General features: G+C 40.2%; 2 protein-coding genes and 1 pseudogene across 4 annotated transcripts; 1 reads left to right on the plus strand and 2 right to left on the minus strand.

Annotated features, from left to right (window-relative positions):
• Window positions 1–14,615: 14,615 nt before the first annotated feature.
• On the minus strand, window positions 14,616–79,879 carry TMEM260 (transmembrane protein 260). Of its 3 annotated transcripts, XM_028112073.2 has the most exons (16): window positions 79,632–79,878; window positions 74,715–74,746; window positions 73,837–73,988; window positions 56,761–56,938; window positions 55,474–55,587; window positions 43,924–44,103; window positions 42,389–42,429; window positions 39,230–39,313; window positions 37,531–37,645; window positions 36,098–36,267; window positions 33,749–33,920; window positions 30,599–30,747; window positions 23,334–23,510; window positions 20,904–20,957; window positions 19,096–19,186; window positions 14,616–15,168 (listed from the first exon to the last, which is right to left on the minus strand). In XM_028112073.2, the coding sequence occupies exons 1-16, from the start codon at window positions 79,789–79,791 to the stop codon at window positions 14,914–14,916; spliced, it is 2,124 nt and encodes a 707-aa protein (XP_027967874.1). In that variant the 5' UTR covers window positions 79,792–79,878; the 3' UTR covers window positions 14,616–14,913. The 3 variants fall into 3 exon arrangements, with proteins under 3 accessions (XP_027967874.1, XP_027967942.1, XP_027968009.1); XM_028112141.2 differs by lacking the exon at window positions 43,924–44,103 and having other exon boundaries at window positions 79,632–79,879; XM_028112208.2 differs by lacking the exons at window positions 42,389–42,429; window positions 43,924–44,103 and having other exon boundaries at window positions 39,230–39,327; window positions 79,632–79,879.
• A 49,073-nt stretch (window positions 79,880–128,952) lies between these two features.
• LOC114207598 (mitochondrial adenyl nucleotide antiporter SLC25A24-like) lies at window positions 128,953–130,965 on the plus strand. Its single transcript, XM_088025163.1, has 4 exons — window positions 128,953–129,081; window positions 129,692–129,945; window positions 130,073–130,249; window positions 130,323–130,965. Exons 1-4 carry the CDS (start codon window positions 128,953–128,955, stop codon window positions 130,963–130,965), a joined length of 1,203 nt encoding a protein of 400 aa, XP_087881289.1.
• A 9,909-nt stretch (window positions 130,966–140,874) lies between these two features.
• On the minus strand, window positions 140,875–141,292 carry LOC114208286 (large ribosomal subunit protein uL14 pseudogene; annotated as a pseudogene).
• Between the last annotated feature and the right edge of the window lie 2,887 nt (window positions 141,293–144,179).

Raw genomic sequence — 144,179 nt, forward strand, 5'->3', positions numbered from 1 at the left:
TTTTTTTTTAAGATTTATTTATTTGAGTAGGGGGAGAGCATGAGCAGGGGAGGGGCAGAGGGAGAAGCACGCTCCCCATTGAGCAGGGAGCCCAATGCGGGGGCTCTTAATGGACGGAGTCACTCAAGGCACCCCTAACTCCGAGCTTTAGAGCAGCTGATCTTGCTTCCCCTCCAGGCACAATGCCATTGCACTTTATACTGATGACATCAGGGAACCCCACTCTGTGTGGCCGTCAGGGCACTGCTGCCTGTTCATGCTCTGGTTCTCAGTCAGATCTGTGACTGTCCATCTTAAATTGCATGAAGCTTTGTGAGGTTTTCCCCCAGGATAATCTCCGCTGTGTCTTGCTGCTCCTGTCCACCTCCTGTCTCTTCTGCAATCCTTGGTCTCTTTTCTTCGGTTGTACGTGATGCTTTTCTTTGTAAGTGGCCTTCCAGCTTCTGAAAGCCTTGGGATGGTGTATGTATTGTAGTCTCTTGGTCATTTGAGTTCCCAGAAATTCTTTTTCTAAGCCGTTCTTTTGCTGCAGCACTGTCCAAGTTCTGACACGTGAGGGGCACTTCCTACTCTGCCTTCCAGCAACATCCCAAGGATGGACTTCCGCTCGCGCCATGTTGTCCTAATATTGCTTCTCAAATGACAATGGAAAGTGGAAGGTGCTCTGGGTTCTGTTTTGTGTTTCTTTCCTATGGGCAGGCCCTCTGATCTTTCTGGAAGCATGTTGATTCCATTGCTCATGCGTGCACACCCAATTCCTACAGATGGCCATGACCACTTTATATCTTTCGCCTATTCCATTGATGATGCAGTCATTCCCTTTCTCACTTCTAGTCTTCACAGCAGGAAAGTTCCCATTAGCCTCCATGTCATTAGTGGGTAAAATCAGCTACCTCTTGCCCTTCTGCTCCGTGTTCTAATCATGTCCTGATTACCATCACAGAAAGAGACACAACACATTGATCTTGCCCAATTCCTCTATTCTATTGCTAAGACAGAGGAAATTAAATAATTCCCACCCTCCTCTGCCCTTTTTGTGTTGACCTCAGTACCTATAAATTCCTGTTGGAATAATCCTGCATTACTAATTTGCCCATTTCTGAATGTGCTTTTTTTTTTGGTTAAAAAAACCTATTTATTCTTGTGTATAGTTTATAAATAAACTTCTTCCAAAGAAAAGCAAAAAAATTGTTTGGAGTGTAGCAAATACAGTGTGTTAATGTTCCACATTTACTCCAACTACCTTCTAGAATGCTTTCTGTACTGTAGAGGCTGGGACATGAAAACTGCATTTCCCAGATGCCCCTGCAGCTGGAGTTTCAGATGTGAGCATGGCTCAGCCACTCAGGTGCACTCCATGGGATTTGAAAGGCAGGGGTGAGACCTAGCCCTCACTCTGTTCATTTTGCTGGCAAACTCAGTCAGGTACATTAAGTTTCCCTGTGTCTGATCACTAGCTTTGCGAGTGTTGAAAGCGGTGGTGGGCCAGCCATTTGCTGGCATGGATTCCAGTGAGCACTTGGGTGGCTCTGGTTGGAGCAGGTGCAGGGACCTCTTGAACACGGTGGCTTCCTGAGGATGACAGTGATGTCGAGGTTCTGGAGTTGAAGGCAGGGGTAGTAGCTTCCAATTATGACAGAGAGCTTCCTGGTTGTAGAAGGCTATAGCTCTGATGGTGGTTAGGTTCTGCAGAGCAGTGCTGAGGTCATTCTGGAAGGTTAATGAGCCTGTCTCTTCAGACCTCCCTGCAATCCTGAGAGCCATTTAGTGCCTTGGAATTGTTCCTTTCTTGCTTCCCTAGCTAGCATGGATTCTGTCCTTTGCCATAGGAGCCTGACTCATATACTGCGGGAGTACTTATTTGCAATATTAAATGAGTTTCTGATTAGAAAGATCTCAAGGCAGGAGAAGCAGCTATCTGAGAAGATTTTGGCATTTTATTGGGCAGCTGCAGCTCTAAAGGAGCCAAATCAGGGCTCTTGCCATTTGGGGTGTGCATACGACTTGCTACGACACCACCACCAATAGGATTTTGAGGCATGGATGGGAGGCAAAGCTCTGGAGACGCTAAGCTTCACATTAACTTGAACTTGTCCTCAAACTCAACCCTAAATTGATAAGCCTGCAGGTCAAAATCTTCTGCCACAACCTTTCTATTGACGAATGGCCTCTCCCACTTCTCTCCCTGCTGTCTCTCTATCCTTCCCTCCCCTCCTGCAGAAATCCTTCAGTGCCACCATCTACTGGCACAAGATACACACACACACACACACACACACACACACACACACACACACACAGGAGGAGTCCATTTGTAAAGAAACGTTGTGATAAAAACGACACACCGAAGTTTCAAGGGAGACATGATAACAAGATCTGCGGTAGAGCACATGCCTGGGAGAAGGGGCCAGTATTCCTATATGAAAAGCACAAGAAGGAGAAAGTACTTCCCATGGCAGGGGGGCGAGGCTGACAACAAGCACAGGTCTAGGAATGGGCAAGACTCTCTTTACCTGTAGGTGTGGGTTGCATTTCGCTACAATTCTAAGATCAGGCAATACTTGCTCAAGGTACAAAGTTTACAGTTTAAAAGGACACACAGCAAGTCCGCCACCCTTGAGCCCGTGTTCCTGGTTCCCCCTCCAGAGGCCCGCTCTCTGGTGAGTTTCTTCCCCAGCCCATTTTCCCCGCAGAGCGCCTCTGCTCTGGGTTGGGTATGGAAACCTCCAAAATGGTGGGGAAGAGCTCCAGAGACAGAAAGAGAGTCTTTGGCAGGGATTGGGGTGCTGACAACCAGGATTCCAGAACCACCAGCCGGTGCCTGGCCACGGATCGGGTCAGAGCACGCATGTGGGCAGGACCCCGGCGCTTGTCCGCTCCTGGCCACCCCTCAGGAGATAGGGGATTTGCTGGCAGGAGGTGGGCCCACGCCCTTCCCCTTAGCACCATGTTCGGTTAGCTTCCGTGATGCAGCGCTTCATTCCCCCTGCCTTCCCTTCAGCTGCAGGGCCCCGGGCTTGTGGGACTGTTTGTTTGTATATGTCATGTCATTGTCCTTTTGGGTCATAATGCGTGCATCTGAGGCAGAAGGCTGTCTGGCTTTTAAACTAAGAGGGACTGCCAAACACCCTCTGCCTCCATCGTGGAACGCTGCCCTATAGGAGTTTACACAAGAAAAATCTGTGCCAGTTATAACAGGTATTGAGAACGAGGGAGAAGAAGAGAAGAGGAAACCTGAATAATCCTTTGGCAATTCGGAGTGTGACACAAGATTCTCTTCCTTCTTAGCGATTCTGTGCCTCGTTCCTGATAATTTTAGGGTCTGCTATGTCTCTTGCTATGAGAATTAGCATCAGCAGCTTTCAAAATGACTTACCAGTTAACCCCTCCAGAAATCTTAAGACATTATTCTTTTCTTCTCCAAATTTCCCATCCCTAAGCCTTCTAATTCTCCTTCAAATTTCCATCTGTAAAGTTAATACAATCCAATAAGAAAATAATGTGCTCTTGAGACGCTGACATGCTCAGAGCCATTTTATCCTGCCCTAAAGCCTGGAAAGTTTGAATTTTCCTTAGGATAAAAAAGTAAGAAATAATAGAATGATTCACTGTACTGTAACAATTAAATCCAGCAATTTAACATTGCGCATTGGTAAATATAATGCTCGCAACAACCAAAAGTCTCCCATGTATTGACAGACAAAAACAAAGTTATAAATCTAAACCTCCTATTCCAAACCACATTCCTAAATGTAAATAAGCATCCAAGCATGTTGCTACATATCTTTACAGAAGCAATTACAAACAAGCCTTATCAGTCGCTAAGTCACCAATGCACACAACGCTTATCTGCTATGCCCTCTACTGGATAGAGTACACAAGGCAAGTCGCATTATTTCCAATTAATTTTTGGCATCATCACACTGCATCTGCTTTAGGAATGCAAGGCGTGAAATTTATAGTAGCAGGTTTAATATTCCATCCAGCCAAAATTATTTCGCTACAAGGACTTACCTTTGGTGGAGTATTGGTGGAATTTCTTTTTTTAATACATAGATTGCTTCTCCCCTTCTTGCAACCCACTGTCCAAACTCTCAAGCTGTCACCAAACTCAGTACGTGGCAGGAATAATTTCATGCTGAATAAAATGTGTTTCATTTCACATCCTGTAAGAATAATTACTTAGCATAATGCCACTTAAAATGTATTTCTATCTGCAAATGCTAATGAAGCTACAAAAACCTGAATCATCTTTGGAAAGAATTAGGGTATTAAGGGGGCTTCTCCTTCACTCCCTCTTCTCCTGTAGAGATTGCCTGAAGAGAGAAACGGGGACCACAGGAATAATCCTGACACTAGATCCTGCTGTCTTTAAACTGGGTGTGAGTCCAGTGGCTTGCGGGGAATTTAATCCCACAGACCTCTGCCAAGCCTCCCTAAGATGCTGGAAACAGAGCCAAAGGCTCCCTGGAGATGCCCCATCCTCACCCACGTCCCAGTGGGTGGCCGCTAGGAGGGAGCTCAGGTCCAGGGCCAACGAGGGCCACCTACACCAAGGGCAGGGCTGGTGGCAGGCCTGTAACCTCTGGCCTTTAAGAAACTTGCCTCTTGATCAGTGGTGTGCCCAGGTAGTAAAGACTACGGTTCTAACTACTGTTCCTCTTGAGGCTTAAAACAGGCAACACAGAATGATGAGGAGCAAGAGGGAAAAGGAGTGTTTTGCCTTTAAAGAAGTTAAAAAAAAAAAAAACCAAACCCACAACCTTTTTATTTTTAAATAATTTTAGAATTACAGAAAAGTTGCAAAAATCGGGGAGCTCTTGAATATCCTTCGCCCAACTTCCCCTAATTTAAGATCTTACATGACCACAGTACGATGAGCCAAACCAAGAAACTGTTAAGTACAATGCTGTTAACTACACTACAGACTTCAATTCAAATTTCACCAATGTTCCCCCTGATATCATTCTTCTGTTCTAGGACCTGAGCCAGGATCCCATATTGCATGTAAGTGTCATGTCTTCTTGGTCTCCTTTAATCCAGGGCATTCTCCATTTTTCCTTGCCCTTCATGACTTTGACACTTTTGAAGAGTACTGGTGAAATGTCCCTCCGTTTGGGTTTGTGTGATATTTTCTCACAAGGAAAGCGAGGGTGTACATTTTGGGCAAGAATACTACAGAAATGCCAATTTCTTCTCACTGCTCTGGAGAAGTGGGACCTGGTCCTTTCCTGCAGTGAAAGTTCAGCGAGGGCACGTGTGGAAGGCCTGAATGCATGTCTAGAACCCGAGTGGTGGGTCTCAGGAGAGGTAGGCACTGTGCCTAAGATCATGTGACAGGCTTCTCACACCTGTCTCCTCCTTTCTCTGTTGCTGTGGGTGGTGATGGGAGAAGTGAGAACATTTCTTTGCTGTTGGTAGACAGCACTGTGCTTTGTTTTGTTTTGTTTTGAAGTAATCTTTACACCCCACATGGGGCTCAAACTCACAACCCCGAGATCAAGAGTCGCACACTGTACCGATGGAGCCAGCCAGGCGCCCCCGCACTAGTGTTTTTTTAATCCGGTGCCATTGAGATCTGTAGGACAAGGGGTAGGCAGGGAAGGCAGAGTATCATGGATGGTGGTGGGGAAAAAGGGGGGGGGGTGGTGGTGGGAAGACGCGGGTCCAGTGCAGCCCTTTGTGGACTCCGCAGGGCTCTAGATAACTGAAAGTGAGATGCAGACCTCTCCATGGGTGGGAACTTGTTCATTTGGATGGAGAGAGTGGTGGCAAACAGTTTCCAATCAGCATTTGTAACAGTGAAGAAACAGGTGGGATGCCCTCAGTGGGGTTAAAGAGTAGTAGTGGTGGTGAAAAGGACCCTTGCGCAGATTTGTAAGATTTGCATTTTGGCTTTCTCCCCCTCTGAAAATGGAAACTCCACAGGGGACAGGCCCTTGTCTGTCTGGTTCCCTTCTTCCTCCGAAAACCCAAGACCCAGGCCTGGCACATTGTAGCAACTCAAAAAATGTGTTTTGATGAAATGAATTTAAAAAAAAAAACAAACCGGTGAGTGGATGCAGTACTCATCTGCAGAACATACTGATGGGCACTCCACTCATCCCCACTGGGAAATCCATGACTCTGTCCCAAGGGTGGTTTTAAAAGCCGTGGTCCTGAGTGGTGGTCCCGAGTTCAGGACTCCAAGCTTTCTGCCCCATGTCAGTCCTCTAAGTGCTCTGAGAAGCTGTGTTGAAGAGACTATTCTTCAAGAGGTCTCTGGGACCCACAGAATCCACGTTGTCTGGGGGAAGGTAGAATCAGATCCATATCAAATGTGTAGATGGCAAAATCTAAGTTTGGGGAGAGAAGGCAAATGGTAGTAATGTTGAAGTTTCCTTCCAGGTGGACCATGCTTTGGGGAAGCCAATAGGAAGAGGGAAGTACTGTCATGGTACTGGGGTCCCATGGGATGGATCGTACTTGCGTGTGTGTGCGCGGGCGGCACGTACACGAGCGCTCGCAAGCGCTCGCAGACCGAGACGCTTTCCTTATTAATGGGACTGCTTTCAGTTCTTTATCTGCTCAGTGCTTTTTGGTTACTCTCTTCTAATTGCCAGTTTTCCGTATAAGTTAAATAACACATTATTTATAATTATCTTTGTAATTTAAATTGAACTATTTATTGAAGTTTTCCAGATGCGTATTTACCGAGGCCTTTTTTAAATATACAAGAGAGAGGCAAAGCAGCCGGCAGCAGGAGGCTCTTTAGACTTATTTTACTCAGATGTATAAAATGGATGGGAGCTGGTTTTACTGGCATATTAATGAAAACAGCTTGCCCTGTGAGCAGTTGGTATGTTCAAAGCACTTTATACATAGCAACCCACTTCATCCTTCCAGACATATCAGGCGAATCTCTTCTCTCCCCATTCTACAGAAAAGGAAATTAAGGCACAGAGACACTTGCTCCAAGTCATGCAGCTAGTAAATGGCAGAGCTGGGAGTCTAGCTCTGATCACGATACTATAGAGTGCTTCTAGTGCAATCCACAAAAGGCCTGTGCTTTCTGGAACAGCCTGGCACCTGGGAGAGTGAATGGAAGAGCTGGGAAGGACTAAGTTCCTGCTCTTTGCTCTTTTAGGGACAAAATGAGCCTGGCAGGCACACATCGTTGCGTGTTCTTCTCCATCCAGGCAATCGGCAATGGAACTGCCCTTTGCGGGAAGCCGTGGTGAGTTCCTGTGGGAGGCCGTGCACTGTGATGGGCACTTTCAGGGACGAGACGAAGGTTTTTGTTAGGGTATTTCTTTAATTCTGTAACAATCCTGCACTATAATAAAAAAGGAACATAGACTTTCCATCTTACCAAAATTTCATGAAATTGCTTTAAAACAAAGTTCTAGTTTTGTTTGATTCTTGCATAGGTTCACACGTTTTGCTTTGTTCACATATTACCTTGTTACTGGCTCATAATATTCAACAGCTTCAGGTTCTGTGGATCAACTGACTGTTCACAAGGGACATGGAGAAGGAGAAAAGTACTGTCACATAAATGCTAACCCTGCGAAACGGGTCACCTTTACATTTAGCCCAGAGTGTGTGCGGCATGGTTCGTGTGGTCTTTGTCTCAAGGGTTATACCAGACGTATTTGCCTCCCAAAGATGAAGGGCCAAACTACTTCCAACTCTGACAGTAAATGCAGGACAGTTAGGGGATTTCAGATCATTGAAGCCATTCAATGGCTACTAAATGGAATTAGTTGTTTTATCAACAACCATAATAGTTATTGATATTACCACTGTTATATATCTTTACAAATCATACATATGACTCAAGAGCCAAATTTGGAAGCAATCACTATTACCTAAACACTGAATTGGTAATGTTCACAATTAGGAAACCGGACATTTAGGTCTCCAGAGAGGAATCTGCCTTTCTGGACACTTAAAAAATTTAATAGAGTGGCCGAACCGAACGGAACAATCATGAACACTAGCTCTAGATGGTCTTGGTTTCTGGGAAGAAAAGTCTAATTCCAGTGGAGCCGGGACATATTTCCTTCTGTAAAACACAGAAATACTATTATGTTTTGAACCCTGCTTAGAAGGGGTAAGGAATATATAAATTAGTGCAACATTTTTCAAATGGAGTTTTCAGTAGCTGATTCAGCTGCAATATAATCTATGCCAACAATTTCCAAGATTTCAAAGTGACTTTTTCTTACCACACTTAAAGCGTTTTAATTTGGGTATATGTTCCTAAATCCAGAATGGGTAGGAAAATTCTCTGCCAAAGGCCAGGGATACAGGCTCTGTCTAAAAGGGAAGGGAAAAAAAGAAATTATATCCCCGAGGTTTGGAGAAGGGGAAGAAAGCAGCTCAGTGTATGGCTTTTAAACAATATCCTACAACATAGTTCTCGATTTTAGATACCATTTACCTCTAGAAAAGTCTATCATAGTTTTAATATGGCCATATTATTTGGGGACTTTAATGTGACACACAGTGGACAATGGAATGTAGCTGGTTTTATTTAGCTGTGATGTAAATCACAGTTATTGAGCCAAATAGCTCACGCTCTGGTCCCAGTTCTGCTATTACCTAGCTATGTGACATAAATCAAGTCGCTTACTGAGTGTAGGCCTGTTTCCTCATTCACTAAACTGGATTCGTTGTGCTGACTATACTAGATGATCCCTTACTAACTTTTTGGCATTCATGTTCAATAAAGTTGGATAAATTCTCCTCAGCCACTGGCTTTCCAATGCATTCTTTTCTGTGACCCACAATAAGAAATACATTTTATGTTATGACCTAGTTCACATACATGTATATATTTATATGCAAGTGTTTATACATACACACACACACACAAATACATAGCATGATATATGTGTTATACATGCAACCACACACACACGTAAGGAATGATACTGAAAGTCTCATGAAAGAACACTTACCCCTGTTACCTCAAATGCATGTTGATATTTTTATTCTATTTCATTAAGAAAAAGATGGTCCCAATTTCCACTAAATTGACTCCATGGCCCAGGTTCACAAACACCATAACCAGGCACAATCCTGTACTCTGAGAAACGGCCTCAAGGGGAATGCAGGCGACTGTGTAGGTTAGTGGTTGGAATTCTGATCACTGAGGGGCGCCTGGGTGGCTCAGTCAGTTAAGCATGTCTGCCTTTGGCTCAGGTGGTGATTCTGGAGTCCTGGGAACAAGCCCCGTGTCGGGCACCCTGCTCAGTGGGGAGTCTGATTCTCCCTCTCCCTCTGTGCTCTCTCTCTCTCTTGCTCTCTCTCAAGTAAATAAATTAAAAAACCTTAAAAAAAAAAGAATTCTGATCACTGAGAGAAAAATATAAAAACTATGTAGCTATATAGTTGAAGGAATATTGAAGGAATGTATTCTAATTGTAGCAAACAAATTATGACACACTGAATAAAAACAACCGCTAAGTACAAGTGCTCTCCATCAGGGGACTTTCCCGCTTTAAGTGCTGCATAGTTGAACTTTTGGTTTTCATTCTTTCATAAACAAAACTTTTTTGAAACTTCCTCTCACCTGTTAGACTGGCTTTTAACTCTTCAGTCACAGGAACCCTAGTGTTTTGATAAATGAATCATCTTCCATTCATAAACAACCCCTTTTAAAGTTTCTGTAGCTTTTGCCAGAGTATTTTTTTTTAAAGATCTTATTTATTTATTTATTTATTTATTTATTTATTTGAGAGAGGGGGAGAGAGCACGAGTGGGGGCAGGGCTGGGGGGACAAGCAGCCTCCCCGCTGAGAGCCCGACGCGGGGCTCCATCCCTCCACCCTGAGATCAGGACCGGAGCTGAAGTCAGATGCTTAACCAACTGAGCCACCCAGGCGCCCTTGCTCCAGTATTTTAAAAGAGCCCTTGTTTTTTGCATATTAACTTTTAAAAGCACTGCTAATAAATAATACAATTATACAATGTTTTCCTTCCACTTCTGGACCCTACTTTGAGGGCAGATACTTCCAGAAGATCCTAGTGCTTGCACCGTCTACCCTGTCCTCAGATCCTAGACGGCCCTCTGTTGCGGTTTTTGAGTTCACATCTTGGCATGCCAGGGTAGCACTGGGATCTCTTGTGTCTTGAACGACACGCAAGGATCTAGGGTACCAGGTGCCCCACGTGGGTCCCATCCCACCATAAGCCCACAATGAGCAAACTGGGTCTCACTTCCCAAGCAGTGTTCCCTTTGGGGTTCAATGGCTCACACTTTCCCAGAGAAGCACCAACCACAGGTAGAAGGGTATTTCCAGTGGTTCAAGCATCCAGGGAATATTTCATTGAGATGAGACAAATCTCAAAATATCTTCTTTAAAACGTTCCATTACAAAATCACCTCCTTTTAGGTAACACTTCTACATAGAAGATGATTGTGGTGTGCATATTTTCAAGAACAGGACATAATGTCTATTTATCAGTTTATAATCTAGAGTACATAGAGATTATACTCCATCTATTGTACCTTCCCCGATACTACTTATACAGATTCCAGCAAATTATAAACAACTGAAATTATGAAAGGGTTAAATCTTAGATTTGGATTTCTATTTATCTTTCATTAGAAGGTTATTTAACATCCTCCTCACCTAATGGTGACTATGGACAAGGCAAGACTACTGGGCTGCTGGAGGAGCTCCATCCCTGGGATGGAAACCCAGGCCAGTTATTCGCCTTTGTGTTCGATCCATATCTTGCAAGTTTCTCCACCTTACCAACTTGACTTCTCTAAAATCATCACAATACCTACGTCACTGAAAATTAACCCCAACCAGTCACACTTGGGATCCTAGGAAAAGATCCAGATGACTCCATTTATAGGTCAATAATTGCGGGCTTCCTATTTATAGTTTGGGAACTTCTACCCATCTCTCCCCCCACTTTTTTCTTTTTGCAATATGACATACGCTAACGCTTCTTGTACATATCCTTTACACCAGATGTACATTACAGTGTTGAAGAGCAATCAAAGTTTTTTTCAGAAAAATCCCTTTCTCAAGATATATTCCTATTAGTTTGCTTTCCTATATCCAGGTAAGCACATTGTGTTATTCCTGAGGCTTTTTTCACACCGTCCTATGCTGATCCAAATCAAACAGACCTTTCGAGGGTACTGACAATGACGTCTTTATTGAATATGATCGCTGCTAAAGCTGTAGCTCCCTGTTTGCTTTCTAATGTTGTGCCAAGATCTTGGCCTTTAGATGTTCCCAGAATCCCTGGAAACATTACGTATTTGTTTGTGAGTATAAGCTCTAAAATGCTTTTGCATCCACAACAAAATATGAGGATGAATAAAGCATGTGAATCTTTTCCTGGGCTGGAATTTCTTTTCTTCACCTAACCATAGGATTCGGAGCCACTGAGAAGACCAGTAATACTCTACATTGGTGCATTTACAAAATATACCAGCATCAAAACAGAGTAAAAGGATTTGTTGTAACAGGATCTTTTTTTTTAACCTTTGGTATTAAAACTTTTTTTCTGAATATTAAAAGTATTAACATTTCTAAATTCTAAGGGATATTGGTGGGAACTGTGGTTAAGGACTCACATTGTTTAACTTTTAAAATATAAATTAAAAAAACTAGTCTTCATATATCCTAGCCTGATGACTTAAAGAAATCGGCTGGGTATCAAAAAAATCACCCTAACACTCAATCAAAATGGGTTTTGTTTAGATATCATAAAGGCTAAGTGAACGTAACGGTTCTATCATCAGAAAATACTAGGAAGATGGACAGAGATAACATTTCACAGTGTCTATCAGAAGATCTCAAGAAAATATACTAGTAATTGATGCCCTTCCATTTGAGCTTTATTTTGAGTCACATGACAAAAGCATTTGTTAAAATGGGACCTTTGAAAACCACAAGGAGAAGAGGAGAGTCAACAGTAAGAATGGCGCATAGCTCCCATTAGTGCGTGTGGGGCTTGGGGGGGGGGGGTTGTTGTCAGAGGGCATGGAGCCGCGGTCCCTGCACTCGTGTGCGCCAGCCTTAGGGCCGGGCAGGAGGGCACTGCAGTTCAGGGAGAACGGCTGGCTTTGCTGGCTCCCACTTGCTCCTCAGGCCAAAGTCCAGGCAGAAGTTGGCCTCGTGGGGTTCCTGTCGTCCTGGCACTCCAGAGACACTGCTAGGAGAATCCTGGCCAAATCCTGCATGAGAAGTCACCTCCTTCACATGTTCTCCCACGTCAGGGGGTTAGACTAGAGGAGACCCCTTCTGTCAGGGTTTGTGGTGTTCGTGCACCAGCCAAGGAAAAGGAAGAGAAAGAAAGAGAAAGCAACCTGTTTAACTGCGCACAAGAGAAAGGAAAGAATGCTTCAGAATAGTTGATCTGGGAATGAAGCCCAACATGCCCAAGTCTCAGCTCAGCTTGCTGTTTTTTGCATGTACTGAGGGTTTTTAGCAATTTAAATAATTATGATCCTATTGACTTCGGGCCATCATATATATATATATATATATATATATATATATATATATCAGTGCTTTCTCAGAGAGCGGTCCAAAGCCACTGTTCACAAAGTACTATACAGAAGAATCTATGCAACCTTTGACCACAGTCAATACACGAAGTATATTCAGACATATATACAGAGCGCCTCCATATAGACACAAATGTAACAGGCAGGTATCCTCAAAAAGAGGCCTTCACTTGCCATCCTCAAGGCCATCAGTAGGAAATCTTCCTTTCCATAAGGTCCTTCCGACACCACGTGTATACAGATGCCCAAATGCATATTCACGCCCACGTACCTACTGATGCTCCATCACCTCACCCATGCACGCCATCTCTCCTGAACCAAGAAAAACAACACATGTTCTGGGAATGTTCACTTGAATTTTATTGTACTTTTCCTCTTTAAGAAAGTAGAAATCCAAATCCAAAGAAATCTCACACGATTTCTTTCAAATGGATAAACTTAGACAATTTATCAACGCTTCCTTAAATTTTTACACCACCCCGAACTCAACAGGTTTTTGTTTTAAGGTAAACCAGGTTTTTGGTTCTTCCCTGTGGAGAAGTTACTTTCAAGTCAGTGAAAGTTCTTGGCCCATGATGAAAAGTCTTTGCCAATTAGTACTCAACAACTCCAATTCATTTTTTTCTGGTTCAAGATGAGTAGGAGCCTAATAAGGCTGTGATAAAAGGGCAAAAGGCAAAGAGAGCCAAAAGCGGATTAATGAGCTCCTCCATTTATTTGTCTTCCTAACAGCTGAACTGTTACAACTATTGACACTCTTCAAAAGGTTCCGCTCTGAACCCTGTCCAGGCGCTGCAGGCTCCAATGGACATCTTCAAATCCAGAGAATGGAAGGGCAAGGGCTTCCCCTGTGTGATGCCAAAACCAACAAAGCCCCATGGATCAGGTAATGAAACTTCAGCTTTTCCCCCTTTGAGATTTATTTACTGGCAGCTGACAAGGGGCAAATTCAGCTCGAATTGTGCAGTCAAGGCCCTGTCAAGCTTTGAGAGGCACCCTTGTCTTGAAGCACCTTCATGACTGGCATTTCACTCAAAAGCCCTCGGCACTGGTCCTTAACAGCTTATGACATCACAAAGGACACTCCAGACAGATGCCTACATGGCATCCTGCAGCATTTTAAAAGAGAATTAGTGGTTTTAATTATGGTCGTGGTATGAAAGGGAACCATGCAAGCTCCACAGGAGACCTTTGATCAGACCCTTTTGCTAGTACAATGCCACGGAACTGTGACTATTCCTGGTAAGGGGCCTTTTCTTGCTGAATGACTCACCAGTGATCTTTGAATGCAGACAAGCTTCTAGCCCTCCCTCTTCATTAGTGAGCATTTCTATACAGGGGCCTATATAGCGCTTGGAGTCTAGGAGCTATACAATTGGGGGGAAAAGAATCCCTACAGATTCTGGCCTCTACTTAGGAAGTGCTGAAGGACTCGGAGTGACTTTATTCATTAAAACAGGTTGCTATTAATTAACTGTCATAATAAAATAAAGAACTATTATTTGCATTTCTTACTATGTTCTCTTTAGTAATATGTATAAAAGATGCTTGTAACAGAAATGAATTTATTGAACCACTTCCCCATCCACCCCACCCCCCAGTCCCCACCTTTTTTTTTTTTTTTTTTTTGCATTTTGGCAGCAGGAGCCTACTAATTATTGGGCCTGGATTTATGAGCCCAAACAGAAGTAAAACATAAATATAAAATTAACTAAGGAAATACAAAATCCTTTTTATTTGCCACTTTATGCAACTGAAAGAAAGCAAATTAGCAGCTTTATTTTTTAACGATTTCAGAGAATTATCAAAGACAATAAAACTCCCAACTTTTTTCAAAATATTCACTGGGTTGGTGTTTAGCTTAAAGTGTGAGATTATGTAACAACCAAAGTTACTAAAAAAAAAAAAAAGTATTTTAATTTGAAGCAGAGCAAGGTTCACTCTTAAAAAAAAAATTACTTTTGAGAAACAGAAAATGTGTCTTTGGTCTGGTATTAACATTTTATGAATTTAATCTTCAAAACTAATCCCAATAAGCAATAAGCAATCTTCAAAACTGATCCCAATAAATGATTCACAATCGATATTTAAAGTACGTGAAAATAGCCCATTCTCTTCTAGCATCTAATCAAGCAAAGTCATTAGGTGAAAGATGGAAGAAGTAGGAGGGTTTTCTGGAAGGTTCTCACTGAAATGCTAAGTGACAAGAGATACACAGAATTTGCATATGTAGCACATCGCAATCACGCAAACACCCCACTGAACAGTACTGCTGTACCCTATCTGGGAAATGACTGAATCTTCAATTTTTTTTTTCTTGGAGGAAAAACTTTTGCACTTTGGAATTCTGGAAGCTGAACAATGAGCAGGTTTTTTTCACATCCTGCTGCCTCAGACATTTTTCCTATTTCTCAGACTTTGCAATTCTTTTCTTAGGTGCTTTAGAGCAACGAAAATATCAGGCAGCTGTGGATCATTCCGTGCTTTCTGAGTGTAGAGGCGGAAGTGTCTGATGGTTTCAGATAACAAGACTTCAGGGTCTGCACCTCTTTCCCGAAGGCGTAACATGCGCTCACAAGCGATGGCATAGTTCTTGTGCCAATTCACTGGGTGTTCCTTTTGTAAAGAGACAATCTCCTTATAAAGCTGAAAAACAGCAAAGATGTTGGTATTCCATTGTTATCCTTTGACTTTTTTTCAAAACACAGAAAACACAGAGGAATTAATCACACAAGAAGGAAAATCCACACAGCCTATAGTAAAAATCGAATCATTGCTAGGCCATGCAGAAAATGCAAGAATGTGACTGTAATTATTACAGTGGCAGGAGGCAAATGTGCTTCATCTAAAACTGCTTCTGGGGTTTTTCGGATGTTGCAGGGGGAACCTAAGACACACTGTGTCAGGACAAAATGCTCTTCCTCCAGAAAGATGTTCTGGGAAAGGGATTTAGTTCTAATTCATGGAAAGCTATTTACTCAACAGGCAGAAAGGCTGAAACTCTAAATTTAGCCGTTGGAGAAAAAAAAATAGCTTCCTTTAGAAAACTGCATGGAAAAAGAACTGGAAGGAATTTAAATTTTGACCCTCCTTTTCATATAAACTTCTCTCTACATTAAAAACAACAGCAGTAACAATGGCAACAATAAACCAGCTCAAACAAGTCCATCATCAAATACGCTGGGCGTAAAAGAATTTAAGAGACATCCTTAGAGCGAGATATTAAAAATCTTCAGGGCACCCTATAATTACAATTTCGATAGTTAACATTTTGCCCACGGAAATCAGGAATTTTGTTACACAACATCAGAGATCGTATGAATTTGGACAGAGTTTGAGACTTTGATATTGAGTTTTCCAGGGAGAAACATTAAAATTTAACAAAAAAAGTAGAGCCAAATCTGCACAATGGAATACTAGACTTGCTTAGGTGGGAATTCCACAGCCTTCTTGGGGATTGGCAAATTGGAGTCGGATCTGCAGGAACGTGAGCTCATCCACAGACTCAGTGAGCGCACAGAACAAGGAACGATGCTTTCTCGAGGGACAAGGGCTTCTGTGGTTAGAACTGTATCCATCACATCATTCAGTTGAAAGGGACACAAGATACTAGCTAATGCCCCAACTTCTACTCCAGGGCAGATAAATGCATCCCTACCTAACCTACTTTTAAATAGCATCCACGGGAAAAATCCCAGAATTCATGTTCCATGTGTCATTTTGGTATTTAATAAGCATCAGTCTTCAAGCTGGCTTTTAAAGCAGTTTCCCCCTTCACTTCTTTCCCTCCAGAACCAAGGAAACAGTCACCTTGTGCTTGCATGTACATCAAAGCTCTAAAGCTAGCCTCCCACTCTTCCGTTCTCTTGGTCAAATATCCAGTGTTTCTCTACCTTTCCTTGTGGTCTGTTTACTCTACTGTTGCTTCCCTTCCCGAGCGCCCCTCCGATGAGGGACGTGTGAAGTGCACGGCACACTGCCCGGCACAGAGCAGGCACTCAGGACTGTTTAGGTTCTTTACTTTCCCAAGTGTTTGAAGTCCTACCAAGGTTCTGGAGTTCAAAACAGAGGCCAGCCCTTGAGAGAGCATTTCCCCAATGGCTCAAGAGAATGAGAGGCTCAGTCGCGTCCTCCCCATTATATAGTCTCCAGCTATCGGAACAAGCATACTACCTGTTTCTGGAACACTTTGTTACTGACACATCATCAACTTATTCGGGGTAGCCCATTAAGCCACGTGTGCTGCATCTTAAGAAGCTGGTCATTTCTCATCACATGGAACTATATTTCCTCCTCTATGGGTTACTGTGACATGTGTCTTAGCAGACTCTATTCTATTTACTGGGGACACCCATTTATCAAATGTATTCCTAAAGATAACAGGGGTATTCCCTGCTCCCCCACTACACCTGAACTTAAGGTCCCCCTAACTTAAAGTTCTGTATGAGCTACTGAGTGGAATACTATAAATAACAACAAAAATGTCTTACACCTAACAAGAATGTTCTTGAAAAACCAGTACCAGGGGGTGGATCTGTGTGGACCCATCACGTATTTGACCTTATATGTCTTGCAAACAAGGTCACACCTCTGGAGACATATGCAAAGAAGAGACCTATGGACTTGTGTCCACTGAAAAGAGTAAAGTTTACAGGCCCAACGGGACAATAAATCCGTGAATCAGCTTCAGTAGTGGCCCAGCAAATGACCACGGAATGGGTCACTGACGAGAATATGAAATAACAGTAAGTCTCAGATTTCTCCCCACTAAATACTGCTTGCTGTTCACACAATCACAGGGCATTAGAGATGAACGGGCTATGACATGACAAGGACACGAGAGATAATCGATAAAGCTTAAAGCCTACTTTTATTTTTAGAAGAAATCGAGGCCTGAAAAGGTGAACTGACTTACAGTTGGCAATTAATGGTGCAGCAGGCCTTGCACCTGGATCTGCCAACTGCCAGACAGAACTCCAGCTTGCGGTCCCCCATAATCCATCCCTTGCTGTCCCCGAGTGGGCACCTCGGAGGGTTCTGCCCTTGTCCCTGTGGACTGTCCTCCCTGGCCCACCCTCTCACTACTCTGCCCCACCAGCTCCTTCCGATCTTTAAAGATGACACTCCAGGGACGCCTCCTGCGAAGGCCCCCCTCCCGTCCTCACCGGCCCCTCTCCAGGAGGTGGACACAGGGTACAGCTTGCTGTCCCTCATGGTTCCTCTGCAAACCCTTCATGTCCCTTACAAGACTAATGTAACTGATGACTCTATCTTCTGTCTCCCTCTGTAGCTGCTACCTCTTGGGTAGCAGGGACAATGCTTGGTCGTCTCCACCGAAGTATTGGGTACAGACTGGGTGCTCAAGAAATGCTCTGTGAGTAAATGAATACATGAATAAACAATGAGCCCATGACCACAACATTCAGTAGTAAGAGGAGTCGTACTGATGGGACACCGTGCGATGCGGACTTAGCACTAAACCAGTGCTGGGTGAGTAGCCCCACAGCAGCCTGCAGGTGGCAGGGACACCTTGGTTGCTAACAGAGATAGCTCCAGGGCTCGGGGCTCACTGGTCCTTGCCAGGACATCTGTTTCTTAGACAGCAGGCTCCCAGACGGTCTCCGAAGGTGTCTGAAGAGACCAGGGATATGAATCTCAGAAAAGCAGGGGCTCGTTACAACAGGGCAACAGCAAGTCTCTGCTCCGTCCTTCTGTTCCCCACCAGCGAGGACCACCTGTGCCAGAGCCATTCTCCAAGACCCTTTATCTTTCTCACGAAATCCCAACCAGCCACAAACCCATCGCTTCAAGTGCAGCGAGGAGCAGGACGTCTGCACGGAGGGCAACCTGTCAGAACTGGTTTGGTGGGGGCTGTGTCCTATGGTTTCCTATGTGTTTCCTGTTGCTGTTGTAACAAATCACCACCAACATAGTGGCTTAAAACAACATACACATATTATCTTACACTTCTGGAGGTCAAAATCCATAAAATCAAGGTTTTTGTAAAACCAGCAGGGCTGTGTTCTTTCTTGAGGCTCCAGAATCTGTTTCTTTGCCCTTTGCAGCTTCCAGAGGCTGCCTGGACTCCCCCACCTGTGGCCCCTTCCTCCACCTTCCAAGCCAGCCACCCAGTGCCTTGGAATCTTTCTCTCTGCCCTATGCTTGCATTATCACCTCTCCATTTCTGCCTCGGACCCTCCTGCCCTCCTTCTTAGAAGGGCCATGTGATTACACTGGGTCCACCTGGATGATCCAGGATAATCTTCCCACCACAAGATCCTTAACTTAATCACACGTGCAAAGTCTCCTTTGTCATGTAAGGCTATCCATCCATTCACAGGCTGTGGAGATGAAGATGTGGACATCTTTAGGGAGGGGGTATCATCGGCCAACCACACCATTTACTTTAGACATTATTTGTGGTACACAAGTAGTTTTCCATTTATACCGCTTTATAAAGCCAAATAAGACTAGAAACGACAAAGTAAAAACTCTACTGTGATACACACTCCCCATTCCAATCACTACCACCTTCCCACCAAACATATTTATAGATATAAAAGTGTAACGTACGTTATACGCATGAGTGTAGAGTTGAGCCTTCACATTCGAAGGTATGTTTGCAGTTTCTGCCAGGTTAAAGATGAAGAATGGTGTTTTCATCCTGGGAATTGGGGCGGGGGGAGGGGGGAACCTTCATTAAAATCATGTTGTCAAATTTCACATTTAAAGCTATATCTGCCAGATTTCCCACCAATAAAGAACATACAAAACACTTTATTATATACTTTTTCCTCTCTCATATTCATAGAAGTGTCCCCACTGCCAACATGCTGCATTCACACCGCTTGCCAAAGCTTTTAGGAAAAAACTTAAGTTCATCGTCACGATTATACATCAGATCTCCACCAGATGTACGTCACTGTCATGCGAGAGCAGCTGGGAAGGGGGGTACTTGCTGAGTTTGTCAGCACAGCCCTGGAGGTACCCATTGCAATGGCTCATGCCATGTGTGACTGGTTCCTCAAAGGTAGCTAGACTCTTTGACCACATGAACACATCCAAATTGTCTTCAGCAAACCCATTAAATCAATACCTGCCTGAATAATGACCTGCTTTCTTCTTTTATGTGATTTTTTCCCCAGCTTTCCTACATTCAGTCGCAGTGAAGAACTGTGCAAACATACAGGGGGCATCTTTGATCAGTTCTTCAAAGCAAGTGATTGTCCCTATAACTAGGCTGATCACTTGCAATATGCTGTTTTCTGACTTTTTCAAGAACACTGTTGCATAAACTGCAGTACGCCTATTTTTGTAATTGCTATTTTGAAGCTCTATTTCTTGACAACTTTTTAAAAACCTCTTTAAACTTATGTAAATCCCTTATATCATAACTCAATCCTCAGTGCAAAGCAGTCTGGCTCAGAGTGGGCCCCCTTCCTTCCCTGAAGGAAATGCTTCCCAGGTACTTGGTTGCCCCGTCTATATGCCACTGAGGACTTTTATATTATAGTTAGGCCAAAGTCTGTGAGTGTTAGATATTTTGAATATTTTATTTATTTTTTTTTGAAGATTTACTTATTTATTTGGGAGAGAGATTGAGAGAGAATAGTGGGTAGAGGCAGAGGGAGAGGGAGGGAATCAGACTCCCTGCTGAGGGCGGAGCCCCACGTGGGGCTCGAACCCATGACCCTGAGATCACCACCCCAGCTGAAACCAAGAGTCGGATGCCTAACCGACTGCACCACCCGGGTGCCCCAGTATTTCGAATATTTCAAAATAATGACAGGAACCAGAGCCTCCAGAGCGTCCCTGTGAAGTGTTCCATACAGGAACAACAGGAAAGTATAACATCTAGCACATCTGTATTCAAACCTCTTTTAACAAGTCCGTCTGCTCCATTAGACTGTAAGCTCCTTGAGGGTAGGAACTGTGTCGTATTCATAGGTGTAGCTTCCAAACACGGCATGGTGTCTGGCCTCTAGGAAATACTGAGTAAGTGCTTACATAATTAACTAGCACATTACCCGTGGATTCGGGGCCTTATCAACTTCTCCTCAGTCACTTTCGTTTAGTTGAGGCAGGAGAGCATCGGAGCAGAGCAGTGTTCCTGAGTCGGGCGGACGCGAGTTCCAGAGTCTCTCATGTGTCGCTATTTGGCTTTGGACAAGTAACCTCTCTACCTCCAGTTTGTCCTTTTGTAAAACAGGGATAACAGCGACTTCTTTATAGGTTTATAGGTTGTTTTGAGGGCAAAATGAGATTATGAATGTACAGCCATCAGCACAATGCCTCAAACAAAATGACTGCTCGTAAATGCTATTTTATTATCACCACTGACCCCAAAACAGACTGCAAACACAAAAGTGTGGGCTAGTCACCTTGCTTGCCACATCTCTTCGTCGGCCACAGATTCCCAAGAAGATGGATCAAACCTGCAGTTACAAGAAAACAGTGACATTTTTCTGCCAGCTACGTTTATTGCTACGGACATGTAATCCCTGTTTATAATCTTACAAGGCAAATAAAGTAGGTTGGATCTTGAAGGACTGATAGGGACCAAAATAATAAACTTATTCTCCTAGAGAAGTCTGATCACTAGGAATTTGAGCGTTTGGTAAATGTGTTCTTAATCTGCATAATGAGCCCCAGCGCCCCAGGGGAGTGGACGAAGGATTAGTGGGAAGAGGCTGGAGGCATCTGAAGAGCCTGCTGTTCTTTAAGAAGTGCTAGATGCGTAATGGGGCAGAAGCGAGGCCTGGGTCGCTCTACGGATGCGGCCAAGAGCCAAAGAGCTGGGAAGCAAGGCGGTAAGCCTGAGAGAAGGGGCTCCTGGCTTTGCTGACATCATTGCTGGAGCAAGGATGCCATCAAAGGGCACTGGCTGAACCATCTGCTGAATTTTTCTCTCTCTTAATTAGACTTTCTTATTGTGTCTCTTTTGATGGAATGGACATAGCAAGTGGTGCTGGGTGCTTGTACTTTGGTCAGCTGTTTGCAGAAAAGGTTATATTCTTTCTTTTCTTTTATTTTTTTAAGTGAGTTCTATGCCCAACATGGGGCTCCAACTCACAACCCCAGGATCAAGAGTTGCATGCTCCAATGACTGAGCCAGCTGGGTGCCCCAGAATAAATTATTTTCTAACTTTTCCTCACCGAGTGCTTTGATACAGACCTACTTATCCATCTCTGGTTGGTGCAATGTGGTCTGTTTGCTCATGAATGGATCCAAAACCCCTTTGTAGCATTTTTCATATCATCTTGCCTGTTCTTGAATTATAAGCAATAATTATCGAATCTTTAAATAATTCGTAACTTAAAAATAGGCAAGGGAGGCACATTTCTATAGATGGTGACTCAATTTCCATATGGGAGAGAATCAGCTCTGTAGAGATGCTTATTGGAAGACTGATCATGCCCCAAACAACATGAGCAGGCTAATGACGAACTGTGAAGAACAAGTTACTCATCACAGGCCAGTGTCCCCCAGAGAGAAGTTATCTGCCATTCCTGAAGAACAACAAATAGGCTAAGTTCATGCACTGTGCAACCTATCACGGGACATAGAGTACCTCATAAAGCTCTACTGCAGTTAATAGATGTCTTCCACTAAGGGGAACCCTCCTACACTGTTGGTGGGAATGCAAGCTGGTGCAACCACTCTGGAAAACAGTGTGGAGGTTCCTCAAACAGGTGAAAATAGAGCTACCATACAATCCAGCAATTGCACTACTGGGTATTTACCCCAAAGATACAAATGTAGGGATCCAAAGGGGTACGTGCACCCCAGTGTTTATAGCAGCAATGTCCACAATAGCCAAACTGTGGAAAGAGCCAAGATGCCCATCGACAGATGAATGGATAAAGAAGAGGTGGTATATATACACAATGGAATATTATGCAGCCATCAAAAGGAATGAGATCTTGCCATTTGCAATGACATGGATAGAACTGGAGGGTGTTATGCTGAGTGAAATAAGTCAATCAGAGAAAGACATGTATCATATGACCTCACTGATATGAGGAATTCTTAATCTCAGGAAACAAACTGAGGGTTGCTGGAGTGGTGGGGGGTAGGAGGAAGGGGGTGGCTAGGTGATAGACATTGGGGAGGGTATGTGCTATGGTGAGCGCTGTGAATTGCGCAAGACTGTTGAATCACAGATCTGTACCTCTGAAACAAATAATGCAATATATGTTAAGGAAAAAAAAAGAAGAAGAAGAAGATAGCAGGAGGGGAAGGATGAAGGGGGTGAAATCGGAGGGGGAGACGAACCATGAGAGATGATGGACTCTGAAAAACAAAATGAGGGTTCTAGAGGGGAGAGGGGGTGGGGGGATGGGTTAGCCTGGTGATGGGTATTAAAGAGGGCATGTTCTGCGTGGAGCACTGGGTATTATGCACAAACAATGAATCATGGAACACTATATTAAAAACTAATGATGTAATGTATGGTGATTAACATAACAATAAAAAATTTAAAAAAATAGATGTCTTCCACTTTCAGGGTGCGAGACAGAGGATGATGGACAATATGGCATCATGAGAGTTGGAAGTGGAAGGTGCCATGCCCCAAATTGTTGGGAAGCCCACTCAACCACAGCCCCCCTTGCCCTCCCATCTCCCTACTGTTCTTCAAACACGAGGACAAGAAATACATGTTCTCTATTATGATTTGCATGGGCAGCAAGTAACTAGTATTATAGTATTAATACCTAATAAAAAATAAAAAATATGCATGGGCATCTCAAAATTTAGTAAGCACACAAAACCACTATGCTCTGATGAAAAATACAGCTGCTGTTCATACCTTCCATATTCTTCGGTCCAGTTATAGATATTTCTTGTAAGTTTAATCCACTCCTCAGGGTTGAATACAATCTCTGAAGGAACTAATTTGTCACAAGAGCCCCAAGGCCACAGTGAATAATTCTTTTTCCAGGTTGGGTCACCTTCATGAATTCCTATGCAAACAAATGTTTTTTTTCTATTGAAAACAGAAAAATACATGTATTTTTAACTCCAAGTTCTAAATGTTAATAAATACAATTCACGAAGGGTCATTTTTGGCTCCTTAAACTGTTGTTACCAATAAATTATTTGCAAAAACCTTCTGGTTTATTTAAATCTTTCCTAAACAGGATGTTTAGAATTTATATTAGTGTAAAAAAACTGTCTGGGGGGATTTGGGGGTGGAAGTTAACAGACATAAACGATAAAAACCCATCTGTTCGTTAACATTGTAAGAAATCACTTGACAAGCATCGTTGGAGTGACAGTTTCTGTGGTCCTGTCTCACATGTAAACAGACACTTTGACACCTTTTTTTTTTTCATTTTACAGGTGGAAATATAAGGCTGCATTCGATTCCCTACTTAGAAGTAATGTCTCCTTCCTCAATTCCCATTGCACTTTATTTTTTGTCTTTTTTATCATTATTGTATTGTGCTTATTGTTTCCATTCACAAATCTCCCCGAATAGCCCAGAAGCATCCTGAGGATAGGCTCTCTATCTCTGAATTCACTCTGAATTGCAAATAGCACAATGCTTAGCTAATACACAATATATGCTGAATAAAATTAGTTAGGTTGAATAAACTATTAGGAGCTTTGAATCCTGCAAAAATTAGGAAAAGAAATGGTTTAAATAAGCTTGGTTCAAACTCACTATAATTGAATAGTTCTATTCCAATTTGTGGTGTATGCCTGAGTAGCTATTACTAAGTGCGGAGGGTGGGGAAGCATATTAGAAGAAATTACTTGAAAGTAAAAAACTGCATGAACTTTGAAACAAGATACTTTTGGCTTAGATTTTAGATTTTCCCCTATCGCTTATGACCTGTATGATTTGGAGGAAATTACTTCACTACCTGTGTCTAGTCTCCTCATCTGTGAAATGGGTATAACCCAATTAAGATTAAATGAGGCATCTGATACAAAGTATAGTATTCGAACATTAGAAGAGTTCTGGTTCTGGGGAAGACGGAGTAAGCACACTCTCCCGTCTCTCCCACTGCATACCAGATTTCCTCGACAGAATGCATGGAATCTGAGGACTCTGAAAAGTAAATGGTGTAAAGAAGGATGGGGAGAGATACCAGAATTCTAAGTTCTACCAAACCTGTGGTGAGTTTTCCATTTTTCCCCTTCCAGTATTGCCTTGCCTGGACTCAAGGGAAGCGTAAAACCCGGAACTACATACCAAGTGAGGACAAAAAGAGCTCCAAGAAAAGCCTGGGGAGGAGGAAAGGGAACTCAGTGGAGAGCAGAGGAAATGTCCTGGCTTGCCCCCATTCTCTTCTTCCCCAGGCCCCAGGCAGTACTGTGCCGGCAATGAGGCAGCAGTACGACGACGGGCTGGTTCCCACAGTTCGGAGGGAAAGAAACATTGCTCTCTAATCAGAGGAGCTGTGGTTGCAAGAGCTGGGAGCTAATCCTCACGGCTCTTTACCTCTCTGTGTCCTCTGGCAGCCTGGTCCCACATATAGACAGTCACAGGAGTGGCAGAAGACGGAGATTAAAGAGCCAGTTTTCTGGCCAGAGAACTGGAGAGAAGGCTCCAAGGAGGGGGAAGGGCCAGGGTGAAGACAGAAAGGAGGGAGGTCAAGAGAGCCATCCCATAAAGTTGTGTATGAACTTCTGGCTTATCTCTGAGCTCAGCATGCATGGATCTGACCCTTAATAGACTTTGAGAAATGAGCCACTGGACAGATGGCCACCCAGGTCCCAGAATGCATAATGGGCAGCACACACAGGGATTGATTCAGATAGCACTGCAAATGCTTTGAAAACAGAACCAACACTGGAACTGTAGGCCTCAGATGGCAGGTCAGAACTTGCAGCCTGAGATTTACCTGACTGACGGTCTGTTAAACAAACACAACAAACAAAATCACCATTCTCCTTAGGATTTAAATAAGGCCCAAATATTCAAAATGTCCAGGATACAATCTAAAATTATTTGGCATATGAGGAACCAGGAAAATCTCAACTCACAATGGAAAATGCAATCAATAGATGTCAATTCCAAGATGACACAGATGTGAGAATTGTCAGACAAAGACTTTAAAATACCGATTCTAAGCATGCACCAACAAGTAAAGGCAAGTACTCTTGAAATGAATGGAAAAATAGAAAGTCTCAACAAAGAAATAGAAGATACAAAAAGGAACCGAATGGAAATCATAGACCTGAAAAATACAATAATGGAAATTAAAAATTCACCAGATGGGCTTAATGTTAAGTCTGGAGAGAGAGACAAAGAGAGACAGCTGGCAGGCAGTGAACTTGAAGACAGATCAAGAGAAATGATATAATTTAAACCAAGAGCAAAAAGACTGAAAAAAAATGTACAGTGTCAGGCACCTGTGGTCTAATGTTCACATCATCAGAATCCCAGATGGAGAAGAGAAAAAATGTGAAGCAGAAAAAGTGAAGAAATAATGTCTAAAAAGCTCCCAAATTTTGTGAACGACACCATCTAACAGATTTAAGAAGCTCAGTGAACCCCAAACAGATTAGATTCAAATCCATGCCCAGATACACCATAATCAAACTGCTAAAAACTGAAGACAAATACTCTTGAAAGCAGCCAGAGAAAAACAACATGTTGCACACAGAGAGCAATGATTTGAATGACTGTGGGTCTCTCCAATAGAAACCATGTAGGTTAGAAGGATGCAAAATAACATTTTTTAAGTGCTGGGGGGGGGGGGTGCGGGAAACAAAACAAAACAAAACGAACAACCCAGAACTTAATATCCGGAAATATTCTTCAAAAACAAGGAAGAAATAAAGACATTTTCAGATAAAGGAAAACTGAGAGAATTCACTGCTAACAGTCTTGCCCTAAAAGAAACGTTACAGGAATATCTTCAGATGGAAGAGAAATGATACGAAAGGACAACTGGACTATCAAGACCAAAAGAAAGGCGATGGATCTGGTAAATATCTGGACAAATATCTTAGACTATTTTTTCTCTTAAATTTATTTTTCTCTTAAATTTAAAAATGTATGTGTGATAGTTGAAAACAAAAATTATCACATGTCTAAAATATATGACAACACAACCAAAAGTGGGGAGGTTAAAGGGACTTATATGGCAGCAAATTTTGTATATTCCACTTGAAGTAGCAAAATATCAATCCTGAGTAGACTGTGAAGAGTTCAGTATGTATACCGTGATTCCCAAGATCAACTGTAAAAAAAAAAAATTTACCAAAAGACATAGTAAAAATCTCAATAAATAATTTAAAATGGAGTACTAAAAAAACCAAATTTTCCAAAATAAGGCAGGAAAGGGGGAGCAAAAACCAGAGGGAACAAATTGAGAGCAAATCATAAAATAATAGACAGACATCTAAATATGTCAGTATTTACATTAAATGCAAATGGTCTAAATGTACCAGTGAAATGGTAGTGTCAGAATGGATAATAAATATGCTATCTACAAGAAACCCACTTTAAACATGATATAGGTGGTTAAAAACAAAAGGATAAAAAAAGATATACTATGAAAACACTAATCAAATTAAAACTAATAAAAAACCCAGAAGAATTCTTTTTTTGTAAATACAGAGAAAGATGCAAATGTCACTCAATGGCATTTTCAGAAAATATGAGGACAACTTGACATTTATATGCCAAAAAGAAACAACAATAAAAAAAAACCCAAGAACCTTGTCTTAATCCCCTGCCCCTTATGAAAAGTAACTCAAAGTAGATCATTGATCTGAAATGTAAAACATAACATTACTAAACTCCTAGAAGAAAACATGAGAAAATCTTTGTGACCTGGCATTAGGCAAAGAGTTCTTGGATGTGACACCAAAAAGCATGATCCAAAAAAGAAAAAAGTATGATCCGTAAAAGAAAAAACTGATCACTGGATTTCATCAAAATTAGAAAACTTTTATCTGCAAAAGACACCTCAAAGAGAATAAGAAGTCAAGCTACAAACTTTATGAATCACATATTTGACAAAGGATTTCTACCTAGAATACATAAAGAACTCTTAAAACCCAATAGTTAAGAAAACAAACAATCCAATAATCCCATCCATATTCACACACAAACTTGTACATGAATGTTTAGAGCAGCTCTATCCCCAAACTGAAAATAACCCAAATGTCAAATGCCTCTCAACAGGTGAATGGATAAAGAAGCGGTGGTACTACACCTCTACAATGGAACACTACTCAGCAATGACAAGGAATGGACTATGGGTACACACGACTTGGATGGATGTCAAAGGCGTTATGCTAAGTGCAATATGCTGGCGTCAAAAGGTTACATACTTTATAAATCCATTACATCACATTTTGGAAAAGGTAAAACTATAGCAATGAAGAATAGACCATACAGAAGGGAGTTTCTGGGGTCATGGCTCTGTTCTGTATCCTGACTGTTGTGGGGGTTACACAAGTGTATACATGTGTTAAAATTCATAGAACTATACATCAAAAAAAGATAAATTTTACTTCATGTTAAAATAAAATAAAATAGTAAGTGTTAATATTAGCTTCCTTCCTTTTAAAAAGTACCCATTTAGAGAGCTTTCATATGATGCTGATGGTTCAATGCTTGGGGAAAAAAAACTCTATCAAGTGCCTTTCAATTGTTCATGTCCTCTGACTTAGTAATTTCATGTCTGAGAATCTATCCTAAGAATTCAAACTTCTACCTCCCGCAAAGAAAAACTATACACACAAAGTCATTTAATGTAGTCTATAATTTTATGATAGTTAAAAATTAAGATATGTTAAATATCTACTAATAGTTCCATTCCTCTATTATTAAAATATAGTACATGTACCTACTAAAAATATTTACAAAAAGTGTGTAAAAACATTAAAAAATGGTTATATGATATTTAGTGAAAAAACAGGATTCTTCTGCTTTATGCTTTCAATTTTGTAAAAAATACGCATTTTTGATTTATTTGTATTTCTGAGTGATAGAACCATATTTTTTCTAGTTTAAAAAAATAATTTCTTATTCTATAATGAACAATGTTACTTTTTAAACTAAAAATTTTATTTAAAAAACTGATATCAATAAGCAACATTAATCTTGAGGCCTTGGTTAATCAGATTAACAAAAATTGATGGCCCAGAAAGTTCATCACCATGCTATATTATAATAGCCAAAGACTAGAAACAACAAAAATGTCCAAAAATAGAGTATTTGTTAAGTCATTGTGCATCTATATAAGAATATTAAACAGTCAAGAAGTGATGGTAATAAAGGCACTTTTCGGAGTACATGGGGAAATGTTTATGACATGATATTAGGTGAAAAGAAACTGAACAGGAAACTAAATATGATCCCAGCTAGTGCAGTATAAGTGTGTGAGAATGTATGTGTTTGTGTAAGTAAATAAGTGATGGTAAAACTGGAATTCCAAAAAGCTTACCAAAATGTTAAGACTATGACAGCTGTCTTAAAGACAGATACTGTTCTTCTTTACACCTACTTGTCTGTATTTTTTAGAGTTTCCAAGGATCATACAGCATTTCCATAATGAGGCCAGGCCTGGACCCCATCTATGGGATAACGCCCTTGACAATCTGGGCCCCGCCCTCCCTGAGCATCATCCCTTCACCTAGCCCTCTAAGCCCTGTGCTCCACACTTACTGGGCCACCCCCAGTTTCCCTAGAGCTCAGCCGGCCCTTTCCAGGACTTCACACAAGCACTTCCCTGAATCAGCCTTCTCCTGCCCACTTGGCAAATTCCTACCTCGTCCTTAAGTCTCTAACATTTTGTCCATACCAACACTGCCATGCTTCCCGGATGACAATGTAATTTATCTGCTTCATATGTCAGGCACCACCCGAAACCCCCCCTGAAAGTCTGCAACAGCAAGAGGCCATGCCCAAGCAGCCGTAGCTCGTATAGTTGTTGGGGCATCTTGGCCACTCAGTATTTATTAAGTAAATGTGGAATGAATGCCCCCAGGCAGAATTAACTGCTTCTTCATCCATGCTCCCAGTTAAGTCATCCATTCAGTAAACACATATTGAACTGGGTATCACACTTGACAAAGCTTGGCTAATATAGAGCTTACCCCATTATATTATAGCCAGTTCAATGCATATCTCTGTATAGATGCAACTAGATTGTGGTCTCTTTGAATTTGGAACTGAGTCTCCCTTTACTGCCAAGGCCTAACATGAGCTGGAACATAGTAAATTCAATAAATGTTTGTGGGGTTGAATTAAATAAAATTCACCCAAAAAAATGCCTCTTTACGGATATTAATGGCTCTTGATATTTTATTCCAAAATAGAACAATTAAATGTTACTCTCATAACACATTGATACTGATTACTTATTACTTCATGAGCCATAGTAAACTTCAGCCTCTGAACACCAGAAGTACCACATTATCATATTCTTAGTAAGGGATAATTTAACTTTGGAATTTAGAGAGAATTTCTCAAGTTCCCTTTATAAGAGAATAGAAATTACGAAACAAGTTTTCTTCACACTCTGGACAATCCAAAGCACTTCATGGTTAGGAAAAATGTTCAACACTATACCACTGAAGGAGTTATTCATTCTTGACCTTAACTATGAATAATTTTATATTCTTAAGTACAGAATTCACAATTCTCATATGTTATCTTGGCCAGCGTTAACTGTAGGTGTTTTTCTTATTTACAAAAATGCCTTATCCTTTATTAAAAAAATCCTTAAGCTATTTTTATATAGTTATTATTCCTGGAAAACATTTGCTTTACACTTAAAAGGGGGTCCTGGTGTTGATCGGGGTAAGCTGTAATTGCTTGCGATCCACCCACAATGATTTCAAGTAGACAGGCATATCTCCAATTTCTCTGAGTTGTACTAAGATCTTATTTGCTATTCTTGCTAATCTGTCTTTATTTTTCCTTTACCCAGAACAATAACATTTATTTCTGCCAGGCCTCAGTTATGCACAGATATTCAATTTAATTACAAAGATAATCTCACTGGTGACAGGGAAATAGGTGTAGAAAATTGGTCTTTTGGATGAGGCACAGCTGCTACATAAACAATTTTAGAAAAGCTATTATATGAAAAGAATGCTTACTGTTTGTTTATTTCAAGAAAATGATAAAGATTAAATGTGACCATTCCACTAGGTAATATTCCTTCCACAGGATTCCACCGGTCTCCAGGAAAGCTGACACCTGGTAAATGCTTTGCCATCTTGGGTAAATACCACTCATAAGTCATCATCTATCAGAAAAATAACAAATGATGTCATATTTTTTATATACTTCTTAAAAAAGAATCAAGTTTATCAAGTACAATGAAGAAGTTCTACGATGTGGATATACTTGTTAAACATTAACATCACAACTCACATATGTGACACTGACTTCTCCTCTAATGACTGAAAGCTTGGATTTCATTTCTTAAGCTGTGACTATTATTAGTAACATAAGCACCTGGTTTGATCTCACCTCTGTGCATTTGGCGGACTACCCAGAATGACCTTTCCCCATTCTCCTACTAGAGAATGTGTACCCAACTTTCAGACCAAGCTGAAGTATTACTTCTCTGTGATGCCTTCCCACTCCTGCCGCCCAGTTCCACAGCAGAATGATACGCTCCTACAGCACTTTGCACCTTACCTCTGTCACAGCTCTGACCCTACTCCTTGCTAGCCTGTGAGCTTCTAGAGGGAAGGGACTGTATGTTTTCAGCTCTGTGCCTCTGTACCTAGCATGGTGCCTGGCATTGAATGGTTCTCAAATTCTGTTTGCTGAAGTGAAATGTCTAAGGTGGCCAGACTAGAAGACCTGCACGAGATACAGAGATGTGTCATTATTCTTTCGTTCACTATTTACTCAAGAAACAACTATTGCTCACCTGCAGTGAAGAAGATAAAGTCTCTGCCCTTGAGAAGCTCAACGTTTGTGATCGTCTAGACCTCAAAGAGAAAACCCTTTTTGGCTAAATTATCTGAATTTAAGAGTATGTCCAAATTAACTACATATCCTTACGTGTTCTTTTGGTTAAAATAAATCATTAATATCAGGAAAAATCACTTTTTCTTAAATCTATACCTACCTATACTTTTATATGTACAGATTTACTTTTTTTTTAAAGACTTTATTTATTTATTTGACAGAGAGAGAGACAGCAAGAGCAGGAACACAAGCAGGGGGAGTGGGAGAGGGAGAAGCAGGCTCCCCGCAGAGAAGGGAGCCCGATGCGGGGCTCGATCCCAGGACCCTGGGATCACGACCTGAGCCGAAGGCAGATGCTTAACGACTGAGCCACCCAGGTGCCCCAGATTTACTTTTCTTTTTAAGACTCCTATTTACACTTGCAAAGCTTTGTTACAGTTTAGATATCATCTTTTGAAAATTATGCTTATGTTTTACTTGCTTTATGTAATTTAACTAGAAATGACAAATTATTTTTAATCTAGGTGTACATTATAAATACTCAAAAGATACTTACTGAATTAGATTTTATTAACCAACAGTTTCAATTCTTGGGTATATTAACATTAATTCTATACCTTCTATATGCTATGACCTCAATATTTCTCATATGATTCTCAGAGTAACCTTATTGTGTGAGAGTAATTACATTAGACACTGCTGATTGTCCACTGAACAGCTAATACCCTCCTCTTCCTCACTCACACAATCCTGACTTCGATCATGTCCCCCAGGGCAGCGATATGCTTGGGTCTGGTCTTTCTCCTTTGCTAGAAAGTAGTTTAGGAGTGGGCATATGACCAAATACTGGTTAGGGGGACCCGAGGGGAGGTCTGCTAGGGGACTCTGGGACACATGTTACTCTCAACAGAGAGAGAGAGAGGATGGTGCGGGGGGAGAGAGAGAGAGAGAGAGAAGAGAATGGGAGGGGAGGGGAAGGGAGCGGAAGGGAGAGAAGGAGAGAGGCACTTTGCTTCATTTTAGGATGTGATGTTTGGAGCTGGGCCTTCATCAGTTCAAGATGGATGTAGAAAAGTCACCCCAGAACACTGACATCATTGAACTGCTCATATTATCCAGCCTAAAACCTCCTATCTCCAGACTACTTCTTATGTGAGATTAAAAACCCCATAGTTTAAGCTACTCTCAGGTATTTTGTTTCTTGCCTTCAAAAGCATCCTAACTTACATGATGATCATTTCCGTTTTATAGATCAGGAAACAGAAGCTCTGAGAGGAAAAGTCATTAGCCCCGCGCCGCGAATCCTGGCAGTGACAGAATGAGGACTGGATGCAGGTCTAATTAACTTTGAAATCCATGCTTCTGAATGATAGTTGCCGCCGTCCTAAAGCAGTACTTAAAGTCATGGTGGGGTACCACATTACCGACTAACAGCCAGCTTTTGTCAGAAACTAGACTGAAGATCAAATTGATCAATTTGTATAGATGATACAAATGCAAACTGCTTATAAAAATGTGTAATGTGCAGATTTCCCTATATTTGCAAATCTGTTTATATGGTTTTCTTCCAAAAATTCAAATTATTCATTCATTCAACAAAATTTATTAAATATTGTGCTTAATAATTTGCTCAATCAAACTAATTATAGTATTAAGATTAGTATCAAGAGGAGGAATTTCTCTTTCCCTGATGACTGCTCTAAAAACACCAGAGATAGATTTGTTCCTTTTTAGGTATTTATGGTTTAAATTATAAATCTTACAGCTTAAGTACATTTCTTCTTTTCCGGAAGACCGTTTTAATAGACCTGGAAATTTTCACAAGTCCTCTCCAAACATATTTTTGTCATAAGACCAAAAAGTTTACACACAAATTCTATAGCAGAATCGTGGTTAATAATTTCTATTTTGAGTGAAATGTTTACTCACCTGCAGTACAACTTATTTTATATTCAACCTAATGTATTTTAATCCTGGGACCAGTGGGCAGTATTAATTTGAATGGCTGGGTTGAAAGAATGTCAAAGAACTATTTAAAAATAAATTTACAATACAGTACTTTCACGGTTTGTCATGTGAACTAGAGACTTAAGATTATTATTTGATTCTAACACAAAAAACATCAATTCTTAAAACAGTTTAGATGAGAAGGAAGCAATTCATATGGCTTATACTATTAGTTAAAGTAAACAAAAGAACATGATATATATTCTAAGAGTAACTGTGAAACCTGTACCAATCTGCCATTAAAAATTCGTTTAAAAAATAATTCTTTTAAAGCGATTACTGTTACTATATTCTAAGTATATTTCTTATATACTTACTTCCTGATCCACTAGTGAAATATCTGGTCTCAGTCCCTCGCAATAATGCATGTAACGGAGAGAATTGCCTGGCAAATCTCCTCTGAGTAAGATAATTGCATCACGAGGCATAGAGGCTAGAAGGTTCTTTGCAAATTTATCAATCACATAGTTGGTCCTTTGGTCACAAATACTAAATAAAAGGATAAGGAAACATTAAAATAGCAACATACTGCTACAGTTTTAACAAGAATGGGTTTATTTTCTGCTGCAGTCTTTTCCCATCACACACTCTACATGTAGTGCTTCAAAGTATTCTAATTTGTATCTTCTAAGAAGATGCATATATTTGAAAAAAGGATGCCATCATCTGAAAGAAAAAGAGAAGGGACTACTTGTGCAACTAAATGAAAATCAGTGTACTGCTTTACTTCTGGAGTTTATCATCATTTCTATAAAAAGGGAACTGGTTAGTGCTCAAGAATAAGTCCTTTTTTTCTCACCTAAAAGGACATCTAATTTCACTAAAAAGAAGTAAGGCTTCTGATTTCACTTGAAATTCAAGGTAATTGCATGTCAATTCCATTTAGACCAAAGAGATTTTCAGAAATGAAAAAGGAAATCTGCCAGTTTCTAGCATAACTTTGTATAGCATGCATCTGACTCTCTTGCATGCAAACTTGAGCCTTTCCACCACTTCCCCAAACCACAGGCTCCCTGTGGTCCTCTCTCCCTTCTAGATGGAGAAGTCATTAGAGAATGAGACCAATAAGAAGGAAGGGAAGGAAGAGTTGGCGGAGTTGTTTACTTCTCTCCAGGCATTTTTTGCGAATGCGAACAACAGCAGTACAACTCCTTTCAATGACAGAGTGGACATTCTGACTTCAAAGAAAACTGGCATGAACTCTGAGAGCTTCCCATGAAAAAAAGAAAAAGACTACAAGAGAGTAAAACCATCAAAAAACGGAACAGGCATTGTCCTTCCTGTCATTATCAGGTCTGTTACATGTAATGGTTCTAAGAAACACAGTCTAAAGTTGAATCACTGGGCTAGCATCACAAAGCAAATGAACACTGCTAGGAACAAAATATTCACCCCTGTCTTTGTGATTGATGCAACTGCTTCCTACTGTGATTCCCTACTTTGCAGGGTGATGCCTCACATTCTGCCACCTAGGAAAGTTGCTATCTATTCCCCTGGGACAAACACAAGAATCAAAACAATATAAAACAGCCCAGCTTGTACAAGCATCCCTGGTGTTGAACCTGGCTTGCCCTGAAGACCCAAGTCAGAAGCCTGGGATAAAACAAACTTGGGAAACACGGTGGGCTTTGCAGGCCCTTGTTGAGCCAGCTATGGAGTTGTATCTGGGACATGCATCCCCTTTCCAACAGACCTCTTGGTGATACGAGCGTCCTAACACTGGCTCTACCCTGGTATTATAAAGCACATCAGTTTTTAAAGTTAAGTTGAAAGGGGAAATTCAAGCGCCTGGGTGGCTCAGTAGGTTAAGTATCCGAATCTTGGTGTCTGCTCAGGTCATGAACTCAGGGTCCTGAGATTGAGTCCCTGCATCGGGTTCCCTGCTGAGTGCAGAGTCTGCTTGGAATTCTCTCTCTCCCTCTGCCCCTCCCCCCGCTTGTGCTCTCTCTCTCCCTCAAATAAATAAAAAAATCTTAAAAAAAGGGGGAGTACTGAACCTTTTAAAATACCAATCAAATCTCACTACAATGAAATTCCAGTGGACTCTTCCACTGCTGTAATGTTTACTCAATACTGCTGGAAATAAATGAACTATCATCTAAAACTTGGACATGTTTTAAGCCAGACTGATTTTCATTGGCAAGGTTATTCAACAGATTTTGAAAAATATATGTAATATTCATAATGCATAAGGGTTAAGGAACTTTTAGAACTTTAATTATTTCAAAATAATTAATACTCACTGCTATGGAGGAAACTAGATAAGGGCCAGGTGTCACTCAAAAGATGAAATCTTCAAAGTATAGAGGAGAATTATTTTAGGACATACAAAAAGGCCCAAATGTCTTTACTCTCCATCTAAGTGGTATTTTAGATCACGGACTTTTATTACATCCTCCAGATCCTACCAAGTATCTCTAGGATTCCTTAGAGGAAAATATACAAATAGTTTATATGTCCCACCCAAGCCCTTGTTTGCAATGCCCTGAAACCACACATCGCTCACGCTGAGATTCTGTTCAAAAGTTTAAGCAGCGCTGCATTCAGACTCAGCTGTCTCACTCTGAAAACCAGGGGAGGTTAAAGGTGAAATAAAGCCCAAGACTCTAAGTATCTAAGTGTTTCTTGCTTGAGTGCTACTTTTCATAAAAATAAGCACGTGTTACCTGAAATTAGAATATATTTGGTAAATTATAAAAAGAGCTGCTGAAAGCCATTCCAGACACTGAAGCCCACTAGTGTTCAGCACTCGGTTACTCTCAGAAGCCAGCGTTGCCAAACCGAGGCCAGCGAGGACGGCCACCACCGCATTGCTCTGCATCCAGAATCTCTCCACCTGTGACAGAGGCGTGCAGACAGGACATCCAGCTGACTGGTTTAGGCCATCAATCGGGTACTTGTCTATTTAACAAATACATCGTGTACCCCTAGCCGCTCAGGCCCGCGGTCACTCAGGTCTCGTTTGCGGACTTCCCCAATCCAACTCCGTGTCACTTTATTTTTCCATTTTCAAATACTTCTCATTTCCAGTTTGACACACGAATCTCCCTTTTTTGGGTCCACACGTTCTTTTCAATGCTATGGCGTGCACCTTGAACTCCTGCCACTCGAGAGGAGGAGGAGATGGAGAAATGCTTTTGCTTTACTCCTTAGCCCTCGCTTCTTCCGGTAAGACTGCAGGCACTGAGCGGAACGGGAGTCTGCGACCCGGTTGTGGGCCTGCATGGCCAGGCCCTTTCCCTCTCTTCCTCTCTGGGAAGTGATCCACCCACAGGACGCACGCATCCAGGGTCAGAGCCCGTCCTTGTGGCGGGTGTGGGGTGGGGAGGGGCCTGCCCTGTGCAGCCCTGCCTGTGACCGGGGGGGTGGGGGGGTGGGGGGGGTAAGTCCGTCCATTCCAGGACGCAGTATGAGGAAGCCCCCTTGCCCACAGATAGAAACTACCTTCTCCATTCTCAGCGTTCTCAGTATAAAGGGGATTCACCTGTTGTAGTTGTCCTGGTTTATCTCGTTTCTCAACTGACTCAGAACTCAGATGATCAAAAAGGGTATTATTATTTACTAGGCCTCTTGAACATACACATAGAAAAGAGTTGGCTTTAGCCATTGAAAAGGAGCTGTCTACATTTATGGTTTCTACTACAAAGAGAAGAAATACCCTAATCTCAGCAGTGGCAGCCAGGGGAAAACAGAAGCGTGGTCACTCTTTTGCACAGGCCTGAGACTGCTGAGGTAAAAACTAGCGGAGCGTGTGGGTAAGAGGCCCAGCTATGACCTTTATTTCTTTATTGTTTTTTAAAAAAATTCCAGGGGATCTGCAGGAGTACTTGTATCTGTAAGCACACACATAAAATAACTAACTTAAAACTACCTTACGGGTATTTTTCTACCTAACTATTGTGTTAACTAAATGTTGCATTTTTTCCCCCTAAAAAAAGGCCTCGGTCTTACTGGTTCAAGAATTTAACTTTCGATCTGTAAAAATGTATACACAATGTTAGCTCTTTCTGTGATCAGTTGCTCTTCTACAAGATTCATGAGGACAAATTTGTACACTCTTCAACTTTCTGGTCAACGGATAAATCTAAGTAAAACTTACCACACCCATGAAAAGTGGTTTTGAAATATCTAAATTCGCCCTCCAAGCAAAGAACAATGAATAAGTGCAAAACATTCCAGTAAAAAGCCATACCAATGATGGATTCTGTCTGTTCCTATAAAAAAAATGTCCAAAATTATTTATGTGCATGAATATCAATAATAATATTGCATAAGAAAAAAATTAGATCTATAAAACTTTCTCTTTTTTTTAAGATTTTATTTATTTATTTGACAGAGAGAGACACAGCGAGAGAGGGAACACAAGCAGGGGGAGTGGGAGAGGGAGAAGCAGGCTTCCCGCTGAGCAGGGAGCCCGATGCGGGGCTCGATCCTGGGACCCTGAGATCACGACCTGAGCCCAAGGCAGACACTTAACGACTGAGCCACCCAGGCGCCCCAGAACTTTCCATTTTTAACTAGGGACAAAGAAAGATCTCCATTTAAAAAAATCTGAGCTGGAATAAACAACTGAAATATAGGAATCAACTACACACTGTACTATATTACAGACTTCACTTGGAACTATGCAGCAAGATATAGAAAGTAAAAATTCAGAGAAGAAATACAAATGATCAATCTTGTTAAATTTAAGGTGTAATTAAACATAAGCAAAACAAAAAAATACTTTCATGCCTCAAAATAATAAAGATTTTAAAACAGCAATTTCAATATTGGTGAGGATGCAACAGAATGAGCACAGATGTGAGTATAATCCTCAAGAAAAATTAATTTGATAATATATATCAAAAGCCTTAAAAATAATCACACTCAGGGTGCCTGCGTGGCTCAGTCAGTTAAGCAACTGCCTTTGGTTCAGGTCATGATCCCAGGGTCCTGGGATCGAGCCCCGTATGGGGCTCCCTGCTCAGTGGGAGTCTGCTTCTCCCTCTCCCTCTACTCGTCCCCTCTCCCCCTGCTTGTGCTCTCTCTTTCTCTCTCAAATAAATAAAATCTTTAAAAAAATAATCACACTCATTGACCCAGTAATTTGACATGTAGGCATAAATCTTTAAGCAAAACGAGAAATGTGGATAAAGATTAATCCATAAAAATGCTTTAATATTATTTATAATAGAAGTGGAAGCAATCTGAAGATTCCCAAACAGAAAAACACTTCACTTAATTCTCCTAGGTCAGAGAATGGAATTTTATACAGACATTTAAATGACCTTCAGTCTTTTTATGATAAGGGTGCATGCTCATAATATAATGTTAAGTGTCAAGGAAACAGAACTATAAATGTGTGTACATATATAAATTTACATAAAACACTCAGATTAGAGGGTAAATGGACAAAAAATAATTAATGGAGGTTAAGAGTGCTATATTTTTTAGGTTTTCTTTTATCATCAGAGGTAACTTCTTCCAAGGAATTCAAATAGTTGTTTACTTCTTTTGCAATGCAATAATGAGTAGCTATGGGCACAGTTAGGGATCAAAACAGAAGTTTAAGACATCAAATGACTTGCTTACTTAGATTGTAATATACTGCTCAATCTTCCAAAATCATTAATTTATTATAAGGAAAAAAAAAACCTAGGAAGAAAGCAATACACATTTGCTGTAACAGAAGTGATTAGAGTCATTAATTTGGAATATAAAATAATACTGGCAATGTTCTCCAATGGCATATTAAAAATATGAATTGAATTAATGAATATGGGAAAAAGAATAGGAAAAGAAATTATATTACTCACTTTCTTGCTAAACATATATTTGCCCAAACTGCGAGGGCTTGAATGTTGAGTGAGAGTTGGGTCCTCATACTTGTTACTTGAGAACTGTAAAAGACAATCTAACTCATCATGGGTAGAAAACAAACTTGGTTAGATCCAAATACAACATTCTTTGTAAAATACATCTGATTATGCACTGAGTAGTTTTAATGGCTGGAGGCAGATGTTAAAATTATTTTGTCTTCTTTTATTTTTATTTATTTATTTATTTGACAGAGAAAGACACAGCGAGAGGGAACACAAGCAGGGGGAGTGGGAGAGGGAGAAGCAGGCTTCCTGCAGAGCAGGGAGCCTGACGCGGGGCTCGATCCCAGGACCCTGGGATCATGACCTGAGCCGAAGGCAGATGCTTAACGACTGAGCCACCTAGGCACCCCTATTCTGTCTTCTTTTAAATTTGGGAGAAAAAGTACCATAAGAAAGAGTTAAACAGTTCTAAGATGTTTTCCAATTGTAATATTTGGTTACCAATTTATATTATTTGGGATAGGATCAGAGCAAGTAATTCTTCTGTATTTGTAATGCTGGTATGCTGTATTGATAATATTTTGGATCCCCCAATTGGTTTGGTAAGAAGTCATGTGAAATGAGTTTTTGAACTTCTGTCAGTAGTGTAGACATGGCCTCCTGTGATTTAGCAATTGAAAACAAAATCAATGTGGGGCGCCTGGGTGGCTTAGCTGGTTGAGAATTCATCTCTTGATTTCGGCTTAGGTCATGATCTCGGGGTTGTGGGATCGAGCCTTCTGGGGACTCTCTCTCTCCCTCTCCCTCTACCCGTCTTCCCCAGTGTGCGAGTGGGTATGTGCTCTCTCTCTCTCTCTCTCTCTCAAAAAAAGGGGTTCCTTGTTTTCTATATTATTTGGTTCAAAAATGTTTAAGCCATCTCTGAGAAATGTATTTTTTTCCTATAATTAAACTAAATTCTTCCATTAACTAATAAGCATTTCCCAAGTGTTATCTGAGTTCTGAAATAGCTCTAGCAGTCACCAATTTTTAAAAAAAGAAATGACTCTATACAACCTCTCGAAGAACTTTCTTCTCCCTGCTGGCAATTTTACTGGAGAAAATGTGATGCCATAATTATGGAAACCACACAATGTGTATTTTACTAATGGAGACTCATCTACTATGAGAAGATATTCTTACTCATTTTCAAATACACTTGAAAAATTGATTCCAGCATGATGCCCATTTCAAACCATTCTTCAAAAGGAATGAAGTCAGTTTCCAAATTAATTCTTGGAGATCTGTTGCTTAAATGTAAGCTCTAAAACATGGTCAGTGCCTAGGGTTAGATTCAATAATTTCCTTGTACAGGATTGCAATTTAGAGATATGCATGGGGAAAGAATTTAATTTGCTTGACTGGAAAAGGAGAGATGATTAGGTCCCATCATTTTGAAGGATTTTCTAGTAAGTTAATTTTAAGTTGCTTTTCTCAACACTCCTGTCCTCCTGAAACAATTAAAGACTAGAAATTCTCTCACTCAGTCAGAGGGTGCTAGGATTATGCCTCCATTCTACATTATGATTTGGTTCGAACAAATAGTGTGGGTGTGAGTGGTCATCACTTTTGTTAAGTCTTTTTTCTAGGCATATCACCTAACTGCTATTACTTCAATATAAAGGAGGCTTTTATGTTCCCCAATAGATGAGTTTTATGTGCAACTTATAACTGAGAACTCTTGAGAGTTCTTTGGAGTTCATGTGGGATTTGTTAAGGCAAAATATACTGCCAATGTCAAATGTGATCACAACCCTATAAGGTAGGTTGAAAAGAACAGGCAGTGAGTCTTCTGGCCTGGAGCAAAGCGGAATAAAATAAAAGCCCACAGACATTGGTAAAGCTGTCGTTGTAACTGAGCTTCTTGATACTTTTTCCCAACCAAAAAGAAAAAGGAGCCACAAAAGTTTCAGTCAGACATTAAAAAAAAAAAAAAAATCAGTTGTGAGAACCAACAAAAGGTTACATAAGAATAATTGGTGGCAGGAAAATGTTTTCAAGATACAGTAAAAAATGAAAACCAGTGGGCTAATAAAAAAGTCTGCATATTATGATCCCATTTTTCAAAACAAAAATATAAAAAACATTGAAAGATACAGACAGAAATGTTAATGGATTAACAATAGTGGTTATCTCTACACATTAGAATTATAGTAATTTTAATTTTCTTGTTTTTGCTTACCTGGATTTTCTAAATTTTCTATAATGATTATGAATCACATTTAGGGAGCAGGGGAAAGGGACATTGAAAAGAAAAGAAGGAAGGATGGAAGGAAGCAAACAAGCTAGCAAATTAACAAGACAGAAACTGTGAGAACCTATGAACTGCCTCATGTACAGAGTTGAAATATTCTCCCCATATTTTAAAAACGGTTTTCAAATAGTCCTGGGAATCCTAAATGAATAATTAGTTAGGAGATCACTTTAGTATTATAGAAGACTATTCTTCCATAATTTTATACTGAAAATATTATAAAAATAGTAGAGGGTTGGTATGGATATTTTTCAAGTTGTCTTAATCTGTGTGGGTTTTAAAGCAAATATTAACCCATTTTTCAAAGAACCCTAGTAGGTAATATAGATGAAATATATTTGCTTAACCGGCTCTAAAAAGGTTGGATATTAGAAATATTTAAGTCAAAAATAGAGCTTAAGAACAGCCTAAAGAAAAAGTCTTAAGACACATTAAATAAATGAAGCTCTAAAGAATTTAAGAACAGAGAGCTCAATCCTAAAAAGAAAAGAATCGAATCGCTAAATGCAATGTTCTAAAATGTCTCTGAAAAAAAGAGTCGAAACCAGAACAAAGGATAAATGATGTATAAAGCAACACTGCATTGGGTCATTTTGTATCCAAATGGAAGTGGAAACGTTCTAGTTTGACAGTCTACTAACTCACTGTTGTATTTATCCCTCACTCTCAGCTTTCTCTTCCTGAAGGAAATGCTAGAATGTTTTGATAGTCCACACAAACACCTAGTGACCATACCCGTGAGAGCCACTTCTCAGACACACTGCTTCACAAAGAAAAAATCCCAGAAGCCCCCCAAATCACTTAGTCTAGGAACTGATAGAGAATTCACTTAAAACCAGTTTCAAATATTTCATACTCACAGCAAAATTTTAGACATACTGGATCCTGTTTCAGATTTGGCCTAAACATAAAAGAGAGAAGTTTATTTGTGTAAGCCTTCAACTGCAGCTGTGTTAGGCTATTGCATTTTAACTATCCTGATTTAGAATATACATGTTTTAAGTAGACAATGCAACATCTCTCTTCATTCAGTCTTTGCTTCAGAGCCTTACTGAATTTTTGAAGAGAAGTCAGTGGAAATTAAACACAGACATCCCAGAGGAAGAAGTGCAGAAATAATGATGGGCTAAAAATCAGTTAAACTAGTTCCAGCAGGAACGATTAACACATTGATGAATTAACAGACTTTACACTTTTGTTGTAGACTGTTTTTAAGGCACTTTGATTAGAGCTCATTACCACATGTTAGTCTATAATTTCACAATTATGTGTGAATTACACAAATTTCAAATCTGGAGTGGCCCTCAAGCATTATTGTAACGGAATAACCAATGTAAGTAAGCCAGAGTATAAGCTGAAAGTATCAAACTCTCTAATTCAAAAAGTAATTAATAATTATCCTTTCATTAAGCTAGTTTATTATGAAATATCTCCTACAAACAACACATATAATGTATATTTAAGGGATAAAGAGTTTTTAAAAATCTATAGAGCTGCCATTCACTTAAGAACAGAACTGCATGAATACCATAAAGTATCTCACAAAGCATTCACAGACCTCCCTTTTCTCACCCCCAGTGATAACTATTACCTTGAATTCTGTGTTAATTACTCCCCTACTTTCTAAAAATATATAGTTCTTCTTTTATATGTACCTTGAGCAATAGATTGTTTACTTTTTGCATGGTTTAGAATTTTGTATCAATGGTGTCATATAATACATAGTCTTCAGAGATTTGCCTTCTTGCATAAGACACAAAAAGCACAAACCATGAGAGAAAAATCCAATACAACTGTTCTTTATTAAGGTAAAAAAAAAAATTTTGTCCTTTTATTTTTCAGATAACCTTTACTCTAACCACATTCAGTGTTTTTTCCCTAATTTATGTTTCAGGGAAAACAAGGCCTTTTGAACTTAAAAAAAACACTTCTAGTGAAATTTTATCTTATAAAGTACTTACACATACGTATTACACTAAAGACTATCATGAACACTATTTGTCAAATATGAAAAAAGAAAGTGTTTTGGTCAAGGTAAATTAAAAATTTTGAGTTTTTTTTTCTTTTGATTCTTCAATCTTTTCCAAATATTTAAAATCACAGACCAAGGGACGAAAGTGATACCCAATACTAAGAAGAATGAAGTGTTTTAAATGCTGGCAAAAGAGTCTTTTTAATGTTTGTTATCCTGAAAAACATACTTGGGATATACAACATTATGATGTCAGGTTAAGTGATTCCACGTTTATAAGGAGCAAGTTTGTTACACAGATAATGGAAATGAAAATTCTATGTACTGTCATTGATAGACATTATTTTTTTTCAGTCAAGGCCCAGGCAAAACACTGAAGTTTCACCACTTCCTTCCTTAAAAGGGCTTTAAATATAAATTTACCAGACTGAATGTTCCATATTCTTCCCTGAGCAAATGCGTCAAAAATCCTAGAAACGTTGTCTGGTCTCCCCAGGTCCAACGGGCTTGATTGAGGTAGGATGAGATAGGAAGGTAGACGTAAGGCAATAAACCAGCAGAGAAGTACAGACTCAACTTCAACAGAGAGCCCAGGGAGAGTTCCTGCACCAAAGCATATTGTATTGTGTAACAATGTTTATTTTTAGTCCATTCATCCTGGAACTTCAAGAACACATCAAGAAAAACATCAAAATGTTTACTCAGAGCTGATCTCTCAGTTTCTACTAAGTCACCACAGAATACTATGTTAAACCTTCTGAGTACTGTGGATTACTAGAAAACTGCATCAGCCTGAACTCCTTTGCATGGCAGGTGAAATCTGAGTGAAGCAAATAATATTAGGGGCAACTCTGGAGTATCATTGTTTATATTTAAAACCATGTCATGACATGCAGCATTACATGGCTGGGATAACACACGTGGGAGTGACTGTTTGGCTGATTTTGAATATACCCCAAATACTGTTCCAGTACAATTCCCTTCATCACCATCACCAGGAGCAGACTTCAACTATATTCTCTATTATGATTACACACTGACAATATGATACTTTGCCCAAGGGTTTTGGATATTTCATGCAAATATGTGTCACAAATGAAGCTAGCTTTTAAATAACCTCCCAGTTCATCCAAATGCTCTTTTTCCTCAATGTACATATAGGAAGGAGTACTGATAGAAATTTGTTCTGTATAACAATGTTGCCTCATAAGAGTGTATTTCTCATCTGCGCATAACTTTTTTTTTTAAGATTTGTTTATTTATTTGAGAGAGAGAGAGCAAGGAGGAGGCAAAGAGGGAGAGGGACAAGCAGAATCCCTGCTGAGTGCAGAGCCTGACACAGGGATCAATCACACGACCCTGAGATCATGACCTGAGCTGAAATCAAGAGCTGGATGCTTAATCGAGCCACCCAGACACCCCCTCATCTGCACATTTCTAAAATAAAGGACAATGTTGACAAAGTCTTATAAAGATTACACCCAAAAGAATTCTGGTATACTAAAAGATTCAAATAGTGGTTGCTTTAGTAGTTGGGAAAGGGGGTCTCTTCCAAATATCATAATTGGTAATTGCCAACTTTTCCTTTACAAAAAAGGAAAATTCATATGCGACAATGACTACAAGAACCAAGGTTCACATTCACCAGAAGGAGAACAAGCAGTTGACTTATATTAGCATTTTCAAATAAACACTCTTAATTGAAAATAGAGTGTTTTTACTAGAGTACTGATTTCATTTGATATTTCTAAAGTGGTAATGAGATGCATAAAAATAATGGCATGAAAAGAGTATAAGAAATAACTAATTGAGCAACATGCCTTTGCTATTCTTAAAAGTAGTTTTAAATAAAGCAAATGTTTATATTTTGACAGTTTCTGCCTGTTATAAAGTTCAAGTTAGAGTGGCACGATGCAACTGCCGGAGAATTTTCCTTTTGTGTGAGAAATCAACAAGGAGACAATTATGTGAGAGTTTTTTCAGAGAGTGCAAGAAAGTGGCTCTGAGTCCTAGCTGTACGTACATTAGAATCACCTGCAGAGCTTTTTGAAAATATCAATGTCTGGGCCTCACCCTAGACCAATTAAATCAGAATTATTTTGGAGTGGGGTCAGCATAAATATACATACCTATATACAAATATATGTATATATATACACATGCATTCACAAATGCACACACATACACATACTTTTTAAAAGCTTCCCAGATCATCTGAGTAGCCAGGGTTGCAACCAACTGACTCAGGACTTCTTACTCTGCCTCAACTCATCTGACCAGTGAGATCCAACTACTCTGTCACTTCATTGGTAGGCCTTATTTTCTAGCCTCTGCTATTTAACTAGAGAAAATGAAATGTCCTTTGAGGAGTCATACTTCCCCAAATTGCATCATTCATCAGTAGCTGACCTAAGTACAGAATAAACAGGCTCTCAGACCAGGCTCCTACCTTGTCCACTCTGAGTCCTGCATGTTTTATAAAAAGCATATGGCTCTTCTTTCAATTAACTAACACAAAATATTTACTTTTTAAGTTCTTGTCAGTCAATGCACCTCTCTATTATCTGAATGAAACTTCTCTGATGTCAGAAGCCTGTCCAGGAGTAAGGTCATCAAGATGGCAACATAGATCATTCCTGACTTCAGTCTTCCTTACCAGAAGACCAGCTAGCAACTATCTACAGACGAGATATCACTGTGAAGAATCCCAGAATTCAGGGGTGAGGATAAAGCCCACCTTGGACCATACAGACTGAGAAGACCCACATTAGAAATAAGAAGGAGCACTCTGACTGCATCACTCCTCCCCCGTGCCAGCCCAGCTCTGCACTAACAGAGCTCCCCTGGGGTGACAGTTTTTCCAGTGGGAAAAGAGACTCCAGGGTGGACAACCAGCTCCCCCAGCATGGCAGGACACTTCCCAGGAGGCTCATTCGGTTCTCATCTCTTGAGAGGTGGGAGGAAGGGGTCGGCTCAACCACTGGGGATCACGCAGGAGAAGGGAAGCAGGGCTTTCGGCAACCAGTGCTCAGATCTGGAGGACTGTGTTCTTGCTCGCAGCTGTGCCCAAGCGGAGATCCCAGCCAGCTATCCTGCCCATCTGTTGAGCTGAGCCGGTAGCTGATCCCACCCTAAACTAATTCTGATTTACTTGATCTGGGGCATACTTTAACATAATAAAGTCCACATAAGACGAGTCCATAGCTAACATCATACTCAATAGCGAAAGACTGAAAGCTTTTCCTCCAAGATCAGGAATCAGACAAGAGTGCCTACTTGGTATTACCAACTCCTGTTCAACACAGTCCTGGAAATCCTAGTCAGAGTATTCAGGCAAGAAAAATAAATAAAAGGCATCCAAATATGAAAAGAAGAAGTAAAACTGTCTCTATTTGCAGATGACACGATCTTATATAGAGAAAATCCTAGACTCTACCAAAAAACTGTTAGACTAATAAATGAATTCAGTAAAGTCGCAGGGTGTAGAAACACAACTAATTAATGCACAAAATTAGTTGTGTTTCTACACACTAACAATAAACTATAAACTGTCTGGAAAAAAAAACAGAAAATGATCTCATTTATATTAGCATCAAAAACAATAAAACACCTAGCAATAAATTTAACCAAGGAGGTGAAAAATCTGTACACTGGAAACTACAAAGCATTGATGAAAGAAATTGAAGAAGAAACAAATAAATGGAAAGATACCCCTTGTTCACAAATTGGAAGAATTAATATTTTTTAAGTGTCTGTATCACACAAAGCCATCTATAGATTCAATGAAACCCCTATCAAGATTCCAATGGCATTTTTTTTAAGGATTTATTTCTTATTCATTTTGAGAGAGTGAGAATGAGAGAGAGAGCGAGTACATGAGAGGGGGGAGGGTCAGAGGGAGAAGCAGACTCCCCGCTGAGCAGGGAGCCCAATGCGGGACTCGATCCCGGGACTCCAGGATCATGACCTGAGCCGAAGGCAGTCACCTAACCAACTGAGCCACCCAGGTGCCCTCCAATGGCATTTTTAACAGAAATAGAAAAACAAATCCTAAAATTGATATGGAACCACAAAAGACCCCCAAACAGCCAAAATAATCTTGCAGAAGAGGAATGAAGCTGGAGGCATCACACTTCCTAATTTCAAACTACATTATGAAGCTGTCATAATTAGGAGTTCAAGGTGGTGAGGTAGGAAGATTCTGAACTCACCTCCTCCACAGACACAACAAATCTACAAAGACCTAAAAACTATCTGAACAAGTGCCTCCATAACAAAGAATAAAAGGGCCACATGAAAATGTGTGGGAGAAACAGAGACATGGTCTCACCGAAAACCCCAACCTAGTGCTGCAACCCACAGTTAGGAGGGATCTCATAAATATAGGACTTCTTCCTGAGGAGCAAGGGGTTTGTGCCCCCATGTAAGGCACCCCAAGCTTTGGGTCCTGCACCAGAGAGATGATCCCCCACCAAATGTATGGTTTTGAAAGCCAATAGGTCAAATGTTCAGGAAAATTATAGGGCTGTAGGGGACAGAGACTCTGCTCTTAAGGACTTACAGACAGACTCACTCGCCCCAGAACCTGGTACAGAAGCAGCAGCCTGGAAAGTGCTAGACCATAAGTGAAGAAGATTCATTTGCTAATCTTAAAATGTCTGCTGTAAGGGGAGAAGCCTGGTAGAACTCTCTCTGGGGACAGAGATGCTGGAGGGTGCCACTTCTGGCATTCTTCCTCTATCTTGCTAGTGCCAGTGAGTGTGCCCACTCCTGTGTACCACTCCATTGCAGCTCTGTCAAAGCCAGCCAGGCAAATGCCCAACCTCACATACCACTCCACCACAGCTCCACCAAAGTCAGCCAGGGTGCACAGCCCACAAAGAGGATGCCCCTTAAGTGCCTGGATCTGGTGGTCAAGGAGAATTGCATTTTGGGGTCCTATGGGTCTAAAACAACTGGAAAGACAGTTCTTGGCAGGTTACCATCCCCAAGGGACTGCACTGACAATAGACTGAAACAACACCCCCTGGTCTTCCCGTGAAAAAACTTCAGCTTGAAGGGTAGGTTTCAGGTTTACCACACATCTAAAGGCTAGAGAAGTGCTCTCCGGGAACACAGGCTGACGGATACCATCTTGGAACTCTCACCTGGCCTCACCACAGCTTGTTGGCACCTCCCAGAAACAAACTTGTACACTCATCTGGAACCCTGAATTTGCAACAATCCCTAAAGGGAGACCCCCCCCCCACCCAGATCACTTGGTCTGGAGGCTAGTACGGTCTATGATTGCAGTCTCCCAGGACTGTATCTATTTGCATACCTTAAAGATGCTGACTGAGGGGCTAGTTTCCAATCAGTGTAAAATTAGGTGCTGATGAGATCCCTCCCTCTGGAACACTCACAAGTCTTGACACAATAACTAGAACCTACCAAGAGAAACTCAGGCTGCTTAGACAATCATAAAGGTTTGAGAGACAGCCAAGAGCTACAGCAAAGTAGCTGTAGCTACTTTGATGTGAGGTTCATCTCCTACACAGGGCCACTCCTCCAAGACTGGGAGAGACAGCTATTTTGCCTAATACACAGAAACAACCACAGAGAGTCAAGCAAAATGAGGAGACAGAGGAGTATATTTCAAATGAAAGAACAAGATAAAACCCTGGAAAAAAATCTTAATGAAACAGAGATAAGTAATTTGCCTGACAAAGAGTTAAAAGTAATGGTCATAAAGATGCTCACCATACTTGGGAGAAGAATGGATGAACACAGTGAGAAGTTCAACAAAGACACAGAAAATGTAAGACAGTACCAAACACACAGAACTGAAGAATACAATAATTGAACTGAAAAATACACTATAGGAGTTCAACAGCAGACTAGATGAAGCAGATAGAATCAATGAGCTAAATAAAACACAGGGCAATGGCACTCACCCAAACCAAGCAGCAAAAAGAAAAAAATTTAAAAACTGAAGATAGCTTAAGCGATTTATGGCACAATATCAAGCAGAATAACATGTATATTATAGGAGTCCCAGAAAGGGAAGAGGGAATGGGGCAGAACGCTTATTTCAAGAAATAATTGCCAAAAGCTTCCCTTACCTGGGAAAAGAAACAGACAACCAGATCCAAGAAGCCCAGAATTCCAAAGAAGATGAGGCCAAAGAGACCCACACCAAGACACATAATTAAAATGTCAAAAGTTAAGGATAAAGAGAGAAATTAAAAGCAAGAGAAAAAACAACTTGTTACACACAAGGAAATCCCCATAAGGCTATCAGTAGATTTCTCAGCAGAAACTTTGCAGGTCAGAAGAGAATGGCATGATACATTCAAAGTGCTGAAAGAAAAAACTCCCAAACAAGAATACTACCTGTCAAAGTTATCACTCAGAGAGATAAAGAGCTTTCCAGATAAACAAAAGCTAAAGGAGTTCACAGACACTAAACTAGCCTTATAAGAAATGTTAAAATAATTTCTTTAAGCTAAAAGGAAAGGGCATTAATTAGTAATAAGAAAGAAATATTTTAAAAATATCTCTGGTAAAGGTAAATATGTAGTAGTGGTTTAATCACTTAAAAGCTAGTATGAAGGTTAAAAGATAAAAGTGGTAAAAATAACTACAAATACAGTAATTAGTTAAGGGATACACAAAATAAAAAGATGTAAAATATGACATCAATAAACCACAGGGCAAGAGGAATAAAAATACAGTTTTAGAATGCATTCAAACATAACTTGTTACCAACTTAAAATAGCTTGTTATATATATACAGGCTGTTATATACGAGCCTTATGGTAACCATAAAGCAAAACCCATAGTAGACAAAAGATAATGAGAAAGGAATCTAAGTGTAACACCACAGAGAGTCATCAAACCACAAGGTAAGAAACCAAGAGAAGAAAGGAACAGAGAGGAATTACAAAACAGTATGAAAATGAAAAATGAAAATGAAAAACAATTAATAAAATGGCAATAAGTACATACCTATCAATTTCTTTAAATGTAAATGGGCCAAATTCTCCAATCAAAAGGCAGAAAGTGGCTGAATGGATAAAGAAACAAGACCGACCCATCTATCTGCTGCCTGTAAGTGAGTGAGTAAGAGACTCACTTCATATATAAGTACACACGTGGACTGAAAATGAAGGATGGAAAAAGATGTTTCAAGCAAATGGAAACCAAAAGAAAGCAGGGGTAACTATACTGACATCAGACAAAACAGATTTAAAACAAAGACTATAGTAAAAGACAAAGATGGGCATTATATAATGATAAAGAGGTCAATCCAGCAGAAGATATAACATTTGTCAATATTTATGTACCCAATGGAGAAACACCTAAATACATAAAGCTAACACCAACAGACCTAAAGAGAGAAAATGACGGGAATAAAATAATACTAGGGGACTTTAATACCTCACTTATATCAATGGAACAATGGACTTTAATACCTCACTTATATCAATGGATATTGATTTTTTGTCCCAGCCAGACAGAAAATAATAAGGAAACATCAAACTTAAACAACATATTAGATGCAAAAATGGATATATATAGAACATTCCATCCCAAAACAGCAGAATACACTTTCTTCTCAAGTACACATGGAACATTCTCCAGGAAAGATCATATGTTAGGCCACAAAACATGTCTCAGTAAATTAAAGACTAAAATCATATCAAGAATCTTTTCTGAACACAATATGAAACTAGGAATCAATTACAAGAGGAAAACTGCAAGAATCACAAATATGTGAAGATAAAACAACATACTACTGAACAACCAATGGGTCAATGAAGACATCAAAGAAGAAATTAAAAAATACCTTGAGACAAATGAAAATGGAAATACAACACACCAAAAAAAGAAAATAAATACAACACACCAAAATCTATTGGATGCAGCAAAAGCAGTTCTAAGAGAAAAATTCATAGAGATAGTTAAGAAGAAAAATCTCAGATTAACAATCTAACGTTACACCTAAAGGAACTAGGAAAATATGAACAGATGGAGCCCCAAATTAGTAGAAAAAAGGAAATAATAAAGATCAGAGTGAAAAGAAATGAAGTAGAAACTGAAAAGACAATAGAAAAGACCAATGAAACTATGAGCTGATTCTTTGAAAAGATTAACAAAATTGACAAACCTTTAGCTAAACTAAGAAAAAAAGAGGGCACAAATAAATAAAATCAGAAATTAAAGAGAAGTTACAATTGATACCAAAGAAATCCAAAGGATCATAACAGACTACTATAAACAATTATACACCAACAAATTGAACAATTTAGAAGAAATGGATAAATTCCTAAAAACATACAATCTTCCAAGAGTGAATCATGAAGAAATAGAATATCTGAATAGATTGATTACTAGTAAGGAGATGGAATCAGTAACTTAAAAATTCCCAACAAAAGTCCTAGACCAGACAGCTTCACTGGTGAATCCTACCAAACATTTAAAGATTTAATATCCATCCTCCTTATACCCTTCCCAAAAACTGAAGAATAGGAAATGCTTCCAGACATGTTTTATGAAGCCAACATTACCCTGATATCAAAACCAGAGAAGGACACCAAACAAATTAAAAAAATTATAGGCCATATCAGATATCCCTGATGAACATACATGCAAAAATCCTCAAAAAATATTAATAAACTGAATTTGACATTACATTATATGGATTATACACCATGATCAAGAGGGGTTTATTCCAGGGATGCAAGGATGGTTCAACATCTGCAAATCAATCAACATGATATACCACATTAACATAATGAAAGATAAAAATCATATGATCATCTCAATAGATACAGAATAAGCATTTACAAAATTCTTTCATGATAAAAACTCTCAACAAAGCAGGTATATGGCCACTGAAAGGCCATATATGACAAGCCCACAGCTAACATCATACTCGACAGTGAGAAGATAAAAGCTTTCCCTCTCAGTAATATGACCAGGATGCCCACTCTCACTGCTCTTAGCCAGAGCAATCAGGCAGGAAAAAATATAACAAGCATACAACTGGAAAGGAAGAAGTGAAACTGTCACTATTTGTAAGTGACATGATTTTATATAATGAAAACCCTAAAGACTCCACCAAAAAACTGTTGGAACTCTTAACTGAGTCCAGTAAAGTTGCAGGGTAGACAATCAATATAAAAAAATCTGCTGCCTTTTTTATACACTAACAATGAACTATCAGAGAGAAATTAAACCAATTCTGTTTACAAGTGCATCAAAAAGAATAAAATACCTACAAATAAATTTAACCAAGGAGGTGAAAGACTTATACACTGAAAACTATAAGATGCTGATTAAAGAAATTGAAGAAGATATAAATAAATGGAAAAATATTCCATGTTCATGGACTGGAAGAATTAATATTGTTAAAACAGCTAAAGCAATCTATAGATTCAATGCAATCTCTAACAAAATTCCACTGTCATTTTAGAGATAGAACAAACAATCCATTTGAATGAAACCACAAAAGATCCCAAATAGCCCAAGCCGTTTTGAAAAAGAACAACAAAGCTGCAGGCATCATGCTCCCTGATTTCAAACTATCCTACAAAGCTATAGCATTCAAAACAGTATGGTATTGGCATAAAAACAGATACATAAATCAATGGAACAAAGTAGAGAGTCCAGGAATAAACCCATGCATATATGGTTAATTAATTTATGGCAAAGAGGCAAAACTATTCAAGGGGAAAAGGCCAATAAATGGTGTTAGGAAAACTGGACAGTCACATGCAAAAGAAAGAAAATGGACCACTATCTTACACCATATATAAAAATTAACTCAAAATGGATTAAAGACTTGATTGTAAGACCTGAAACCATAAAACTCCTAAGAGATAACATAGAAAACAGATATACATACATAAGTACTATGGAGTATTATTCAGCCACAAAAAGAAAAAGATCCTGCCATTTGCAACAACATGGATAAAACTTGAGGGTATTACGCTAAATGAAATGAGTCAGATAAAGACATATACCTATAGTGGGGTCTAAAAAAAAACTGAACTCACAGAAACAGAGAGTTGACTGGTGATCACTAGAGGCAGGGAGTAGGGAGTGAGGGAAATGGGTCAAGGTGGTCTAAGTGTGCAAACTTCCAGTTATAATATGAATAAGTTCTGGGGAAGGTAATGTACAGTATGGGGACTATGTACTGTAGCTTATATTTGAAAGATGCTAAGAAAGTAGATCTTAAAAAGTTTTCAAGACACAGAACTGTAACTACGTGAGGTGATAGATATGTTAACTAACCTCATTGTGGCAATCATTTTATAATATATCCATATATCAAATCATCATGTTGTACACCTTAAACTTACACAATGTTATATGTCAACTGTATCTCAATAAGCTGGAAAAAAAAGAGAAAGAAATGAAGACTGGATTAAAAAAAAAAATGCCTGGCTAAGGTAACTGATAGCAGGATGTTAATGCATCCCCATCTATGCATCCATCAATTCACAAGAAAAATATCTGGGCCTCTTCAGGTTTGTAATCTATAGAAAAGTCTTCACTGAATTTATGTTTTTTATGTTCTATCTCCTTTATTTAAAATAAAAAATATTTTATTATTTTATATAATAAAAGACCAGATAAAGAACCTTCTGTATATTCTATAAAACCACTATTAGACATGACCTGTTACACTGTTTAATATTCCTCATAAAAGGTTGGACATGACTGACTTAGCAGAATTCAGTTCCAAGAAAAAGTTGATCTTCCTTTGATTGTTATTTCCATTTTTTTAACACATAATATAATCTCCACGTTATACTTTTTCCTTTGTTGCCAGAAGCTAAAAACAAAAAATATATTCAAGTACAGTAAATACAATAGTTACCTAAAGTTTTGTTATAATTTCCCTATTTCTGTATAATAATTTTACTGAACATGTATTTTCTAATATAATCCTGACTAGAGCAACAAATAATGAAATGATAAATAAATAAATGTAGCTGAGGTATAATTAACAAACAAACAATAAATTCAGTAAAATGACTCTAGTACTGGCTTTGTATTTAGATTGTTTCAACCTCTAGGAGGAGGGCTGACAAAATAAAGGGCTTCGATCTTTCCAAAACCTCATGTCTAACTCAGCTTCCTGCCTTCTTCAGTCCATCTCACAAGGCCTTACACAGCATTGTAATTTTCTTACATTGCTTTACACCGCCATTTAAATCAATAATCATTTTTCCTTTGAGGGAAAGGGAAAACTAAAATAAATCATTTTTAATTCTAGAGACATCTGTTCTGAGAAAACAGGTTGTTATTTTCCAGAGATGTTACTTGGTTCACAGTGATGCTGTCTGTTCTGTCGGGAGAGCTGAATCTCTAGCACCTAGAGCAGCACCTGCATAGCGCAGGCCCTCAACAAACAGCTGGATGAATGAATAAACTATTATTAATACACTATCCTTTGTTTTAGGGCATATAATAAAACAATCAAGGAAATCTGTTATTTCATTTTAACTCCTTTTTAGCCTATTATTATCAAGGTGCTGCTCAGAATCAGTAAGAAAATTATGAATCAGACCAGATGCCACTGCAATCAATACTGTATAATTTTGGGGGCGCCTGGGTGGCTCAGTCGTTGAGCGTCTGCCTTTGGCCTCAGGTCATGATCCCAAGGGTCCTGGGATCAAGGCCTGCATCAGGCTCCCTGCTTGGTGGGAAGCCTGCTTCTCCCTCTCCCACTCCCCCTGCTTGTGTGCCCTCTCTCGCTGTGTCTCTCTATGTCAAATAAATAAATAAAATCTTAAAGAAAAAATACTGTATAATTTTTGTAAATCCTATTTTTGTTTTCAATGTTGTTAGAGCCTCGGGTCATTTACACTTTATATAAAACTAAAAAAAAAATGAAAGCCCCATGTTTTATGCCATAAATGTTGTATCGGGCCTTACTAAAACATTATGAATTTTCATTAAAAACACCCAAAAACCTACCTTCTCTTTTAAAAGTCGAAAGAGAATCCATGGTATTATGCACAAAACATAGAGTACTATTGTATGCTGATTACATAAACTAAGGCCACAGCAGAAAGCACCAATTTTAGCTATCTGAAAAAAAAGAAAATAACCTAAGTTAAAAATTTACCTAAAAACTCTTAAGTAAGCACAATAGTAAAAAGTTACTCTTTATATGAGAACCAAGCATTTGTACCATAGGTCAGGCTAAAGTCAACCTCTTAGACACAGGCTTGCTTCCACAGACACTAATATTTAGCAACATTACTTTTTTTTTATAATATTGTCCATTCTCATCACATCACTGAAGTCTGACCTGAAATGACTGCCTTCAAACTAAGTTTTAGAAAGTCCTGCATGATAACTAGGTAAGTCCTACTAGTAATAAGATATTGTGTAATTCTTATTAAAGTCTGTAACTAAAACTCAGGCATTCTTTCCATTTTACTTTTTCTCCTATTAAATTAAATACATAAAATAGAACACTTTTTATTTAAAAACGAGGTTAGGGGTGCTGTTTTTGCTCTTTTGAACATGTGCAATTTTCATAATCAGAAAAAAGTTTACTTTAGACAAAAAATGAACTCTAATAGCAGCACAGATCTGTTTATAGGCACCACTGATAAACCATGGTATTCTTCTGTTTGTATATTCTTTAACAACAAAAGGCTACCTTTACTAAAATGGTTTGGTACTTCCCAATGTGTAGACTGTAAGCTCTTAGAAGACAGGGTTCACATTTCAAATGATCTTGATATTAGTGTTTGCCTTATAAATTCACTGGAAACTCTTCCGAACTACTACGTTTATACATTTGATACTCTTAGTTTAAAAAAAAGTACAAATTTGGTCTTTTTTTCAATTAGAGAGTAAGTCAATGTACCACAATGGTATATAATTTAAGGTGGTCAATCTAGAGCTTGGCATCTAACGATCACACTCAAACACACATACACATACACACACACATGCACGATGGTGGAATTAACCAACAAGCCCATCTTTCCCATAGGACTCAGAGGGGATTTCAATCCTCTCATTCTCCAAAAAACTTTTGAACTCTGGGAGAAAAAAAAAAAGCTCCATGGTTTATAAAGCCTATCATGGTTCACAGTAAAAGAACTCAGAATATTTTCTCTCTCAACGCGCCTAAATTACCTCAACAGTAATCAGGACAGATAAACAGCATCCAAAGGTAAAAAGAAATACAGCATCTGTCTAAAAATTAAAACAAAAAGTGATTTCACTTTGATCAAAATAGGTTACCTTTGATCTTTCTTTTGCAGTTGCTGCCTCCTCAAAATGTACAGTAAGAGCCATAAGCAGCCCCACAAACAGATTGTTTAAGCTAAAAACCTCTGCTGCAATGGACCACTGCCATGTTAGACGAGAAAATGAAAACACCCCCGCAGCAAGGATTCCTCCAGCATGTGAGCCAGAAAGCCTGCAAATACAGATAACATGAAATCTTCTTTCCCAACAAAAAGAACCGACTTTCTTTTCCTTTTTATAAACTGTAGCAGCAGAAATTATGAGTCACCCAGCACTATCCCAACACATTATATGGCTAATACATTACTTCGTATAATAATTTCTTCCAACAGATTTTAATCAGGAAGTCCATATGTTAACTTATTAACAAACAAAGGAACAAACCTCCTCAGTCTCTTATGGACTGAATGAGGTTTAGTTCTCAGATGGAACCTCTAGGATTCAAGCCAATTCAGAAAGCCTGAAGAGATAGTAGCTAGAGAGATAACAAACCTGTGTCACTTCTCTTGCTCTATCCACAAATTAGAATGATGGTCTGGTTGAGATGGAAATATGTTGAATTGTAAGAATTAATGAAATGGTAAAATATCTGTTCAGGAACACTCATTCTCACTTCTCATGGAACGTTTGGGCCTAGGCACTTCCCACACGATCACACCAAAGTTTATCTCCCAACATATGGCAAATATGTCTTTGTCACAGTATCTGGTGATTTTAAGATCTTGAAAGCTGAGTTCTTAGTTTCTAGTGATTCCTTCTTTATACAAAGTTGAAGTTGAAAACAATGTATTTCTTTAAAGAGAGGGATGGGAATGTGAGCTTCAATAGCACAAAAAGAATCAAATGCCACACTTGGAAACAAATTTCTCAACCCCAACGCCAGCGAGAGCCAGACATTTCACATCAATCAGGAATCTGGATCTCAATTTCAAGATTTGATCTGAGACTAGTAATGTGGTGGACAGAGCATATGAAAGCAAAACAACTTCCTATTTCCCCATAAATCTAAAATGATGAAAAAACTATTACCAAATATCTCTAACAAGTGTTATGATTCAGCAAGCATTACCGTGTCTAATAGTTAATGATAGTATATGGCCCTAGATCATCACTGTTCAACTAAACTATATTGTTTTGGAGAAAAAGCTGTGGAGTCATTCTATGGCTTTTAATCAAGCATCACAGAAAAAAAAAAGTTAAAATAAAATTTTGATATCACCGAACTTCTTTTGGAGTTCTTCTTTGCAATGTATTTCTTTTCTTTCCCTTATAAAAATCATCAGTTTTCTATTTCTTTCAGAGTTCCCCGTTCTCTCAGTGACCCTGATTCATCACATTGAGGGCATTTCTTCCCTCTAAATTACTTTCCAAATTCCTTTCTACTTGTATTCCTACTACCTTAGACTCAATTAAGCTTCCTAAGTGGTCTTCTGTTTTCCAAACCATTCTGCAATATAACATCACATTAAACTTCTGAAAACATACTCTTTATGAATACCTAGCCCCCTACTTTAAGGACTCTTCCCTGCCTGTGGGAAATATTCTAAGTGAGCCAGGCTGGAATTGAAGCTCCTAATAAACGGTACCAAGGCACTAATCACCAACATTATCATCTCCACCAACCAGTTAGGTTCCCCAAAATTCCCTGATAAGACATGCCCATTCCCAGCACCATACCTTTGCTCATGCTGTACCCATGAACCCAACGTGTTCTTGGATTCCTTCTACTTATTCAAACTCTACTCTTTTCTCAAATTTCTCTTCAATTCCCAGGTTCTAGCTCATCTTAGAACATGTATAGCATGTAGTTGCCTCTAATAATTACTTTGACTTTGTTTTTGAAAGGTGAACTGGAGTTAAGCTTCATTTATATTGGAAGTCTTTCGCCCGAAGCACAGAAAGGAAACTTCGTGAATGAGAGAATGAATTAATCTTAAATAATGGGTAACATTTTTAAAGGAATTTCTATGTTTTGTCTGTCAATATTTACTTTGGAAAGTCAGCATAAGATACAGGATTCCTTCCTCTACTTAAAACATAAATTAGAGGGGCGCCTGGGTGGCTCAGTTGGTTAAGTGACTGCCTTCGGCTCAGGTCTTGATGCCAGGGTCCTGGGATCGAGCCCCGCATCGGGCTCTCTGCTTGGCGGGAAGCCTGCTTCTCCCTCTCCCACTCCCCCTCCTTGTGTTCTCTCTCTCGCTGTCTCTCTCTCTCTCCCTCTGTCAATTAAATAAATAAAATAAACCACATAAATTAGCTTCCTTGGAAAAATGGCCAATTCCAGGTCTTGGGCAGGTCAAGTACAAAATGAATCTGAAATATCTTGTACTAGAAAGTAAAGAAGGATTCAAAAGAGGATATGACAAAAGGACAAAGAGCCAGCTTAAAGGGGTCAAGTCAGAGATAATGTGAACATCAATAATTACAGTAATAGATTATTACCCAATGAATAAATAATCTATGAATCTACAGTGATATAAATAAATAGGGGAAGAGAAAATCCCCAGAAAGTCAACAATAACTGTGGAAGAAATGATGGAGTTTGGCAGCTAATATCATAATAATGGATACCAAAATTAGTGAGTAAAAGTTTTACAGAAATATGTACGTAGTCTAAAGATATCTCCCTATAAACAGATTAATTACAGAGGGAAAAATGGTAACTTTACAGGGGTAAACCCAGCAGACACAATCTTAACCACATGATCAAAGTTAAAGCCCAGTAATGAGACAAACCTCATATGCATTCTGATCTATTCCAATGAAAAGAACAGAGCATCATTTCTACGGTATTCTTGCCAAAATGTATTACCTGAACCCGCAAACTCAAATTGAAGAACATTCTACAAAGTAACTGGCTGATAGAGATCAAAGAAAATGTCAAGGTCTTGAAAGACAAAGACAAAGAGCAAAATGAGTCCATATGAAAGAGGCTAAAGGGATATAATAGAGTAAAATTCATGATCTCGAATTTCCTTCTGCTAAATAGGATATTACTGGAACAATTGGCAAAATCTGAATCACCTCCATAGATAACAATGTTGTATCAGTGATAATTTCCTTACTTTGAGAACTGCACTGTGGATATGTAAGAGAATGTGCTTGTTTTTAAGAAACACACCTTGAAGCATTTAAGGGTAAAAGGATAGCATCCATGCAGCTTACTCTTAAATGGTTAAAAACAATACAATACAATACATATTGTTTGTGGCTAATGATATCAAGCATCTTTTCAAGTGTTTATTGGCTATTTGTAGGTCTTCCTTGGAGAAGTTTATTCAGATCCATTGCCCATTTAAAAATTAGGTTGTCCTCTGTATTATTGTAGAGTTCTTCTCAACTTCCTTTTAATACATTTCTTTCCTGCTAAACACTGCCAGAGTCCATTGCTTGCACCCAAGAGCCCTGACTGAAACACACTGCCTTCCCTTTTTGTTATTCCTATTAAGGTTTCAAGGCAAACTGTGTGAGCAAATTCTGAAAATAAATGCTGAAGAGGTCATAGCTTTGTGAAAAACAGAAGAGAGGGCAGTATGTTTAAGAACAAAAGTTATGTGTGCATCCATACATAGGATATGTAGAATAGAAAACTTTTTGGAGGCCTCATCATTTTACTTTTCAGTTTGGGGTTTATGTAGTGCTGTATATAAGCTAAGCTTGTATGAATTTCATTGATTTCAGCAGCCTTTACTAAACTATGAATGTCCATTGAAACACACATATTTTAACATAGTTTTTAAGTTTGCTTTATGCTAAGATTCAGAATCAATTAACATTTACTGACCATGTAATATGTATCGACTCGTAGACTAAGAGAAAGAAAGAAAATGCAAAACATCTGTTGTGGAAAAACTCCGCAAGTTGAAGGATACATACAAGGATTTGTAGGTAGCAGTACTGCTCTGCTGAGGCTGCAGAGACGGTGGATATGGAGTGGCAGGATCTGTCAGCATGGCTGTGGAGAGGTCTGAAGCAGCCTAAGCTGGCCTGCAAAGACTGGAGAGAGCCGGGGTTGGCAGCTTTGCTACACAGGTAGGACGGGACAAGAGGGAAGGGAGTTTATAATAAGCCATGGGGCCTAGACTGGATAGGGAAGAAAGCAAAGCAGCAGGGGGCTGGATGAAGGCAATAAAGAGGATGAGCAAAGCTTCTAGGTCTCAGTCAAATGGAAGACAAGGGTAGAGGCATCAAGGAAATGAGTGAACTGAAAGCTAAAGTCATGCCAGGCAGTGGAAAGTGGGTTGGGGAAGGGGACTGGAACTGTTAAAGGAAGGAACAGGCCAGTTAAACAAGACTGGACTCTGTTGGTTGAGGGCAGCCTGTGATGGAAAAGGGTTTAATAAAGCTGTTTTCAAAAATCGTAAGATTTTCATTAAAACTAAGTATTTGTCCCAAAAGACAAGCAGTACATCATACACTAATAAGTCTGCAGGCTGAATGCTCTATAGAAAGACAGGTGTGCAGCCCAGGGCCATGACACCATATGCAACCTAACAAGGAGAGGTGAGGGCCCACATCAGCACACTGTTAGCTGAGTCTGTGATCTGCTGACAAGCAAAGGATGATGTCAGCAGTGGTAAGCATGAGGACTTTTTATTTTTCCTTTTTTTAAAGATTTTATTTATTTGAGAGAGAGAGAGAGACAGAGCACGAGCAGAGGGGAGGAGCAAAAGGAGAGGAAGACGCAAACTCCCTGCTGAATGAGGAGCCCGATGTGGGGCTCAATCCCAAGACCCTGGGATCCCAACCTGAGCCAAAGTCAGCTGCTTAACTGACTGAGCCACCGAGGTACCCCAAGCCGTGAGGACTTTCTGAAGACTCTGGAGTTCTTCAGTTCATTCACTGACTCTGTAGGTAGGCAGTCTCATTATATTGTGCAAGGCATATTACATTATCTGAGCTTGCTTCATTTCACCCTACTGAGACAGAGATAAATGACTAACGAGCAGCTGAATTCAAAGATGACTTCACGAAGACAGTTCAGGATCATGGCAAGGCTCAGTATTAGCTTCCTGCTGTCCACATCTGTAGCCTCTATGCTCCATTGTCACCAGAGCGTTCTATTCAAATAGCACCTAATTGCCATCTAACTGCTAAATACAACAGGCTCTCAGGACCTCTCTGCTGGATTGGTCCCAGCCCCAAGCACACTCTACTGAGTTAAGCCGGGCTCCACATCCCTCCGGTGTTCCTTCTGTGGTTCTGGATCTTCCTTCTGTTTTCTCTGAATGGCTCCTCTCCTACCATCACCTCCTTTAAAGTTGGTGTTTCCAAGATTTCATTCTCACGCAATTCTTCTCACTCTTACATACCCTACCTGGGTGGCCTTATCCACTATCCTGATGTCGGCTGCCAACTACAAACTTAAGTAACCGAATCTGTCTCTAGCGCGACCTCCCCCTTAGTCTCAAATGGACAGATCTCCAACTGACTGTTCTGTGCCTCACCACAAAGCCACTCCAACTCTTGGCGCCCCACTGAACCTTAGTATCAACACGTGCAAAACTAATTTCTCCTCTTCCTTAAATGATTCCTGTTCCTGTATTGTCTTAGTGATTGTCATTATCTACCGAGTTTAATTACCCAAGAAACCTAAGAGGCATCATCAGAGCTCCTGGCCCCTCTCCCTGTCGAACATATCACATCCTGCCAATCTTACTTCATAAACATTTTAAAAACTCATCCTCCTCTCCATCCATACTGCCACTGCCCTACCTCAGCTGTTAGGCTCACACCAACTCAACACTTTGTATGTGGTCTGCCTCCAGCCCTAGGCCCACCATTGCCACCAGAGTGAAGATCTTGTACTTTGCTGCCTTCAACCCCATAATGACTCCTCTTTGATTATAAAACATAACACAGGGACGCCTGGTGATCAATCGGTTAAGTTTCTGACTCTTGGTTTCGACTCAGGTCATGATCTCACGGTGGTGAGATCGAGCCCCATGTTGGGCTCTGTGCTCAGGGTGGAGTCTGCTTCAGATTCTCTCACCCTCTCCCTCCCCTGCATACACACACTTTTTCTCTCAAATAAATAAAATCTTAAAAAAAAAAAAAAAGCCTATTACAAGCTCCTCATTACAACAGACAAGACCTTTTATGATCTGGTCTCAGCCTACTTGTGGCTTCATTTTTTGATATAACCCATCTCATAGTTTGTGTTCTAGCAACACTAAATGAGTTGTAAGTTCCTGTACTTACAAGCTGTCTCTCCTCCATTGCAGCATTTTTTTTTGCAGATAAGGAATACTGTTTTGCCTTTATGGGGGTGACTCCCCCTGAGTTGGTGTTTCCAACTCAGCATAGGCATACTTTTCCAACAAGTTTTTTTTTCTAAGATTTTATTTATTTTTAATTTTATTATGTAAGGTTTTATTTATTTATGAGAGAGAAAGAGGGAGAGCGCCCGTCTGCATGAGCTGTGGGAGAAGCAGACTCCTTGCTGAGCAAGGAGCTGACGCAGGACTTGGGGCTCTCCGGGATCATGACCTGAGCTGAAGGCAGCCGCTTAACCAACTGAGCCACTCCGGCACCCCACAAGAAGTTTTTCTTGAAGTATTTTCACCAAGACCAGGATGTTTGCCCCTTCTCTAGACTCTATTAAATGTATTAAATGGGTACTGAATAGACAGGTTTTTCTATATTTCTAAAACTTTGCAAACCCGAGGAATAGAAATTTTTAACTATAACCTAATCTAAACATAGTAAGGAAATCAGATTTAGGGAACTTAAAATCCTCTAAATAATGAATTACAAAGCCAACAGAATTATTTTTTGACTACTGATATAGCCATTTCAGCACATTCATGCATTTTAAAAATAAGTCAATTTCACTTCACATACATATGTGTGTGTCCCTACAAAAGCCTTTTGATTTTTTTGAAAATTAAATGTTTTTCCACCTGTATATTTCAGGCATACTTTATCTTTAGTTTTTAATGCTTTTCAAATAACAAAGGTTTCTAATTATCTTGACCCAAGTCCAAGCATTTCCAAATAATGCTTTATTATAAAGCTACTTATGCCATTATTTAGAATTTATTCTTTATTTTTTTAATTCCAAAAAAACTGAAAGAAAAGATGGTTTGGTATTGGGATAAATTTTGTTGAAGAACCATGTCCTTTATTGTTGCTGTGCTTTACTATTATAAAAGTGGTGTCTTAGTAACCCACGAGATTGAGGGAAAAATTAAAGGATTTGTTTAGATTTTGTTAGATTAATTTTTATTACATTAATTTTTGTTACATTGATTTTTTTTAAAATAAAGTGATATCCATATGGGTATATCTTACAGAAACTAAGGAATAATGATTTTTCTACCCCATTCTTTTTTTTTTTTTTTTTTAAGATTTGAGAGAAAGAGAAAGAGAGGGAGCGCAGGAGAGGGGGCAGAAGGAGAGGGAGAGTCGCAAGCACACCACAGTGATCAGGATCTGAGCCGCCAAGAGTTGGAGGCTTAACCAACTTTTCCACCCAGGTGCCTCTCCACCCCGTACTTTAATTCAAGTGTTTAAATATTCTTTTGGCAAGAGTACAGAAATCATACTTTATTTAAAATAATTTTATATTACTTTATTCCTTGTCTATGAAATACATACTTCAAAGGAAATGAGAAAATACAGGTTTATAGTTACTCATAACTGCCTTTTGCATACTGACTTGTAAACAAAGTCCCTTACATTTTCTCATGGCTTTCTGAAATTTCAAACAAAACACCTCAGATTTTTCCTCTTATGTCTTACTGAGCCAAATATCAATGAACCACCCATATCAATAAGTCACTGCAAGTCTGAGATAGAAGACATTAAATGTGCAGATTTACCTAAGTGATATTGTAAAGATCACACTGATGAATATGTCTGAAGGCAAATCTAATTTTTAAACATGTTAAGCAAACAAGATGACTGAACAAATCCTTTTATTATCTGTTTATGTGTATCTTTAAAAAAAGTGTTTTTGTATGAATCCACAGAATATCTATAGCCTCCAATGAGTCCATCGTCTATTCTGATTGCTGGGGTCTTTGTTATTTTATGAGACTGGCCAAATATCCCTCTCAATGAAGGGTGTTCCAGAGTGAACGATTAGACAAGTTAGTTGTAATCTCTTTTGGGGAATACATTCTAACCAGAACACATGCTCCATAATTTTTTTTTTTCCTGAAAAGGCTATAACAGATATTTATAATTTCGGGGGGTGAGGGGATGCAGAGTTAAATTAGGTAAGTAGAAGGAAATACTATTTATATACCTTAAGGAATGCAGTACTGTTAAGTGAATTGGTAATCCAAATTTCTGGCTAAGTAATCTTTCTTTTAAAAACGTGGAAGGAATGTCCAATCTGACATTATTCCTTAAGCATGAGTTTTAAATGAAATGGTTGTTCTGAGCCCACAAAATGAGCTGTTTGGCATCATCCATAAAGTCAGATATACAGATGGACTATAAATGTAAGCAGCTCCAAAATAAGGCAAAACAATTCTCATCTACGCATAGACTCAGTCTGATGATTTTTTTTCCAAATGAAAATGACATAATCAAAAACACCATTCTGTTTTCACTTGGCAATCCAAGAGTCCTACTTTTCATTTTCATTTTATTCTTTTGAATAAACATGCTTATTATTTTTTACAAAGCAACTAAGGAGTTAGTGAATTTAATTATCTACACTTAACATGCTAAAGTGGCATCTTAAAATGAGCTCACTAAATTAAAAGATACACATTCTTCTACTGACACTGATGAAACTACTTCAACAAAAAAGAGAAGAGAAATCCAAATGAGGTTATGAAGAAAAATAAGAAGTCTTTTCACCAGAACTCAAGAATAAATGGTAAAATAGTCTCAACTATTTTCCATTTTAACTTAAGGACAACTTACGATGAATTAGATACAATATGAGAAAAAATGTTTTCCATTCTTAATTTGATTCTCATAAAGCCTCATAGAAGGAGATCAAAAAAGACATTTCTTTGACTGAAAAACGTATGTTTAGAATCTAACCTAGGGACACCTGGGTGGCTCAGCTGGTTAAGCATCTGTCTGCCTTTGCCTCAGGTCATGATCCTGGGATCCCGGGATCTAGCCCCGCATCAGGCTCTCTGCTCAGCAGGGAACCTGCTTCTCCTCTCCTCCCCACTCATGCCCTCTGTTGCTATCTCTGTCTCTCTCTCAAATAAATAAATAATATCTTAAAAAAAAATAGAATCTAACCTGACTTATAGAAGATAACATCTTATGAGGCTATATGAAGAAATGATCGCATACTTACAGCACCATTACTGCGATCATTTTAATAACACAACCACTATATTGTAAAAGATAGTTATATCTGAGTACTAACAATCAAAATCAAGTTTTTACACTGTGAGAGAGGTATGCTGAATTTAAGGGCTCATACTAATGCATAAAGCAATGATACAGATGATTCATAATATCAAATAATCTAAAAATCATTGAAGTATGTTTTATGTAAATATTTTTATGTGACACGTAAAATATATTTTCCAGTATGTTTGCAGTAAGTAAATCCTCCTAATTGCTTTTTGCTTGGGTTAACACTAACATCATGTAGTTCACATTCTAGTAAAACACAGTGGTTAGTCAATAGAGAAAGACACACCAAAAGTATGACAGACAGTATGGGAAGGGTGGTAAAGTACTTAAAATTTCACCCAGATAACACAAATAACAAAAATTCTCCACTGAGGTAAGGAATATGGGGTAAGGATTAAGATCATCCTAAAGAATGTGAAGCTCAGAATTCTATGGTTAATACATAACTGCCTTCTTTTTGGTCCACAAAATCCATGAAACCTAGATAAGATTCCTAGGAAAGGGACTGATTGTGCAGGAGTTTTCTCACTGATGGAATACTCCTCATCTGTTGACACAATGGATAAATCAGGAGGTTACAATTTGCACCATTGACACAGGTTTGCTATTGATGATAAGGTATATTTTTCTTTCCACTACGTGGTATTTGATTTTCATGTGTAGTCACATGTTTGTCTAACCCTCAATCAAAAGGCAAATAACAGAAACCTGAAATTCTCTCAGAACACACATTTGACGTGCCTCATAAAATTCACGAATGTATCTGTCTTCAGTGTTACTTGCATGCAAAGGACCCAACATGGAGGGTACACCGCCCTCCTTCTATGCTGCAAACTCCTGCTTGAAGGCAGTAGGATCGAGTAAGCAGGCCACAATGCAGCCTCTGAGACTGATTATTAAATAAATTACTATTAGTGTCAACTCATATTGATGACTAAAAAAATGTAATGGATTACAGGGAGGAAGTAAGGTAAAGCAGGACACAACAGCAAAGCTACCACCCCATCCTCCCGGAGTTCTTATCTTTCTGGGTCTTGTTCATGAAAATATATAAATGTTACCTTCTGCCTCAATCACATAATCAACACCCATATATTTATCTCTTCTGTGTACCTGGAGAAAGGTCAAACTGGGAAGCTAGCTACTGCCAAGCCTCTCTTTCCATGGCAGTTCACTCAACCCAGTGGCAGCAAATACGCATTGAGCATCTAATATGTTCCAGATACTCTGTTGGCAAATTATAGCCAGTAGCCATTTAGAAAACAGTAGAACCTAAACTTTCCTGTTAATTTTAAAGCTTGGACCTAATCAACATAAGTCAATCATTTAGGGCATGGTATATTAAAGTTACATCTTGGAAGCTGCCACCACTACACCTAAAAAAATGTAAAACACTTCCACCTTTAATAAACTTGCAAATAATCCCTTTTCCCACATTTTATAAAAATTTACTTTCACTCCAGATAAAATTCTCCCAAGGTGTGTTCTATTTCACGAGATTCAATCAAAAGGAAAACTGGTTCTGGCCTGAAGTTTCAGCTACATAAATACCAACTACCAATACACTAAAAGGAAAAGTACAAAGTATTATTCCTGATTTTAAACCACTAAATAACATTGGGAAAAAAAAACACAACTGACACGGAGGGAGTAAGATCATGAATAGCTTCCGAAAATAAGATAAAATCACACAATTCCCATTAAAATTCAGATTTATGCATTAACCAATAAATAATAAAGTTACTCAAGGTTTAGAACAACTCCTTTTATTATATCTCATCAGCTTCTACCTAATTGTCCAAAAGAAAAAACCCTGGGCTTTCTAAGAATCAACATCATACACCTTACTTTTTTTACTAAGTTCTCATGGTATGCCAAATAACTTGCACAATGGGATGCAATTTCTTCTGAAAGCACAGCCTGGTTTAAAATAACTCCCAAATTACAAATTTTCATATTTTGTTCAAAATGTTTAAAGACACAGAAGACCTCAAATTACCTTGTTAACTCAAGCTTGATAGCGTTATTTTGTATTCAATAGCAAATCTGAATGGTTAAAAAGTACATTCCAGCATATTGTTCTCAAAGGCCCTGGCCTTGGCTTGTCATCACACTAAGTTCCTTTTCACTCAAAACTTAGAAGATGCTGCATACTTTTTGAAACATTAAGACACTAAACGTATGGCAGGTAAACTTAAAAGATCCAAATAACTAAAATCAGCCGAATGAGGGTATGAAACTGTTTTCATTGGCAACACTAACCAACTCAATAAACAATAGAGATTTAATATTAAGTAGTCTTATCATGCAAAGTTATGAAAGCATATCTTAATACTTCAATTTCTGAAGACCGCTTTCTGTTTTTATGGCTTTGAAAAGTAGCACATCTATGGGGAGTTATGATCTAGAATTTTATTTGTAATTTTAAGAAATATATGCATTTATTATTACAGCCGTAATGACTGATGACTAGTTCCAGTGGCTAAATCTCGGCAGGAAACAGATTTAGCAATCTGAATGTTTTATAAGTTTTTGTAATTGAGGAAACTTTTCATAATCTGACATTTGTTAAAACCACTTATTAGAAATTATGCAGCACAGTAGCTGTGGAAATATGAGCTAGCTTCACAATTATAAAGTCAGCCTATGTAGCCCTTTCCTATTGTATATAGTGGCATAAACCCCACAGCGGCCTATCAGCTAACTGGCAGGCAGGGGGCTGCTCTATTCAAAGTGAGAGATACAAGCTGCAGGGCAAAAACCTGGCAGCTCCCATCTGACCCCACAATCCCCTACTGGTGACAGCTCCAAGCTCCATGGCAAATTAGGCCTTCTCATATTACAATTGGAGAAGACAGATTCCATTAGCAGTATCTGAAATTGAGTGGAGAGCTGCACTGTTATCAGACTTGACTCATAAGCACTGCTATTAATCAGAGCTATGATAGCATTTATATATTTCAAGCTATCTGCTGCCTCTGTGATATTCTGCTACAAAGGGTTGATGGGACTTAGGAAAGTGAACAATAGAGCTTTCTGGGAAAAGCAGAGTAAATCAAGAAAGTCTATGACTTCCGCACATTCTGAAGGGATTGTGGTTTACATAAATTTTCTCCCAATTGGAGATTGAGCTCTTCCTCATCTTACACATGGGATTTAGTTGTCACTCAATGGTAACAGCTGTGAAAAGGTGAAGCGGCCCACCGCTCAGAATATTGCCTTCGCTTTTAAAGCAATTAACCCATGAACAGGAGGATACCTGGTGATATCAAAGGGATTAGGCCAGGCAGTGCATTATTAACATTTCCTTGAACTAATTCTAACTCTGACTAGCTGTCAGAAAAGACTCTACAGTCTTAAAAAAGAGTTTTTGCCCTGCTTTTTTCCCCTTCAAAATGAAGTGCCGCTATTTGAGCCTAATATGTCCCTCTACTTAGAAGAAAATGCAAATGAACCAAGCTCTTAATATGCTTAGCCAGTCTGAGTCAATGCAATTTTAATACAAGTATGAGAGAAATATATGATCAATTAACCAGGGATCAAGACAGATATTCTCCTGAATGGAAATTAATACTCCAGTACTTTCCATTCTTCTTCAACTACAAAAACTTGGTGACTATTTGTTACTTCTGCATAGTTACCTCTGAAATTAGGAAGAGCTTGACATTCTTCTCTATGGCAATAATCTAAAATACTCTTTGAGCTGGAAAATCTAAATGTCCCTTAAGCAGGAGATTCTACATTCTCTAAGGTACGGCATTTTAATTCCTATTCTTTATTGAATGGAATCTTAGCTGGAACTATAAGAATTGCAGACATAGTGCTCCAAATCAAGTATTCCTCCTCCAAAGGTTTAATCAAATTAATTTTTAGCAGCAGCATAATGTTTAGAATTATATCACTTACAAAAAAATAAAATGCCCCATAAATAAAATACTGGCACAAAAGGATCTGCCAGAAAATACTTAAATTTATCACTGAAATTGGTTGTCGGTTCTTTGTAGTGAGCAGGTATAGTTTTACCTTCAATTACCATTAATATTCATATATTCTAGGCAACCTGGTTGACATTAAGAGATCTGATTTCTTACTGTACAATGTTAACGGTGTTAGAAAGTTTTTTAATGCAAGTTTCCTAAGACAGTACCTTCTAGAAAAAAATATTTGCAAAACTGTTTATTCAATGGTTAGTGACTTTGTCTTAATTTCTTTAAGTAAACACTGAATTTTGATTATAAAAACTAAAATAGTTTTACTTTCGATTCACAAGAGTCCTCAACAAACATTGTTGAATGAATTCTTCCATACTTACATTTGGCCCACGACAGTTTGGAAAGGATATGCTGACTCTCAAGCCTATTGAGAGTAGATTTCCTGCCCTGGACCCTACTAAAATACATGATACAAGATATGCCCTCATCTGAGATCATAAGCAATTGAAATCTTCCCTGAGGGAAAGAACTTTTATACAATGCTATCAACATACTCCATTCTCTTTTAGTGATACCAGAGCATAAGAAATGTAAGCATGTTGATGTTGCGAGATAGTGATTTCAGGGCTCCTTCCTTATTAAGTATATAGGACCTAGTTTGAGGTTGCTTAGAAAATAAGTTTGAAATTCAAGTACTAAGCAATGCTAAATCCCGTTCATATTAGTGACTTACCTGAGCTGTAACTTTTTAAATTCTGTATTAACAGGATTTGCGAATTTCAAAGGTGACACTTTAGATATCGTACCATCAAACTTAAAAATAATTTACTTCAATGGCCTTGAAAGAGAAAATCCCAGTTCCTACAAATCCCTGTCATGTACTCTTAAAAACACAGATGTACACATTAATAAAATGAATCCTGTTTCATATAAATGAAATGTATTAAACTCCCTTCACATAGTGAATGCTGAAAAATACCCCTGAAGGGGACAATACATAAATACATATAGAAACAACTGCCACAATCTTACTATTTTTAATTCAATAAAGTATAGTGACGCATACAGCTTTCAAAGTGCTCTTTTACTCCCATGCTTTCTACATTAGGGCGAAGCGAATATACATGAGTTCTTGTCAACCATTAGGAAAGAATGACAAAAAAATGCAGTGTTGATGACATCTTACGGCTCTTAAAAGCAAGAGAAAGATGCAAGGAAAGCAAAAATTACATAGTAATTGGAAACAACGAATAAATTGTTCTTTCAACCTAAGTCATGTTTACCGAAAAAAATGGAGCTTTTTACATCAACACATTTAAACAGAAATTTGCTTTTAAAATACAATCTTTGTTTAAAAGGTACAGAAGGTCTTTATGTCCACCCCAAGAGCTAAATATAGTGAATGCCATGAGAACAATTACCTGAAAAAAACCTAAACCTGTTAAAAGAATTAATTTACTGCACACCAGTCAGCGCTAATCCTACATGTACAGTAATGTTCTCTGAAGTGATGGGGGGAGAGAAAGAATAAAACTGTTTCCTGGATCAAAACCCTCCAACACTCCACAACAAAATGGAATGATGATTTGGCCTGTCAATGAATAAAGTAGTCAAATGTCTCCTCAACGAATTCTGATAAAGGAGGCAACCTGTAAAGGAACACATTTACCGGACGCTGGGCTGGAAAAAAGCTGTCACTGTAATGGCTGCAAGGGAACTGTGTCCTGCTGTTGGGTTTATATTCACAGAAGAAAGGTTTTAAAGGTTAAGTTCAGGTCATACAACAAATGAAATTGTAACAAGCCAGCTGACACTGTATAATGTCTTCTTCCACTCAATCAATAGGCTACTGTTAGTCCTATTACCATAGAGATGGCTTGCTCTCTCCTGAAGGGTGTCTATTGTTTGACAAAACAGATTTGCCACTTGAACTAGGTTGTTCCCAGAGGACGTGTACCTTGTCAATTATTTGTATTCAAAATAATGAAGTATTTTCATATTAAAATGTATGTAGGAGATAATATTGTTGGATCCCTTTTCTGGAAGAAAGCAACTTTCCCAAGTACAATATTACTAAAACATTCTGAAAACCACTCAAATATCCAGTTTAGTCATATTAAGGGTTTTTGATTTAAAAAGCCTATGTCAGCAAATATACAAATTTACCATTAAGACTGTATTTAAAAAAAAAAAGATCACAGGTTAAGTGTGCTAATCTAAAACCCATTATAATCAAGCATGATAATAAAAGCTATTTTAAAATACAGACAACTCAAAGGAAAATTATTGTCCAAAGCTATTTGGATTCTGTAAAGATTTTTATGTATGATTTTTACAGTGGTTTTCATGTGGAATGGTATCACCAATTTATATATTGAAAAGCATGGAAAAGTTTTAGAGAACAAATCACTTTATTTGCATAAGAGCTTTTTATAGCCACATAGCATTTAAATGTATGTTGTAGAAATGATATTCTAAAATCCAGATAAAAAATAAAAAATAAAATAAATTACAGATGAACTACTAAAATAAATACAAGTATTAATTTTCTTTAAATGCCTTTGTCTTAAATGTCTTGTGAAGATTATTAATTCATACATTCAATACAAGACAAGTAGTTCTACATTTCAACCTAGATATTTAAAAATGTTAAAGATCAGTTTTTCTCTCAATAGAAATAATGACAAATTCTTAATTATAAAAGACTCAGGAGAAACAATTCTAAAGAAGATTACTCTAATCATTTAGAAAAAGAAGGTATTCATAATACTAATCAATCCAAGCAGAGATGTTATTTTCAACATTTCATACTGAAAAATTGGCTATTACTGAAAACCTGTAACTGAAATAAAAATGAATTAAATAATGTAGATACAAATGTAGTAAATGACCAACAGTTACAACATTTGAATCTGAAAGCTTTCCACAAATAAATTTAAAAGTAAGCTTTAATGTTAACTTTTACCTTTCCATAAACAATTAAAAAGGAAATTTAGAAAGAATTTAGTCAAAGGGCAATTTTATGAATAAGACAAATAAAAACATTAGTCTCCAAAAATGGCATTTGAAATTGTCTATTCAAATTATACTATATTTACATACAAAAATTTGTTTTTATAATAAAAACTGCAGTAGTTTTTGAAAGAGGCGTTTTATTTTGGTTCTCCCTTTGCAGGAAGTGTAACTTGTATTTTTTAACTATAATCTCCTTAGGCATAGGTTAGACTGGTTAAGAATGAAGGAGACAGAAGCAGCAAAGAAAAATTAAGTTTACCAACATCCTAATGACCCATTTTTTAAAAAGCAAGGTAGCCTTCAGAACCAAGAAAACTTTCCATCAATGAAGTATGTGGGGTCTAATTTGCCTACCTTATTAGGAATCGTGAAACCTTACCAAAACCATATCCCAAACTGATTTCCTTAGTTAACAGCCTCATTTCAAAGAGTATACAACATGTGCATATAAGATGACCTTCATATTGTTGAATTAAACTGGCCCATCTGCATCTTCATAAAATGACAAACCTTATTAGTTCTGCCTAACCCGAGAACTGTGATAATCAACTGGTGACACCTTGACTCCATTGTAGGAAGCACAACCAACTGTGTAATCACCTGAGGGGTAAAGTGCGTATGAAATTACTGGAAATTAAGAAAGTGTAATCACAGGAGTGATTAGGAAAACCATTCAAGCAACAAAAGAGTTTTGGTTTTGGGGTTTTATTTAATGTCTGCACTTAGGCCATCAGAACGCTCCATCTCCAATTAGCCAAAATTAATTTTAACTCATCAACTACTTTACCTGAAAACGGTGAAAAAAAGTAATGACGCAGCTACTGCTCCAAACAAGCCACACAGAAGATTGACGCGGTAGGCAACTGAACCAAAAGGAAAGAGTATAATTGCCAGTTTAGCCACCAGCGTGAACAAAGGATAGCCAGGAGGATGGGCAACCTATGGAAAAAATCAGCGAGTTAGAAGGTTTTCACCTCCTACTAAAGAGTCACACTGGCTTTAATTGCAAAGTAGCCCTTTGCTCGGGCAAGTATAAAGATTAAGAGGCAATGACTACATGTTTGAACAGCGGTTTTCTATTGTAATCCTTTTGTGCCAATACAAATAAATATTTTCTTTAGCGGATTTGGCAGCGTCTATCACATGGTGTGTCACCTAGAGAAAGGGTGACATATTTCATTGTCAGTTCTTAAGCAGTTTGTTCTCTGGGTTCACAGTACATTAGGGTCATTTAAAAGGCTATTGAAATAAAGCAGGTTCTGAAATTTCGTATTGGTTAGGAAGTTGAAAGACCACACTGCTATCGGATTACCACCATGCTGACAGTCCTAAGGTCTTGCCTAAAGGGATCATGCACCATAATAAAGTTTATTAAATAATAAACTTATTAAAACTGTTAACCCGATTTATTTTATTCTCCATAGCTTATACAAAATTTGGGGTGATAATAAGCCAGCTACTGTATATATAGTAAAGGCTTTGCTTTGTAATTTAGTTTAATTGGATTTAAAACTTAAAGTAAATTGTCACGTACTGTACTTATAAGTTACTAAAAACTGGGGTTTGAAAATAAATTAATCTACTTTACTCCATGCTTAATTAAACTTTCTTAATTCCTAAAACTGTTAATGAGAGCATTGATTAAACAATAAAACTAATACTTACTCCAAGCTCATGTGCGGCTGTGATCAGTTCCCCTGTGAAAAAATAATGTAAAACCAATAATTACTATTAGAAAATGACACTCCTCCAAAGTTTTCAAAATCCAAATGCTTGCACTGGGGTTTTGCATTAATTTGACTGGATAAAACTATAAAATCTGTAGAGATTTAACAGCATGAAATAGTCTAAGGATATTTTCTCCCTTAGGTCTAACTGAACAAATGATCTTTGATAGTTTTTAATAACTGGTCAGTGGAAACATAGGTGAATTCTGGTTTTTAAGAAGTGCTTATTTTCCTTCCTGAAAGTTGTGCACACTTGCAAATATACAAAAACTCTTATAGAATGTAAGTGTAATATGATGTAATGTCCCTCAAGAATTTAGTATAAAGATATCTACAAAGATGCAACTTTATGATAATGTAAAATGTGCAGACCTCTGAAGCTTAGACATTCCATAACATGTACCATTCTGCTCTAAACTGGCATTTGAATACCTTCTCTACATTAATTATGTCGGGTATCTTTAAATAATTGGCGAGCACTTCTTAGCTCCAGGCTATTTTGGTAAGCTCTGATTACCATAATACATTTCTGCAAACCACTAAATCATTATATTATTTACATAGTCCTTTGTAATTCCTCACCATCAGCGATTATCTCTAAAATTATGATGCAGTAATTCAATGTCTATTTGTTAGTATTTTAAGTATCCAGAGCACAGGGACTATTTCTGATTCATTCCTGTGCACTGTAATACAGGACAATGTAAGAAGTCAATGTTGATGGTTTATGAAAGTTACTAGTATTTATTAGGAAATGTATTACTGTCCATTTTCTATCCTTCGATGGGTATCAATGCTTCTTTACTTTCTACTGTTGCAGCCGCAAAGTAGATCTTTACCCTCTGGCTAGGACAGCAAGAACTTTGACCAGTTTTCTACTTCTTCTTCATAGTGAAATCACCTCTTGCCACCCCACCTCCCCAAAACAGGTTGGATTGTATCACCAATCCAAAATTTCTCAATGGCTGCTCTCTGCTTACTAAATGAAGGTCAGATTCCTCAGCACGACAGGCTAGCCCTCTAAAGGCTTCAAGGTTCCCTTTACAAGGCATGTATCAATGAAACCTATGCTCACCTCAGTCAAATCTGATTACCCACTGTTCCTCTGGAATGGTTCTTTTGCACCTCTTATCACTCATTTTCTCACCCAGTGTTCTCCCCTAAATCCTTCAAGGCCTAGTTCAATTGCCACCTTCTCAGTGACACCTTTCCTTATACATTCCCCTCCCTAGCCTCCCCCACCAGAATTAATCACTTCTTCCTCCTCCATAGAACCTGCTCTAACCTATTTAGCACTTGTTTAGATTGCCTTATATTCTAGTTAGTTGTTTTCATTTCTGTCTTTTCTAAGTTGAAAATACTAACCTATCCGTTTCAGGGGACCGTCAAGACACCACCACCCTTCCCTCCTCTGGTCCCACAAAGAAACTAATTCAAGTCCTGCACACAGAGGTTGACAATAAGACAAATCATATCATCATCCTTGCTACTCAGATACCCCTATCTTAGGCTGAATGACTGCTTGCCTCATGGAAGCCCCATAAGGGCACCCAAAGACAGATAATGCTTTCCTAAGTCAGTTACTTAAGGATACCTTTTAAGTTTTCTGGAGATATTCGAGAGCAATTTGGAAACCAAAGGCACTTTTTGCATCTTAGAGACTTTTTAAAGAAATAGTTTATGGCCTAAAAATATTTAAACTAACTTCCCTTTGTAACTACTGTCAAGGACATTTTATAGTTTTACTCCAGGATGGATTAGGCTTGTCTTCAGTCCCCAAACTGTTTTAATCAGCTTTTTTGGTATTTCTATAGGTATGATGAAACACAGTTAAGTTCAAATTTTCAAAGTCACTATTTATTCTCCTCCATGTAAAGTGTATTTACAATTGCATTTAACATTAAGAAAAATAGCCTACTTTCGCTAACTTCTTTTTACCATTAAAAAATCATAATGTTATTCTTTAAGTTCTGTAGGTATAAAAATTGGGGGAATGTGACAAACTTCCATCACCTACTCTTATATTAAATGTTAAACTAAAATCTAAATAGGAAAGATAGCTATTATTCAAAGTCTATAAATGTATCCTTGAAAAAAGCTAAAGGGAAACATTACTCTTAAACTGGACTTTGATAAAGAGATAAGAGAAATGTGACTAAGGGGGAACAAAAGAGCCTCCTGGATGCTGTTACTCCCAACCCTTTACTCTAAGGCTTCTTCAAATTTAAGTCCTACTAAAACTGCACCAGAATTACCTGGATGCTTTTTAAAAATGAAGATTCCTTGACCAAACCTACCTATATTAAGACCCTCTGGCACTGGGTCTCAAGTTTCCCAGACAATTCTGAGGTACATTCAAGTTTGAGAATTACAGCTTTTCTGTCTTGAGATGCAAATGGGTGGCAAGCTCAGAACTGTTAGTGGATACTTAACCTTTACAAAAACCAGCTCCCTCTGCATTATACTTTTTATATTAATTTCACAATTATATGCTCATCTATCAAGTCTGTTAAAGACAGTATTCTTAAAATATATGAACACATAAATAAGCTACTTTATTTTTCCCAAGAATAACAAATAAATGTGAAGTCGCCCCACACTCTCCTCCAGAGGATCATGAGTATTCCCGCCCATAAATCAACTGTGTATCAAATAGTGCAAGAAATAATTTTGGCAAGGCTACACAATTTGACAGATCTATGGAGTATAATTTAAGACTTATCAAGAAGAAAAATACATACTTTATACTGGTTTTGAGATGTGTTCTGTTTATTGATAAAAATATTTCATAAACACAACATTCAAGGAGGACAGTACTTTCAACATATAAACAATTATTATCAAAGACATGATTATACAAATTTTACTGGCAAGACTTGGAAAAGTTTATTTATCATTCCTAACAATGAACACCAAAATATTAGAAGCAACCACTATTTGGCATCAAACTAAACAAATCAGAACACCTAAAAAGTTTGGTAACTCAATGTAAATGGGTAACTTTATTCTACTGGGAAAAAATAACAGTATTAATAAAGACACCAATCATAGATTTTAAATAGACTCTAAATAACACTATATATGTGATGACGGATTTAACAAAGAACTTAGAGCACAGGTTAAGAGAGTATGTTCTGAAGTCAATCTACTTGAGTTCTTTCCTTGACTGCCCCCTGCTTTCTAGCTGTGTGAATTCTGGACACAGCTGAGCCTTAGTTTTGTCAGCTATGAAAGGAAGATACTGATAGTTCTTACCTCACAGGGATAGTTAACAAAGGACAATCCACGAAAAGCACTTGGAAGAGTGCCTGGCATATAGTAAGTGCTCAGTAAGTGTTAGTTATTTTTATTCATCCTATCTGAAAACTTCAGGCTCAAAGAATCATGGTAAGTAACTGTCAATGTCTTCTTTCTTTAAGGTACAGAACTACTCAATCTTTAAGTAATGCTCTCCATTGTCAAAACTCTCACACTACAGTTATTTCCATTATTCAGCGTAAGCCTTGGAAACATGGTAACTCCATTCCCAACTATACTAATGAAACACTGCTCCTATTTGTTCAATAGGACTTGAAAGAAGGCAGGCAATGATTTGTATGTAAAAGGAACATCAAGGCTCCTCAACGTGAAAGGTAGCCCGGAAGATGGCCCCCACTGATGCCCAACTCCTGCCGTTCTCACTATATAATCCTCTCCCCCGTGAGCGTGGGCTGGATTTACAGACTGTCAAGAATAAAACAGGCCAGTGGTCTATCAATCACTTCCACGACTAGGTTTAGGAAATGACAGCCGTGTCAGACGAGGGTGCCGTCTCTTCCTCTTCACAAGAGTCGGCTTCCCGAGAGACCCACGTGGCGAAGAACCGGACTGAGGTGAGAAGCGAATCCTCTCCCAAGATGAGCCCTGAGAAGACTGCAGCTCCCGCCCACCCCGTGACAACAACCCTGTCCTGAGGAAAGGCACCCAGCCAACCTGCACCGAGATTCCTGATGCGCAGGGAAGGGGAGATAATAAACACCTGTTGTTTCAAGCCACTAACTTTGGGGTCATCTTGTTAAGAAGCAAGACGTGACTAGTACACTCCTTTTTTTTCAATCTATAGATTCACCTCGAGAAGTTACAGCACTACCGGCATTATCGGATGGTCACTTAATCTGGCAGCAAGACAAAAGCAAAAACAAAACCAGGCTCTTGCTCCTCTTCCCAAATACGTAACAAGCCTATAACAAATACGTTAACAATGGCTCCTGTGATTTCCGTGGTCCGTACTTTTAACAGAAGCGGCTTGCTTGAAGCCACAACTGGCTTCCACTCTTGTAAGCGCTCTCCCTGAGAGTCTGCGGGGCAGGTTCCTTTTCAACATTCAGGTTTCAACTGAACACCCTGTTCGGAGGCCTTTCCTGGCCAGCCATTCTGAAGGAGGCCCTAGCTGCCCCACGCCCCCACCTATCCCACATTTCCCTCCCACGGTCTGTCGCTGTGTAGTCGGTCGTGTGTGTCCTGTCTCTACCCGCCCAAGAACACTCCCCACGGTACTTGGTCACCACCGCCGTGACTCCTTTTGTATGGAACACAATAAGGACTCAGGAACATTTGTGGGCTCAGAAGGAATGGAAAGCGAAAACTCGGGTCCCGGAAAATGCCCTGGCCAGGGGCAGAGGTCGGCTAAGTCCCACCAGGCGAAACCGGCAAGCCCCTTCTCCAGGGCCGGAAAACGACAGACACCAGTTACAGGAATGGAAACAGAAGTTGGCCTGGCACGCAGAACCCTGCACGGAGCACGGGCGGGCGGACCGGGGGGCGCGAGCTGACCCACCAGGGAGAGGGGCGGGAAGGCGGCCCTGAGATACTTTACCCGAGTCTCCCCCCGGCACCGAGGGGGGCAGCGTGAGGGTGAACACGGCGGCCACGCCGGCGAACACGGCCACGCCGCCGCGAAGGCCCCCGGAGCGCCGCGGCCCCACCCGGGCTGCCCGCCCCCCGGCCGGGCCCCCGCCGTCGCCATGGAGACCCATGGGCCCCCGTGGGGCCCGGGGAAGGAGGCCGCGGCGGACCCAAGGACTCGGGCGACCCGGAGTTTCCCCGGCGAGAGGCGAGCGCAGCGCGAGCGGCGGCTTCCGGGTCGGGCCTCGGCCCCCTCCCCGGACCGCACCTTCCTCCGCCGGGCGCGGGGAGAGGACGCGGCCCGTCTGGCACCAGCCGGCCGGGGGTTCGGTGGTAGCGCGCCACGCGGTGGGACCCACGGGGGGATAATGTGCTTTACAGTCACCCACCACGAGCAAGAGCCCTCTGCTAAGCAAGCAAGCCTGGGCGCGGGACCGCCGTCTCTACGCCCCCCCACCCCCCCTCACACTGACTTGGTCGGGTCTGACAGAGACAGAGCGGGGTCGCAAACCGGGGTGCGCCAGGACCGCCTCTGCCCCCGCTGGTGTGGGGTGGAACTACACTGGAGGGCCGCGAACGCGCGCCCGAGCCGCACCGTGCAAGAGCCCGGAGAAGTGTGCGCGCGGTGCGCGAAGCAGGCCAATGCATCGCATCAACCGCATGTTCACTACGATTCATTACAAGCCCGTGTGCGAATTGTTAAATCGCTGAGTTACTTTCAGAGAGATTAAAATACGCTAGTTGGTCTGTTTTTTTCCTTGTACCACGAGGAAAACTCAACCGGTGAGTTGAGAAACTTGAGTTTCTGTGTTAATACCAATAATTCGTATCCTGCTAAAGTTGTCGCCTACTTTGATGAACAGGGGGATTGCGGTGGAGCTTTGACACAACATGACAAATGAAACGGAGATGCTGTACGCTGTACATGGTTAGCTGCCAGGCAAGAAAGAACGGGGACTACAGGACAACCACGTAGCACGAGGCTCTTAGTAAGATTTTTAAGCTTACATTTTACATTATTACAGTAATTATTCTGAAGGGGAAGGGGAGGAGGCCATCCTCTGTGGAATGCATCTCAAAATACACCAAAGATTAGTGACAATCTAAAACGTGTCACAAGTACTCTGAGTGGAACACTTGGTCTCAACTGTGGAGTAACATCCACCTACGTAGGTTGGCAGTTGCGCCAGCAATACCGTAGTCTTCCTCAGGTACTTACACAATACTTTCTCGGCCGTATTGGGGGTTCCTGGAGGGCAGGGGCCGCCGGGTAGGCAGCTTCTAAAATAGCTCCCAGTGGTCCCCTGACTGCGGGTATTCTTTCCTTTATGTAATCCTTTCTCTGGTGTGGGGGCCAGAGCTCTCAGTGTGGTAAGGCATGAGTGATGGATGTCACTTTGCTGATTAGGTTTATAAAAAACTGACATCCATCGTGCTGACACAGGCTGCTTTCTGTTTCTTTTCTGAAAGAGCACGCCAATGATTCATGCTGACTGAGCCAAGCATGTCCATTTCATCTTTTGCTTCTGAGCTCTATAAAAAGATACATTTTTATCATGGCAAATTATTTTCAAAAGGGCATAATTATTTGCCCATGTATGGGTAGTAGAGATCAGTGTTGGAAGTAGGAATTTGGGAGTTCTCGTGTAGGGATGAGAAGGATGAGTAAGTTCACCGGGGCATAGTGTATTGAGAACAAGGTGAAGGTCAAGTGTTAGCCCTTATCTTTGTTTTGGGAATGGCAGGAGAGGAGGAGAGAACAGTGGCAGAGGGTCATGTGTCCCAAGAAGCTAAGGAAGAAATGATGTCAGTGAAGGGTATGTGGTCAGGTTGTCACAGAGAGGGAAGGACGGTGAGGAGGGCCAGATTGAGGTTTTGTGGGGCTTGAGTTTATACAATTTGGAGAATCATCTGAGCAAAAGAATACAAAACTGCAGATACAAAATTAGGTACAGGCATTGGAAGGAACCTGTGCTAGTGACAGGCCGTGAAACTTAAGCTTCGTTAGCTCACGGTTAATCTCCTTTGAGGATGAAGTAGGGCCAGTGCTCTGTGCCCGACTCTGCCTCTCAGGACATGTGCTGATGCTTCGCTCCCACCGGGAGCCAGTCTCCTCCAGGCTTCCCTGAGAGGACACTGCTTTGGCTCTCCTTCTATCACTGGCCTCTCTGCCCTGACTTCGCTTCTGTCAGACCTCCAAATACTAGAGTGTGCCAGGGCTCATTTGTAGACTTATTTTTTCTCTTTCTGCCTCCTTTCCCAAAATAATTTTATTGAAATTTTAAGTAGCAACTAGAGTCTAATAAATTCCAAAACTACACACTGCTATTCTTTCCTTTAAGTGACTGCTTTTAAAAGAAAATAACTGCACTGTGATTTCCCTATTTATATGTCTAAACAGCATTTCAAACCTGGCAGTCTTTGCCTGTCTTATTTGCACCATATACCATGCCTAACATGGTGACTGGCACAAAAGAGTACTTAACAAATACTGGCGTAATGGATGGATACATGCACAATGAGAGACCACTGGTATACCTGTTAGGGATTGCATTTAGCTGCTGGTAACAGAGACTCTGCTACAGTGTCTTCAACATGCAAGCATTTATTTTCTTATGTAGAGGTCTCAAAGCAGTCAGTCCAACATTGATTTGGCAACTCTCTCGTGTCCTCAAGGAAAAAACTGAGCTCCTTATATCTCCCTGCCCCATCCTACTCAGCTTAAGTCCTCAAGGTCATCCCTTGACCAATGATGGGTTGCTAATGCTCCATCTGTATTTGAGGAAGAAAGAGAAAGGATAGGAAGCGATGAGAATGTCCCAGCCTTTTAAAGAAGGTTATGGAAATGCCATTCCACAATTATGCTATATTTCATTGGTCACAGTTGATTAACAGGCCACTCCTAGGGGCAAAGGCAGTTGAGAAATGTACCTTTGCAGCTAGATGGCTTTTCAGGATTCTATCACCAAGGAAGAAGGGGAGAATGGATATTGGAATGCAACTAGCAGGTGCTGCTGTAGTTAGATTTGGTGAGTTGGAAGTATTTGAACCTTGAAAGTTCAAGGGGTGAGTTTCAGTAGAGTAGTAGATATGGAAACCAGGCAGTGGTGGGTAGGAAATGAGGAAATGGAAGAAGAGAAAATAGAACACATTGGTAAGAAGTGTGTCAGTGAAGGGAAAGAGAGAAGTAGTATGGGAATTCATAGGGACTGAAGTGTCAGATGAGTTTTTTTGTAACCCAAGAGAGTACCTGGAGAGAGACAGTAATGAAGTAAAGATGTACAGGAGGCTGGAGGGAATGGAACCAAGGAAGAAAGAACAGGAAGGATGAAGATAGGAAATACTAGAGTTTAGGAGGGAAATTAGGGAATGCATGACCATTGAACTTGATCCTTGGGGAGACTAGTGAAATATATAAGGAACATGTACCTATTATACATGCTCTGGTTCATTCCACAGTGGGTTAGAGACAGCTACTGTAATACATACTATAAACTAGAAAAATATAGTGTACTACTGAGGATTCAGCCAGAGGAACAAAGGTAGTAGGAGATATATGGATGCTATGAAATTTATTGCAGGAAATTGTCTCTCGTGTTTGTGGAAGCTGGCTAGGCAAGTACGAAATCCCTGGGGCCGGCCGTCAGGAAGGGCAGGCTGGAAGTCTTGGGCATGGGGTGAAGCGGCTGTCCACAGGTGGAATTTCTTCTTCATCAGGGAATCCTTAGCTCTGCTCTGAAGGCCTTTCAGCTGATTGAATCATGTCTACCCAGATTATTTAGGATAATCGCCCTGTCTTAACACCAACTGATCACAGACTTCAATCACAGCTACAAAATACCTTCACAAAAACACCTAGATTAGTGTTTGATTGAAAAACTGAAGAATGTTGTCAAGCGAAGGTGACTCATCCAAAGATCATCGCAGTATTATACATAATGCAAATTCAAGGTCAGGGAACATGTGAATTGGAAATAGAATATCAGATTGGAGGAAAGTAAATATATGAATGTATGGGCCTATGGTATACCAGATTTGGCTCTGGGAGTCTTGAGAGCAAAACAAAAGGGAAATAAGATCATTTGTGTGGCCTCCTAGATCCCCAGGGAAAGCAAAGTCTTCCTGGCACCTATGGCCAGCACCTAGCTTCTATGGACACCTTAGGGAATGGCTCCTCAGTACAGCTGGGCAGACATGGGCATTCCAGCTCTTCACTAGGCTTCCACTGATACCTCCTAGCTGGGTGGCGGGGTGGGGGGCATGTGGGGTGCCAAGTAGCATCTTATTAGTGTTTCCCTGTGGCTTCTGATGATACCACAGTGAGGAGGAGGAGGCAGGGCAGGGAGTGGCCTCCTTTTTTGGGCTGCTGGTGAAAATCATGACTCTCCTTTAGGCTCCATCTGACACCACCTTATCTGAGAGGGGTGGGCAGCTCATTACTGCTGGGTGAGGGTGGAAGTCTAGCCTCCCCATGTGGACTTTGCTGACACCATGGAGAAGAGAGGCCCCATTTCTACCCAGCCAGGATGAAAGTTCTGGCTCCTTCCTCAGCCTTGAACATCACCCTGGTGGGTATTTGGGGACATCTGGAGAGGATGGAAGTTTAGGTCTGTACTCAGTCTTCGCTAGAATGGGTAGGGCCTGGGGCCACTGTTTTTTTCTTTGGTTTTTGGCTATAGTAGAGATGTTACTTTCTTAATGTATCTGTCTGGATCCTTTCCCTGTCCTTTGACCAGAAAGAACATGCTTTTGTTGGGGCTTTTTTGGTCTGTGCCCATCGGCATCTCTGGGTTGTCAGCTTCTCTAGCATCCAATCTAGGATCTATGAGGCAAAAAGAAAACCCAGGGAACTCACTATCATGTTGTTCTTCAACTTCTCAGGCTCCTATTTGGTCTGCCTTCTTCTCTCCACCTTTAGTTTTCTTATCATTGTCTTACATATAATGTTTACTTGTACTTAGCAGGAGGAATAGGGAAAAGTGTCTATTCCATCTTTCTGGAAGCAGGAGTCACTCCCCTTTGTTTTATTCTTCCCAAACATTTACAGCAGCTTCACAGACATTAATGCACTGAAATCTGCCTTAAAAATTGTCATCTAGAAGCCATTATTACCATTAAATCCCACTTAAAATAAAGTCAGATGTGTCTTAATCTTACCAATACCTGTAAAATTTTAGATTCGGTACTTTAGATTAGAAATTAGCTACCTGGAATACCATCCCATAAACCACCTACAATAGGACAATGCAAGAAGACACAAATGTCCCTGTACAGTACCTTAGAAAAATAATTTCAAACACTCAAATGTACTAGTAACCAAAAGAATTTGAAATAAATACCCAAAAAAAGTCATTTTCAATCTTTCCAATTGTTGAAGGTATTTAATATCTATAGAGTGTTAGTGATGAAGTAATTTGATACAACATTTTAGAGGGCAATTTAGCTACATGTATCAAAAATCTATAAGATATTTAAATAATTTGAGCTAGAATTATCAGTGAAAGTATGAAAATGTGTTCAACTTGATTAGTCATCAGAGAAATGAGAAATAAAACCCCTGTGGGATACTACACACCTACCAGTTTAGCAAAAGTAGAAGTCCAACTATATTTAATGTCAGCAAGCGTGTAGAACAATGGAAATTCTAGCAGGAGTGTAAATTGGTACAACCACTTTGGAAAGCACACGTTTTTCAAGGAAAAACAAAGATCTGCAGAGCCTGGATCCTAGCAATTCCATGCCGCGTTTGTACCTCGAGAAGCCAGAGACAGTTACAAAAAATGTTCATAGCATTACTGTTCATAAGAGCCCCCAAATCGGAACAACCCCAAGCACCCCTCAACAGTGGAACAGAGAAATAAATCCTGGTATATTTATACAATAACCTGCTACACAACAAAGAGAATAAACAAACTACAGTTAACCACCATGGAAAAGGATGGATGCCTCTCATAAAAAATACCAAGCAAAAGAAACAGTTATAAAATAGTACAGAGAGAATGATTCTAGTTATTTAAAGTTAAAAGATAGTGAAACTAAGCTAAATTGTTTGGAGCTCTATCCGTAAAGTTTTAAGCTATAAAGAAAATAAAAAATCGTCACCGATGTTGAGATAATGGTAGCTACCTCGGGGGTTGGTGGGAGCTGTGATGGGGAGGGGTACCTGTGGGCTTTACTGTGCTGTCAGTGCTTCTGTTCTTGACCTGGGCAGTGGCTACTTGGATATTTTCTTTATAATTATTCTTTAAACTATTTATAAACATTTTCAAGCACTCTTTTATCTATATGTGATACGTCTCAATGAAAAAATGGAAAGGAAGGGAGATTGTGGAGCAGTTATCTAGAAGACAGTTTTGTAATGAATGCTAAGCAGAATATTACCCTGAGTTGGCATGTGATAACTCATCATTGTCCCTGCATCTTTTTACTTCGGTGTAATCTAAGGGATTATAGGGAGGTGTTTTATACTCAAGGAAAATAGATTTCAGCATGAAAGTAAATTTCCTTTCAAAATCCCTTCTGGTGATCTACTGTAATTGCATACTAAACTCACTCCTGAAACCAATTTACTTTCTAACATAAATTTTGTGAATTATGCTCCAGACCTTTGGCAAAAACAAGTAGTTGGTTTTAGAGTGTGATGTCTATCAGGAGTCTTCAAAATGTCAATGAACCAATTTCTTTAAACAAAACTCTAAAATAGCGCATAAAAAAGGAATATTACTTAAAGGCACAAAAGCAAAAATTAGACAAGGTACTCTGACAACTCTCAAAATTAGAAGTGGAGGCAAGGATTGTGGTGATGAGCCACATCCTCATTCTGTCTGTCTACCCTCCTCATTCATCAAGAGATAATGTTTTAAATTGATAAATCAACAGGTAGCTTTGGAGGCCTATTATTGAAAGAGGTAGTCATGAGAAGGACCAAAATCAGACAAGGTTGAAAGTGGTTGCCCCTGAAAAAGGAGACTAGTGGGAGGGGAGAAGCAGGTTGGAAGGTACTTCTTCCATTATAAGTTGTCCTGTACTATTATACATTTTGCCATATGCATTCTATTACTTTGATAAAGAATATAAAAATACTTGTAAAGGACCAAATGAGAATGAAAAAAAGCCAAAACCACATCTGTTTTGAATTGCAGATTATATGAAGAGCCTGAAATACAGGAGCCATATAAATGTTTGCCCTAAATCAGTTGTTTCCTATTTGAATTACATTTTAAAAATTCTCTCATTTGGCTGTTCTACTTTGATTTGCAAGTTAATTGTATCCATATTAGAGAAACTAATTTTTCAGAAAGTATTTTGAAAATCTTTGTTCCAGTTATCTGCTTTTGTGTTAAAAACTACCCTAGGAGCACATGGGTGGCTCAGTCAGTTGAGCATCCGACTCTTGGTTTCCACTCAGGTCATGATCTCAGGGTTGTGAGATCGAACCCCCATCCCCTCTGGCTCGGCACTCAGTGGGGAGTTTGCTTGAGATCCTCTCCCTCTCCTTCTGCCCTTCCCCCCACTCGCATGTACGTGCTCTCTCTCTCTCTCAAATAAATAAATAAATCTTAAAAAAACAAAAGCAAAAACAAAACTACTCTAAAACTTAGTGGCATATAACAAAACCATTTATTATATTTCATAATTTCGTGAGTCAGAAATGTGGACAGGGCTCAGCTATAAGTTTCTCCTGTTCTGTATGGCATAACTGAGGTCACTTGGTGATATTCAGCAGGCAGATGGTCTGCAAGGTTCAAGCTGCCTTCATTACGTGTCTGATGGCTAGGTGGAGATGGCCAGAATGCTGGGCTCAGCTGAAACTTTTGCTCTGAGTGGTCACATGTGGCTTCTCCAGCATTGCACTCTCAGGGTACTTGACCTGCTCAAGTTTCTTAGAGAATTATGAGAGACCAGGATGGAAGCTGCAGGGGTTTTTGTTTTGTTCAGTTTTGTTTAATGTCTTGGCCTCAGAAGACTCAGAATGTCACTTTTGCTGTATTCCATTGGTCAGACAAGTTACTAAGACCATCCCAGATTCAAGGGAAGGGGAGTTAGGCTCTACCTATAAAAGGGAATAGGAAAGAAATTACAGCCATCTTTAATAGTTCCTCCAATAAGACCCTTGAGACAAAAATTAAGAAAATATATGGGGCAAATGTGATTTTGTTTTTCTGCCTGACCAAAGAAAATGCATTTGAGGCAGGATGGCTGGAAAAGTCAGACCATTAACACAATACGGATTTAAGAAAAGAAATGTCTGGCCCCCACACAGAAGAGTCTCATAACAAATATTATGGTACTACTGTTTCAAAATCTAGTGGACTTATACCTGAATAATTCAACTAGAGTTTTTTTAAATCTTTGTTCTAATTCAGAGTCAAATAAGGAGTTTTTTTACACTCAGATGTAAAAGATGTAAAGATCATATTAAAATGTACCTATCAGATTGAATATGGATATTGGAATACTAAAACTGTGGATTTATCCCAGTGCCAGTCATAGTACCTACATAATAAGTACTCAAAAAGCCGTTGATGATTGGCAGTAGAAAGGTTGTAGAGAGGATATCTAACTTTGCCAATTGTTTTCAGAAGAGATTATATATAAACCACCCACTCTAAGGAAGATCTTTCCTAAACCAGACTTAAAAAGATATAAATCAAATGACAAAAGAAATTTAAGAGACATATAACTATGCAGGTAATTTAGAAAGTAATTATAGCACATACATAACATTAAGCATTTTCTTACTAATAGTTCAGGGAGCAGCTTGTGTTAAATGCGGGCTCTACTAATTATCCTTGTGAATTTTAACAAGTTTCTTAACTTTTATGGCCTTTAGATTATTCATTTAAAAAATGAGAATAATAAACAAATAAAAATAAAATAAAAAATGAGAATGACAATAGTGCCATCCTCATAAGTTTGGTCTGAATAATAAGTAAAATAATAAAAAGAACAAAACTTCGTTCATTGTGAGCCACAATAAATATTTGCTATCATTACTATTATCTAACATTTGGAAGAAACACTCAAGGATATGATTTTAAAATAGGGCAGGTAAAACTTACACTTTTCTACTTCCATTTCAAAGTTAATTTGAAAGAGATGCAAAAGAATGCAAAAGAAGGCCTTCATTTGCAGCCTGGATGTGATCTGGGAAGCTCCTTGCTCCCTGGAGACTTGGTCTACCCTTGGATAAACACCCAATTCCATGGTCTGTGGAAGTCCAAACCCCTTCCTGATATTTCAGGGTGGGAAATTCTGCCATCATGTTCTCCTCTGCCTCTAGCTCTTCAGTCATGCTGCATCAGCCCAAACTCAGCCCTTTTTCCAGTCTCCATGGAAATCCACTCGTGCCAAAGGAGTTGGTTCTACTAGAATGGAAAGATATATTCCACCAACAACCATCACCTCAGCTTCCTACTCGCGCTCCTCCTCATCCCCCTCTCTCCCAAAGTTGCCTCTGCAAACTCCCAAGTTCTTCCCCCTTTTTCTGTACAGCACGTTAGGTTGCCCAAACTAACATACCCAAAGTCATCAAAGGCATTTAGTTAGTAGAATAAAGAACCTTCCATGTGACAGGGTTTACAAGCTCCTAATCACTGGAATAGTGATCTAGAGTCTGACTCTCAGCCTAATATATTTTCTTTCTCTCCGGATTCCTGCACTGATACTTTCAACATCTAAAGAAAAATTACTGAAGTATAGATAATGTAACATCTTGATGAATTTAACATAGTTGATAAAATGAATTAAATATTTTCATTTATACGCATACAAGTAGTGATTCTACATGCAATTAAAACTACAATGAGATATCACCTCACACCTGTCAGAATGGCTAAAAATTAACAGCACAGGTTTTGGTGAGGGTGTGGAGAAAGGGGCACCCTCTCACATTGTGGGTAGGAATGCAAACTGACATAGCCGCTCTGGAAAACAGTATGAAGATTCCTCAAAAATTTAAAAATAGGGGCGCCTCAGTGGCTTAGTCAATTAAGCATCTGACTCTTGATTTTGGTTCAGGTCATGATCTCAGGGTCATGGGATTGAGCCCCATACCCAGCTCCACGCTGGGTCAGAGTCTGCTTTTCCTCTCCCTCTGCTCCTCCCCCTACTCTTTCCCTCTTTACTCCCCCACCTCTCTCTCTCAAATAAATAAACAAATAAAATCTTTTTTTTTTTTAAGTTAAAAATAGAACTACTCTACGATCCAGCAATTGCACTACTAGGTATTTACCCAAAGGATACAAAAATGCTAATTCGAAGGGATACATGCACCCCACTGTGTATAGCAGCATTGTCTACAATAGTCAAATGATGGAAAGAGCCCAAATGTCCATCAACTGATGAATGGATAAAGATGTGGTACATATAAACAATGAAATATTACTCAGCCATTTGCGATGACGTGGATGGAGCTAGAGGGTATTATGCTAAGCAAAACAAGTCAGTCAGAGAAAGACAAATACCGTATAATTTCACGCATACGTGGAATTTAAGAAACAAAACAAATGATCATAGGGGAAAAAAAGAGAGAGACAGACCATAAAATAGACTCTTAACTATACAGAACAAACTGATGGTAACCAGAGAGGAGGTGGGGGGGGGTGTTAAATAGGGAATGGGGAATGGGGGCTGTGCTTGTTGTGATGAGTGCCCGGTGTTGTATGTAAGTGTTGAATCACTAAATTGTACACCTGAAACTAATATTACACTGTATGTTAACTGGAATTTGAATAAAAACTTAAAAAATTTAAAAAAATAAAGTCTATTTATCATGGACTGTGCAATGGTCTCTCTGAGTGTAGGCAATGGAGTCCCTGGATGGTGCTCTTGGAGGATCAATAACCCAAGACCCTATTGGCCAGTCAGGCTGTGACCCTGCTCTTTACTTCTCCCTGACCTGAAATTCTATGATTAGTCATTCAGCCACACTAAACATCAAAGTTGGGGATGTTGCCTTTAGAAGTGTCAGTTTGCTTGTGACGAACTAATCTTGGAAGTCAGGAAGAAAAAAATGTAAAATAGGTGTCAGACTGTATTTTAATGATTTTCTGAGACCGATACCTTTCTTTCCTGTTAGAAAATAGCAATACAGTAGTAGCTGGGATTTAGAAGAAGGCAAACATTGGCTCAAAATGTTTTGAGAGTCAAAAGACAGCTTAGTGTTTCACAATCCATCGGAAGAGTGTCTCGTTAAATTTATCTACATAAGTAAGATAAGATGGAGGATCTTTCTTCTGTTTGGACCTTAGGAATAAAATAGGACGAGTGAGGGAAAAGCCCCTTACTTCTCAGGTAACAGCACACAGTAGGAAACTGCTTTTCTCTGAAGGATGGGAGCTCCAATAAAGATGAGAGCTTAAGCACAATAGGGAGAGGGGGCAGTTCTGGAATCTGAGCCCCACGGATTCTGGGGCTGGCTTTACATCCTGTTAGATGGAGCCCAAGATCTATCCCTACTGCTTGTCTCTCTAAGATGGGAAAGGTGAGGATGCTGAGTTGAATCAGGAGGATAGTAACTGCAAGTCCAAGGGAAGCCCAAGATAAGCTGGATGAAAAGTACCTGAACACATGAGACTTCTATCAGGCATCAGGAGAAGGGATATGGCAGACTGGGCAGTTAATGCCTTTCCTGATATTTTATTTTTCCGCAAACCCAGTAAAAGGGCTTTGTTTTCTCGTGGGAATAAATACACCATGTTGAGTGCATCATTTGATTGAATCATGAGATTGCGCTCAGGATTTGCAATAAGCTGACTGTAAATGAGTGGAGTCAGGCGAGGTACCGTTCATCACATATTATCATTTGGATTCAAATATGCTATCTGAGGGACAAATGGGAACTTCCTCCCCCATGCACATGAAAGAAGATGGGCTTAGCAGGTTTTCACCTCAGAAGGCAACATCCTAGACACAAAGGTAGGACATAAGCATAAATGCTTGTAGAAATGAAGGAAGGTTGCAAGAGCAGTAGAGGTGGAGGGTGTAGAGTGAGCAGACAGCATGCACAGATTGCCGGAAGCGGTCATGAACAGTGAGATGGGCCTCTCAGCAGAATGGTAGTCTTGCTGGAGTCCAGGAGCATGTGGTACCTGTCCTACCAGGATGCATGCTCCTTTCAGGACTAGAAGGCAATGGTTAACTCCATGGGCTTTGGTGTTAGACTGCCTGAGTTCAAACCCACCACAATCACTTACTAGCTGGGCAAGTTGCTTAATTTCTCTTACCTTATTTTTCCTATTTGTAAAATGAGAATCTTACGAGAATTAAAAAAAAAATCTAGGGTAAGTGCTTAGCAGCCAGCCTGGCACAGAGTAAAGACTCCAACAAATGTTTGTAACAACATTTTTATTATATTAATAGTAATTATATATTACTAACAATATTATTATTAGTCACCTCAAAAATAGCAACTGGGATTCTCTCTACTGTGTGCCAGGCTTTGTGCATTGGTAAACAAAAGTATGGCAGGCATTATTTCTTCCTCCCAGAGTTCACAGGCCTTATTGTGAAAGACAATATAAATAATCTGGTGTGATGAGGGCCATGACTGGGGACATCCAGGATGTTACAGGATCACAGAAGGCTTTGAAGAAGCTGGGACCTGAAGTTTGGAGTTTGGAGTTTGCCAGATAAGGGCTGCCTGAGGGAAGGAGTGAATGGGGTGTGGGAACACCTGGAGTTGAAGAGGACATAGTGTATCCAAGTGAACAGATCTGTGGGCCTAGAGTGCAGAACCACAGGGTAGGCTGTAAAGGGTGAGGCTAGGTAGGTCTGGGGGTGGGGGATGGGGGCTCTATCGTGCAGAGATGGTAACCCAAGAGGAGCAGAGAGGAATTTTAATTTACACCATAAGGGTATATTGACTTTATTTCAATAAATCAAACTTAATCTATTTTGAGTCTCTATCCCACTTGGTTGTCAGGGAATTTTCCCAGTTGTTACTGGGGCTCCTTCCCACTTTATCCAGGTCATCTGAGAGTCTTGAGGCTTACACAGCCACAACATTCTGGGCTTAATCTGTATGGTGGCCATTCTCCCTTGAAGGACATTCTCCCTTGAAGGCAAATGTCATCAACGCTAATGCCAAGTTTGGGTCTGCAGAAATATTCCCCTTGGATATGAAAGAGACGTCTCTGTATGTATGTAGTCCCACCCTTGTTCCCTTGACCTGACTTCAGCATTCTCCACCAGTGCTTAGTCTCAAGTGTTGCTAACAAGTGAACCTGGGTATCTACCTGCTTGAAAACCTTCAAGAATCTGATCTCTTATCTCTGGAAATCTCTCTCACCCCTCTAGTTTGGCTATTTCTGTGTCTTAAATCCTCAGCTCTTCTGCCCTTCCTCTCCCTCTCTTGGACAAGCCAACATTCATGAGCCCAAATGTCACAAATGAAAGCTGAGCCTGGAGTTGTCTTCCTCCTGAGAACCTCTCCTTTTGATTCTCCAACACAGAGCCAGCTAACTTCCTTCCTGGGACGGAGAAGGAAAAACTCTCTAGAGCAGCAAAAACAAAACTCAAGCCGGCGTCATATTTTATCTGCTCACACATGTAATTCTAAAACCTCTTTCCTAAAAACCTTAGGAAACTGTCAAAGGGTTGTATGATTTATGCTATAGAGAGTTCCCTCTGGCTGCAGAATGGAGAAGAAAGACAAGTAAGACTAGAGGCAGGGAAAGGGGTTAGCAGTAACGAAACTAGTAATCTAGGTGAGAGCTGACTTCGGTCCTAAGGAGTAATGGTAGTGGAGACAGGGAAAGATGTAAACAAACACCTTATAGTATTTATATTTAAATAAAGCGCTTTCAGGACGCCTGGGTGGGTCAGGTCATGATCCCAGGGTCCTTGGATCAATTCCCACATCGGCTCCTTGCTCAGCAGGGAGCCTGTTTCTCCCTCTGCCTGCCTCCCCTCCCCTTCCCCCCCCCCCCTTGTGCACTGGCTCTCTCTTTCTCCCTCTGTCTCTCTGACAAGCAAATAAAATCTTAAAAAAAAAAAATAAAGTGCTTTCTCAGGCAATACTTATATTTACCAGCATGTTTCTCATTTTTTCCCCATTATTTCTTCTTTCATTATGCTCTTCCTTCTGGGTTCATCTTTTTTTTTTTTTTAATATATCTTTTAGTAGTTTCTGAATCTCTGTAGATCTATGCTTGTCTTTTGTTTCACCCTGATTCTGAATGATAATTTAGCTGGGTATGGAATTTTAGATTCATCATTTTCCCCTCAGCACTTTTACCATTCGATTTTTTTTTCCTGTCATCTACTGCCAAGAAGTCCATCAATGTAATTGTCATTCTTTTACCTATTTTGCCTTTTTTTCCCCCTTGGCAGCTTTTGGGATTTTGTTTTCCACACCTTTATTGTTTTTAAATTTTCTGTGATGTATCTGGACATAGAAATTTCTACATAGAACTTTCTTATTCTTCTTGGTACTCACTTGTTCTTTTGGTTTTGGAAAATTATTAGCCATTCTATTTTCAAAGATTGCTTCTTTATTATATAATCTTTCCTTTTCTTCTGGAACTTCAATTGGATTTCTCCTTGTTTCTACATCTCTTTTATAGTCTCCATTTCTTATCTCTCTGAGCTACATTTTGAGAGATTTACTTAATTCTTTCTTCCAATTTACTAAATATCTCTTCAGTTATAAATAGGCTACTAGTAAACTCATCTAGTGAATTTTTTTAATAGTATATATAATCAACTGTATTTTTCACTTCATGATTTCTAATCCTTTTTTTTTTTAAAGATTTTATTTATTTATTTGACAGAGAGAGACACAGCGAGAGAGGGAACACAAGCAGGGGGAGTGGGAGAGGGAGAAGCAGGCTTCCTGCAGAGCAGGGAGCCTGATGTGGGGCTCAATCCCAGGACCCTGGGATCATGACCTGAGCCGAAGGCAGACGCCTAACGACTGATTTCTAATTCTTGTTCTTTATCATCCTATTCCTATTTCATAATTATAAGTTTTTTCTCATAATGTCCAGTTTTTGTTTTATGCTTGCTGTTTTCTTCTTAATGTCCTGAGACTTGCTCTATTGTATTTATTTCCTTGGATGTGGATTCTGCCATTTCTTAGATCTGTTGACTCTATTAGACCTTCCTTCATTGATCTTGAGATTATTGTTTGCATGCATATTCTATTGTGAGTTTTTCCTCAGATATATTCTAAGACTATAGTTGCTTCCCTTTTAACATGGAAGGATCCACAGCTTCAAATTAGGTCTTAATAGCTTAGCTTGGAGTTCTGCCATAAGTGACACTGGTGGCAAGTCTTTAGTTCTGATCTTATTTCGTGACTCATCATTTGTCCCTAGCAGTTTGTTCATGTTCTTCTCTTTCTTTCTCTCTCCCTCCCTCCCTTCTTTCTTTCCTTTTTTCCTTTTTTATAATGGAAATTTTCTTTTTTTTTTTAAGATTTACTTACTTATTTGAGAGAGAGAGAGAGAGAGAGCACAAGTGGGAGGGGCAGAGGGAGAGGGAGGGAGAGAATCTCAAGCAAACTCCATGCTGAGCCTGGAAACTGACATGGGGCTCAATCCCACAACCCTAGATCAAGACCCAAGCGAAAACCAAGAGTCTAACACCTAACCCACTGCACTACCCAAGTGCCCCTATAAGATGAACCATGAGAGACTATGGACTCTGAGAAACAAACTGAGGGTTCTAGAGGGCAGGGGAGTGGGGGAATGGGTTAGCCTGGTGATGGGTGTTAAGGAGGGCACATAATGCATGGAGCACTGGGTGTTATACGAAAACAATAAAATGTGGATCACTACATCAAAAACCAATGATGTAATGTATGGTGACTAACATAATATAATAAAATTAAATTTAAAAAAATTTTCAAACATACACAGAACTATGGAGAATAGTATAATGAATCTCTAGTACTCATCACCCAGCTTCAGCACTTACCAATATATGGCTAATCTTGTTTCACCAATAACTCTCCCCTACTTTCTGCCTCACTAGATTATTTTAAAGAAAATTCCAGACATTATATCATTTCATCCATAAATGTTTCAGTATGTGTCTCTCAGAGATATGGTTTCTTTAAAAAAAAATAATAACTATAGGGGCGCCTGGGTGGCTCAGTCGTTAAGCATCTGCCTTTGGCTCAGGTCATGATCCCAGGGTCCTGGGATGGAGCCCCACATCATGCTCCCTGCTCAGTGGGGAGCCTGCTTCTCCCTCTCCCATTCCCCCTGCTTGTATTCCCTCTCTTGCTGTCTCTCTATCAAATAAATAAATAAAATCTTTTAAAAAAATAACCATATTACCATTATAACACCTAAAATTTAGCAATAATTTCTTAATATTATCAACTATCCTATTAGTGTTAAATTTCCCTGGTGGTCTCATAAATTTTTTTTAAGATTTTTTATTTATTCATTTGAGACACAGAGATACAGAGAGAGAGAGAGAGCATGAGCAGGGGGAGAGGCAGAGGGAGAGGGAGAAGCAGGCTCTGCGCTGAGCCAGGAGCCCAATGTGGGGCTTGATCCCAAAACCCTGGGATCATGACCTGAGCCGAAGGCAGACGCTTAACCATCTGAGCCACCCAGGCACCTTCATAAATGTTTTTTAATAGCAAATTTATTTGAATGAGGTTCACATAAGATCCAGATATTGCCCTTGGCTCATATTTTTCTCAAGTCTCTTTTAATCTATAACATTTCTCCCTTCAGAATGTGGGGAATTCTACAGGACAAGAGAAGAAACTGGATTATTTATCCTGTAGGATTCCCCCACATTCTGGCTTTTATTATTGCATCCATGTGATATCACTTAACAATTATGCACCGGTCATCTATTGCTTCAATAATGCTGTGTAAGAAAACACCACAAAACCTCAGTGGCATACAACAATAAGGGTTTATGTTTGCCCATGGGGAAGTCAGCATGGTGACTGCTGATCTTGGCTGAATTTGCTCACAGGTCTGAGGATCTGCTGGCTGCTAACTGGTCTAGGATGGCCTTGGCTGGCAGGACCTGTGTAACAAAAGTCTCCTCTGTGTATCTCCCATCTTCCATCAGGCTAGCACACAGTCATGTCCTTATCGTGGTAATGGCAGAAAAGCAGAGAGACCATGTGGGGTTAAAGACAAAGAGGTCAGGAAGGAAGGCCTTATAAGAGGAAGCTCTTAGGAGGTGACTGAGTCCTGGGGGAACTGGGTAAGTAGACAAGGTGGGAAGATGGAGTCTCAGAGAATAATGCAGATTCTGGCTGAAATTGGACTATAAGATAAAAGAATAGTCACAGTGTACAAAGCAAGAGCCCAGATTCTGGATTTTCTTTAAATATTTATTCAATTCTTACCGTATGCTAGGCACTTCAGCAAGTACATTACATAAATTATAGAGTAGTGGCTGAGACTGTGGATTTTGAGCTTCCCTGCCTGGGTTAGGACTGCCCTCCACCAGTGAAATGTATTAATGCATATACAATGCTTACAATACTGCCTGATGCATAAGAAACACTCAAAAAACGTTAGCCGTGAAACATGATCTCATTTTACATTCCCAGTAACCTGTGAGCTAGAAACCATTTATATTCCCATTTTACAGATGAGGAAAGGGCATTATGGAGAGGTTAAGTAACTTGCCCATGTCACACAACCAGCAAGTGGTGGAGCAAGAAGAGTTCAGACCCCCACATTTCATCTCAGGTCCCCCACTTTAACCACAATGGGAATCTTGTCTGTACCCCTTGATTTGATACTGAATCCTTGAGTTAATTTTTGAAGTGCCCTTGTCTTGGGCTAGCGTTGGCCCTGGAGCTTGAGTGGATGTGTGAGGGGTGGGGGTGGGGTGAGAGGGGCTGGGTTCATCCTGGTAGGAGACTTCACCCACTGGGATTAGTCAGCTTCAGGGACAGGAACCCAAGCAGTAGGGACAGTGTGGGGCTTCCAGTGGAGGAGGGACCTGAGGACACAGGAGGAGCAGAGGTGTGTGTTTAATGCCACAGATGCAAAGGAGTGTGTCATGAAATCCCGGAGCGGGGAGCAGGAAGGTAATGGCGGAAACCAGGTAAAATTGAGATGTTTTTAAGCAGGGTGAGAAAAGAGGTGGGTTAAAGAAAGGCCAGATGTGGCCAACTTTCTAACGAGGCATTCCTTAAACCCATGGATCATCAGAAATATGTGGCAGAACTTTTTAAAAATGTGGATTCCTGAGCCACACCTGGAGATTCTAATTAGCAGTTCCAGGTAGAGAATGGATAGCTGAACGTTTTCAAAGCTCCCCAGATGATCCTGTTGATTAGTGTGCTCTGGGGCTCACTGATACAAAGTTACAACTCCTCATTTGACTGATAGAGAAGCAGACACCTGGAAGGTTAAGGGTCTCACCTGAGCCACACAACTGGTTGACGGCAGAACTGGAACTTGGCTTTATAATTCAATGTTCTTCCACAATATTCTATTCCTGCCATGATGCTGAAAGAGTAAAATGCTTTAGGGGGAAATACTCCCAAATAGTGCATTTGTATTGGTATGAGATTATCAAATAGTGTTCATCATCATAAACTGTAACTATAATTATGCACAATAAATTCTATTTAACAATCTCTCTTTACAGTTCCTAGGTGTGTGGTTCTGTCCCCAGGTGGCATGAGAGAAGCTCATTGGAGCCACCGAGGTTTTGGTTTTGTTTTTTCACTTTTATATCTCCAACTTCTCCTATGGCACATTTAATAAATTTCAGTTAAGTAATCACAGTGATTTTTAAAAGCCAACATATTATGGCATGATCGGTGGTGAAAACTCAGTATTGTGGTAGGAAAATATTTATTTTTGTGCAACTCTGAGAATTCTCTTTCTCTTTTCAAGTCTGGCAAACCTTTGTTCCTTTGAAATTACAGCTTGTCCTGTAAGTAATAGAAATCCAAGAAGGAGTAACAGATGATGTCCTTTTTAAAGGCATTTCGGACAAATGTGATCCAGTGAACCACCATGTGCAGATGAGCTGATCAGTTACATACCCAGCTGACCCCATTCTCTGCTTGAGGCCGTAGCGCCAATTTTCACTTTTGGGGTAGCAGTATACCACACTAAGCCTTGTTCCCATTGCACCTCTCCATTATAAAAACGGAAACCGAGGCTTAGGAAGTTGGAGCAAACTCCTTCAATCACACAATTGACAAGCTGAAGGATTTGGGGAAAGAGCACAGGCTCTTTCCATACACAGGATCATGCTGTTGTCCAAGTGAGAAGTAGATTGCTGGGTTTCTTTCGTTTTTAACCGACCAAAGATTGTCTGCAAGTCATACAAGGAGGCCAAAGGAACTTCAAGAGAGCAAGAGAAGAGTCAGGGTCAGCTTGGAGCCTTTGTTATCACACGATACATCTCCATGAATGTCCTTAGAAGCCTCTGGGGTATCCAAAAGTGGCATCTAGGGGGTTCCTGGTCCTGGTAGAATCTTGGGATCAGTAGCAGGACAGACGGCACTCATTTGCCACAGGAGGCTTAGAGTCCAGAGGGACTGGCTACCCTGGGTTTCTGGGAAGGGAGTCTGCAGGACTCACTGCCCAGGAGCCACATCAGAGGAAAGATGGCTCCTGGATGTCCAGTCCATATGGATGGGGCTCTGGATGGAAGCTGGAGAGGCTTCTCATGAAATGACTTGGCTTAAAGTTGTACTTACATAGCAAGTGCACTATTTTTGTTTAGATTCCGCTTTTATTTGGAGTGGCTTTGAAAGGGGCTGGGGGACATTAGTGTGCACAGGGGTAGGAGGTGTCCATAAAATCTCCCAAGCTACCTCCTTGTGTCCCTGTTGTACAAGAGAAACCTTCAACTGAAGAGATGCACCACCACTGCCACGTTGAAAAGGGTGTTGGGATGCTGTCTGTTCCCATGCTAAATTGGGTTCATATGGAGAGGGGAGCACAAAGTCCCACACGGGTGCTGGGGTCCTCCATGCTCATCTGAGGGCAAAGGAAGCAGGGCACACTGGGCCCCCTCAAATGGCTCCCTGGGCTGTGGTCCCTCTAGGGCCAATCTGCTTCAAGGTGGCTTCCAGAGCTGGACCTGAGCTGAACCTCCATCTGTCCAGGCAGACCCGGGGACATACTTCTGTGAAAGTGGTCTTGGGCTACCTTCTATTCGGAGCTGGTGGTCACTGAAGCCTGAGCAGTGAGTCTTAGACATCTCAGGGAGACGAGTGGTCCCAGCTACAAGGACCTCGCAGACTCTGCTAGAGCAACTGTGGCCAACCCCAGGAGAAGGAAGTGACATTGGGTCTGAAGTTACTGAAGGGACCAAGAGCAAAAGGACTGTGGGTCACTGGGAACTGAGGGGCCATAGTGCCTGAAGAGAGTCTTAGTCATTTGCTTTCCCCGGGGGGGCGGGGGGGGGGGCGAAGTAAAGCAAAAGACAGTGCTGAAGGACAGGGAGGTGCTGCTAACAGGTGCTGGAAGCACACTGAAGAGCATGACCAGCCTCCAGCATGGACACCCACGGAGACTGTGCTTTCATCACCAACCCTGTGGCCAAGGTTCTGCCAGGGGCTTCTGCTGGGGACTTGCAACAAGGACCTGTCACTCAGGAGTCCATTCTTCCCAGGTCACCCTAGCGTACATCCAAGCCCTGGGGCCACAGCGACACTATTTTATAAATAAGGTGAAAGAGTTACTGCCTGAAGACAGAGCTTGTGGATGGAGGGGAATACTATTTCTTACCACCACCCCACTGGAACTAAGTGGAGCTAATTCAAATCCAAAAATGAACTCTCGCCGAATACTGTCATGTGTCAGTATTGAAGGTAAAGTCTTCAGTTCTACCTTAATCAAATTCATGAACATAATCCAGTCTCACCAAGACACTTAAAGGGACACTTATGCGGTTAGATGGAAAGAATTTTTTGAAGCCCTTCAACCATGTACCTTGCCAACCCACGGAAGAAAACCTTCTGAATCTTATGGTACCAGAGCACACTCTGGTGGTGGTGAGCTAAGCAGCCACTTCCAAACCGCTCAATTCATCCTTGCACAGGGAGCCCTAGATAAAAATTCCTTGTTTGGGCAAAAGGTTAGGTAGGCTTGCCTGAAGGCAGCAAAGGAAATGAATAGAACATTATACAAGGACTCCAAGCCTTATAATTCTCTACTAAGAATAAGGCAAAGTTCTGTGTCATTGAATGTTCAATGGCAAGGGCAAACAAACAAGAATTATTAAAAATCTTAAAACAATCTAAAATAACATCCTACTCAGTGAGGTTTTAGGAAAGCTTTTGATTTATCATTTCTTCTTAAATCCATGCCACATACAGACTTTCTCCTTGGAGATTCTGTTTAAAGAAGGGAGAGGAAGCAGATAATAGATATAATACCTAAAACAAACTCCCTTCAGCCATGACAGTGTTATTACAAACTTGAGGGAGTGCCATTATTGCATATAAATAAAAACAATGGACCAGAACCAATTTTGCATAAGGAAATATCGTTCAATTTTGTTGTGAGCCTCGGTTTAGACTTTCCTCTGGTTTAACAAGTGATGGTTAATACAAATAAGAATATCTGTCTTTGCTTAAAGATAGCACTCCTATGAAAGCACATGTATCTATTTAACCAAGTAAAAATGTTGCCATCTTTTGTGTATGTGTCTCCAAACTGAAGGAAATATATTCGTTTGGTTTGAAGTGTAAATTATACTCTTAAAATCTAACTTACACAAACTGGAAGGAAAAAAAAATCCAACAACACACATGAAAAAAATAAACTTTTTTTTAAAAGCTAGAAGCTTTGTGTTCTATTGTGTTTAGACTTGAAATATGGAACTATTTAGAAAGAATTAAAGAGATTATGTTTATTTGATTTCAAGTTATCTCAGCAAGAAACACATTTTTCATACCTCTTTGGAAGAACAGCAGGTCAAATGACACATTTGTGAGTGACTGTTTGAAATATTTCAGCCACGCCACAGGGTCCACCTGACCTGAGCACCATAGATTGAGGGAACAAAGACTTGTGTTTTAAATGTTCCTTTAAGAGCCTTTCTGGGGAGCTGGAGGTGGGGGGGAAGGTGGGGGTTGCAGGAAGCTGTCACAGGCCTTGCTTTTTATTTTTATCCTATGACACTAATCAGTTTAATTATATTTCTGACCGATGACGTAGGATTATGATTAATTTTCCCAAATGCAAACATTATATTGCATCATTCTGCAACTTTGCAGGAATAATACAGTTTGTTTCAAAGTCACGCACAATCCTGAACCTCCAAAGTTTCCCAATATCTGTAAATTCATTCCCCTCTTTGAGTAGATTTTGTTTTTGAATCTGTTCAGTAGCAAAGGTAGGTCTTTTTTTTAAAAAAAAGATTTTATTTATTTAATTGACAGAGAGAGAGGGAACACAAGCGGGGGCAGTGGGAGAGGGAGAAGCAGGCTTCGCCGAGCAGGGAGCGCAAAGGTAGGTCTTTATTCTTGATGCTAAAACGGGGAGCACAGTTTTGTAAAAGAGGCAATCCAGGACCTAAGAAAGTGATTGGCTTTATTACTTGACTAGATGAAAATCATGCATCCATGAAAGGTTAAATGGGGCTGTGGTTTGCTTATTAAATGGAACAATTAATATTACAAGTGCCTGAAGACCGTGCTTGAGAGGACCTCACTGACCATTTCCGAGAGTAATTAAACATAGAGCAGAACACAATCCCTGTTGAGGGTGTAACTCAATATAAGGACTTTGAGTCAAATGTCGAGCCTCTTAGAACTACAAACCTTTGTCTGTGGCCTTATTAAAGAAATTCTCCCATCTGCATTTAAAGCGATAGATTGCCCAGGCCTCAAGAAAACGCCAGGACCTAAGATGGAAATGGTCTGACCTCGCTGCTACACCTGATACATCCAATACTGATTTCCTCCAAGCTCCCCTTCCTTCACCTCCTTTGCCCCAGGCTTTCATAAGCCAGAGATAGAAAAATGAATTTCACTTCCCAAATGGTAGAATCGCTGGTGCAGAACGTCACTAAATACCAGCAGCTGTGCCAGGGCACCTGGGGCCATCGAGGGAAACCTGACAAAAGACTTCGTTATGAACAGGATCCCCGTTCCCTGTTCATCTTGGTTTCATGTACTTTAAGAAGGGCAGGGAGAATTGCACCGATGCTCCAAAAAAAAGTGTGGGGCGCCTGGGTGGCTCAGATGGTTGAGCGTCTGCCTTCGGCTCAGGTCATGATCCCAGACTCCTGGGATCGGGTCCCGCATCAGGCTCCCTGCTCCTTGGGAGCCTGCTTCTCCCTCTGCCCCCCTCTCTCTCTGTCTCTGTCTCTCATGAATAAATAAATAAAATCTTAAAAAAAAAAAAGTGTGTGTGAGCACAGGGGAGATTCATAGGAGAAAGGAAATAAAACAGATGTTCCTAAAGCAACAACATGGGACAGAAGTAATGCCAATATTGTTCATGACCACTGCTTCCAAATATTACTATATAAATGTATCACTTGGGGATGGTTTAAGATGCAGATTCTGAATCACTAGGTCTGGGTTGGGGGCCTGAGAGTCTGCATTTCTGACACGCTCCCATAGGCTGTGGGTACCACTGGTCCGCGGACCACATTTATTTTTTTATTATTTTAAAGATTTATTTATTTATTTGTGGGGGAGGGGCAGAAGGAGAGGGAGAGAGAAGACCTTAAGCAGGCTCCACACCCAGCGTGGAGTCCAACCTGGGGCTCGACCTCAGGACCCTGAGATCACCACCTGAGCCAAAACCAGGAGTCAGACGCTTAACTGACTGAGCCACCTAGGCGCCCCAGAGGACCACCAATTGCTAGAGCAATTCTCTGCTTTTCAAATAATGCCCCTTACCCCAGATTACTATTCCAAAGTGGTTTCATTGAATAGTTGTTGCTCAGCTCAACAAAAGATTTCCCGAAGACAGGCACTGTGTATCCTGTCTCTCTGACACACCCCCTAGCACCTGGCATGGCACTGTTATCAGAACGAGGAAGGTGAAGTCTTAATAGGCACAGAGGCAAACATTTTTCAGAGGTCACAGCAACTCCGCTGGGAGGAAAGACCCAGGCTCAAGGGCAATCACGCGGCACTGGCGGAAGAGGTGTCAGAGGTCTCTCTTGGTGTGTTTATAATCTCTCGTGAAGAGTGTTCACGAAGATAATCTCTGGTCTCTTTCCACCTCTCTTGTCAGAGCTCGCAGTGGCGATGCTGTCCTGCCAGGACATATAGCAGGAAAGGACTGGGCTTGGGGACAGGCAGATGGGATAGAGACTCTGTGACCTCGATTTAGCTGTGTGGCTTAGTTTACTCACTTCTCAAAATGAGAGGAGCATACCTACCGGCAAGTTGATTTTAAGGATCAGAAAGGATCCACATAAAGCACCCAGCACAGTGCCTGGGAATAGTAGCTGCTCAATAAATATTAGGTGCGATCAACTCTCCTTCATCTGGGCTTGCCCTAACCCAGGGGTTTTCAACCGAGACAACTGCACATTAAAATCACCTGGGGGATCTCTGTGCCTCCTGGATTTTGATGCCTGTTTCCTTCCCCAAATTAGGGCATGGAGCACTGGGTATTGTACACAAACAACGAATCACGGAACACTACATCAAAAACTAATGATGTAATGTATGGTGATTAACAACAATAAAAAATTTTAAAAAATCACCTGGGGGAGCTTTGAAAAACCCTGATCCGCCCCTCCAGGGCACACCTCAGCCCAGTCAATGATAATCTCTGAGCCAGTAAGTGGGGCCGTTTTTAAAGCCCTCAGGTGGGTCCAGCATTCAGCATAGGTTGGAAAACCACTGGTCTAAGTGTAAGGAGCAGTCACTTCTTTTTGGCCTAGGCACTGGCACTGGCTAATTAGCCCCCTCAGGGATGGTGGGGAGGGAAGGGGGGGAGGAGACGAGACTTCCCGCTAACCTCCCATGCACACCCCGAAGGCTTCCTCTTCTTCAAGCTCCTGCAGGGACAGCAATCTGCCAGCCCTCAGTACTAACGGGTTTCTTCCTAGTTAGTGATCTGCCCTGGGGACATCAGCACAGCACAGTGCCCTCCATCCCAGCCCAGCCCAGCCCTCCGGATATTTGAGCTGGGACTACTTTGTATATCTGTAATTCCTGGTTATCTACCTTCTCCTTCAGCCGGTGTGATTATTGTATTATTGTCACCCACATTTTCTGGGGTTTCACTAACAGTGACATCAAATGGGGTCACATGAATAAAATAGCCACCAGAAAAACTCACCCCAATATTCAGCCCCTGGAGAGCTCACCCCACAAGCATGTCTCATGTTTCCTGGGAGGTGCCCCACATGTGTTCTTGAACAAAACCAGTCAACTACCATCCTGGTTCTGTCACATCATATCCATGAGATCAAACTACCTCAAAGGACTGTGAAGAGTAAATAAATAATATAGATAAAGTACCTTAGCCTAGTGTTTGCAACAAGTTGTGTTTTCAATAAATGTTAGGGTTTTTTTTTAAATTTATTTATTTGAGGGAGAGAGCACAGAGGGAGAGAGAGAGAGAGAAGTAGAATCCCCACTGAGCAAGGAGCCCAATGAGAGACTCAATCCTAGGACCCTGGGATCATGACCTGAGCTGAAGGCGGACGCTTAACTGACTGAGCCACCCAGGTGCCCCGAAAAGTTAGGGTTTTTATGATGAGGAGGTGGCACCCTTGCCAGGCACCACTCTCTTTTCTGATGCTATTTTTTCCCCATCACATTGCTCTCTCATGGAGCTCCTACCATCGTCTGGAGACCGTACAGGGATTTATGGCAAAGTTAGGCAGAGTCCTACCCTTCAGAAAACACATTCTGTTACCCAGGTTCCAGACAGTATTGCTTGGGCCTCAAGGTCTCACTAAGATTTGCCTGACCTTTCTTTTCTCTTTCTGACTCTGGCATAAGTCCCCACCTTGCACTTCAGCAGCCTTCTGCCCTTTATTCCTGGAATGTTGTTACTAGGTGAGCTGCCTGGCTTGATGGCTCTTTCCCCAGTGGGCTAGCTGCACTGGGTCATGAGACGAAGCTGAGTCTCTGCAGGAAGCACAATTTGGGCCCAGCTGGGACACTGATGTGCTTCCCTACCATGAGAGGAACCAGGGGGTCCCTGGTTTAGGGGGATGGTGATTTGCACAAAGCCATCCATATCCTCTTTGCTACCTACTGATAAAACAATTACTGCGCACCTATCATTTGGTGAGTAATGGATACCAGACCCAGTCCTGTCCTCATTATGTTAAGTCTGAGAAGATACAGGATGTGCAGGAAGGAGTAATTCACACACTCCAGATTGCATTTAAATAAGGGCTAATTAAGAGAAACGGATTGTAATGGCTGGAGAAGATCATGGAAGAAACAGGTATTAGGAGTCAGCTTGATATAGGTTGGTTAAAAAGACTCTATAGATGAGATGAATCTAAGAAAATGTTTGAAGGAAGAACAATGGTGTCCCCAAGGGTAGGGGTGATCAGGGTGGTCAGCCCAGGGTACAGGCAAAATGGCAGTGCACTGTCTGAAGAGAGTCTAAAAACAATAAAATCAACTAAAATCGAGTCCACTTTTTATTATCACAGTGCATGAGGAATTCTAGACAATAAAAGTCTATCCTGGTAGTAGTCCTTTATTGCCTTAGTAATTCTTACAAAACACTGAGCTGGGTGCTTTCTATATACTCTCAGAGATATCAATAGTCTTCTTGTCTTAAGCATTTGAACTTCCATTTCTTCTGTCGAATTAAGATTTGTATTTTATTTTTTTTTAAAGATTTTTTTTATTTATTTATTTGAGACAGAGAGAACGAGAGAGAGAGAGAGAGAGAGAGCACATGAGAGGGGGGAGGGTCAGAGGGAGAAGCAGACTCTCTGCCGAGCAGGGAGCCCGATGCGGGACTCGATCCAGGGAGTCCTGGATCATGACCTGAGCTGAAGGCAGTCGCTTAACCAACTGAGCCACCCAGGCGCCCAAGATTTGTATTTTAAATCTCCCACTTCATACCGTTCCTAAGAGTCTGGTACTTTGGGGGTCCTTTCTGGAAAGTGCAGTGTTCGATAAAAGTCAGGTCATTATCCACTTTAGAATGAAAATGGGACATCAGAGAGGGGATTATGCACATAAACAATATTTGGGGAATGGACAATGGGTCTAGAATCCTAGACTTCTGCCTTCAGCCTTTATGTTTATGACTCCCCTATATAAACCTGCTGTTCGATATCCAAAATCAGTCAGGCTGTGGTTTGGTGGATAGTTGGAATGTGGACCCCATGAGGGCAGGGGTCTTTTCACTGATGTACCCAAAGCAACGAGATTAGTGCTGGGCCAGAGGAAATGCTCCCTAAATATTTGTTGTGTCAGAGAAAAAGAAATAGTTCAAGTATTTCTAACAGAGGTTAAAGGCTTTATTCAGCCGATGCAAATCTGGATCTGAAGATACATTGACTATCCAAGATGATGTAGTCTGGGCTCTTATCGACTGAGAAGGGTGGGATGTGGGATCTTGTGGTCTGCTAGGTTACGATTTCTTTATCTCTAACTGCTGCAATATTTGCAGATAGTTGGAGATGGCTCTGGGTTTTCATGACTCTTACTGGAGATCACTGGATCAATCTCATCCCAGGAACTGTCAGAACAGTTCTTCCAAAAGCTGTTTTTGTAAGCTTGGAGGTTGTCTTTTAATCAAGGTTCGTGGGAAGGGAGATAGGAAAAAAAGGGGGTGTGGAGAGAAAATAATAGGGAAAAAGAGAAAGGAGGCAAAGGTTGAAGCAAGGAAAATGAGGTCTAGTTTCATCTTTTTATAGTTGAATGAAGGAATGGATAAATGAATGTGCAAATTACATTCCCCCCCCCCGTCATACATCTGCACTTGGAAAATGGCCAGAAATTTAAGTCATGTTAATTATTTTGGATACACACACATATCCAAGGAAGCTGACACAAAATGTCCCCCTTAGAGCTCTGATCTCACACAGGAGGTTTGCTACTCCTTTCGTTTCCAAAGCTCCTGTTCTAGCAGTCAGGGTGAATTAAAGTCAGAATCACTAGAGGCATTTTAACATTTCTTAAGCGATGAGATCAGGACTTGGGGTCCCCACTGAACACTTCAAACGTATAGCTGAGAGAACAAATCAGCCAAGTTCTACCAAGTTTTAAATCCCGTAATTCTGTGCTTGTATGTAACTTTGATCTGTTCTGGGAACACAGCCCCTGCTTCTAATCTGGGCCCATCATCTTGGAAATGCGTGTCCTGTTCGTAAGAGATGCTGAGAAAGAAGGGGTACATAGATCAGGGTGAGACTATCACCACCCCTGGGACAGCACCTCCAAGGCACTGCTGGTGTTAGATCACTATTGTCACCTTTAATAGGAAAGGTCCTGAACGTAGTTTTCAAAAGTAATCGATTTATAATTAGGACTGAGCTTGAATTTGGGATTGACGAGGGGGTGGGGGGGCGGGGTGGGGGGAGATAAGGCAAAAATGCTATTTTGCTTCTAGGAAGACCTAAAACCATGCCATCCTCTCATTTTCTTCAAAGCACTTGTTGAACTGAATGAATCTTCATCACTTAAAAATCTCATTCAGTGGTGTTGGAGTCAGATTACACTGGCTCACAAGAGCCAGTTGTGAGCGTCTCTCTCCCATGACATGATCCATGATGCTAGCTCGGTAGCTTTAAATCAGCCATGGTGGAAGTAGTTTGGGAAATTGCAAAAACTACAAATCGAGCTCCCCCAGCCCAAGAACTGGGGGATTTTAGCACTCTATAGCCCCTATCCATCTTTCAGGAGCCAGGTTAATACCCATTTCCTCATAAAGCTTCAACTGACTACTCCAGCCCAACAATGATTTCCTGCCCGCCACAGCAGAGGGCCCTTATATGATCGATTCTACTTAAGCAATATATTGTGGCTTCAAGCATTGATCTTGTGTTATTTTAATATGCCACCATTTAACCTTTAATGATTCATCATGTAGATTTTAAGTTCCATGAGAGCAGGAACAATATACTATGCATCTGTATGCCCCATGGGTTTTGTCAGAATGAAAACAAATGGCAGGAGGTCAAAATAAAATGCGTTAAAGAAATGAGTGATAATTAGGTGTTGGAAAAACCTCGGCAATTGGATAGAAATGAGATACATTTTGCAATATGTAAAATTGTATTTTCAGAAAATAATTTAAATTAACCACATCTGTAGCTGTATGGAATGCCACTTCCAATTTGTTGATAATTGTACTGTTTATGGTTTTTGAAAACTTTGACATGCCTTTTGTTCTAATGACAGCAGTTTAGTTGTGAGATCTGAAGTTGTTTGCTCATGGCAGATGTCCTTTAACACTGCGGTTGGACAAAGGCAGAGAAGCAAAATATGTCACAGAGTATCTTCTTTTTATTTTTTTATTTATTTTTAAAGATTTATTTTAGAGGGGGGGAGGGGCAGAGGGGGAGAATCTTCAAGAAGACTCCCAACTGAGCATGGAGCCCATCACGGGGCTCCATCTCATGACTCGTGAGATCATGACCTGAGCCGAAACCAAGAGTGGGGTGCTCAACTGAGCCACCCAGGTGCCCCAAGGTACCATCTTTTTCATCTGCTTCCTCACTAATCAGTTCTTCAATGGCCATCATTCTTGACTCAAAAAAGTGATGTAAGTCATAATCTGTATTCTCAACCCAAATTCACATATAGTCATGATTTCTACAAAATATTTTTGGGGTCAAGGTATATCTTAATACCAAGAAACAAAGCCCCATGCCTAATGTTCCAGTAACGGATACATGTTTTTAAATATTTGTTTTAATACTAATGTCAGATTAGTTAGGGCCTAATCCATCCCGTTGACGGGACCTAGTATAAGTAGAAGGATAAAGATTTCTATCCCACACTAATACATTTTATGGGATGCAAAGCCATTTTTTCTCCACTAAAACATAAGGTCATGAACTAATAGAATGCTCACTTTCTGAGGGTTTCATTTGGCTTAAAAAAAAAAAAAAAAAACAGTTTTAGAAAAGATTAATCCACAGGATAGGCTTGTAGAAGTACTGGGGAAATAAGACATAGGAGTTTTGTGAAATGTTGCTCTCAAACCAGTATCTGCTCTTCAAAACATTTATGTTAAATGGACTAGAAGTAAATGTTAAGAAGCACTCTGCGCAAAGCTATTTATATAAGTGTGCTGTCACAGATTAAAATTAAGTGACTTGTGGCAATCTCCCCAAAAAACAAACAAAAAGACTAAAAGGAAAGACTTTTTGGTCTCTTCTTATCCTTTCTCCCCCTTTAACTTACAGCCATTAATAGTTTAATGCTCTATGACTTACTGCAACTGGATTTCATCCTTTGGTTCATTTCCCCCCCATCACTTGAGTCTTCTCTGTGCATCTATTTTTATATCAACAAATGACAATTTTATGGATTAAAAAAAGCAGGACAATATGATTAGCACTCTGTTTTTAAAAAAATAAAACGGCCTCCTCTCCTTTATATTCACTGACTGCCAATCTCCCTGCCTTACCCTAAAGAAAATTTTCTCTTTTTTTCTTTTTGTTCTCCTAATTTCCAGAGTTCTGCTGTATTCTACTAATTTCTTGCTTTCCCAGAATAGCCCGTTTACTCTTTTTTGCCCATTGGGACAGAATGGGATGAGGAGAGGGTGGAGACTGTCTGAACCAGGTGACCTGACCCGATTTTCCCCACCTGTCCTTCCTATTTGCTGCTCAGGCTCCTGGCAGCTGATTCAGGACTCATGGCCTTGAACCAATAGATGGAGTCCATCTCCCCCCGCCAAAAAACCTGGGACCAGCAGTCTCTTCGTTATATTTGCTCTGCCTGTCCCAGGACGAATATATTGCAAACTTAGCATCCTGAGTAAGAAAAGCCTATTACAGGGACATTACCAGAGCTGTGACAAGTTTCACATGCCTAAGAAATTGTATTTGCCCAGCAGGAACATAGTAAACACTGGATTTTAGTTTTCAAAGAAAAGGAAATTTTAAAATTTCATGGTTTTCCCCAGTGAAACACTGGAGATAAAGAGGCATGCTTGATTTGTCCAAGTAGCTTGGGATTGTCACTTGTTTTTGAATTGTTATGTAGCCCAAGTTTCCCCTGTCTGCCCCTATGGCATCTCTTAGCTGTCCCTTCCTCTCCATTCTCATTCCTGGGGCATTTTCTTGTCTCTGCTGCTACTGACCCATCTGTATCCAGTCTCGCCACCTTCAAAACCATCCATCCACATAGCCACCCAAGGGGTCTCCCCCAAACAGAAATTGTGTTATGTCATTCCACTTTGTAAAACTCTTCAACATTGAAGTCCTAGCTCCTTAAAAGGCAATCAAGGGCCTGGACCCTTGAAAAGGAAAAATCATCCCTGGCCGCTAGCCTGTGATGTTCCCAACTGAACACGAACTGTGCTCACAGAACAAGGATGAGACAACTTTGCTCTGCAACCGTGTCCGAAACAGAGATAAAGATACGCTGCAACCACAAAACGGCTAACTATCCCCCTTTCCCAGTTAACATGGAAGACCTCACAGTGGATGATGCTAGCCGCACTGCGATCCTTCTATCTCCTGGATAAAATGATTAAACACCCAATTACTGAATTAACCCTGCTCTTAATGGCCCTAAATACAGAACACATTCTCAGAACGCTCTCTCCACTTTCTCAGACACTCCTTGCTGATGGTTCTCTCTTGCTACAACAAGTTAAATAAAATTGCCTTTCTGGCCTAGGAGAGGTTATGGATGGTTTTGGGCCATTGATTTTAACATACCTCTGCTCTCTACAGTGTGTCCTGTTGTCAGAGCAAGACCACATGCAGTTTCCCACACACGTGTCTTTTAGCACATTGGCTTTTAGGACCCTTTCTCTTTCTCCACATAGAAAACTATCTTACTTTCAGAATCCAACTCACCTGTCAACTCATATGTGAACACTTCTAAAACCCTAACATTTTCCTGGGCCAAGTTCCCATTGTCTTGGATTAATTCTGAGCCAGATCCTATGAAGGAGAGGCTTACCTCTGGGGACACTGAAATGAGAGAAGACCAAATTCAAGTTCTGGCTTTGGCAATGTATGACCTTGAGAAATTTACTTCGGACTTAAATCAGGGCTGAGCTGGCAGATGCCATTCCCCCAACTAATTCTATTTAATCATTAGGACTCACTGACACTTACAAAATGACCCTGAAACCAACTTTGCACATATTAACCTCCTGGGACTTAGAACAATACATCCTTTTCCCTATTTGGAGCTTAATAAGACAATGTCCAAGACTGCCAAATAAATCACGTTCATTTCCTTCACTTCTTTGCTTCCCTAGTCTGCAAACTAGGACGTCTCAATTTGATTTATTCTAGAGTACGGTTGTAATAGATTTATGAGGCATTGTCCCTTAAGACCTGGCAGCAGAGGGTCTGAGGATTGGATCCAGGTCCTGACCACTTGAACAAGCCAGAGGGTCTCTATATGGAAATTTATGATAATACCATCTTTCTCTTAGGGTTAATGGAGTGGGAGGCATAGGCTTTCTAAAGCAGCAGTTCTCAACCTGTGATGCACATTAGAATCACCTAAGGAGCTTTTAAAACATACTCATGCCTAGATCCCACCCCCTTAAAATTCTGGAGGGGGCCTGGGTGTTGGTAATATTTTAAAGTTCTTTTTTTTTTTTTTAAGATTTTATTTATTTATTTGACAGAGAGAGCACAAGCAGGGGGAGCGGCAGAGGGAGAGGGAGAAGCAGACTCCCCGAGGAGCAGGGAGCCCGATGCAGGGCTCTATCCCAGGACCCTGGGATCATGACCTGAGCCGAAGACAGTCACTTATCCAACTGAGCCATCCAGGCGCCCAATTTTTTAAAGATCTGTAGGTCTAATTGACAGTTTAGGCTGAGCATCGCTGATCTAGATCTGGGCGGAAAAGTTCCTCTAAAAACATAAAGCCTTTCCCAGCACCGGGGAATAGAAAGCATGGAAATATAAAACTACTAAGTGATGATTGATAAATGATCAAATTCTATGAAGACCCCAAGCAAACCTTCATGAGGCCAAGGCTCCTCCAACCAAAAAGGAAGCAAGTGATGGATAAATTCAGGCTGTAGAAATTCAAAACATTAACAAATTTGGAAATGTATACTGTTGCACAGATCAGGGAATATTGAAATGAAATGGGGCCAGAAGCTAATTATATGGAAATATTTCTATTTGCACATTTCTCCAGAAGGCAAAGTAGAGATTGCAACCAATATATCTATACAAGTGACAAGAATATTTAGTTTTCTTTCATTCCTCTAGTACGCTACCTTTCTCAGCATGTATTCTGTCCTAGGTCCTGTGAAGGTGAGAATAATATCAAACTCATTAATTGTCTACATTTTAGATACGATAAGACTTTAGTGAATGGTGTTAATTAAACTACAAAACAACTCCTCTTACAGTGGTGTGCATTCCAAGTTAAAGCAATTAATTCACTCACTTAAACTGATCAAGATTTAATTACCATCACTCTGTGCAATTACTCCATAATTAAAGTAATTTGGTTCATTCCACTTGCTGACAGTGTCATTGAACAGCCATTCACAGAACCAAAAGAAGTGATAATTATCTTAAAGAATAGCTCAGGGCAGTTTTACACAGACAAGTTCACTGTTAGTTATTCCTAAAATACCTAGAATGAAGGAAGGTGCAGGGAGAAAATCCTGGCAGAATTTTAAAACAAAAATAATGACAAATAAACAACACTTTACGTTTTTTTTTTCTCTCCCCCAAATAAGGTCTCTAGCAATTTAAATGGTAGCCATTGTTATAACCTACCCATGAATTAGAGTCATGGGCAAAACAAACAGAACTAGAAAAAAATTAAGCACTTAAATATTGGTTAGGACTAATCACTGTGGGGGATTAGTGTTTGCTTGGGGGTTGGTAGGTATGGTACCAAATATACTGGTACAAAAAGAACACTCACCTCTCCAGAGAAGAACCAAAAAGGTGTTCAAGGATTACAAAACTCAAGTCTGGAAGAAGTTTTGGGAAACACACACACACACACACACACACACACACGAGGCCACGGACAGGAATGGTATGGTTGTCTCGACCTGTAGAATCGTTGTGTTATAGAGCAGTTAACCGACTAGTTCTCCAGTCACAAAAACACGGTAAGATTAAGCTTAGGAATTGGGATAGAGCATTACTGGGAAGGGCTAGGACAGATTACAGGGAATGGGGCTTGTCTAAGATCACAGGTCTAGGACAGAGTGGGAGAGATGGGGCCAGACCTCTCCTCCCTCAGAAGGCGCACCCAGAGATGGATTATTATATTGAACTGAACAGAACCGAATTAAAGTGAATTTCTGGGAAAGGACCAGATGGAATCTAAAGTGGCCTCCTCACCAAAGGGCCAAGTGAATCAAAATACACGTGTGATAGGGGCTGTGCAAGGATTTAGTGAAAATTAAGAATTATTTCTGAGAGCCCTGCTTCTAAGGTAACTAGTCACAGAGACAGTAGCCTTCTATTACACTCTGAGGAAAACATGAGCTTTGGAGGGTGGTCCTTTAGAGTCTACCTACTGGGTATGACACGTGGGGCAGCTTCTGGATCCCATGCTCTGAGCCAGGGAGAAGGAAAGGGGCACTCATCCTTCTGTTCTTTTCTCAAATTATTTTGATACAACTTTGAAATTCCCGCCTTTAACCATATATCCGATGGAGCCTGTGAGAGATGCCAAGAGTGAGACTTCCTTTCGGGTGCAGTTGCCTTAGGTTGTGCACACGAAGAGCATGGCCCCAGAACTGAGCCCTCTGGGGAGGCCTCGCCCATGTCTTCACCATTGTACCCACAAGGAAATAAGTTGAACTAAACAGCTTCCTTTAAATACTGAGATCCGGGAAGCAAGGAGACAACCAAGATCACAGGTGTAGGTGGTGCCAGACCTAGAGCTGGATTCCCTGTCTCAAGTCTTTCTAGACCATGTTCTTTTGCTGGACATTGGCTAATGCAAACTATGCACAAGGGACTCTCTATTAATGAAACCGTTGTGCATTTCCCCATTCATGACATGTCCATGTATATTTAGAACATTTACCTTAATGCACGTCTCAGCCTTGTGTCCTAAAAAAAAATTCCTTCAGAAATCCTTTTTCTTTCCTGATCCCATTTGAAAATACTAGAAGGTGCATGGTGTTAAAATATCATTCAAAGGATAAGGCGTATACCCTCTGAAGATTTTTACTCACAAATTAGTAAGTCATCTATATATTATTAAAGGTATTTCCTGAGTATAACTAAAAAGATTACAATAAGAATCTATATAATGATAGTCTCAAAGTATAACCTCAGAGCGATTAGGATCCTAGAACTTCCTAGCTAGATGTGATTATCAGAATTCACCCAGCAACATAATTCGTATATGAGGAAATGGATGCCTAGAAGTGATGGTGTGACCTGCCAAAGGCAGGAGGTTAATTAGTGATAGAGCTAGGACTAACGCAGATTTCCTCACCCTCATTCAGGAAGCAGTATTAGGAGGTCAGAAGATTTCTCGGCACATATACTTGAATAGAACCTACGACTTTATGAGTTTCCAGAGGAAGTGTTCAGGCTTCTACACGTGAGGGGTGGTATGGTATTAAGGGCATCGACTCTGGAGCTGGACACCTGAGCTGGATCCCAGACCCTCCACTTGCTAACCCCCCTCTACCTCAGTTTCACCATGTGCAGAAAGGGTATGATAATGACAGCAACTCTTCATAGAGTTCCTGTTGGATTATGTGAGCTAACTCAAGAGAAGATTTAGAAGCGTGCCCAGCCCATTGCACTCAATAAATACTGGCTATTGCTGTTCTCACTCCATCTTGGCAACAAGAGGCTGTCTCGGTGGCTGTGTTCTGGGACCTCCAGCTCACTCTGGCTGAGCGTGACCCCTAGCTTCTCAAGGTTCTGATACTTCTGGGTTGGAATGCACTGTAGCAAGAAATGTGCCAAACAGAAACCTCAAATCTCAATTTGCTTATTCATGAGATCATCGACCCAGATCTGCAGGCAGAGCCAAAACCCCGGGCAGCTTTTTCCATCCTTACTGAAAAGCTATGGCTGTCATCTCTTCAAACTTCCTACTGCCAACCTCATTTGTACCCCCAGCCAATGAATTCTATCCATGTAACCCTGATGGACTTCTCACCATGATTTGCTTGAGTTCCATATCTTTCCCTGTTGGATACAAAAACAAAATTCTCATTTAAGTAGGCCATTTTTTAAAAAAAGTGTGTGTGCATGCACACACATGTGCACACCAGTGGTACTGTGCATGTGGTACAGTGTGCAAGAGCACTAACATAGGAATTCAAGGACTTATTTCTGGTCCTGATCCATTCCCAACTTCCTGTGTGACCTTGAGTAGTCACTAAACTCCCTGGTCCTTTGTTGATTCAACTCTAAAATGAAGAGGTTGGATGAAAAGCTTTCTGTATTAGTCAGGGTTCCCCAGAGAAAAAGAACCAACAGGAGGTGTGTGTGTGTGTGTGTGTACACACAAATAAATTTATTATAGAGGACTGGCTTACATGATTATGGAGGCTGGCAAGTCCCAAGATCTGCAGGGTGAGTCAGTGAGTTGGAGAGCAGATGGTGTGGTTCCATTCTGAAGACCATCAGGCTTGAGACCCAGGAAGAGCTAATGTTTTAGTTCAAGTCTGAGGCAGAAAAAAAGCTGATGTCTCCATCAAAAGTGTTCAGGCAGGATGAATTCTCTCTTGCTCAGGGGAGGGTCAGCCTTTTGTTTCATGCAGGCCTTCAGCTGATTAGATGAGGCCCACCCACATTACGGAGAGCAATCTGGTTTACTCAACCTCCCAATTTAAATGTTAATCTCATCCAAAAATTCCCTCACAGGAGCACCCACAGTAATGTTTGACCAAGTATCTGGGTACCCTGTGGCCAAGTTGTCACATAAAGTTAAGCATTGCACCTTCTGAGGTCTCTTCCAATTCAAATTCCTATGATATACAGTCCTATTTATCATTAATACACAGGCAAAACCACTTCTGTAGGTGGACACTGTTTTCTATCTCTTTAGCCCTTCTCTAGGTGCAGGAAGCCTAACAACTGCTGTAAGGGAGGTGCATATAAAACACAGTGGGGGGTGGGCACCTGGCTGGTTTAGTCATTAGGGTCTGCCTTTGGCTCAGGTCATGATCCCCAGGTCCTGGGATTGAGCCCCACATTGGGCTCCTTGCTCAGCAGGAAGCCTGCTTCTCCCTCTCCCAGTCCCCCTGCTTGTGTTCCCTCTCTCGCTGTGTCTCTGTCAAATAAATAAATTCTTAAAAACAAAAAACAAAAAACAAAAAACCACAGTGGGTAATAGCAAAGAAGGAGTCCTTAGCTCTGAGCAGAGCTCCCTTCACCAGACATGTAAGCAGCTCAAAGGCAGGAAATATTTTGTTTTTTATAGTAGGCACTAAATAACAAATACTCATCAAAATGAAAGATATAAAATGAATGAAAATTTGATAAATTGGAGAAGAAAGCATTTCAAAACATTGAGCATGATATGGAATTAACCAGGTCAATAGGATGAGAAGTTAGATTGGGAAAGAGAAAGTCATTCTGAATTGAGATGAGCCACAGTATAAAATACATACTGAGACAAAGACTTAAAATGAAAAAAAGTAGGTAAAATATCTCAATAATTTTTTATATTTATTTTGTGTCAAAATAATACTGGATATTTGGGGTTCAACATGTCATTAACATTAATTTCATGTTTCTTTTGACTTTTCAAATGTAGCTACCAGTGAATTTAAAACTATGTATGTGGTTTACATTATATTTCTATGGGACAGCATTTCTATAGAATGTTGGCAAAAGGCTTTAATGAAGTGGAAAATGGTGGAAATTTTAAGTGAGAAGATGCAGGAGGAATCCAGGAGGGGAATGATATGGTTACTTGAGTACATATATGTACATTTTCCGAGAAAGCCTATAAGACTTACTAAAGGTGTGGGTGTACAGAATATTTTTGTTACACATTGAAAACATATAGATTGAATATATCTCATTAGCTCAATAAGTAGTTATTGAGTACCAGGTATTGTATCTGACCTGGGTTCAAAAGCTTTATTCTGCTTACATCTCAGTGGCCAGAATTGGGTCACTAATCATCACGAAGGGTAATGGGATTACCATAGATGGTGGGGGGTGGGGAAGTCGACCTTTCCTGAAATCAAGGCATCTCTGCCTATTATCTGAGGAAAGTCTGAGTTTTTAAAACAGGAACTAAATGTGACAATTGCTGTGACAATATCCAGGTTAAAAAAATGAACAGGTTCACAGCATCTGACATTATAGACTCCTTAAATTAATCATGAAAAACCATCAATTAAGAAAATCATTCAGGCTCATTCACACTCGATCATCGTCTACCCAAGATCTTCAACCACAGACATCATGTTTAGTTTTGCTGACCTAGGACTCTAACAGCATACATATACATTTCTTTTTTTTTTTTTTTAAGATTTTATTTATCTATTTGACAGAGAGAGTGAGAGCACAAGCTGGGAGACCAAGGGAGAGGGAGAAGTAGGCTCCCCGCTGAGCAGGGAGCCTGATGCGGGGCTCGATCCCAGGACCCCTAGATCATGACCTGAGCCGAAGGCAGCCATTTAACAGACTGAGCTGCTCAGGTGTCCCGAGCATACATTTCATCTAGACTTAAGTTAGGGGAAAAAATGGTTTCAAACTGAAAAAGATACACAGAAGCATATGGCTGTTTTTTTCTTTTTCTCTTTTAATACCAAGGAAATGGGTATACCTTAGCACGGATTATTTTATCAGAAGGGGGGAGGGTGGGCAGGGAGACTCAAAGTTTTTCTAAAAGATAGGATTCTCTCAGGTGGAGTATACTTAGAATTACATTTGTAAGGATGTATAAGTCACCACAAAGTCATACCTTCCACTGTTGACTGACTTAATTATGTAGCCCCTTTCAGCCTGGACTGAAGTACAGATTTATATCATTAAACATGTGTCCATAGGTATACAAGCCCATCTCTTTAAGGCTTCTAAGAAGGCATTTTCAAACATGGAAACGGGAAGGGATTCCACTGAATTGATTCAATAAGCTTTCTTACGCAAGAATGCGGCACATTTAGTAATAGATGGATGTGGACATAATTCATACTCACCTTGCACATCTAATACCATTAATTTGTCAAAACTAATAATATTAATTCATTCAAAAATGAGATTAAGCACAGACACCCCTTGCAGCCATAATCCGTGACTGATGGCTCTGTGACTTGGGCCACACAGCGCCTCCAGCAGAGCTAGCTGCACACGTGTGGCCCATTGCAATGGGAAGCCGTCTAGTATCTTCTGCCTTCGGTTGAAAGCATCTGGAAAAAAAAAAAATTTGCCGGTCTCTGCACTCCTTGAGTGTTATATTTCAGCAGCCAAACCAACGATTTCTATTTAATGACAATGGGGCAGGGTCACACAATTATTTTTCTAAACGGCATTTGATGGAAATCAGCAGGTATGAAGAGTCCATCCAGGCTTGCAAAATGATGGTCACGGCAGTGGACTTTCTTTCTGACTACGGGCATCATTAAATGTAGCTGACCAAGAATAGCACAACCATGTTACAGGGTGTCACTGTGAATTATGAAGGACACCCTCTCATCCCTTCCCTTATTTCCTGCACTTGCTTCTTGGCAATATAGTAACACTCCATGCCTACTTTGCTCCAGTCTTTTCTCTACTTTTATTTATTCTGTAAACATTTTCTGAGCGCCTACTACGAGTGAGGGGTTCTCCTAGAGCCGGGCATTAATAGGAAATGGTAGTCTTTCCCCTGGAGGTCTTTGCCTGTTGAGAGCTATTGTGGTACATGGAACTGAGCATACTGATATACTGCAGTCAGGCAGATCCAGCGGCTAGTTCTAGCTGGAATTAAAGTAACTCACTGTGTGACCTTGGACAAATTACTTAGCCTCTCTGAGCTTCTATCTCCTCCTCTGTAAAACGGAGCTACGTACCTAAAAGCTGACAACATTGTCATGAGAATAAACTGAAAAAAAAATGTAAGACAATTAGTAATAAGGCATGGCGAAAGATAGCTAATGTTTTTATTATTATACAATTCACCCAGCAAAGCACCTGTGTGAGGTAGACACTCAATAAATATTCAATTCCTTCCTCCTTGCCAGTTAAGATGATAATTTCTTGGCATTGGCCTCGGGTGGTAGCGAAGCGGGAGAAATCTAGTTTGGGCACATTCTCTCCTCTGTGTCCCCCCTTCCTCCCTGGCAATCTTCGTCTTCCTACACGCCTGCATCTTTTGTTCAAAGCACCAGTTTTTGGGGAAAAAATCTGAAATTTCTCCAGGCTGAAAGATGTAGGTAAATAACTGATAAGGGTGATGAAACTCTAAGAGAAGTTTTGTCACCTGCCCGTGGCTAGGGGAGCCTGCTGCTTTCATTCAGTGCCAGGCACGGGGGGGGGGGGGATACCAAGATATCGCTCCCCTCTGGTTCTCATTACCAGCAGGGTTGGTGTAAATAGCGTATTCGTGGGTTATAAAAAACAAAAACAAATAAACAAAAACAAAAAAAAACAAGCAACCCCTCCAAACAAACAAACAAAACCTTTGGGGTCCCTTATTCTACAGCAGGCTTTAACTGAAGTGTTTTTCCCATCAGAGAGAGTTTTCTCCCTAAGATTAATTACTATGATAAATGTAAGAATTGAAAATGACCCTGTGATATTCCCACTACTAGTACTAATTGTATGTGCTGTGTAAGTACATAATACAGATTTTCTCCTTTCATCCTCTAAAAATTCTAGGAGGTGGGTAACTTATTATCTGCATTTTACAGGTAGAAAACAGGCCGGGGAAGCTAAACACCTGAGCTAATTGATAGAGCTAGGATTTGCGGCTCCTTCTCAATGAAGGCAGTGACGGTGTTCTTCACCCTGTTCTGCTCTAGGAGCCGTTCTCACAAAACTGAGCCCTGATAAACTATTATGAAGTGAAATACAATTTTTATTTTATTATGTGTTTATAGATACACTTTCTTTACAGCTACTTCTCCTGATAAAGCTAATCACACAAATTTGTTGGGAGCCGCTGATGACTCAAGGCTGTCTGTCATGTCTAGCATGGCTGACAGAGTAGTCTGTGCTTGACTTACGAGGGAGAACTTGTGTTCTACAAGGCAATGTCCTTAACTGCAATGTGTGGTTTTCCTTTAATACGTTCAATCCAATCGCTCTCTCTCTTTTTTTTTAAGGTAGCAATTAGGGACAAGCCAAGCCAAGTGGAGAGCAGCTTCCATAAAGATCCCATAGCATGAAGGTGTTGGGTTTTTCTGGAAATAATTTGGAGTAGGGATAAATGAGAAAAGGTGGCTGAAGGTTAAAATGAAAAGGTAGGGGCACCTGGGTGGCTCAGTCGATTAAGCGTCTGACTTAGGCTCAGGTCACAGTCTTGCGGTCCTGGGATCCAGCCCTGCGTCAGGCTCCCCGCTTAGCAGGAAGCCTACTTGCCCCTCTTCCTCTGCCCCTCCCCCTGCTCATGCTCACTCTCTCTAAATAAATAAATAAAAAGAATCTTAAAAAAAAAAAAACAAATGAAAAGATAGACTGTGGCCTGATTTTTAACAGTCTTGATTATCAGGTTAAGGGATTTGGGTTGTTACCTGGTAACAGTGAAAAGAAGTTGGAGGTATTTAAGACAAAAAGTCATAAATGAACTCCGAGTTTTGGACCACCTGGGTTGCAGAGTGGAGGATGGAGGGAAGGTAGAGGGCCTGGATACAGGGAAACCCATTGGAACACAGCCTGATGGCTCCCCTTAGACACACTGGAGACCTGGATGAAAGCATGTGTGATGTGCATGAAGAAGGGATATATATTCAAAAGATGCTTTGGAAGTAGTATGTTGGGGGAAGGGGTGGCAGCCCATTGATTGCTGTATATAGATTAGGGATCATGAAGAAGGCTCAAGGATAGCTCAGGGTTTCTAGACCAGAAATGACAATAAGATTTCATCTCCGACGTCAAGAGGATTCTGAGGTGGACAGCTGGCTTAGTGATCTTGCCACAGGCGCGGGAAGAGCTGGGGCAGTATTCTTGCCAGGAATTTGTCATCCTTTTCAGACTAAAAGAGTGTTTTGCCATGGAGTAGGCCTTTATCTTTGAAGTAAATTCATGTTATCGTCTAACAATGATGATTTTATCGGTCCCCTTCAGCACGAATGCTAAATATCAGAACATGCAACAAAATAATACAGAACCAAGCATAACCAGCTACAAAGCTGAGCTAAAAGATTAGCACCATGGAATACCAAAAAATATTAACAAAATAAGAAAATGTATTCCAAAGTTACAACTAAGGTTTTTCCAACAATGTAAATGTAGGAAAGCTAAGAGACGAGTCCGGATTCCTCTAGATATTTTTGAAAAATTGACTCGGAAGCTCTCTTAAAAAGTATAGACTCATGCTGTTGTTTTGCTCACCTCCTTTTCACCTCATGGGTGCAGGAGAGAACCCTGCCCTAAGGTTCTAGGGAGAGCTGAATACACGACACTGGACAGAACAGGAGATCGACAGCAGTTTATTATTCCCATATACTGACAGCTGGGGGGAGGGAGACACCACACGCCATGCAGAGTCACATAGAGATGGCACCAGGGAGCAAAGTGAAGCAGCAGGGGCCATGGGAGGCTAGCTTTGTAGTAACAAGAGGGTTAGGTGACTTCCGGTTTCCAGAGGAGGATGTGATTGGCTTGTTTGAATAATTCCACAGGCTTGCAGAGAGGTGAAGCTCATTAGGTTGAGGACCAGGTGGAGCACAGCTGGCCTGGCTGCTAGGGAAACTAGCTGGGTAGGGAGCCTTTCCCACTGGGTGGTGGCAAGAGCAGGGGAACTCACAGTTAGAACCTGGGGGCCCCCATGAGGCCTCAGGATGTTAAGGCAGCACATGAAATGTTAGACCTTATGGTATAGCTGTCAACTATGTTAGCCACCGGACACATGTGCCTATTGAACACCTGAAATGTGGACAGTCTGAACTGAGATGTGCCGTAAGTGTGAATACACCACAGATTTTAAGGATCTCATGCAAAGAAAGACTGTAAAAATATCTCATTAATTTTTGTTATTGAGCGTTTGTTGGAATGATGGTATTTTGGATATATTTGGGGGTTAAGTAAAATATACTACTGAAATTCATTTTACCTGGGTCTTTTTACTTTTATTTCAATGTGACTACTAAAAAACTTAAAATTACATATATGTTTCATATTAGTGGTTCACATTATGCTTCTGTTGGGGAGCACTGGCATGGAGCTTCCTCTAGACAACTGAGAAACTTGAAATACCTAGGAGTAGTTGACTGAAATCTCTGTGGTACAGAAAACTCCTACTTAACAGACCATGAGATTCATTTTGGCCATTTCTTCTGGTTATCACTCCTCAAATGGACCTCCTAGCAAACAGGTGTTTTTTGTTTGGTTTGGTTTGGCCCTAACCAAATCTCAGCCACCATTAACTAGCATTCTAAATTTGCTTAGCTGATGTGATTGAGCCAAATTGTAGCAAAGCAATGGAAGGACCTGGGAGAGTGCTGAAGGCCAGGGTCTTGATGCTGGGATATACATCACAGAGGATGCTCTAAATCGTCCCCCAGGATTTGTTTTTAAGCCCCTTGTATTGATTGTGCTGGAATAATATATCAACAGACTTCAAGCAAAACTAATTTATACAGCCTTCAAAAAAGAGCAACAACTGATCATTTTGGCCACAAAATTGAAACCAGGAAGCCAAATGTATATCCCACTAAATAAGTCAGAATTAGGGCAATTTCACATACTCAGGAAATAAAAAAGAAGTGCCATCTTTGGAGGCAAAAACCAGTGGTGCCCAAAGAATGTTTTTCTGGTTTTTCATTGAAATGAGCTATTAGATGCTAATTTTGCAGTTTGCTGGTGTGATTGCTGCTCAGGAGTGAAATGCAGCCAAGGGATTTGGTTTCACTATAAAGCAAGCAACAGTTTGCTCTCCAAGTGTTAAAAATAGCTAGTATGCATTAGCAATAAGCCAGAAAAATCTTCTAAACTAAGGACAGAGGGACACAGTCTTTGGATATTGGCTATTTATTGGCCATCCTACTAAGTAAGGTAAGGGTCCTTATAAAGCTGATTTCAGTCAGCTCGTTCCACCCCAAAATGACCTCAGCACCTTGCCCAGAAGATAGTCCTCATCTCAGGGAAAGCTTGACTCTGCTCCTTCAAGTTTTGCCAAAGAAAAAGAAATAACTTTAATCTTTTTAATAAATAATAATAATAATAGCATCCAATTATTACTGTGAGCCAGGCATTGCGCTAGGAATTATATAGCTATCAACTAGGCTTTACAGCAAACCTTGACAGTTGGTGAAGTTTCCACCCCCTTTTTGCAGATAAGGAAATGAAGCCCAGAGACAGTTCATCATTCAGAGGTGCGTTGGCTGGAAATAGTAGAGTATCTGACAGCTAGTGGCTTAAGCAAGTTGGATTCATTTGGCTCATGAAACAAGATGTCATGGGGAGGCAGTCTAAGCACTGCATTGGCTCAATATTCCCAGGGACCCAGGCTCTTTGTCTTTTCACTCTACCATTCAGCGTGTTGACTTTTGTCCTTGGATTCATCATTGCCATGTGGCTGCTGGAACTCTAGCAGGAAGAAGGGAGAAGGCCGGGGAGGCCAAGGACCCTGCCAGCTGAGGCTGCCTTTCCTAATTAGAAGTTTCCCCATAATTCATACCCATATCCCATCATCTCATGGCCAGAACATGTTTCATGGCTACTCTGCACGGAAGTCCAGGAAGCTGCATTTTTTTTTATCGGAACAAAGATCCCTAGGTGGGATTCTTTTAGCAAGGATAAGGGGAGAATAATTAGGCAAGTAACTATATTGTCTATCACTTCGAGATTGGATTCTAGGGTGACCCAGTTTCAAAACCCTTGCCACTTCGTTAAGTGGGGTGTGTGTGTGTGTGTGTGTGTGTGTGTGTGTGTGTGTGTGTGTGTGTGTGTTTAAAGGTTCAGAGAGCATTTACATGAAAAGATGTTCCCAACAGCTCGATATAGAAAACAATCCCAAAATACTCTTGTCTCTTCTATCTAAGCCTTTCCTAATAGCCCCAAAGACCTGCCTCAAATCCTTTGCATTTAAGTAATAAGCTTTGGGGACTAAGCTTCACATTTTTGCTAAAATGTTTTCTCCTTAGGAGACATGGGATGCTAAGTAGACGAAATGAGGAATATTTTAGTAATTGGGAAACAAATGAGTGATTTATGCAAGCCTGTATATACCCACGTGTAGACATAAAACCCATGGAGGAAAGATTTTTCAGACGGCAGCTGCTGAGATAGACCCTGGATGGCAGAGCTCCAGACGGAATGGGCGAAGCCATCGTAAATATGACTTTCTTCTGGAATAGTGACCCGTCCATCATAGGGAAACCCTTAGGGACGCGTCAGACTTTTTGAGGCAGTCCCACTTTCAAATAATCTCTCCCGTTGCAGATCACACATGTGATGGCGTGTCCTGATCTGTCATGTGTGAACTATGGCACCTTAGCCCTGAGCTACTGATGATTATTGGGCTCATTTTCTATTAAATGGTCTGAACTGCTGTAGTTCAGTGTCTGGGAAGGATTCAAACTTTAGCCATTCCCTCTTCTCTGCTCCTTTCTGTTGCTTTTCTTTGTAATAAGTTTCCGGGGATCCAACTCACATTTTTAGGTTCAGACTACAGAGCTTGGCGTGCTCCTGAGGCCAGTTTTTTAAATTGGCAACCTTCTTAGAGTTGCTAATGATTCCCAAACAAACACATGAGATCCATTTTATCTGAAATCAATGCACATGGTTACAGATATGCTAATCAAGTAGATGTCATTACAGTGTTTTCCTGAAATAAAATAAGCAAAAAAAAAAAAATAATTTAACTTTAAATGTTAACTCCTGCAGAAATGTTTGAATTTTATCATACAAATAGCATACTTTTGATTCAATTCTATGGGCTGCTTGGCTGTTAACTAGGACTATCACAGCCATTAGAATATAATTATTATACTAATTCATGCGCACTGGTAAACTATATTCAATTTTGATATTTGCTTTCGATTTCCTCCAAACTGTAATATTTTATACTGAAAAGTGCCCACATTGTCTTCATACTGGGCATGGGAATGCCATTTTACTTATTTTATAATAAGCTAATAAAATTTTATTCCACAGTTTTGGGGTTGGTTTTCTTTTTTTTTTTTCCCTTCCCCCCTTTCTTTTGATGGAGGCTTTCTTTCAAATTTTAATTTGAAAATTGCAATGGACAAGACTACTTAAGGGCAGTTAATCTGTGTTTTGCCTTATCTTCTGGCCTGTCAGCCCAAATTTTCAGTCCAACAAATAGCAGCAGGTTCGGGTGTTTCTTTCAGTTGGCATCTGGTTGATGGTTTCTGGAGACTATCTTTCTATAGTCGGGACCACACCGTCTCAACACCCCCTCATCCATAATCCGAGGGTGGGCTCAAATTCGACTAGACTGTGTGAAATGTTTTCATTTCCTATTGACTGGTTGTGTCCTTTCCTTGTGTTAATCCCTTGTTAATGGACACTTTCTTTGAGCCAGCTGAGATCGGAGTTGTGTTGTCTTTGTGATTCTAGCAGATTTTATTACTTGGATATCTTTGTTTTCATTATTTTGAGATTTTGGGATTTTGTCTGTTTCATTGATATTGATTCTCTCAGTTAGAGATGGCCCGGCCTCCCACTGCTTCTGTTTGTGTTTGATCTACAAGCAGTGGGAGGGAATCCTCAGGCTGCAAATGTTTTGGTTCTGTGCTTCAACTGGGAAAGGCATGGTAAGAGCCATTAGCAGCTTTCTCAACTGAAACCGGATGAATGTGGCTTTAAACCTAGGTGGGGGACTTGTATTTTGTCATTTAAACGACCTCAGGTTATTGCTCTGGGGCACTCGTTTTAGGGGGCAATGTGGAATTTTGAAGAACCCTGGCAATCCCTTTCTGAGAAATCCAAAGAGAAATACAGTTTGTTTCTTTGGTTATTAGCTCTGCCTCTTTCTAGCTGTGTGATTTTGGGCAATTCATTTTACCTTTCTGAGTTTTACTTTTAAAATGAAGATACTGGGGCCCCTGGGTGGTTCAGTCGACTGAGTGCCCAACTCTTGGTTTTGGTTCAGGTCTTGGTCTCAGGGTCATGAGATTGAGCCCGACGTTGGGCTCTGCGCTCATCGCAGAGTCTGCTTAAAACTCTCTCTCCCTCTGCCCCTCCCCCCTCTAAAATAAATAAATAAATCTTTAAAAAATTAAAATAGAATGAAGCTACGAGTCCTGGTGATCTTTAAGTTCTCTATCCCCTCGATGAACAGATGGAAAAGAAATAACATTTCCTGAGCTGTTACTGTATGCTCAGGGCTTAAATATTTTATTCAAATGGCATAGAGTTATTTCACTTACCAACAGCCCTGTGGGTAAGTATTATTATTCCATTTTGTGGGTGAACTGAGTTAAAATATAGGTACATGTTTTATCATCTATGTTGAGATACAGTTTGGTATCTAACTGCTTAGTATGGGAAAATGTCTTCTCTTCCCATGAGGATTATAAGTTCCTGGAGGAAACCTGCCAAACACCTACTCCAGGGCTTGGTTTAAAGTGCCTGTTAAATTCAGTTAATGAATAGTTTATGATATGTGAGGATAAGACACCCCTTTGGCAACCGCCCAAGCACACGGGTCATGACATTGAAAATGCACTAGCTGTGTGGTTGCATCCAGGTACTGGGCTGACTTCAGATGGCGGTTAGTTACAAGCTCTCTGATGCCCCTCCACCAGGGAATTTAGCTCTGTCTTGTCATTGGACTACTTGCCAAAAAGATGCTTCTTTCCACTCAAGATTCCTTCTTAGGTAACCTATGCTTCACTTATGTATCTGTTAAGAAAGTTTAAGAATTAACTAAAAAAAAGGACTAAAATTTTAAAAATGCTTAAGTATCAGCATCAGTAAGGATTTAAAAAAAAACAACTGGGACATGTTGGCAAAAATGTTTTATAACTGCACAATTTAAAAAAATCTAATCTAAATTGGCTAGAGGTTTTACAATAGCTGTAATAAAAATGCTGTCTCAGAAGAAAGCAATGCTTTTGAGCTTCCCCCTTCATTACCAAATGGCAGTCTGGGCTGGACACCCCTGTCTCTGCAGAGAGAGGACCTGGACGAGAGGATTTTTACAGGGAGGCAGGTACAAGAGTGAGACAAGAGGACTTCATAACTTGGATCTCATTCAGACTGATACTCTTTACAATGTTGTTCAATATGTAGAAACGCCTTAAGGCTTAAGGTGGGAAGGTTTGGGAACACCAGCTGCTGATGTCAACAGTTCAGCTCTGGTCCCAGATTTTTCTTTCTTTTCTTTTTTTCTTCTGGCCCCAAAGTTCTAATGCCCAACCAGCAAAACAAAACTCCTGTCGTTAACTGGGCCCCTTCTTCTTAGAAGACAGTTTGGTAACCGTGGATTGCCCCTCAGAGCATGCCTTTTGGGGTTTTAATCTTCATTCTATCAGAGAATTCCTTCCAACCTGTTGCAATTCTATCCCTGAAAAGTGTCCTAGTAGGTATAGTTTTCTTCATCTCCTTCCATTTCTGGAGACAAATTAGCAAGGTCTTGAGCATGTGTTTTGTTGAGCCACCTTTAATTCAGCTCAAGGCCAGGGCAGTATGGTTTGATGCCCCCCTGCCCCCAACTACCCTTGTACGGACTGACTTGGCTGGATGCTTGAAGACTCTACCATTAGAATTTCTCAAATGATGATTTGCTGGAGCAGTTCTCAACTCTAATGCACATTGGAATCCCTTGAGAAGCTTCTAGAAATCCCCAAAACTCATGATGTACTCCAGAGCACTACCTCAGAATTTCTGGGTGTGAGACCAGGCAGTTCTTTTTAAAGCTCCCCAGGTGATTCCAAGATGCAGCTGAGGTTAAAAAAACAAAACAAAACAAAACAAAACATGGCTTTGGAAGGGCCATGTTTTCTAGTCTGTCATCTGGAATTTGCAATATATTCATTTGGATATATTCACCTGGAACTTGTGATATATTCGTCTATTGCCTGTTAAAATTTTTGGCTGATTTATCTGTTGGTCTGGGGAGGTCTGAAGAAATAAATTTTTCCCTTTTTTTCAAAGAGCAGGGGGGAGCATGAGGAAGCAGGGTGTAGCTAACCACAGCAAACCTTGAGCCTATAGCCATGGCACTCTATGCCCTCGGGAGCCACAGAGGTGAAGGGGGGGCTAACCCTGCCCTGGAGAAGCCTTTGGGGAAAAGCTCTGTGGTGGAGAACAAGAGCAGGGGAAGGAGATGGGGACATGCAGAAGAGGTCTCTGAGTCAAGGACTGCACTTGGTCTGCACTGGAGAGAAGACTCACAGTGGCCCTCTTCCCCTGTCCCTCCCCTACCAGAGGACCTCAGCCCTCTTTTCAATGGAAGCAGCTGCCGGTTGTTCTACGGAGGGGGCCTTTCCATTCCTCTGCCCTGCCCTGTCTACACCACATTCCCCTCCTAGAGACCCACCTCGTCTTTCATGTCCAGAAGGTTTATTGAGTATAAACAATATTCTAGGCTCTCTACAAGGCCCTACGGCAGTGGTTCTCCTACTATAACACGCATCAGAATTAACCAGGGAATATGTTTTAACAGTATATTTCTACCTCAGCCCTTTTTCTTGTTACAAATGAAGATTTCCAGCTCTCATCCCAGTGCATTTGATTCTGTAGAGCTGGGTGGGGGGTGGAAATCTGCATTTAAAAAAATATTTTAATGGAGGTAAAATTGACATATAACATTATATTAGTTTCAATGTACATGATTCAATATTTATACATACTATGGAACAATCACCACAATAAGTCTAGTTACTGTCTGTCACCATACAAAGTTCCAAAAAAATTTTTTTCTTCCCGAGGGACCTGGGCCCGGCTTTCCACTAGGCGGGCCTCCGCAGTTTCTCCCAGCGGCGCCCGGTAGCCCAGCGGCGCGGCTCCGCCCGCCCCCGAGGCTCCCTCGGGCCGTTGCCTGGGCCACCTGCAGCCTGGAGCAGCCCGGCGTCGTCGTCGGGGCAGCGGCAGGTGGCGCAGCCGGAGGGGCGGGACGCCGTCGCGGGGACCCAGAGGAGAGGCGGCCGAGCTGCCCCGCCGCCGCGGGCCGGGCGGGATGGGCCATGCTGCGCTGGCTCCGGGGCTTCGTGCTGCCCGCGGTGGCCAGCCAGGAAGACGAAAAATATGTCTATTCAGATTCTCTGCCCATTTTTAAATCAAATTGTTTGGTTTTTGCTATTGAGTTGTATAAGTTCTTTATGTATTTTTGCTCAGCTACAAGATCCTCTTCCAAGACCTGGACCGCGACGGGAACGGGTTGGTGGACATCGTGGAGCTCCAGGAGGGGCTGAAAAACTGGGGCTCCTCATTTGGTCTGAACTCTGAGAATGACATTTTTAAAGCTGGAGATACCAATGAGGATTCAAGATTGGACTCTGGAGAATTTTTGCAGTACCTTAAAGACCACGAGAAAAAAATGAGGCTGGCATTTAATAGTCTGGACAAAAATAATGATGGTTCATAGTTTAAAGTCAAGGAGAATGAGGTTGATTGGTGGATTTGAGCAGATGTTAAAAGAAGGAGGAATTCGTTCTCTTTGGCGGGGAAATGGTGTAAATGTTTTTAGAATTGCACCTGAGACAGCTCTCAAGATTGGGGCTCATGAACAGGTTCTAAAGACCAGAATGGCTCTAGGTAAAACTGGAAAGTATTCAGGGTTCATTGATTGTGGCAAGAAGCTTCTGAAACAAGAAGGTGTTAGAACCTTTTTCAAAGGTTATATTCCTAACTTGCTAGGTATTCTACCTTATGCAGGCATAGATTTTGCTGTTTATGAGCTGTTGAAGAATTATTGGCTAGAACATCACGTGGCAGAGTCTATAGACTCTGGGATAATAATTTTGCTGGGATGTAGTACATTGTCTCACATGTGTGCTCAGATAGCCACATTCCCTCTGACCCTTATCAGAACTCGCATGCAGGTTCAAGCACTGGAAGAAAAAGGAACAACAACCTCTATGATTCATCTCATTCAAGAGATATTTAACAACAAAGGAAAAAGGGGATTTTTCAGGGGTCTCACCCCAAACATCATGAAGGTGCTTCCCGCAGTAGGCATCAGCTGTGTAGTTTATGAAATAGTGGGACAACATTTGGGATTAATTTAAAAGTGAAATATCAAATTGTTGTCATTACCAAAATCACTTAGTTGTAAGATAATACCTGCTTGTAAAGAGAAATTTGTCTTTTCCTAAAAGGAAAGACATATGAAATAATTGTTAAAACATTTTTTCTTTATCTATTACAAAATTTATAAATTAAAAAAATTTCTTTTTCTTGTGATAAGAATTTTTAAGATTTACTCTCTTAGCAACTTTCAAATATGCAATACGATATTATTAACTATAGTCACCATGATGTACATTACCTCCCCAAGACTTAATTATTTTATAACTGGAAGTTTGTACCTGTAGATCCCCTTCTCCCATTTCACTCATCTTCACCCCCCTTCCCTCTGACCACCACCAATCTGTTCTCTGTGTCAGTGAATTTAGTTTAGCTTTGTTTGTTCATTTGTTTCGTTTTTTAGATTCTGCATATCAGTGAAATCATATGGCATTTGTCTTTCTCTGTCTGATGTATTTCACTTAGCATAATACCCTCAAGGTCCATCTATATTGTCACAAATCAGATTTATTTATTTTATTTGTTTATTTATTTATTTATTTATTTGATAGCGAGAGCACAAGTGGGGGGGAGCGGCAGAGGGAGAGGGAGAAGCAGGCTCCCCACCAAGCAGGGAGCCCGATGCAGGACTCAATCCCAGGACCTCAGGATCATGAACTGAGCTGAAAGCAGACACGTAACTGACTGAGTCACCCAGATGTCCCAGATTTTGTTCTCTTTTAAGACTGAGTAGTATTTCTCTGTGTGTGTGTGTATGCCACATTTTCTTTATCCACTCATCCATCAGTGGACCCTTAGGTTGTTTCCATATCCTGGCTATTGTAAATAATGTTGTAGTGAACATAACTGTCCATGTATCTTTTTGGATTAATGTTTTTTTCTTCAGATAAATGCCCAGAAGTGGAATTGGACCCTTTGGTAGTTCTATTTTTAATTTTTTAAGAAAACCCCATACTGTTTCCCATAGTGGCTGCACCAGTTTACTTTCCCATAGTGGCTGCACCAGTTTGCATTCCCAGCAACTGTGCATGAGGGTTCCCTTTTCATCACATCCTCACCAACACTTGTTATTTCTTGTCTTTTTGATAATAGCCATTCTGACAGGTGGGAGATGATATCTCATTGTGGTTTTGATTTATTTGTATTTTCCTGATGATGAGTGATGTTGAGTATCTTTTCATGTGCCTATTGGCCATCTGTATGTCTTCTTTGAAAAATATGTCTATTCAGATCCTCTGCCCATTTTTAAATCAAATTGTTTGGTTTTTGCTATTGAGTTGTATAAGTTCTTTATGTATTTTTGATATTAACCCCTTATCAGATATATTATTTGAAATATTTTCTCCCGTTCATTAAGTTGCCTTTTCATTTTGTTGATAGTTTCCTCCTTTGCTGTTCAGAAGCTTTTGAGTTTGATGTAATCCCACTCATTTATTTTTGCTTTTGTTTTCATTGGTTCTAGAGTCAGATTTTAAAAATCATCACCAAGACTGATGTCAAGGAGCTTAACACCTATGATTTCTTCTAGGAGTTTTATGGTGTCCAGTCTTACCTTCAAGTTTTTAATCCAGATTGAGTTCATTTTTATGTATGGTGTAGGATAGTAGTTCAGTTTCATTTTTTTTGCATGTGGCTGTTCAGTTAATTTATTGAGGAGACCATCCTTTCCCCATTGTATATTCTTGCCTCCTTTGTTGTAAATTAATTGGCCATATATGCATGGGTTTATTTCTGGGGTCTCTATTCTGTTTCATTGATCAATGTGTCTGTTTTTATGCCATGGAAGAAGGTGAGTTCAGGATCTTCCTATGCTGCCATCTTGGACCACTGGTTGAAATCTGCATTTTTAAATACACTTTTTATATGATTCTGATGCAGGTGGTCTGAGAACCCCAACTCAAGATGCAGTTTCAGAGGATATAGAGAGTGGAGCCACATGTAGTTCTTAACCACAAGGAGAAAGTCAACAGCATGTTGTAACAAAGCTTCGGGAACTAGATTGTAGAACTAAAGCATAGGGAGCGCAGCCTGGGAGCAGTAGGTACTGATCCAGTCTGTGGTCCACCCACCAAGCTTGAACGAACTCTGTCCTTTTACCTAGAAAGAGGACATATGGACTAGCCACACCCTTGCCAGAGGGTTAACCCAATACCAGGGTAAGATCCAGAGGGCATGACCTATTCCCCAAACTAGTCACATTCCGGGCATTTTGGTGCTTGATTTCTTCTACCTCATCCCTTCTTGTCTATCTGGAGAATCCTATCAGTTCTTTAATATTCAATTAAATATGTCACCTTCTGGATGGAATCTTTCCTGATCCCTCCAAAGCCCAGTTGGTGCACCCCATGGGCTCTCATGGCCTCTTGTGCCTTTCTCTGCAGTGCCTGTCAATCTCAGTATCACCAGCACCTCACCAGGGACTGGCACATGAAAGGTGCTCAATAAATTTTTGTTGGTAGAGTCTCGAGGGCAGGAACAGGTGGCCACTGGCCCCCTTCACACAGACAGGAGCATCCTGAGCAGTAGGGGTGAGATGAGAAAATGCTCCTCCTCCCCCAGCATATTTCCCCCACATTCCAAGAATGGTGAGGAATAATGGGATATGAGCATACCACTGTGAGGATCACCACAGCATGCAAGCTGAAGGATGCAGTTCCTCCACAGCTCACAGTCCCAAAGACAGCTGGGGCAAAGACAGAGCTACCCAACAACCAAAGAATGCATGTGTTAACAGATAGAAATAGCTAACACATAGTACTTTCTGTGTGCCAGGCCCTACTCAAAGCACTTACATAAGTAACTCACACCCTGCCTTATTTTACAGATGAGGAAACCAAGGCACACGGTGCTTTGTTGACATACCCAAGGACCTACAGCTTGAAGTGGCAGGACTACAATTCAAACTCAGGTGGTCTGTCTCCTAAGTCCATGTTCTTTTTTTTTTTTTTTTTTAAAGATTTTATTTATTTATTTGAGAGAGAGAGAATGAGAGATAGAGAGCACGAGAGGGAAGAGGGTCAGAGGGAGAAGCAGACTCCCCGCTGAGCAGGGAGCCCGATGCGGGACTCGATCCCGGGACTCCAGGATCATGACCTGAGCCGGAGGCAACCGCTTAACCAACTGAGCCACCCAGGCGCCCCCTAAGTCCATGTTCTTAACCGCTGTTCTCTAGCAATTCTCCGTAAATATTGGGAAAGTGTTCCTTTTATGGTGGAAGTGGCAGAGAAGGTCATCATTTGTGCGGGACCCAATGGTTTCATTTTATTAGGTTTTTGTATCACTGAAAATCATTTAATCCCATTTGCCAATCCATTTGCAGCAATGACTCATCATCAACTTTGGGTATTTAATGCCACCTGCAAATCTATATTAATTCACTAAGTTGAGACTTTTAGAATTCAACATTTTTGCTTACCTCTTCAGCTGCTACATGAGAAAGCAAATTGACCATGCAGAATCCTTTCCACTACTTTGTATGATTTTATAGAATAAATTATTTTAGTTATTTAAGCTTAAATAATTTTCAATGATAATTGCCTAATGCTCCCCACCAAGCTTGCTTTTTTTACTCCTTTCATTGCTTCAAGGTACTCACTGAAAAGGATTTAAAATTACTGCTTAGAATGAATGCTCTTTCCCTCAGCCAAGAGTAAAGAGCACTATACATCCAATAGCCTGTTAACTCACCTTTTCCATTTAACTTTTCAGAAAAGTTACCCCATGCTTAATATTTGCAAGCAGTGGAATAAAGAGAAAAGCTTAGATATTGCTGATTTTCATGAATCAATGAAGTGAGCTCAGGGGGATCTGGCAGGGGCACAAGGCAGCAGGAAAAATAAAACCTTTAGGAAAGGCAGAAAGGAGGTGCTCTCCCCAAAGTACTCTTGGCTGGCAGTAGGATAGGGACAGAGGCATTGGAGGATGCCTGGATGGGAGGCCTGGTGCCAGAGTCTGCAGCAGACAGGTGTCTCTTGCTGCCCAAAGCACGGGGCATTCTGCTGTATCAGCAACCCAAGAACCAGAGATTTAGAGATCGAGATTTTGCATTTGTTGGGAAATGTACACCAACTCTGATGAATCTCTTTGTGAGGATTTAAGGAAGAAAAAAAATGAAGGGGAAGGAAGAAATGAAGGAAGGAGAGGAGAATACCCCCCAAAAGAGACACCTATACAAACTTCAGAGATGGCAAAAAGAAATGGCAACCCTCCTAGATTCCACATTTTATCTATAGTGACTTTCTTTCTACACTTTTCAACAAATAGATACAATTTGTATTATTTTGTTTTCTTTTTTAGTGTTGAAAGATAAGAGATAACTGATTCTTGGCCTGGAAATTTTCTGGGGATAGAGCAAGAGAAGGGAAAGTTTGGGATCACAATAAGATAAAACTTGCCAAAGTGTTCTAAGCTCACCTCCTTGAAATAAGACATAACATTTCACGTCTGGTGGGGGTGCGATAGTGGTAAGGGCGACATTTAGTACTCTATGAGCAAAGAGGCTCAGGCTGCACCCCTCCAAGAATCCATCCACCCTTTATCAGTATTCTCATAGTATCAAGCAAGGAAATTTTGAGGCACAAAAGTTGCTTTCTCTAAAATTGTCTTCACAGATTATGATGCTCCTTTGAGGGCAAGAATGCGACTTAATTCCAATTTTCATTTTCTTTTCATCCTTCTTATTTTTTAAAAAAAATTTTTAAACAACTTGAGAAGTTTTAGGTTTACAACAAAATTGAGAGGAAGGTAGAGAGATTGCCCCTATATTTCCTGCCCCCCACACACGCATCACATCCCCCATTATCACTGACCAGAATGGTACATTTTTTTTACCAAGAATGAACTTACATTGACACACCATAATCACCCAAAGTCCATAGCTTACCTTAGGGTTCAGTCTTGATATCATAAATTCTATGGGTTTGGACAAGTATAAAATGACATATATTCATCATTATAATATCATACAGAGTATTTTCACTGTCCTAAAAATCCTCTGTGCTCTGCCTATTCATCTTTGCCTACCCCTGGCAACCACTGATCTTTTTCTTGTCTTCATAGTTTTTGCTTTTCCAGAATATCATACAGTTGAAATTATATAGTATGTAGCCTTTTCAGATTAGCTTCTTTCACTGAACAATATGCACTTAAGGTTTCTGCTTGTCTTTTTCATGGCTTGGTAGCTCATTTCTCTTTAGTGCCCAGTGATATTCCATTGTTTGGATGGAGCATGGTTTATTTATCCATGCACTTACTGAAAGACATCTTCGTTGCTTCCAAGTTTTAGCAATTATGAATAAAGCTGCTATAAACATCTGCGTGCAGTTTTTGTGTGGACATAAGTTTTCAGCTCCTTCAGGTAAATACTAAGGAACATGATTGCTGGACCATATGGTAAGAGTATATTTAGTTTTGTAAGAAAACACCAAACTCTTCCAAAGTGGCTGTGCCATTTTGCATTCCCACTAACAGTGTCTGAGAGTTTCTGTTGATCCATAGCCTCACCAACATTTGGTGTCAGTGTCATTGATTTTGGCTATTCTAAGACATGTGTAGAGGTATCTTACTGTTTTAATTTGCATTTCCCTGATGATACAGAATGTGGAGCATTTTTTATGCGCTTATTTGCCATCGCATATCTTCTTTGGTGAGGTGTCTGTTAAGATCTGTGGGCCATTTTTCAATTGGGTGGTTTGTTTTCTTATTGTTGAGTTTTAGAAGTTCTTTGTATATTTTGAATAATGGTCCTGTCATCAGATGGGTCTTTTGCAAATGTTTTCTCCCAGTCTATGGTTTGTCTTCTCATTCTCTTGATACTGTCTTTCATGGAGCAAAACTTTTAATTTCAGTATAAGTTCAGCTTATTAAGTATTTCTTTCATGGAATATGTCTTTGCCATTGTATCTAAAAAGGCCTGATCATACCCAAGGTCATCTAGGTTTTCTCCTGTTATCTTCTAGAAGTTTTATACTTTTACACTTTACATTTAGGTTGGTGATCCATTTTGAGTTAATTTTTTGAAGGGTGTAAGGTCTGTGTCTTGATTCATTTTTTTGCATGTGGATGTCTAGTTGTTCCTGCACCATTTATTGAAGACTATCCTTACTCCATTGTATTGCCTTTGCTACTTTGTCAAAGATCAGATGACTCCATTTGTGTGGCTCTATTTCTAGACTCTCAATTCTGTCTCATTGATTTTTTTCATTGTCTTGATTACAGTGTAAGAAGAAAAGTGGCTTTATTGGTAAATATTCAAATTGGGTAACATTAGCCCTCCAACTTTGTTCTTCTCCTTCAATATTATGTTAGCTATTCTGGGTCTTTTGCCTCTTTGTATAAACTTTAGCATTAGTTTGTCCATAAATATCCATAAAATATCCATAAAATAAGTTTCTGGGATTTTGGCTGGGATTGCATCGAATCTATAGATCAAGTTGCTAATAACTGATGTATTGACAATATCAAGTCCTATTTGAATATGGAATAGCTCTCCATTTATTTAGTTCTTTGGTTTCGCTCATCAAAGTTTTGTAGTTTCCTTCATATAAACCTTCTACATATTTTGTTAGATTCATACCTAAGTCTTTCATTTTGAGGGATGCTAATGTGAATGATATTGTTTTAATTTTTCAAATTTTATTGTTTTTTATTTTTTAAATTTTTAAAAAATATTTTATTTATTCACTTGAGACAGAGAGAGTGAGAGAGAGAGTGCACAATCTGGGGCGGGGGAGGAGCAGAGGAAGAGGGAGAAGCAGACTCCCCGCTGAACAAGGAGTCCAACATGGGGCTCAATCCCAGGACCTTGGGATCATGACCCTAGCCAAAGGCAGATGCTCAACTGACTGAGCCACTCAGTGCCCCAGTGATATTGTTTTTAAATATAAGATACATCTTTATATTTAAAGTGGGTTTCTTGTGGACAACATATAGTTGGATCATGTTTTTTGATCCACTCTGACAAACTCTGTCTTTTAATTGGTATATTTAGGCCTCTGATATTCAAAGTGGTTATTGATATAGTTGGATTAATACCTGTGATAGTCATTACTGTTTTCTATTGCCCTTTGTTTCTATTAATTGTTATTATTTCTGTTTCACTCTTTTTCTGTCTTTTGTTTTAATTGAACATTTTATATTTCATTTTCTCATTTCTCAAAATATCAGTTGTATTTCTTTTTTCACTTTTTTTTTAGTAGTTCTATCTTATTTAGTAACAAAATTCTTTTTTTTTTTTTTAGAGAGGGAAGGGGAAGGGACAAAGGGAAAGTGAGAGAATCTTAAGTAGGTTCTACACCTAACACATAGCTCAACACAGGGCTCAATCTCACTAGGTACTCTGACCTGAGCTGAAATAAGAGTTGGACGCTTAACCAACTGAGCCACGCAGGTAACAGAAAATTCTAGTTTTTAGTTATACGCATTGCCATTTAGTCAAAAGAAGACGCTCCTCAGTCTTTCTTGTAGCTGGATGTGGCAAATGATTGAAATATGGCCAATGACATGTAAAAAGAAATGTTATGTGTAATTTGGGAGAAGTGTCCTCAAAGGGAGGAGGTATGCTCTTCTTTGATTCTTCCTTCTGCTTGGAATGTGGACATGATGACTGGAACCTGAGCAGCCATGCTGAAACATGAGATGGCACAGGAATGATGGCAGAGCATCAAGCTAGAGAGTGCCTAGTGCTTAATAACCATGGAGATGCTATGCTAGCCCTGGATTGCCTTCCTTTGACTTTTTTCATGTGAGAAAGAAAAACACCTCTATCTTATTTATCTTGTTTGGTTTTTTTGTTTATTTGGGAAGGTTTTGTTTTTGGCCATGCTCATTAGGTTTCTGTTATCAAGTGATACAGTTTTTTTTTTTTTAGCTGGGGAAAGCTGGGACAGATTTTCTCAGAGACCTAGAACTCAGAAAGTTGTTGATATACTGCGGTATATCTAATAGCCCCCTTTTGCACAAAATCTATGAAACAATGACAACAACAAGAACAAGAACAACAACAACAACAACAAAAAATACAACTGAATTTGGTGACTAAAGAAATTTAAAAATGAAAAAAAAAGGCTAAATAAAAGATGTTTTCTGAAGGGGTAAATGATTTGCCAGTTTTAAATTCTCCCTCTTCCTATCAGTAGTTCTTCAAAAGAGGAACCCATTCTAATGTCCTGATGCTTAATAATAAAAATGGCAAACATCAAACTGACCTTCTGGTTCTTAGCAATAGCTGGTGCTAGCATTAATCCTATTATTTCAATACTTTTTTTTTTGTTTTTAATCAATGCAACTCAGCTGCCATTTCTTCTTGTACTAAGTGAACGGAAGCCCTCAGCTGGCGCACATCACACTCTTCGATGTGTGAAAAACTGATATTCCGAACATGAATCGCCATTCCTTTCTCTCCTAAAACCACACACGTGACTCCGTATCTACATTAGGACTGTTAGGAACATGCCAGCTCAGTGTTAGGAAAACAATCCAATACCATCTCTCAGACACAAGGTGTCATTCTTCAAAACATTCTTAAAAAGAAGTTTACATTTTCTTTAAGCAGGTGGATGATTGAAGTATAAGTTAGCTAGCCCTTAAGAATGGGCTTTTCAAAAGAAATCCAACACAATTGTCAATGTTGTTTGTATTTCTTTAGGAAGAAGATTAGCAAATAGGATATTATTCTCCGGTGGAGAGTCCTGGGGTAGGTCAGCAAGATCATGGCACCTCATTTACTCCTCTGGAAGGCAAAGGTGTCTCATTCGGATCATGAGTAGGTGGTTCTAGGGTTGAAATAAGAAGGGTGCTTTGGAGGATACATGCCATTTTATGAGAATGAAAGTACGCTTGGGCTTGGTTTTGGCAAAGAGTTTCAAAAATTACTAGCAGTTAGAAGGTCTAGTTTTTAATTTATGCTCATCTCTCTTTTTCTAGATCAGTCACGGTGAACATGAGGCACTTTTTTCTTTGTTTCCCATTCATGCCCCTGGAAAACGTTGTTGATTCTTTATACTCTTGCTTCCTGAGTCCAGAGGTGACTTAAGAATATTTTTTGACACAGCACCTAAGCAGCTACTACCAATCTGTTGGCTTTGTCCTAACAATGACTATTGGTTCCTACTCTGGATGCTTGAAAGTTCAGTGAACGTTATTTTATCCAATGCAGTTGGTTGGGAGCCAAGGCCTCACTGTTGCCTCTGAGTTTGCTGGTTTCTAGTAATGTAGGCCTAGAACACACCCAGGGGGCCTCATCTGTGGGTTCTAGTTTAGGTTCCTTTCAAGTGAAGTGGAAATATTAAGGCATCTGTAAAGCAACCTATGTTCCGAATCCTTTTCCATTTTCATAAACCTTACTTCTTTCACACCTAGTACATGTGCAATATTTTTTTAAGATTCACCTTTATCAGGTTTTGCTAAGGCATTCAACTTGGTTTTCATAGAAACAACAACTGTCCTCTTTGTGAGCTCACATTTCATCAGCTTACATAATGTTTAATTAAGTTGCATAATTAAAAATGACCTGGTGTGAACAGGTTTGGGAACAATCCTAACTGATTCTCAGGAGGCATACAACAAATCAGTGGGAGCAGAAGGCACACACATAGCTAGAGGAGCTGAGCTTTCAGCTCTTCCTGAGCCTTGGTCAGTATATCTACAGATGCAGCAGAATAGTGTCTGCTAACCCTCATCAGTTAAACAGAGGTCAGTTAGAGACCTCACTGTCAAACACATGCCCCTAACTTTCATTATAGATAACTATGGCATGTTTTCCTTTTTTTAATGCATGTTTTCTTTAAAAAGAGAAACCAATTAACTCTGAATGTCCTCATTACTTTTTGGGAGGTATAATAATTTTTAATGGGGTGGATTTGTTTTTGTTATTTAACAAATACACCCGAGAATCATGCAAGGTTGCCAGCATTGGACACAATCGTGGGCCACAAGTCTACATACAACTTTGTAACTGGCTCTTTGATGGCAGAAACTTTCATCTCACCTTTTTTGTTTCCTATTGTTGACTGTGGTACCTGAGTAATGGTCTAAATAAAGGAACACACCATCTTTCTCCAGGATGAATTTTGAATTGAATTACTTTGGCATTCAATTGACGATTGAATTACCACTGTTGGCTGAACCTTCTTTCCAAGCTCTGGTTTGCCTTTCTTGACTATGGCCATCACCATGTCACCCATACCAGCAGCTGGAAGTCTATTTGGCCATCCCTCGACCCCACTTCCCAGAGGTGATATACAGAATTTTGGCTCCTGTGTTATCAGCACAGCTGGTCATGGCTCCTACTCAAATACCCAAGGAAATGGGGAATTTTATTTTATTTTATTCTTTGGAAATGGGGAATTTTGCATCTGAGGACCTACCACATCCCTGCTTCTACACCTTGAACATAGGAAAAGGCCACATTGCTATTTTTTTTAAATTGTGGTAAACAATAAATACATAAAAATTGGCCCCTTTAACCCTTTATGGGTATATAATTCAATGGCATTAAGTAGAGTCTCATGTTATGCAACCATCACCACTATCTATCTTCAGAACTTTTTCATCACCCCTAACAGAAACTCTTATATCCATTAAACACTGACTCCCCATTCCCTCCTCCCCAGTCACTGGAAACCACTATTCTACTCTCTGTCTCTATGCATTTGACTACAATACATACCTTATGTAAGTGGAATCACAGAATATTTATCCTTTTGTGCCTAGTTTCTTTCTCTTAGCATTATGTCTTCTTTGTTCATCCATGTTGTCTCATTGCTTCCTAAATGGCTTCCCACTCAGACCACACATCACAATCTAGAGTCTTCTGTATATTCCCATGAAGACCATTTTGAGATTGCCTTTCTTTCATCAACCTCCTGGAAAGTGGTAGTCACCTATACCCCTCTCACCCTCCCACCCCCCATGTGAGTGCCAGCTATGGGCTTTTTATGAAGACCACCTCAGTCCCCCAGACGTGGTTGCTGGGCCACATTTGTCCTTTCCAAGGTTCTAGGATTTTCAAATGTCTATTAAATCTTCTGCAACAGTCAATTCAAATACACAAGTTTGGCTATTCAAATTACTTTTTCCAAAAGTACTTTAAAATGCATTAAGTTATTAATTGCCTGCTGGCACTTTAATCAAATGGGAAAATTGACATAGCCAGAGGCATGTATTTTTGTGGAAAGAAAATTTATTTAAGAAGAAACAGCAGCTCTTACTGCTTAATTTAAACTGAGAAAACTGTGGAAAATCTACTGCTATGGAAAATTAATAAAACATTTCCAGCTGCAAACAGTGACTAATTGTACAAGATGAAGACTGCCCAGAATTAATAACTTGCAGTCTTCTGTGTGAAGAACCCCCCACCACTTCAATTTACTGGGAGATTAAATTACTTCTAAGTTTGCCATATTAAAACAGAACATGAATAAAATGTTAGTGAACGCACATCTATTATTTACTGTCTGTGATATGGATATAATTATTTCCAAACAACTACAATGTGACGTGACCAGTAATATTTAAATGACTCTTTTAGCAGGAGAATCTACTGCAACATTTTTTTGCCCAAAGGGAATAAAAATCCTTCTCTTACTTCTAAAGTAATAAAATGATGACTAGTGGCCTTCCAGAGATTGTATGTCCCTGCCCCAATGGACTGAAACGTGCTCAGTATCCGAGCATATACTTCTTTCTGCATCAGATATTGTGTTGGGGGAGCATGTGCAACAGAAAATCTAAGCAACTCATTTATAAGCTCTGAGCTTAGATAGAAGCTGGTCCCACACCCCAGAGGAAACCAGAGTGGATGCTTCAGGTCTTCTTCTCATGCCTGATGTGACCATGAGCACATGCACCCAACAAAATAGATTTCTTTATTGGGAGGTAAAAGGGAAGGCCAGAACTCTTTCCTGAGGTAATGGGGTTTGTTCATAAGGGGCATACATTAGCACAGGCCCCACCAATAGCATGGGCATCTCCTCCAAGCTTGCTTAAAACTGCATTCCTGGTAGGCCCTGGTGATAAAATAAGGATTAAATCACATTAAAAATTTTGTCCCTTTTTTATCTTTTGTTGCCAGGATTGGATTATTTTCTTGGCTCAGACACTTAGAGGGTCTGTCAATTTTCCTCGTGTATTCAAACTCTGAGATCTTGAGAAATAAGATCATGTGTGAGGACACCATTCAATGACCAGGGGAGATCTGTTCAAGCGAGAGGGATAAAGAAAAGGAATTTAGAAAACGAAGAATCCTATTCCTTTTAGATTTTTATTTATTTATTTGAGAGAGCTATTTTTACGGAATGATGGGACGTTTTTAGGTTTGTTTAGTTAGTTTGTTTTTAAAATTTTATAGATTAAGAAATAACTCAAGAAGCCAAGAAGGAATGAGCCAATTTGATATGTGTGTGGAGGAGACATATCAAAGATGGAGATTTTCTCAGCAGAGAGGTGTTGCCTCCTTTGGCTGTTTTTCCTTTAAGCTCACACAGAGGGTACATTCAGCCTCTTGCCATTTGATATTGCTGGCAGGAAGGTCCAAGTATTGGCCTGGAGAGAATAAAGGCATGTTGTTTAGAAATGCAGAGGCTTAACCTGAAGCATAACTGGTTTAGGGTTTACCACAGAAGTTATCTGGACATTATCATTTGATTTCCAGGTTTTAAATGTAATTCTAAACAAGATCTGGCCACACAGCTCTCTGCTGTGTGACACAGAGAGACTTTATCTGCCACCAAATGCCATTCAGGCTTAATGCTGTAGCAGTGAACTGTATAGATTGCGGCATTCTTTGAGGCCCGAAAGCATTATGGTCTCTCTGAGGAGGACATGTGAGGCCTGCTTCCTCCTCCCCGTTGCTCAGGCAAGACACTTTAGAGGTTGTTCCTCTCTCCGTATTTGGGTTCATTTTGGTTTTCCTTTTTTTAGAAACACTTAAGACTTGCTTTAGCAGACCAAGTATTACCTAGAGGCCCGGTGGGCAGCTGCAGATGGCACTGCATTTGAGGAGCCATAGGGAAGGTTCCTTGGGAAAGCCTACCCTCCCTGCTGGCAAATAGGGGGCAATACATTGATTTGTACTTTTGCTAGTGACAGCTACCACGCAGAATTTGAAGGCACAGACCACTCCGTACTGAAGGGGGAAGTATTATTAGGGAAGGCACCAGAAAGGAAGAAGGGACACAAAGTCAGACTGCCCAGGGCC

The sequence above is a fragment of the Eumetopias jubatus genome, unplaced genomic scaffold, assembly GCF_037043125.1.
Source record: "Eumetopias jubatus isolate StellerSeaLion01/CBP00866 unplaced genomic scaffold, mEumJub1_p1.0 scaffold_7, whole genome shotgun sequence".
Lineage (NCBI taxonomy): Eukaryota > Metazoa > Chordata > Mammalia > Carnivora > Otariidae > Eumetopias > Eumetopias jubatus.

What these genes read in the sequence shown, in the direction of transcription:
- TMEM260 (XM_028112073.2), bottom strand. Translation starts at nt 79,791, where the DNA reads ATGGGTCTCCATGGCGACGGCGGGGGCCCGGCCGGGGGGCGGGCAGCC. An exon ending in GGTGCCGGGGGGAGACTCGG is followed by an intron (nt 74,747 to 79,631) that starts GTAAAGTATCTC and finishes ATTTTTTCACAG; the next exon opens with GGGAACTGATCACAGCCGCA. An exon ending in TTTCACTAGTGGATCAGGAA is followed by an intron (nt 30,748 to 33,748) that starts GTAAGTATATAA and finishes TTTTTCTGATAG; the next exon opens with ATGATGACTTATGAGTGGTA.
- LOC114207598 (XM_088025163.1), top strand. Translation starts at nt 128,953, where the DNA reads ATGGCACTCTATGCCCTCGGGAGCCACAGAGGTGAAGGGGGGGCTAAC. An exon ending in GATGGGGACATGCAGAAGAG is followed by an intron (nt 129,082 to 129,691) that starts GTCTCTGAGTCA and finishes GCTTTCCACTAG; the next exon opens with GCGGGCCTCCGCAGTTTCTC. An exon ending in TGCGCTGGCTCCGGGGCTTC is followed by an intron (nt 129,946 to 130,072) that starts GTGCTGCCCGCG and finishes ATTTTTGCTCAG; the next exon opens with CTACAAGATCCTCTTCCAAG.